General features: G+C 40.2%; 2 protein-coding genes across 3 annotated transcripts in view; both read left to right on the top strand.

Moving 5' to 3' along the window:
* Positions 1-23,474, top strand: part of CFAP95 (cilia and flagella associated protein 95) — a 24,184-nt gene extending 710 nt beyond the window's left edge. The window contains exons 2-6 of the mRNA XM_072151120.1: positions 1,434-1,545; positions 7,534-7,655; positions 13,593-13,661; positions 20,346-20,406; positions 23,079-23,474. Coding sequence (XP_072007221.1) covers positions 1,434-1,545; positions 7,534-7,655; positions 13,593-13,661; positions 20,346-20,406; positions 23,079-23,270 — 556 coding nt within the window. The 3' untranslated portion in view covers positions 23,271-23,474. The remainder of the gene's footprint in view (positions 1-1,433; positions 1,546-7,533; positions 7,656-13,592; positions 13,662-20,345; positions 20,407-23,078) is intronic.
* Positions 23,475-66,473: 42,999 nt separating this feature from the next.
* MAMDC2 (MAM domain containing 2) lies at positions 66,474-141,027 on the top strand. 2 transcript variants are annotated; one of them, XM_072151095.1, is made up of 14 exons: positions 66,474-66,602; positions 74,875-74,982; positions 104,661-104,929; positions 109,511-109,595; positions 117,123-117,260; positions 118,202-118,458; positions 120,548-120,641; positions 125,849-125,995; positions 128,581-128,846; positions 130,140-130,233; positions 131,619-131,771; positions 132,034-132,296; positions 133,396-133,480; positions 140,596-141,027. In XM_072151095.1, exons 1-14 carry the CDS (start codon positions 66,560-66,562, stop codon positions 140,661-140,663), a joined length of 2,070 nt encoding a protein of 689 aa, XP_072007196.1. In that variant the 5' UTR covers positions 66,474-66,559; the 3' UTR covers positions 140,664-141,027. The 2 variants fall into 2 exon arrangements, with proteins under 2 accessions (XP_072007196.1, XP_072007205.1); XM_072151104.1 differs by lacking the exons at positions 133,396-133,480; positions 140,596-141,027 and having other exon boundaries at positions 131,619-131,767; positions 132,034-132,262.
* Positions 141,028-144,179: the final 3,152 nt, after the last annotated feature.

Below are 144,179 nucleotides of genomic sequence, written 5' to 3'. Positions count from 1 at the left end.
GCTTCCTTTGCCCTTGTTTTTAAGAAAAAATTACTTTAAATGTTATGCAAATGAGCCCAAGGGGCTCCTGGCTCCATTAAAATCTATGCAGCCTGGAGCACCGCAGGCTAATTTATATGTGCATTTACAGTTTTTCTTGCAGTCATAGGCACGTGAGCAGACCATGTTCACCAACACATGGCCCAAACACGTCTTAAGGCTTAAAGGACCCGGGTTTGGAGTAATTTTTTAGGAGAAACAATTTCTGCCTACTCCCTCTAGCGATAATTTAATGAACATCATTCACTTGCCAGTCACTGGTCTTATCCATCGCCTGGTATACATGTCAGTATAACCACAAATGCCATTCAATGACTGCAGCTGTCATGTGGATGATGTGTGCCATGTCATTGCTGTAAAAAGTAAGCAGAGACTTTCACAATATGAAAGGCAAATGGACAAATGTGTGTATGTGTGTGTGTATATTTGTATATTTAGCCCCTTCACACACAAGGATGTACTGTTAAGTCCTGGTGTTGCAGGGGATGTATGGAGAGCACTCATGGGCTGAGCTCTCCATACACAGGGGGTGTCAACTGTATAATACAGCTTACACCCCCCTGTTACTGCCGTGGTTGGTGCTGGCAATTAACAGGTTAACTGCCGCGGTCAAACCAGATGACGGCACCTAACATTGCTGTCGATGGGCGCCAACATCTTGGATGGCCGATCGCACATCCAGCTAATGACGACATTAGAGGGTGGCGAATGGCAGCCTACAGTCTCATAGAGACTCACAGGCTTGCAATGTATAATGATCTCCAATAGTCTGTAAATGACTATTAGAGATCATCAGTAAAATTGCAATCAGACCCTGCAGGGTTAAAGTACCCTAGAGGGTGTGAAAAAAAACTTTCCCTAGAACACATATAAAAATAATTAAACTGTAAATATCATACACATGTTAGGAATCGCCGCGTCCCAAAATACCCATTCTATCAAAATATTTTAAAAAATTATTCCCAGCCCTGAAGATGATAATGGAAAATAGCGCCCAAATGTCCGAATCGCCACTTTTTCACCAATTTCCATCCATGAAAATGGGACAGGGAGCATCGATGGATAGAAGAGGATCTGCCAGGGGGAGTGCCCGAAGGTGAGTACGCTTTTTGGTGTGGTTTTGTTAGACTCGAGTAAAAGCCGAGTTAGTTTTTCAGCACATTTTTTGAGGCTTATACTCGAGTATATATGGTACATCTCTGTAAAACGTAAAAAAAAAAAAAAAGTTACCACTTTTAGAATGAGGGGAGTAAAAACAAACACAAAAAATGAAAAGGGCTGTAAGGGTTAAACTCATTTCTTGCACATAGCTGAATGTTTGTAAATCCTAAAAATCTTTTTTAAACTATACATTATTTTTAGCTAAATAAATAATTTTATTTATCGTTACATAGGCATGAGAGTCGTGAGGCTGAACCTAAGGATTATGATGTTAATGAAGCTCCTCTAGGAAAGAAGAATTTGTGCCACTCTACCTACAGACGATTTGGAGACGTCGCTAGTGAAGTAAGTTTAATTGATGCACCAGTGCTATTTGGGTTCTTTTTGCTATCCAGTGGTCTCCATTTGGTACCCTACACTAAAACGCTCACATTTTTAGGGACCTATGGTTTTACGTACCAAAGTGCCCTCCATGAGAGTTGTCTCTGTGTCTGATTTTAAGAAAAAGGAACTGTACTAGTCCTATGTGCCATGTCGGATTCTCTCTGGTGCTGGTAGGAGACAAGGGGAAGTGGGTCTCTTTCTTTTTTATCTCTGACAAATTTTATTTGGAGGTGTAAGTCCTGAAACGTACAACAGCGGAACCATGGGCGTAACTAGGAGAGGCTGGGCCCCATTGCATATTTGTGCCTGGGGCCCCCCGTCCCATTAGAAAAATACATTTGTACATATTTGTTCAAACATGTTTATATTTATATACCCACACTCAAAGTTATACAAGCTCATACAGTATCTGCACACACAGTATGTACCTAAATTTTTTAAAACATACAGTATATATAAACCATATACACACAATGGGGCACATTTACTAAGGACCTTGCGCCAGTTTGCACATTCTTTTAGGTAGAAACTGCTTGCACAGGTATTTAAGAAGTGTTTGAGACACATATGTGTCCCACTCTCACTATTCTTCATACAACACAAATTTCTGCACTGAAATGGGGGTTCCGGTGCTCAGTCGGACCACGGGCCACATTTATCTTGCAAAGTCTGACAGAAGTGTGTCGCACGCCCCTTTTAAATGTGCACCAAAAAAAAAAAAGTTTGCACAGTTTTTAGTAAATGTGGGCCATAGTTTATACACATTAAATTGGCATGCATACTGTATAGTGCATAAACATTATATAAACACATAGTATATATACATCATACACTTAGACATACAGTAAAAACACACTGTCCACATTTACAAAGAACACTGCAGTCTGTACTATGTGCAGTTAGCCTGTGTAGTGTGCAGAGGTCATCAGATTCAGGATTTCTGACACACGTTCTTCATGAATCTGGTGCCCCTTGCACTACTTTGGCCATCAACTTTTTTTGGTGCACCTTTAACATGGAGCAGATAACACACTTCTATCGGACTTACATGACGGTCGCCTGTGACACATACACTCACCAGCCACTTTATTAGGTACACCTGTTCAACTGCTCGTTAACACTTAATTTCTAATCAGCCAATCACATGGTGGCAACTCAGTGCATTTAGGCATGTAGACATGGTCAAGACAATCTCCTGCAGTTCAAACCGAGCATGAGTATGGGGAAGAAAGGTGATTTGAGTGCCTTTGAACGTGGCATGGTTGTTGGTGCCAGAAGGGCTGGTCTGTGTATTTCAGAAACTGCTGATCTACTGGGATTTTCACGCACAACCATCTCTAGGGTTTACAGAGAATGGTCCGAAAAGAAAAAACATCCAGTGAGCGGCAGTCTGTGGGCGGAAATGCCTTGTTGATGCCAGAGGTCAGAGGAGAATGGGCAGACTGGTTCGAGCTGATAGAAAGGCAACAGTGACTCAAATCGCCACCCTTTACAACCAAGGTAGGCAGAAGAGCATCTCTGAACGCACAGTACGTCGAACTTTGAGGCAGATGGGCTAAAGCAGCAGAAGACCACACCGGGTGCCACTCCTTTCAGCTAAGAACAGGAAACTGAGCCTACAATTTGCACAAGCTCATCGAAATTGGACAGTAGAAGATTGGAAAAACGTTGCCTGGTCTGATGAGTCTCGATTTCTGCTGCGACATTCGGATGGTAGGGTCAGAATTTGGCGTCAACAACATGAAAGCATGGATCCATCCTGCCTTGTATCAACGGTTCAGGCTGGTGGTGGTGGTGTCATGGTGTGGGGAATATTTTCTTGGCACTCTTTGGGCCCCTTGGTACCAATTAGGCATCGTTGCAACGCCACAGCCTACCTGAGTATTGTTGCTGACCATGTCCATCCCTTTATGACCACAATGTACCCAACATCTGATGGCTTCTTTCAGCAGGATAATGCGCCATGTCATAAAGCTACAATCATCTCAGACTGGTTTCTTGAACATGACAATGAGTTCACTGTACTCAAATGGCCTCCACAGTCACCAGATCTCAATCCAATAGAGCATCTTTGGGATGTGGTGGAACGGGAGATTCGCATCATGGATGTGCAGCCGACAAATCTGCGGCAACTGTGTGATGCCATCATGTCAATATGGACCAAAATCTCTGAGGAATGCCTCCAGCACCTTGTTGAATCTATGCCACGAAGAATTGAGGCAGTTCTGAAGGCAAAAGGGGGTCCAACCCGTTACTAGCGTGGTGTACCTAATAAAGTGGCCGGTGAGTGTATATGGCGAGGATACTTCTTAAATACATTTGCAAACAGTTTGCACATAAAAGAACATAATAATAGTCCGACAGAAAACTGGCGCAAGGTCTTATACACATTATACATCAAATACACATACACATATACATACAGTATATATGCACTATACATCATATACATACTGTTTATACTGCATATACACACACACAGTAAATACACACATACATATAGTACATGCAAGATATATACACACATATATACACACATACAGTAAATACATACGTACATACAATATATACACACACATGCACCATGTATACACATATTATATACACACCTGCTGATGTTTATAAAAATTAGTTATTTTCAGAGCCATGTGTGTCCCCCAATTGAATGTTCTCCATTTCAGGGGCTGCTCCTATACTGTTTTCCTCATAATTCGGCCATCTTCTCCTGGCTGCAGGGGTTGCACTCAGTCTTAATCTTGCACCTTGTTTATGGTGCAGTGGACGTTCATAAGCTGTCTACATGTCCTGACTCCAGCACGAGTTTTTTGAATATTTATAACTTTATTAACTTTTAAGAAAAGTGACAGACTCCCCGTATTGCCGGGCCACTTGATCAGAAGGCGGCATGCATGGTGGGTGGAGTTGGGTGAGCGAAGTTATCGCTCTTGTTTTTGTGGAGCGAGTAACAATCTCAGGGAAGCATACATTTGATAAATTTAATCTTGATCTCTGCCCTGGTGGGGGTTGCGGCTGGGAAGTGGTGTTGGCTGTCACACATGTGGTCATTCTTTTGCCCAGTAATTCTGCTTTAGCCACTTATCTGCCAGGTAGGGGCCCAAGTGTCCTTCGGGCCCTTGAAACTCGCTTGTATGGTTGTAGTTACGCCTCTGAAGGGAGCAACCCTGATATTTTTCCTCAGAAGCTAAATCTATATATTTTTTTACATTTTTTTATTCTGACCACCTTGTTATTTTGTTAGTAACCCATCCAATCATCATCCTATAAGGTTATTTTACATGCATACATTCTCGAGTATAAGCCGAGTTTTTCAGCACAATTTTTGTGCTGTAAATTCCCCACTCGGCTTATACTCGGGTATACAAAAAGGTTTATAAATATACTTTTGCCCGCAAAAAATGTGTAAACCGCCTTGCCTCATATTATGGTGCAGTAAACTAGACCTAATAATAGGAGGTGCAAAGTACAACTGGAAAGTCTTAGGCCCCTTCCACACTTGCGTTGCAGATCACGCCAGAGTTTGATCAGGGTGCGATCAGGGTTTGGTCAGTGAAAAACGCACATTTTGCATCAGAGTGCAATCAGTTTTCAGTCAGAGTTTGTTCAGTGTCTCAGTTTTTCACGCGCGTTTTTGATGCAATTGCAATGCAATTTCTATACATTTTTCACGCGCAGAAAATGCGTGTGAAATGGACTCAGGACTGAGCTCTATCTTTTCTATTGCAATTGATGCGTGAAAAACGCATTGCACTTGCATGTGTCTCAGAGTGCAATGCGTTTTTGATGCATCTCCATAGACTTGTATGGTGCATGTGTGCGTGAAAAAAAATGCAAGTCTGAAAAGACCCATTGGTTACAATGGGTCAGAGTGCAATGCAAGTTCTGCGCGTCAAAAGCATGCGCAGAAAACGCGCGTGAAAAACGCAAGTGTGAAAGGGGCCTTAAACTATGACAGCTAAATCATCCAGAATCAGACACAGTGATAAATCTGGCACAGCAGAAGACTGTATAGTTCTACTCTGCCCTGGTCTAATGTTCATCACTTTCATAATAAGGCCCCGTTCATACCCCACATCTGGGGACATATGTACACTAGTTTGCCGCAGAATATAGACATTGATTACAACACGGCGGCGGTATGGTGCCGGACACATGTGGCACTTTATCATACGCGGGAAAAGATAGAGCCTGCTCTATCTTTCCCTGTATGTAGAGCCAGACAGTGCTGTTTCTTATGGAGATGGGAGGGGTGAGCAGCGTTCACCCCTCCTCCTCTCCAGCGCCACCAAGTGCTTGCCTTGGCTAAGGCCAGGCAAAAACACGTCCATGTGAATGCAGCCTAATTCAAAGCAAGACAGTCTTTCTTAATTATCCTCATGGCCACTAGAGGGTGCACTAATACTGCATACCAAATAGTGATGCGTCTTTAGTGACTAAGTAGACAGTCTATTAAACGTCTAGTGTTTCCTGTAGAAACTGATTTCTGATTAATAAGATAAATATTTAATGTGTTGTTAAATACAATGTGTTCTTAAATGCCAGTTTACAACCTTAACCACATCAATAAAATCTCAGATTTTTATCTACATAAACCAAATATATATTTTTGGCTCATGCCATTCTAATTGATTTACTTTTTGCCAAAGATGAAGCTTTTAACAAGTAATGTTAGGTTTCAGGATTATTTAATTACAGATTAGGGCAGAGGCAGGCAGGAGGAATATACCATTGGATACCCTCATAGTAGGTTTCCTTTAAGAAGTCTGTTACAGATGACTGAGAATTTCTTGAAAAGAGGTTGATCCATTTAAAACAATAATGCTCTCTCTATATTTTATTATTTACTCTATATTTAATTACACAATTTCTGCTAGTATTTATTCAACAGAAAATATTTCTAACTTTGTGCGATCTGTTGTAAGATATATTGGCCATATAGTTGGTTAAATCGGGTAAACCGGATTATACCTGTGGCCGGCAGCCTTTAATAGTTTCAGCATCCAGGAAAACTAAACTCTTGAATTCTCTTTCAGATTTAATTTCCCTTTTGAGTACCTTCATTGTCTCTTGCATGTATTAGAATAAAACCCTTAGGCTTAGAACGAACCTTCCAACATAGGTATTTGCTGTGAAGAAATTAATTACAGAATGAAAATGTCATTGTGGGAGATCACTTCAGTTTGCCAGAAAATTACATCCTCAGCGTACAGTTGGTTTTGGTATACAAACCAAATGGCTTTTAAATGGTTTGGTGCTTGTCAACAAAGATTTATCATATTTATCAATAATGAACTATAACAAATAAGCCAGACAGCAAATCTTCTATACAGACAGTCCCCGGGTTACGTACATAGACAAGGGTCCATAGGTCCAAAAAATTTTTTTTGCCCCAATGACAATCAGAGTTTAAATTTTTTGCTGTAACAGGACCAGGGATTATCCATAAAGCTTCATTGCAGACACTTTACATCTGATTATTGCAGTCTGGGACTATAGTAAAGCATCCAGAGAGCTTCACCAGAGGTCAAAGTGGGCAGAGGGGTCCGTCTTTAACTAGAGGTCGTCTGTAAGTCGGGTGTCCTTAAGTAGGGGACCATCTGTATATGCATGTAGAAGCATAGCCTGCATTACAATGCCATATTTACTGCTGCTATATGCTATGGAGGTTTGAATTCCTTCTTCTGCTTTCTTTTTTAGAATTGTTTATTTTAGAAATTAGAATTGTGTTATTTTTACACTTGCTAATTAAGGCCAATATTTTGGATAAGTGATTTACAACCTCAGAAACGTGTATGACAAGATTTGAGGTTTTCTTCATTCTTTTTATCCTCTCCTAGTTTTGGTTCTACAGATACTGACAGTGGTCTAAATGATTTTTTTTTTCTCTAGACATTACAATAAATGTTCTGTCATTTCTATTTAATCATTTAGGACTGGAAAACCACAACTGGACATCAGTTTTCACAGGTTCAACTAAAAGCCGAATATGAAGTTAAAGATGTTCACAAAAAAATGGTCAATGAAGACAACCTTGATACTCTGAATCTTAAAAGGTAAACTACCGTATAGTTGGCAGTTTAAAGGAAATCTACCACCAAAATGCATCATGATAAACCATTACTGTAGTAATCTTCTTATATTTGTTATCCATGGCCTCTTTCCTACTGAAATCAACTTTTTAAATTATGCTAATGAGTCTGAAGGGCTCTATAGGGAGTTACCAGACCCCCCCCCCCATGCTGTATGTTTACAGGCTATTACACTGTGCAGGGACACTCCCGCCTCCCACTTTGTGAGATTACAACGGGCAGATTGAGTGGGAAAATGAGGAGGGAGCAGGGCAGAGGGTGAGTACAGTGTAACAGCCTGTGAATCTACAGCACGAAGGGGCCCTTTTAAGGCCACTGATTTTTAGAAGGGGGCAATGAATATGAGAAGACTAAAACAGTCACAGTGCCTGGAACTACGACTGGTTTATAATGCTCGATTTTGATGGTAGATTTTCTTTAAAGAGAACCTGTCACCCTTAAAAATTACACTAGGAGCTGCTTACTAAAGTGCTACAACGGTTCTCTACTCTAGAAACGCCGGACCACTCTCAAAGTGCTTTGGCTTATTCATGAGGGGTGGGATTAGGGCGGCATGGGGCAGTCACCACCGGCCTATGGGCGGGGCTTTGGACCGCCACCTCGTGAATACACCGGACCGCTTTGAGAGCGGTCCGGCGTTTCTAGTGTACAGTGCAGCAGTGTCTGCTAGTGTTATAAGAGGTTTCTGATAACACTAGCAGTGTAACACTGTTGCATGTGTTTTAGCACTAGGAGCTCCTAATGCCGTTTTTAAGGGTGACAGGTCCTCTTTAAATAAGAAAGTGCTTTACTGTGTCTGTAGCTTTTTGGTTTTGTCCTCTGGCAGTTCAAGACTGGGTACAGAATTTGGGTGGAATTTGAGTCACTGACTGTGTTTTCTTAACCCAAAATGTATTGAGCGTTTTAGAACCCTTTTACAATGTGTACAACAATGGGCATGGCTTTGTGGGAAAAGGCTTTTGACTTTACTTAGATTGGTTGTGAGAATGGGGAAGATATATTATGCAAATTGCACATTAACATCCAAAACTTTTCCACGTTTATCACATTTTAAACATTTTTACTACTAATACACTATAAAAGGATGTGACTTGTATGAAAGGACATGGTGTTGGTGAAGTGAGCTTAGTCTGTTGTTTTTATAATATCGGTTGTATAGAAATTATGTGACATCAGCATTATATAATGGAATGGGTTGCATAATAAAGTCGTGTAGCACACTGATTTCATAATGTTACATGCTTCATAACCATTAATTGGGAATAAATTAAATTTGACTTTCACATTTCCTTTATGAATAAACTGTTCTGCATCTCATCCAAAAACCCTGCTCAGCTTTCAGGTTTCTTCAAGTACATACCTGTTTAGATGTGTTCCTTTTCTGGAATTTCATTGTTTTCAGTCCTGTTTCCATCTGAGACATCTGTTGGTTTAAATGAGTTGAAATGAGATCAAGAACTCCAAGGGCAGAAACCTTAATTTTACAATTAATGCCAACTGCTTCTTTGGCTGTGTTCACTTGTGAGAAATGTGAGCGTCTAGAAGTGATGTCCCATATATCAGCAGATACACACATGGGGGTTTTAAAATAAAGGCCAGAAAAGGTTTAGAATCAGGATAATCCGTAACATGTTACAAATGAATCCTTAACAAAAAGTATTTTGCACTCGCTGTAAAGTAATAAAAGAGACTTTGAATTTCTACCTTTGATGGGTACAGAAGGTATTTAGGCCCCTTTAACCCTTTCAGGACCTGGCCCTCTTTTGTTTTTTCATTTTCATTTTTTACTCCCCATGATCAAAAATCCATAACTTTTTTATTTTTCCATGTACAAAGCTGTGTGACGGCTTATTTTCTGCGTAACAAATTGCACTTCATAGAGATGGTATTAAATATTCCATGCCGTGTACTAGGAAGCAGGAAAAAAATTCCAAATGCAGTGAAATTGGTAAAAAAAACGCATTTGTGCCGTCTTCTTGTGGGCTTGGAACCGTTATCATATTTTGATAGATCAGGCATTTTCGGACGCGGCGATACCTAATGCGTTTATGATTTTTACTGTTTATTTATATTTATATCAGTTCTAGGGAAAGGGGGGTGATTTAAGTTTTTAGGGTTTTTTATTATAATTTTTTTTTTTTAACTTTTTTTTATTTTTAGTACTTTTCAGACTCCCTAGGGTACTTTAACCCTAGGGTGTCTGCACGATCCTATCATATACTGCCATACTACAGTATGGCAGTATATGGGGATTTTACTACTCATACATTACAATGTGCTGATAGCACATTGTAATGCATGGGTTAACCCGAAGTAGCCTCGGGTCTTCGTGAGACCCGAGGTTACCATGGCGACGGATCGCCGCTCCCCGATGACGTCACGGGGAGCGGCGATCTTCGAAAAGATGCCGGCGCCCACGCGCCGCCGTCCTTTTGAAGCCGCCGGCAGCATTGCCGGCGGCGATCGAGGTGAAAACACCCGCGATCGGTGCTAGCACCGATCGCGGGTGTTACCGGTAAGCCTTTGCTGCAATATGCAGCAAAGGCTTACCGGCTATGGAGAGGGCTCAGCGCTTGAGCCCTCTCCATGCACCCGCGGCCGACCCGTGACGTGCTATTACGTCATGGGTCGTGAACGGGTTAAAGAATATAAATACTGAAATTTCACAAGGTCATAAGTATTCAGACCATTTGCTGAGTATTAAGTAGGAGCAGCTAGTGCAGCTATGAGTCTTCTTGGGAATGATGCAACAAGTTTTTCAGCCCTGGATTAGGGGATCCTCTATCATTCTTCCTTGCAGATCCTCTCCAGTTCCCTCAGGTTGGATGGTGAACCACGGTGGACATTCATTTTCTAGTCTCTCCAGAGATGATCAATTTTGTTTGGGCTTTGGCTGGGCCAGTCAAGAATGGTCACAGAGTTGTTCTGAAGCCACTGCTTTGTTATTTTCGCTGTGTGCTTAGGGTCATTGTCTTGTTGGAAAGTGAACCTTCGGCCCAGTCTGAGGTCCAGAGCACTCTGGAAGAGCTTTTCATCCAGGATATCTTTGTACTTGGCCTTTCCTTGCAGCTGAAAAACACCCCGTAGCATGATGCTGCCACCACCAACATGTTTCACTGCTGGGATTGTATTTGACAATGAGCAGTGACAGGTTTTCTCCAGAATTACTGCTTAGAATTAATACGAAAAAAGTTCAATCTTTGTCTCATCAGACCAGAACTGATAGTTGACTTTATGGAACTCTCTACCATCTCCCTACTGCATCTCTGCAGCTCAACTACAATGATCCTAGAGTTATTCTTTAGCTCTCTCACCAAGGTTTTTCACCCACAGTTGCTTAGTTTAGCAGGTTGAGGATTACGGAGGCCACTGTGACTTTAGGAAACTTGACTGCTGCAGAAATTCTTTTGTAACCCTCGCCAGATCTGTGCCTTGCCACAATTGTCTCTAGGCTCTTTGGGCAGTTCCTTAGACCTCTTGATTATCATGTGATCTGATATGCACTGTGAGCTCTGAGGTCTTATATAGACACATGTGTGCCTTTCCTAATCAATTTAAATCAGTTTAGTTAAACACAGCTGGATTCCAGTGAAGGAGTAGAACCATCTCACGGAGGATCAGAAGGAAATGGACAGCATGTGAGTTAAATATGAGTGTCACAGCAAAGAGTCTGAATACTTATGACCATGTGATATTTCAGTTTTCCTTTTTGTTTAATACATTAGATTTCAGTTTTTCTTTGTCAAGATGGGGTGCAAAGTGTACATTCTTGAGCAAAAAAGAACTTTTTTGATCTTACCAATTGGCTGCAATGAAGCGAAGAGGGGTCATTTAAAGGGGTCTGAATAGTTTCCATACCCACTGTATGCTATCATTTTCAGAGGTCTCACTATTTCGGTGAACTGGGACCTCCACATACCTTGCAAGAAGTGTAATAACAGAATTTCCTATTTTACGTGCAGTAAGGTCTTTTATCATTTTTCTAAGGTTACTGCATTGTTTTTATCACATGGTAGTGGTGAGCGTTTTGACTTTTGCTTTGGCTTTGTGGGGGTGGAGAGGGTCATGGAGGCTGATAAAACAAGAATGAACAAAGTAATAAAGAGGGTAGAGTCAATAATAGGTGGAAAATGCGAGTTGTAAGATTGTAAGCGGAAGAGTTTTAGATAGATTTGAAAAAAAATATCCCGCAGCATCCTATTTATGATATGATAGTGAAACAGTGAGTTGTTTTGGTGACAAATTTATTCAGATAAATTGTAAAACCAAGAGGTTACATAAAACATTTCTTCCATCAGTTATTAAAGGGAACCCGTCACCCCATTTTTCACAAATACAGTTAATGACAGGTTCCCATAGAGCCCGAATAACTATGTGACACCTTTCTTTTAGCTAGAAATTATTCTCCTGAGATTCCCATATATTCAACTTCATAGTTTTACCTGGTATCTAAACATGGCTATAGCGAGTCAAGGTGGGCGTGGCCTCCTAGGATTGAGAGGAGCTGCTGGATTCAGCCCTATCTCTGTATGTAGCTGTAATTTCATGTGACAGGGTGACATCATCGCTGGTCCTATAGCTTTCGTAGCATTAGAAAATGTACACTAAGCATGAAATCACAGCATATTTTATCACATGAAATCACAGCAGCATGCATGGAGAGGAGTAGAGGTCCATGGAAGTTGTGATTGTTTTATGTGGTCAGATATGTACATGGGGTATAGTTTGCTAATATTAAGTAGCATAAAGACCTTTGATGTCACCCTGGTCACATGACATTAGGCCATGCCCCCTCGACTCGCTCCAAAGATACATAGATACCAGGCAAGATTATAATTCTGATTTTTGAGGATTTTTTTTTTCATTTTTGACCAACTATATGTCATGAAAAAAAAAAGCTGCAAAAGGTCCTTTTTTAAATTTTTAGTTTTGTTGGTGTTAAAGTTACAAAAACTGGAGAAAAATGTCCTAATGTATAGTTTACATTTTATTTCAGTTTTCCAATTAACTCAAAATGACCATTGAAAATGAATTCCCTAGTATGGGACAGTCGTTTCGATCTATAATATGTATAGTCTGTGGCAATGTTTTTTTTTATAGTGTAAAGTGGGAATTTTTTTATTTTATTAGGAAATAGTAATGTTTATTTCTAAATATTTATGAATATTTTGTGAATGTGTGTCTACTTTATATGGGGGGAATTTCCACAGTTTTTTCTTTTTCTTTAAAGTTTTCCACTGTAACTGGGGCATCTATAAGAGCCACAGTTACAGAGGAAAATTACCCCTGTTGAGGAAGATGTTGGGGGCAGAACTGCACTGGGCTTGATTAGATCCACCAGCTCTATTTTACCCTTGCAGACCTGGCGATCATGTGACCAGTGGGTCTACAGAGCCAGAATCAGTGCTGCCTCTTCTTTTCAGCTTAGAAAAAAGACGACTAATGTGAGACCTTATTACAATGTACAAATATCTGAAGGGGGGCCTCCTCTTCACCTAGAGAGGGGATTCTAACATCGCTACAGACAGGGATTCTTTACTGTGATAGCAGTAAGACTGTGGTGGTTGTAATGGCAGATTCTGTTCAAGAGAGGCCTGAATGTCTTTCTGGAGAACAATACTATCACATCTTATGGAAATAAGATAATTTGTAAGTTGTTGCTGTTGATCCAGGGGGCTATTCTGAATGTCATATAAGGCATTAGGAAATATTTTTTCTCTGCTTTGGGGTGAGTGGCATCAGTTTTGCAGGGTTTTTATCCTTTTCACCTCTGGATCAATACTGTATAATGTAGAATGTGTAGGTTGCACATTATAGACTGAATCGTATTTATAATTTGTAAAGCGCTATGGTATATGATGGAGCTATATAAATAAAGATTTATTATTATTATTATTTTAGGCAGACCGGACTTCCAGATAATGGTTTTGGAGCTGTTTTGCCACATCACAGTAAAGACCATAACAAAATGTAAGTGTTTAAATATTTTTTTGAAAATTATTGTTAGAAAACTCTTGTGAAGGTAATATGAACGAAGTGCAAAATTTTTATGTCAGTTGATCCCCGTTGTGGTTCAGTATTTCCTTGAAAGTATATCGAAATTTTAAATCTTTTATTGAATAGAGAACAAAAAATGCCGTGTATACTCGTGTTTAAGCCAAGTTTTTTTTTCTGAAAATCCTCAACTCGGCTTATACACGATGCCAGCACTTAAAAAAAAACTTATATACTCACCCACCGGCGGCTCCCCAATGTCAGCGCGGCTCCTCTTCTGCGCCTGTCTTCTTTCTTCTGTAACAGCCTGCAGGGCGCGGCCATGTTTCTTCCTGGCCGGCACATAGTATGACGTCAGCTGCGGCCACGTCATAGTATGCGCCTGCCGGCTGGGAAGATGCATGGCCACGCCCTGCAGTGTGTTACAGAAGAAAGAAGACAGGCGTGGAAGCCAGAAGAGGAGCCGCACTGACATCGGGGAGCCGCGCTGTGCATCAGGGCCTCCGGAGGGTGAGTATATAAGTTTATTTATCTTTAGTGCTGGGCTGGCTGTATACTACTGGGGGCAGGCTGGGCTGGCTGTATACTACTGGGGGCAGGCTGGGCTGGCAGTATACTACATTGGGCTGGCTTTATTCTACAGGGGGGCAGGCTGGCTGTATACTATAGGGGGCTGGCTATATACTACTGGGGGCTTGCTGGCTATATACTGGGGGGGTCTGTGACCAATGCATTTCCCACCCTCGGTTTATACTCGAGTCAATAGGTTTTCCCAGTTTTTGGTGGTAAATTTAGGGGTCTCGGCTTATACTCGGGTCAGCTTATACTCGAGTATATACGGTATGTTAAACAAAGAAAAACCATTATTAGTTAATAAATGTAATTTCCTTAAAGGACATCCACCACCAGATTTACCGGTGGTAGACTGTCACCAATGTAATGCTGGTTACCTTAGGGCAGTGATGGCTAACCTATGGCACTGGTGCCAGAGGTGGCACTCAGAGCCCTTTCTGTGGGCACTCAGGCCATCACCAGAGAGGACTCGGGGTATGTTCCTGCAGTCCCAGACAGCCCAGGACTTGCTGTGCACAGAGATATTTTAAAGTGACAGCTCTACCTGGGACTATTTTCTGCTATATTGGTGCCTCAGGGTGATGGTATCAATGAAAACTATGACAGAGAAGGGAGTATAAATCACAAATTACATTTCTGTGTTGGCACTTTGCGATAAATAAGTGGGTCTTGGTTGTAGTTTGGGCACTCCGCCTCTAAAAGGTTTGCCATCACTGCCTTAGGGGTTAACTGGAACCATTTTTATTTTCTGGAACCCCCGTTTCGCCACAAAAACAACTTTATAAAAATATGCTCATGATCCGGAGGCACTCTGGCCTACATTAGCCGAGCTCCTCCAGGCTCATTCTGATAAATTATACATGCCTCCTTCATAAAAATTCATCTTTTAAACTTCCCGCAAGCTACAGACAGCCAATGGCGTAATCTGCGCAATAGCTTTACACCTTGCCCACCCGCCCGGAGACCGTTGGGATTGCGGACTGCCGTTTCCACTTGGTCACTGTTCATCACGTGTTTAAATTACATTTTTTTAATGTGTATCCTCCCGGGACTCGTATATAATCGTGTATATATATAAAGGAATTATTATTATTTGACCTTAGTGACTGCATATTCATTGTTCAAATGGTGGATTTTCTGACAAAATTTCTGAAAATTTGCACATGCACTATATATTTAGAATAAACTTTGCAGAAGAATTCACTTGCGTAGAAAAGTCGGCCTTCCATTATTATCTATGTGTGGTGGATTTTGACAATTGTAATTCCCTTCTACTAATATCTACGTACATAACAGAAATAAAGGTTTCATACTGTGGGATCTGAATACTATCTGGCAATGACACAATTAGCAGCGCAGAGCAGATAATGAAGTAGGTTGTATATGATTACTAATGCATTTAAGCTTGACATTTTTTTTATTGTAGAAGTTCAAGTTATTAAATATTTTATTATCGTAATATTTTATAGCATCAAACAATAGCATCTAAACCCCTGGAATAAATATTCAAATCTTCATAAGGATAATGAATTATGTCTGTTTAATTACAGTACTTCTAAAAACTCATTAAAATTAATTCTTGCCAAGCATCTTACAAAAACAATTTATGGGAATGACCGATTAATTGCAACAATATAAAGGTGTCATTTTCTTCTTCAGTTACAAATCATACAGACTTTTAATATCTGCAAATAAAAAATATTAATGGGAGTGTGAGTATATGTTAGAATATCATATTAATAAAACCAATATTGACTTTTGAATGTATTATGCCCTATATTGCTGTGTTGTTAAGGGTAACCCATCACCACTATTTACTAACCTAACCTAACTATGTAAGGCTATGTTCACACATGTCACCGATACATTTGTTTTTATTTTCCAGCTGCTCCTTTCATGCCAAAACTTTAGTTGAGAAGTATGGAAATGAGGCTAAAATGCTTTGGGGTGTTATAAGAGCACCTCAGGTTTTCAGCTCCACAGCAATAACAATAACCCCTACTCAGGGTCGGACTGGGGTACATGGGGCCCACCAGTGAAATTGATTTTGGGGGCCCACCTACTACTACATAGAAATATTCTGTGATAAGGGAATTTCTAAGCACTAGCGTGGGCAGTGATATAATGGATTAGCTAAGCTTTTTCTCCCTCCCTCTCTGCTAGTGCTGGGGTCTTGGTTTGTGTACATGGGCTGCAGTGGTGACGTTATCTCAGGGCATTAATGTTAGGAATAGTGTAAGAGTTACCCCTGGTTTCCCAGGCTTTCTGATGCTGGCTGGGCTGTGGTTACGGATGTAAGTGTTTGCACTGCACCAACCTTCCAATAAGGAAATGCTGAAAACCTTTAGAAGAACTGATGACAATAACCCTACTATGGTGTCCCCGCACCACATAGACAAGTCACACCTGGCTCTCTGACCCTATAGATATAACAGTGGATAGGCTGAGAGCTGTCTCACACTAGAAGGTTAGTCACTGACTACAATACTGATCTGACACAGGGAGAAGTAGGATCTAATATCTCACAGGTGACATGTCTTCTCCTTCACGTCCAGAATCGGCATAAAATCTGGTTGCAGAATTTTCTGGCAGATGTGTTCAGCTCTGGGAAGCAGATCCCCCTCACTGCTTCCCTAAAAATACCATGGTTACTTACTGTATAATGACACCTGGATAAAACAATGTCCCCCACTGTACTTCTAAAGAATCTACATAAGAAACCCCTCTGTGCCCCCAGCAACCTTCTAAGAATAACCCACATATATATATATATTACTCATTCTAGTTTACACATATTACACTATCCCCATTGTGGCCCCCACAATAACTGACCCTCCACAATACATTGGCCCCATACTTTACATTACCCCCTCATTGTGCCACCCACCTGATAATGTTCCCTAAACATGGCCTGACTTGTAATAATGAACTTAATATGTGTCGCCTCTGCTAATGCCCCTGCAAAGTGACCCTTTCTAATTATGTGTAGTGAAAGGAGCCATCGAATAATCCCCACACCAAATAATGCCCCCACCCACTGAATAATTCTCCCACATAAAATAAGTCTCACCAATAAGGATGTCCCAACAGACCCCATTAAGTGATGTCCCCCCACAACCCTCCAGTATATAATGTTATATACAGTATATATATATAATGGGCAATTAACAATCCCCAAAGAAATTAATGTTCCCCAAAGCCGCCCAGAAATTCATGTTCTCTGCACCCCCACGACAATGGATGTCCCTCCTGCCCCTCACACTTATTGATGACCTCCCATCACATACCAGTAATTGGTTCCCCAAAGCCTCCCAGGAATTGATGTACCCCTTCAAAAAGGGATATTCCCCCAAAACACCAACAATGGATACCACCCACCAGCCCCTCAGAAATGGTTGTCCCCACCCCAAACAATGGATGTGCCGCTTAGACACCCAGCAACTGATGTCCCCCCCCACAAAGAAATTAATGTCTCCCACAAATCCCCCCAGAAATGAATGTTGCCATTAGCTCCCCATCAATGTATGTCATATACAGTCCCCCCAGAAATTAAAATTCCACCCCAGCCCCCTCAGAGCAATGGATGTCGTCCACATCCATCCCCCTCCCTCCATATGTTCCCCTCAGCCCCTCAGCAATGGATGTCCCCCCACCAGCCCCTCTCAGCATTTGATGTTGCCCTCAGGCCCACCCCCAGCAATGGATGTGCCCCATAGATCCTCAGCCTGCCCGCCTCACAAAGTTACTATTCTAGCCCCCAGCAATGGATGTTCCCCAACCAGTCCCTCTCAGCAATTGGTGGTCTCCCAGCCACACCCCCAGCTATTGATGTAGTACAGTAAGCATAAAAATTGTATGAAACACTTATTACCTGGTATTTTTAAAGAAATTGTCTGAGTATTTAAAAAAATATATAGGTGGCCTTGGGGGGGGGGGGCGTTGTACAAAAAAAGGGGTTTTCTTATATGTACTCAGGATAACAAAATAACACATTCTCTAATTCACTGTTATTAACAAATATACAGCATTTCAGATTTAAGTCCAACCTGTCTGCATCAGTCCTGCTGTTCACAATTCAGTTGCCCCTAGACACGACCCTGCAACTTCTGCCTTGGAGTTGGGTGGCCACCACCTTGGATTCCTGTGTGATAGCCGTGCTTGCTGAGTTTCTGGGGATTATTTACTAAGGTCCCACGGCCGCACTTTGGTGGGTTTTCCGATGTTTTGGGATTTGCGCCACTGGGACAGGTATTTAACTGGGGATTGTGTTGCACGTGATCGGATTGTGGCGTGGCTGCGCTGGCTTTCATGCAACAGAAAAGGGGGGGGGTGCCATCGGACTGAGTGCGGGATTTAACTTTCAAATTGTGTCGCAAGATCAAGCACTTACATGCACCAGGAAGAAGGTGAACTCCGGTGGACCTCAGCGGGGAAGCAATGTATGCAGGATATCGGGCGCACAATCTTAGTGAATCGCAGCACCGTGCATTATCGTCTTAACACTTTGGGTGAACTCCTCGGACAGGAAAGTAAATGTGCCCCTCTGTGTCTTTCTGCTCTGAGCCTGTAGCCACGCCCCCTTCAGTACAGCACGGAGCTCACACTGGCACATACACTGATTCACTTCCTGCCAGCACATTGTGAGTAGTGAGTAGCTGCAACTGCAAACTACAAGGAAATAAGTAATCTAGTAATCTGTGAGGCAGGCACATATCTGTGAGATATAGCATTCCGACTGTGTAAAAGTCTGTCAGCCACCATTATCTGTCACGGCTCTGTGTAATAGGCATCTCATGCATCTCATCATCTCTGATTTGTCTCATCTCTCCTTCTATGTGTCAGTGTGTTAGTACAATATCAGTAGCCAGATAAAAGTGTAGATACACCTGTACCCTGATAATGTGACCACACTGTCACCCCCCAGAACTAGCTGAATCATAATGTATCCGATTAGAGAATCCAGCCTAGGGAGAGATAGTTAAAACGGCAATAAAATTGAGTAAACCTGTAAAGTAAAGGGTTAAAATTATCTTTATTGTGTTAACCTCACTAGGGGATTGAGATTTGAGAATTTTCTTTTTTGGGAAAACCCACCCATCTCCTGTCCAAATGCCTGATACAGCATTAATTTTACGGGTGGGGTGGGTGTGCTAGGCGGGTGGAAGTTGTTGGGGCATATATACTGCAATACAGTAGGATTACAGTTTATGTTCGGATCAGTCACTCCACCTAGGGTTTAAGTACCCTAGGGGGTCTAAAAATACAGTAGAAAAAAATATATAAAAAAAAAATTTGTAAAAAAACATAAAATCAAATCACTCCCCTTTCCTTGGAACTGATATAACAATAAACAAATTAAATCAAACTTTTTATTAAAACTTTTTTATTCAATAAAATGCCAGATCTATCAAAATATGAAAACCGTTATTCCTGGCATTGACCAGGTAACACAAAATAGCCCCCAAATGTACGAATTGAGACTTTTTCCACATTTTGCAACACATAAGGATTTGAATAAAAAGCAATCAACAGGTCGTACTGTTCCCAAAATTGTAGCAAAGAAACCGTCAAAAATGCCAAAAAATGTTATAATCTCATATAACCCTCAGCTCGGGTTCACCGCTGACATTAATGCCCCTGCCTTGAGTGTGTGCAGCACATGCATGTTGTCTGTTAAATGTGACCCCTGATGATAATCCGCAAGGACAGAAACTTGTTGGGTGTAATGTGAATGGAAGGGGGCTAGAGGTAGTGGACCTGCAGACCTCCTAGAGCTCAAAGACCTCCTAGAGCTCAAAAACAGGTCCAAAAGAAAATGGTGTATATGTGTGTTTTTTGTCAATTTCACAGAATTTGGAAATTTTTTTCCAGCTTCCATGGAATAGTAAAAAGCATTACTACATTAAAACAAGTAAATATAAAAAAGTAATGGAATTTTAAACTGGGGAGTGAAAAATGGAAATGCAAAAAACGAAAATAGGCTGTGTCCATAATGGGGTTAAACGCAAGATTTTTAGGAAGAGAACTGGATGCATTTTTATAGTGGATAACTTTGCATTACTTTTTCTTAATCTGCTTCTCTTTTAGGCATCTAAATACAACTTATGGTATTGACTATATGGCCCCCTTTCAGTACACAACATCTCCTGTAAGTACTGTTGTTTTTCAGAAATTTTGAATATGGAGAAGGACCGGCAATAAAGATAAAGTATGCCGTGTAACAAAAAGATGTTGAAAAAAGAACTGTAATGTCTTTTGGACCTTTTGAAACTTTGCTTTGACCCACTATTACCGATCAAAACTACTGACTATAATATTTCTTTAAAGAAAATCAACCAGTAGAAAAAAATAAAGAAACACTGAAAATACTCACTTACGCTCCTCTTCATATTGATCCTGGCACTTGTCTTCACTAGTCTTGACACGTCGGGATCACCTAGAAAAGAGGGCAGCCTGGGAAAAAAAGAGGGCGGGAGCAGAAGGACGAGATGTCCGGCCCTCCAGGCCGCTAATTATTCATGCCTCGCGCACCTGTCACACGATATGCGTGAATTCATGCCTCCTGAGTGATAGATGCCTGCCTCTCCGTGTTGGAAAGGGAGGTGACGTTATGCAAGGGTTGTGCCTAATTAGCATCCCCATGTTCCGTGCTGCTAATTTTAAGTCCTGGCGTGTCAAGACTTGTAAAGATAATCGCCAGGATCAATATCACAAGGAGCGTTGGTGAGTATTTTCAGTGTTTTTTTACATTTTTTTCCTACTGGTTGATTTCCTTTAAGGAAAACCTTTCGCCGGAATTCTTCCTCTAAACAGATCATCTAGTTCAGGGACAGTTGGAATACTTCTCAGCTGCAGCTAGGCATGAAATCAATAATAAATATAATATTATGGTGCATTTTTTAGTTTGGTCAGAAAAAAATTACAAATTTTGCTTATTTTTGCCAATAGTATCTGTAAAGAACTGAGTAGCAATCTGGACAAATGAAGAGTCATCTACATCAATTAAAAAGAAAATGCTATATGCTCAGTCACAGTACTATTCCAAGTTAAATAGCTATTTGTCTCATTTCTTGAGAGAATGTTCAGGCTATTATCTTCTTTTCAGAACACATTCGCACACAAGGGCTGATTGTGCGTGCTGTCTGGACCACACAGACTGCTGGCCCAGATTTCATATCTTAGCTCTTTAGACAAGTTATTATAAATAATCCAAAATAGCATGAACTAAGAATAGCTAGTTCAGAATTACCTAAAGGTAATTGCGAGCAACATAGAATTGGTGTGCAAAGCCCAAACAATAATATGTACTAAAAAGTAAACATCTTTCAAATATGAAAATACATATTTATTAACCGATGGAGGCCTGGATTTGGAGTCGCCAACAAAGTTAAAGTGGAAAAACACACTTTAAGGGAGGTCATACAGGCACATGGCGGCCACACACAATACAGAGCATCATTTTGTCATGATTTACAGATATTACATCAGAGTTGGATCAGCCAGTGGTGTGTTTTTCCACTTTAATTTTGTGATTGACTCCATATCCAGGCCTCCATTGGTTTATACATTTTATTTCCATTGATTTATTTTTTTGTGATTTTGTTGTCTACACATTCAACTTTGTACAGAACAAAGTATTCAATTAGAATATTTAATTCATTCATATCTAAGATGTGTTATTTGAATATTCCCTTTATTTTTTTGAGCAGTGTATAATGCTAATGTAGATAATGTTCAAACGGTGATTGTCTAGTCAAAAATGCAAAGCTGAGGTACACAGGACAAACATATGGAAAGAAATGGAATATTATCGTAGAACTATGCTGCATGCATATTACCTCCATTTGTTAAAATTGTAACTTTTTTCAAAGGGATGGCCTGGAAATAGTTCTAAGGCTACATTCAAATGAATGTGTTGGGGACACGTATATCCAATATAGGCTCCCCATAGGCGGCTATGGTGCTTGGGCTTGGTACGGTGAGCACAACTTTCCTGCCATTCCCACACAAAAGATATTGCCTCCTCTATCTAGGGCTGTAAGAACGGCTGTGCGGTGCTTTCTCCTATACACAGGGGAGGGTTTAGCAGCGCTTATCCCTCCTCCTCTTCAGTGCACCGATGTGTGCACCGTACTCCTGTAAACTGCAAGACTCTCACTCTAGTAGTTTTCAGAAGTGGGTATTGATGTGTCACTTGCCACCTAAAAGCTCCTCCTACTTCTATAATTTTTCTTTTAAGCAAGGACAGCTATGCAATCAAATATACTGCCAAAATCTCCCCCACAATATTTAAAAATACCTAACATGGCATATGGTGTTTCTGTAGGCAGGATTGCTCCAACAAGTCCATACGAATCTGCTTTAAAAGGAACTTGTAGTGAGGATGTAGGCCCACAGGCTGTCACCAACTTGTTATGAAGGACAGTGACAGGATCACAATAATGTTCTTCTATATTCTATTCTAAGAGATTCAGCATTGTACATATACAGAACTTTGAATGCTGACCTAAGGATTGGTGCCTTGCCTCACTAATCTCTAACTATATGAATGTCGGAGATAGTGAGCACTGTACCTGGCTATGTATGGCACTCCCATAGAACTGAATGGAGCGGCAGGGTGCATGCTTATGCTGCTGCTCCACCCATTAGTCAGAACAGATTCCTGTCCTACCAAATTGGGGGTAACAATCATCTTGTTTTCCTTTATCCTGTTGAAACTTTGAACAAACCCAAGTTATATCTGGCAACCCATCTTTTTACTGTAAGTTATAAGAACTGCATTGTGTTTGATCTAAATTATGTTTCTGTATTTCATAACAGATTATAGAAAAAGTTCCAGAAGTTCCAGACTATGTTTCTGCCTTCAAGAAATGTCATTCTCAGTTTACAGACACTGCAGACTATAGAAGACATGGAAGAAACACCTGGCAAGATGAAAGTGGTGTATATGCCAACAGAGAAGTGAGACAAAGGATGTTTAAACCAACCTGCCCCATCACGCCACATCTGTGAAGATAATTGCATATTAACCAAAATAAATCTTCATTTAGAATTTATAATGACATTTCTACTGTATTAAAACTAAGCATGAAAATGTCTCCCCCCACATTGGTGTTTCAGGTCTTTAGTCTGACACTACACAACATTAGCATTCACATGATTCTTACTCAATGAGAGGAAAGATTTTCATTATTGTATTAAAATGTAATTCCTTTATCAGCCCAGAGGTCCACATATTTTTGGATATGCCAATGTATTAGTGATTTTCACATTTTTGAAGCATCTAAGGATCAGGACGCTACTCATTAAAGAAACAAAAATGATAGCATGGCCAAAGTGTAAACTGTATGTTCTCCAGACTGTGACAAGGTGTGAGAATAGAATAACAGCAGTGGGAGGGAAACATTGAAGTGATATCATTGCAGCAATGTTCCCTTTATTTAAAAAATGAATCTAAACACATCGGGGCAGATTTATCAAGTGTCTGAAAGTCAGAATATTTCTAGTTGCCCATGGCAACCAATCACAGCTCAGCTTTCATTTTACCAGTGCTAATGAATATTTTAAAGGGGAGCTGTGATTGGTTGTCATGGGCAACTGGAAATATTCTGACTTTCAGACACTTGATAAATCTGCCCCAAAATCCCTAATGGCTAAGAACAAGAGCGAGAATCTGATTCCCAATGGTTTGTGCAGCAGTATTGAGCAGCAGCTTTGCTGCAGCAGGGGGTCAAGGCTAAACATTTACATTGTCTCTAGAAAGGAACAATACTTTTTTCACAGGCCTGTAACTATGGGGTACATTTACTAAGAATGTTGGAAACTGCACTAAAAGTGCTCTGTCTGTTTGTAATGCTGGGTGCGCCAGATTCATTAAGAAAGTGAGCCAGAAATCATGAATCTGTCGCTTTCCTGCACTGGCCTGACAGAGTTCACCAACGTTTTTTGTAGTGCATAGGGAATGCGACAGACTTTGCATGTCAAATCTGGCCAACTGAGCACCGGAATGCCCCGCTAATTTGTTTTACATGCTGGCTAGCGCAGCTGTGCCACAAAACGGTCATGTGCGACACATTCGCGGTGCAGATACTTCTTAAATACCTGTGTGAGCAGTTTCCACTAGAAAGAACATGCAAAGTCTGACAGAAAATTGGCGCAAAGACCTTAGTAAATATTCCCCCTATATATTTTCTTTATACCAATGTCTACATACTTAAACTTTAGGCTAGATGCCCACTGTCAGCCATAAAAAGGCATTTTCCTTCCGTTTTTCCACAGCCAATTTGCATCTGTTTATATTCTTGTAAACTATGTATGAGAAAAATGCTTCAGACTAGGACACTATACTTTTTATTGGAAACAATCCAAGGTCCGTATAAAGTCTTGCACTTAGTGCAGCCGTGTACCATCTGTTCAAAAAACTAGTCCTTAACCCCTTACCGATGTTTGATGTATTATTATGTCACAAAGGGGACACTAACTGCAGGTGTATGGAGAGGGCTCATAGGCTGAACGCTCTCTGGTGTTTACTGCATATTTCAGCAAGCACCCACCGGCAACAACCATGATTGGTGCTAGCACCGATCGCAGGGGTTAACCATTCGATTGCTGAAGGCAAAGTTGCCAGGTGGGAAAAAGACAGAGGCGCATGGGCGCCACCATATGTATGGTTTTACACCATCTATAACAAGTGCGATTTGCACAATGTAATAGATGATGTGGAAATTCCCCTTATATAGTCCGCACAGTATTTAAGTCTCCTCAGAAGGAGGGGTGCAGGGCCCCCAAAGGTCCTGGCTTGGTCCTTCTCTCTCTCTCTCTCTCTCTCTCTCTCTCTCTCTATCTATCTATCTAAATTGTGATATATAATATCATAATTTTAAATCACCCCTTTCCCTAGAACTGATATAAAAATAAACAGTAAAAACCATATGTTACAGTGAAAGCTGTAAAATCCAAGCTCACAAGAAAATGGTGCAAATGCATTTTTCACCAATTTCGCTACATTTGGAAAAAAAAATTTTAACGCTTCCCAGTACATGGCATGGAATATTAAATACCTTCACTATGAAGTGCAATTGGTTACACAACAAACAAGGTCTCACACAGCTCTTTACATGTAAAAATAAAAAAGTTGTAGGTTTTTGAAGGTGGGGAGTGAAAAATTTAAATGCATAAGCAAAAAAGGGCCTGGTCGTTAAGGGGTTTACAGCTCACGAGTACATAAGTCACATAAGGTGATCTATATTAATAATATGCAGTGCTTTAAAAGTCTCAATCGCAAAATATCAGTGTGGAGGCTCTACAATAAATGGAAAAACATAATAATGGAAAGTTTAAAGTAGTCATGTGCTTAGTCACGCAGTGAGACACAAAAAATCTTCTTCCTTTCTCAGTAAACAGTATTTTACGTTATGAGACCATTAAATCCTAGAATCAAGTTGTGTAATACAAACTATTTATAATACTGTGTACTGCAGATTTTATCAAATACAACCCGCTCCATCTTTTACCTCTTAACCCTTCGAGTTACCACCATGCCTTTTGGTAAGGGACAGTATCACTGTGAAATGTTCAGACGTTCTGTTACTGATTTCTGCCTCAGTTTTCTGCAGCATTTTTGCTGTGGCAGTGGACATTGCAATGGTTGAATTTTGCACCCTAAATTCACAGCAACTATTATTAAACAGATTCTTAACACACAGTGGCAGTATTATTGCAGCATGTGGATGGGATTTATGAAAATTGCATTACTATGCTGTTTATGTTGATTAATGCGGAAAAGGGCTCTTTTGGATGACCATGGTTGATCCTGCAGTGGCTAGATTTCTCAGACCAACTACAGTGCCCCATGGTAATATATTGCTGGGAAAAACTGTAGCAGTGTAATGTATGGGATTATGTGCCACATAGTGATATATGATGCAGGGAGCCCTTTCTTCCCAATGGAACAGCAACATGGACTTGTTACCATGATTACAGTTCTGCAATGCTAAGTTGGGAAGAAAAGGCTCCCTGCATCATATATCACTATTATGCATGGAATCCAATACACTACTACTACTACTCTATTATGTTTCGTAGCTACCATAGGACTATTCTGTACAGAAAATCTGTAGCTATTGCGCTAAGTAATACCTACCACATGCTGTATTAATAACCACAACATATGAAATATTGCTGTGAATGTGTCCCCTTCACTTCTCATACCCTGCGTATTGCATACCTGGGTGAACATGAGCACCACAATGCTGAAGCGATAGTACAGTATTCTGATATTCTAGTGATAGGCAATCCCTGAATAACATATGAAAACCACTGTTGGGGTTCACATATGGCAAAATTCCAGCTGCAAAACGGCTTGTTTGTGCTGCAATTTTCAGCAGAAGATTGGGGGATGGAGTTCAACCTTTACAGTAAGTACCCAGCTTAAATAAATCCCATCCAGAATTATGTGACTGCAAATCACTGTGGTGATCTACCATTTATTACACCCCAGGGCATCTTTATAACAACCCGGATGCTGATAAATAAGATGACAACATCATTTTCTTCCTGGTACAGAATAATCCCTAGCGAATCCTGAAACAGAAGTGACTTAAACCAACATGTGCTATTGCTCCAGTGTAACAGTCTCTTGTCATTAAGAATATGATGCATATTCCAAATTGAAATCTCAGCTAAAACAGTATAAAAAGACTGTATTACTGGTATCTTTACAGACTCTAGACAACTCGAGATATAAAGGGTAGGTTATGAAACTAGCACCCCCTGGGGCAAGGACTGCATTGATAAAAGGAGTCACATGAATCTAGAGCTCTGAGTAATACCCACAGGAATTCCACAGCTGAATATGGCTTGCCATGAGCCATACCGCCAGTGCAGATGTTCATACTGGCATGACAGGAGAAAAATGATTGTCCACAAAACAGGAAGACCAGACACCGAGGTTACGAAAAAGAGCTTCTGTGAAAGGGCAGCTGAGGAGAAGAAAGCCATGTGGAAAATTATTAATGTATATACATGGAGAAAAGTGATGAAGAGGGAAAACACTAAAAGCTGCGTCTGACCTTAAAGCAAACAGAATATGTCCTGATTTCCTTCCTCTGTCTCATACTTCAGTAATTCATTTTAGATAGGATTTACCTCATTTGAACCGTGGATTGTACTCACAGTCTAGAAATATCGCATAATGCAGGTGTTACCATCAAAATCCACCATGATAAACTACAGCAGCAGTCTTAGTCTCCCCCTCCCCCTGCATATTCTTTAATCTTAGCAGCATTTCATGGAATATTAAATATTGCCAATAGGAAGTGCAGTATGTTACACAGAAAACAAGCCCTCAAAAAAGGAGTTAAATATGTAAAATCAAGATTTATTTTCGTCTGTGTGATCCCTTTTTTAAATTTCAGATGGCACACTGACATTCATTTTAATGAATCATTGTACATGATCTCAGGTCTGGAATGTCAGACTAGGGGGTGTAAAGACTGTGGTCACAAAGGGTTTGGCCACAACTGGAGGATGGAATGGAATGGTCCCAGTCTGCTGGGCATTGCATTACTTAGGGAAGGCTGCTTAACAAATAATTACTGAGGGGAAGGTGCTCGACAATTAATTATTGAGTGTGGCTGCTGGGCATTACATTACTGAAGGGAGGATGCTGGGGATTTCCTTACTGAGGGGAGGCTGCTGGGCTTGTTCTTACTGAGTGGAGGCTGCTGGGCATTGCATTACTGAGGGGAGGCTGCTGGACAATTAAATTGTGCAGCAATGCTGCTGGATATCTCATTACTGAGGAGAGGCTTCTGGACATTTCAATAATAAGGGGATACTGCTAAAAATCCTCAACTCGGCTTATACACAAGTCAATACAGCACTTAAAAAACAAAACTTATATACTCACCCTCCAGCGGACCCAATGCGCCGCACTCCTCCCCTGATGTCAGCGTGGCTCCCCCGATGTCAGTGCGGGTCCTCTTCTGTCTTTGTTCGGTAACATCCTGCAGGGCGCCGCCATGGGAGGGGCATGTTCGCGCCCTGCAGTGTGTTACAGAAGACAGAAGACAGGCGCGGAAGCCGGAAGAGGACCTGACATCGTGGAAGCAGCGCTACGCATCGGGGCCGCCGGAGGGTGAGTATATACGTTTTTTTTTTTTACTGCTTTGCTCGCTGTATAGTACTGGGGAAAGGCTGGGCTGGCTGTATACTACACGGGGCAGGCTGGGCTCGCTGTATACTGCAGGTGGCAGGCTGGGCTGGCTGTATACTAGTGGGGGCAGGGTGGGCTGGCTGTATACTACTAGAGGCAGGCTGGGCTGTATACTACTGGGGGCAGGCTGGGCTGGCTGTATACTACTGAGGGCAGGCTGGGCTGGCTGTATACTACTGGGGGCAGGCTGGGCTGGCTGTATACTACTGGGGGCAGGCTGGGCTGGCTGTATACTACTGGGGGCAGGCTGGGTTGGCTGTATACTACTGGGGGCAGGCTGGGCTGGCTGTATACTAAAAGGGGCAGGCTGAGCTGTATACTACTAGGGGCAGGCTGGACTGGCTGTTTACTCCAGGTGGCAGGCTGGGCTGTCTGTATACTACTGGGGCAGGCTGGGCTGGCTGTATACTACTGGGGGCAGGCTGGGCTGGCTGTATACTAAAGGGGGCAGGCTGGGCTGGCTGTATACTACTGGGGGCAGGCTGGCTGTATACTACTGGGGGCAGGCTGGCTATATACTACTAGGGGACTTGCTGGCTATATACTACTGGGGACTTGCTGGCTATATACTGGGGGGGGGGTCTGTGATCAATGCATTTCCCACCCTCGGCTTATACTCGAGTCAATAGGTTTTCCCAGTTTTTGGAGGTAAAATAAGGGGTCTTGGTTTATACTCGGGTCGGCTTATACTCGAGTATATACAGTAATAGTTAAAGTAATTATGTATAATCAAGATACACCAAACCACAAATAAAAATATGTATGTAAGTTTCGGGACAGACACTACAGTTTATCATTGCAGCCTTTGACTGAAGTACCGTCTTTTATCAGCTTCCCCAGAGATCACAGAGAGGTGGGCAGAGAGGTCCATTAGTAACTAGAACTTATCTGTAAGTTGGGTGCATTGTAAGGTAGCATATTAGAAAATGGTATGGTGACAAGCAGACTTAACTGAATAGTTTTCATCCTGTTATATAGTTATACCACATATAAATGCAGCATATAGCGTATAAATGCTGTAAAAGCAGTCTTGTCATTATATCTTCTTTGTGAAGCATGAACCTTTTTCATTTGGCTTCTATCGTAGTTTCCATCATATATTCAGCATAAACTGCTCCTCAGGGCTGAACAACTGCTCTGAACAGCTGCTGCTTCCCCTCGGATGTCCATTTGTGAACGATTATTTTCCAGTAGTAGCATCCAGATCTGTTGAAACTTTTTGCCAGATTTCTTCAGTTGGTTACTTTGCCTGTTTATCTTTTATTTTGTTTTGCTGCTGTCCTGATTGGCGCTTGCTCATTGTCCCTCTGCCAATCCACCGTTTTAGGATTCTAAATATTTACTTTACAAGCAAAGTATCACAGATGTCATAATTCCAGTATAATTCAGAACAGACTCATGTACAATAAGGGCTACTGTACATAAACTGTAAAAAGGCTTAAATCTAGCTTTGGCAGACCATGCAACTATAGAACACATCTTGCTACATTCTGTCCAAGCCACAGCAATTTGAAAGCGTTAAGTAGCTGTGAATTTAGGCATCCTTGGAACAGAGAATGGCAAAATTTTAAAAGAAATCTACCATCAACATCAAGCATGATAAACCAGGGACACTTACTCATAGATCCCACATAGACACCACATTATGGAGCAGTTCTGCCGCCCACTGTGTGAAATTACAGCAGGCAGAGGGAGGGGGGAAGTTTGTCTACACAGTGTTAAAGCCTGGAGCGTGGAAGAGTTCTGGTAATAACCCCCCTACCCTGCAGAGCCCCCTTCCGGTTCATTAACATGCATACAAATAATAGAAATAACACAGCTACAGTGCCTGGATAAATGAGTAAACGCCCCTGATTTATTATCCTTGATTTTGATAGTAGATTTCCTTTAATTCATGGTGTATTTTTCAGTTATTCTCCTTTGTTTTCATAATGCTTTTCATAAAGCAATATCTTTACCCAAAATAAAAAAAATATGTCATAATCAATGTGTTACCCGTGATATCCCATTTCTATGCCTTTGTAACTTTTCAAATGTTATAATTTTTGCAGAAGTTACCTTTCTGTAGAACCACAAGTACTGAGCTAGTATGAGAACTAGCTTTCATCTACAATAATCCTTTTGTCCAAACAATAGAGCCTTAGTTCACTGACAAAACAACATGTTACTAATGTAATAGAAACAACATGACATGTAATAGGATCACAGTCTTTATCCAGAGCGATGTGGGTGACCTGGTCTAACTTTGTATTATACCTCTGGATCTTGAGGGGGTGCTGCTTTTCTTTGTGGAAGTGATAAGTAAGGAAAATGAGTATTACTGTATATGTTCCTCTGGGGAAAGGGAAGGGAAATTAGCTCTTTTTCCTTAACAGAAAGTTGTGTCTCTAGTGCAACCTTTTAAAAGCCAGTCACACTATAAGACTGGAATGTAAACTGAAAATGACACTTATATTTTTGCCTTGATTTAGATATAAAAAAGATCTTCCATTTCCATTTGAACCACCCAGTAGGTTCGCCACTTGTGCATATGATGTGGTTTTATTGAACATTGTAACAGTGAAAAACACATAGCACATAGGATGAAAAGAGAATAAGGGAAGGAAAAACCACTGGGCTAAGTAACACACAAAATCAAACTGTCCCCTTTTCCACCCACAGTGGTCAACCAAATGTTTAAATAGGGCAAAATCAGATACTGCTTTCATACAGAAACCAACAAGCCCCACAACTGCCCATCAGATTCATTAAAGTGGCTTTGGCCCTTTAATAAATGTTCTTATGGTCTATTTTCTGTCTGGGTTTTTTAAAGTCCCCCCAAAATGTCTCAAAATGCATAAAAAGTCTAAGCACATTGACCAACAGGGGACTGGAGTGACTATAAGATTCTAGCTACAGATTCAGTTACTAGCAGTAGCTCTATGTTTAGGCCAGATTGCTGAAGATGCATGGTGTATGTAGTGCTGTGAGACTTTTTATTAGTGAAAAGTCTCAAAAACCCTCAATATGACTACTTGTGTATTGAATGTTAATTGAATCCTACATGTACACCAAACTGTATTGCTTATATACCTTGTTGAACTACACCACAGCGCACCTCCCTGCGGAAACGACGGCGTAACATAAGTCAGGGTGTTGTGGTGGGTACCGCAGAGATCCCTTGTGTAAGCATCATGCAATGCCCTGGTGGGTAAAATGGCTCTAAATATTGTATGACCTTGTTTGCGTTTGGGAACTTTGTATAAATGATGATTTTATATCTACATTATGTACATCCTATTATGTATGGGACTGACCACCAGTACTTTTCATCAATGTGGTTTTAGATGCACATTGCGGCCGGATATACATCCCTCTGACGGTCGTGTGAGTGTGACCTAAAGTTGACAAGGAGATGAATTTGTAAGACGATGTCCAACAGCGGCAACATAGCATGCCAATTACTTTCCCTACATCTCCAAACCATGTTCGATAATTCAGAATTTTCTAGAGCACATATAGGAAAGTAAAGTCGCATGAGACCAAATCTATCTAGCAAGGTGAGAGTTTTGTATACTTTAAATGGAAGCCTAATAAGCAAAGCATAGGAGGCAAAGTAATCTACCACCTACCAAAATCAAGCATTATAAATCCAGGAACAAATACTCATAGATCCAGGCACAGTGACTGCAGTAATCTTATATTTGTTATCCATGATATTTCTTCTTCTGAAATCAACTTTCTAAATTATACAAATTAACCAGAAGGACTCGGCGGGGCAATACCAGAGTCCTTCAGAACCGCAGCTTCACAGAGTCCTCTCCCCACTGCTCCCTCAGTAATTCCCCACCCTGTAATCTCACAAAGTGGGAGAGGTAGTGCTACTAAACAGGGTAAAATCCAATAAAGCTGCAGCACAAAGTGCTCTGGTAACATCCCACAGAGCCCGTCTGGCTCAATAGCATAATTTAAAAGTTTATTTTAGAAGGAAGGAGGCTAAGAAATCTAAGAAGATTGCCATAGTCACCATGCCAGGATCTATGAGTAAGTATCCCGGGTTTATCTTGCTTATGATCTATCTGTAACAGACTGTAAAACAGGAGAAGAAAAAATGTAACACTTTCACTACTGTGTAGAAGAAAGTAGAAAAATAAGCCGGCTCACCCAACCATCAGACCGTCTTGGTTGTCCACACTCCGTGAAGATCCTCTGGTGCTCGGATAACTAGTCCATAGCCATGTAGCAGATCCAGGGAAAAGGTACAAAATACTGGCACTTCAAGAAGGACGTCACAATGTGCAATACCAAGTGTTTCCTTTATTGGTTTAAAACGCCATAGACACGAGGACTGATAGGTTGACGCGTTTCGACTGAGACCGTCTTAATCGGTCTCCGTCGAAACGCGTCAACCTATCAGTCCTTGTGTCTATGGCGTTTTAAACCAATAAAGGAAACACTTGGTATTGCACATTGTGACGTCCTTCTTGAAGTGCCGGTATTTTGTACCCTTTCCCTGTAAAACAGGAGAAGTACACTCACCGGCCACTTTATTAGGCACACCTGTCCAACTTCTCGTTAACACTTAATTTCTAATCTGCCAATCACATGGCGGCAACTCAGTGCATTTAGGCATGTAGACATGGTCAAGACAATCTCCTGCAGTTCAAACCGAGCATCAGTATGGGGAAGAAAGGTGATTTGAGTGCCTTTGAACGTGGCATGGTTGTTGGTGCCAGAAGGGCTGGTCTGAGTATTTCAGAAACTGCTGATCTACTGGGATTTTCACGCACAACCATCTCTAGGGTTTACAGAGAATGGTCTGAAAAACAAAAAACATCCTGTGAGTGGCAGTTCTGTGGGTGGAAATGCCTTGTTGATGCCAGAGGTCAGAGGAGAATGGGCAGACTGATAGAAAGGCAACAGTGACTCAAATCGCCACCCGTTACAACCAAGGTAGGCAGAAGAGCATCAGTACGTCGAACTTTGAGGCAGATGGGCTACAGCAGCAGAAGACCACACCGGGTGCCACTCTTTTCAGCTAAGAACAGGAAACTGAGGCTACAATTTGCACAAGCTCATCGAAATTGGACAGTAGAAGATTGGAAAAACGTTGCCTGGTCTGATGAGTCTCGATTTATGCTGCGACATTCGGATGGTAGGGTCAGAATTTGGCGTCAACAACATGAAAGCATGGATCCATCCTGCCTTGTATCAACGGTTCAGGCTGGTGGTGGTGGTGTCATGGAGTGGGGAATATTTTCTTGGCACTCTTTGGGCCCCTTGGTACCAATTGAGCATCGTTGCAACGCCACAGCCTACCTGAGTATTGTTGCTGACCATGTCCATCCCTTTATGACCGCAGTGTACGCAAAATCTGATGGCTACTTTCAGCAGGATAATACGCCATGTCATAAAGCTGGAATCATCTCAGACTGGTTTCTTAAACATGACAATGAGTTCACTGTACTCAAATAGCCTCCACAGTCACCAGATCTCAATCCAATAGAGCATCTTTGGGATGTGGTGGAACGGGAGATTTGCATCATTGATGTGCAGCCGACAAATCTGCGGCAACTATGTGATGCCATCATGTCAATATGGACTAAAATCTCTGAGGAATGCTTCCAGCACCTTGTTGAATCTATGCCATGAAGAATTGAGGGAGTTCTGAAGGCAAAAGGGGGTACAACCCGTTACTAGCATGGTGTACCTAATAAAGTGGCCGATGAGTGTATATTCGCAATATACTGTTGTATTGCAGTATATTGCATACGTGATCAAACCCCCTACAGCACTGGTGGAAAATCAATGGCATGGGTGACAGGGGTGGCACTCAGAAAACCTCTCTGCGGGCATGCAGGCTGTCACTTCAGCACAGGGTTCACCAGACAGAACTCAAGGCTCCTCCTGCATAACTCTGAAGAAGACTAGGAAAGTGTTGCACTTAGGTCCATTTTAAAGCAACACATCCTTGGCTGCCTGGGACTACTGATGGGAAACTACAGTAACAATAATAATAATAATAAGGGGACATATACAAACATAATACTACATTACTGAGTACAAATAGTCATATGTAACCATAGGAGTGAGCGCCTTGCTCGCACGAGCTTACATTCTATGAGGATGAAAGGGTTTACACAAGAGGTATAGGAGATTGAATAATGGTCGAGCCATTCTTTATAAGTCAACAGTGTAAGATAATTTAATAAAAATTCTGCTGCTTGAAACAGCCATCAGCCAACATGTTACATACATTTTCATAACTTTCAATAACTGCAGAGAAGCCAGGAGATTGGTGTTTGCCAGATAACCGACAGGAGGAAGACATAGGATGGATTAGTAAAGAGAAAGTTGAAATTTCCCGCAGTTAGCGAGTGTGATAGGCTTGCCTAAAAAGGTGGGTTTTAAGAGCATGTTTAAAACTTTAGAGGTTGGGTATTAGTCTGATAGTCCGGAGAAGGTAATTCCAGAGAACTGGTGCAGCTCAGGAGAAGTCCTGGAGACGTGCATGATAGGTTCGAATTAAGGTAGAAATTAATCTAATATCACTGGCAGATCGAAGAGCACGGGTTGGGTGATAGACTGAGATGAGAGATAGAGAGGTACATGCAGCATCATGCAGAGCTTTGTGGATTAGTGTTATTATTTTAAACTGAATTTGGAAGGAGACGGGCAACCAATGAAGCGATTGGCTCAAACTGGAGGCAACTGTGTAGCGTTTGGTCTGAAAGACAAGCCTGGCTGCTGCATTAATAACAGATTGTAGAGAAGAGAGTTTAGTGAGTGGAAGACCAATTAGTGGGGAATTACAGAAGTCTAGTCGAGAGTGAATCAGAGCAACTGCTAGCATTTTAGAGGTTTCCAGTGTTAGAAAAGGGCGGATTTTGGATATGTTTCTGAGATGCTCACAGCAAGAGCGAGCAAGAGATTGAATATGCGGTGCAAAGGAGAGGCCGGAGTCCAGCACAAGCCCAAGACAGCGGTCCTGCTGCCTTTGTGCTATAGAGATCTCACAGACCAAGATGGAGAAATCATTGTTGGGTCGGTTAGTAGATGGTGGAAAGACAAGAAGTTCAGTCTTAGACAGATTGGGGCAGATTTATCAAGCTGTCTGAAAGTCAGAATATTTCTAGTTGCCCATGGCAACCAATCACAGCTCCCCTTTAAAATATTCATGAGCACTGGTAAAATGAAATCTAAGCTGTGATTGGTTGCCATGGGCAACTAGAAATATTCTGACTTTCAGACAGCATGATAAATCTGCCCCATTGTGTTTATTTTGCAACTTTGTTTATTTTGCTAATTCCACTACATTTGGAATTTTTTTTCCAGCTTCCCTGTACATGGCACATACGATTAAATGGTGCCAATAGAAATTACAATTTGTCTTGCAGACAACAAGCCCTCATATAGCTTTGAAAAAGGACAAATCAAAAAGATATGGTTTGTGAAGTATCAGGGTTTTAAAAAAAAAACAGAAATGCAAAAAAATTAAAAACTTGGTTCCCCTTTTCATTGGGGAATGAGACCAAAGCAATGACATAGGCACATCCAGTTCTCTAATTGTCTGTATTCAATTTAGGAGTGTCCACACTACTAACAAACTCAGACATATCCCTCCCTTTACAGGGAAGCTTGGTTGTATAAATTCCTGAAACCCATGGTGTGAAAAGCAGACTCACCAGTATAGCTTCACAGCTCAGTGATGTATTGGGAGTCTCCTGGGCCTTGACAACCTTAGCCAACAGATGTCCTGCACTCTTACCCAGCACCAAAAACACTAATCATCCACTGACCAGAGCATATGATCATCTTGGTATTTCTGAGCCTCCAACCAGTCATGTTTTGTAGCCACCATATGTCTCATTAACCCACTCCATCTTTCAAGAGGGCCAGAAGTAAAAAGCACCTCATAATCCAGACCCCTCAAAGCAGCAGAAACTGGTGAGTTGTTGGTTAATAAATGCAGGAAGCAGGATAAAATACAGGATAAGTCACCACGTTGCAACCCACAGCCATCACAATTCATGGCTTCATACTCTCCCTGGTCCTTAAAGTCTGCTGCCTTGGAGACATCTTTGACCCTGCCTTATCCTTTAAGCCACACATACAGGCCCTTACTACAATCTGCTACCTCCATCTTAAGAACATCTCTCGCATCTGACTCTTTCTCAATCAAGAGTCTGCAGAATTACTAGTCCATACCCTCTTCATCTCCTGCTTGGACTACTACAATATCCTTCACCGTGGTCTTCCAGCTATCGCCCCTTTAATACATCCTTAACTCTGCCGCCCAGCTAATCCATCTGTCTCCTTGTTTATCCTCTGCCTCTCCTCTCTGCCAATCTTTCCACTGGTTACCCATTACACAATTCAATTTAAAATACTAACCATGATTCACAAAGCCGTCCATAACCTGCCCCCTCCATATATCTCAAAACTAATCAGCCAATACCGCCCCAAACCTAATTTCCGGTTCCTCACAGGACCTTCAGCTTCACTCTATTACCATCTGCTCTTCTCACAACCGTTTCCAGGACTTCTCCCGTTCATCTCCCATGCCCAGGAACTTTCTACCAAAGTGTATCAGACTGTTCCCAAACCTTCAAACATACCCTGACACCCACCCTGCCTCCAATACACAACAACTGCACTGCTCCCTCATCTTGTGTCTCCATAGACCCTCCCGTATAGATTGTGAGCCCACACTGACAGGGACCTCCTACCACTTGTTTCCTGGTCACTCTAGTTTTTGTATTTGCATTTCTTCTTGTATTGATGTAATGATTGTACAGCACCATGGAATTAATGGTGCCCTATAAATAATTAATAATAATATTTGATTGTTTTTATTCAACATTGGCACAGTTTATCCTGTAAATGCTTCCAGTACAAATACAGTACAAATTCTGTTTGATACTATCCCTTATAAGAGAAGGCATCCCATAATATATTTTACACACTGTGTAAGCAAAAATGTACCCGTGTTTTGAATACTGGAGTTTACATTTCATTTTCTTGGCAGAAATGTTGGTAATTTTAAGGTAGTACTGCCAGGCGCCAGGAAGTTGTATAATATGACTTTGGAGAAAATGACAAGAAAATGACCTGCTAGGACAATATTCTTTGGTACTTTCTAAGAAAAATAAAACTAAGGCTAAATATAAAATGGATCTCTTTCTTAGGAAAATTCCCATTGGCACGAATTATAGGACTAATTGTGAATTGTGCACCGACAAATGACAGTTTGATCCATGCTAACCTATACTATGGACTTTTTAGCTCTGCACTTTTGTGTAGGTTCTGCAGAAACCCAGATACTTTTTAAAAATAATTTGAATAATTTAACATTTCACAGTAAATGGTCTGACCTATAGGCAAACTTTAGTATCCTTAATAAAAATATTAGACGTATTTAATTACTATATTACATGAATGTCACCAAGAAGTTAAGGCTGTATGAGGCTGTACCTAACCCTATAACACATATACAAAATAAATAAACAAACAAAAAAACTAAGTTTGTACTCCGTGTATATAAATATATATCATAAATGGGGTAAATATTGTTCAACAATGTAACAAAAAATGTCCAATTTTTTGCTAAATAATAATCAAATGTAGTAAAAATAAAAAGTTTAGCTAATCCCACAAAAAATGACACCTTACATAGCTCCATGCCCTGAAGTATAAAATCGTTACTGAAGGTAAATACACCTTATAATTTTTTTCCAATCCAATAGGCCAATTCATTCCGTCTCCAAAGGATACAATTGACAAGGTTAACAGCTGCAGCCAATGTGAAGCTTTCTCCCAATAGATTCCTCCAATTCACACACAGTAGGGGACTTTTTAAGAAATTCACCCTGGACAGCAGAGCTAGCACGAAATTCTCTATACTCGGTGCGGCAAATATAATGAGGAATGCCATTACTCTTCAAACAGAGACACATTTGGAGTCCAGAACACTACCATGGGCCTTTATGGTATGGCAGAACTCTAAGTATTTAAAGAATCATTGTTTAAGCAGAACACACTCCTCTCGAATTGTTTAAAGCTCTTAATCCCTAACCGATGCATGATGTAGTAGTACAATCAAGCATCGGCTGCAATTGATTGTAGAGGGCTCACGGGTTGAGCCGTCGCCATAGCCAGTGAGTGTTTGCCGCATATTGCAGCAAACACCTACCTTTAACACCTGCAATCGGTGCTAGCATCGGTGACGTCATCGGGGAGCGGTGATCTGTTGCTATGGCCACCTAATGTCACACAAACAGCCAAGCCTGTCTCTTTTTACACAATGTAATACAATGTGCAATTTGCAGATTTTTTTTGTTCAGGAGGTTTTAATTATTGTAAATGTATTAAACATTATAAAACCTATACAAAATTGTTATCCTTGTGATTGTACTGAATAAGGAATTAAGTAGACATGTCATTTGGGGCTCTCAGTGAAAGCCGTAAAATACACAACAAAACTTTGCACAGCATTTTATCACCAATTTTACTAAATTTTTTCCCACTTCCCAGTACGCAGAATGAAATATTAAAAATTGTTACTATGAAGTGCAATTTATTATGCAAAAAAACAAACTACCAACCTCCCCAAATAGCATTACAAGTATTCTTCATTAGCAGCCTGAACTTGCTAAGCCCATCAATATCCACTAGTCTTCACCCCCTGTCAGATTTTGAGGAATCCAAGGTGTTTAATGGAAAACAATGCCTCATTTTGCTACCTTGAAAGGCAGTCCCCTTAACACCAAGTCTGACTTATACAAAGTCAATAAAGCCATGGTGTGAATTCCATAGGCATGTTTATCTTGGGCACCATTTTCCAAAAGATACAACCGAAGCAACCCTCACCACTATAATACAACTGCCATTTTGCTAAGTAAGGGCTGATCATCTGACCACAACCCTTCAACTGCTGCATCTGAGCACCAAGGAAATATAGCCAGGGATTTAAAACCACCAGGCCACCCTGATTTTGAGCACAATGCAAGTTTTCAAAATTAATCCTGACACATTTTTTACTTCAAAACAGGCATTGTATACGATTGAAGTGACCCATCTGGATCTAGTAATGTAGATTTGTACTGTGTTAGCCGTGGAGAGCAGAAGATGAGTGAAGAAATCAGGGTGAGGTACCATTTTCTGATGGGGGTCTCAGGGTACTCCGGACAACTAGTTGTTTCATGTTTGGTGGTTGCCGGAAGGACAGGAGAGGAGGGACTGAGAATATTTCTTCTAGGCTACATTCAGATGATGTATGCCCACCGTACCGTAGCGGAGAGGAGCAGGGGATGAGCGTATGGTCTATCTTTCTACGGGCTACGGAGCAGTACGGTCCCGCATGTGTACCGCTCCCGTACGGTGCCATGAGCCCATAGAAGTGTATGGGGGACGTATATGGGCCGTATATACGTCCCCCATACATGTGTGTGAATGTAGCCTAAGTCCTGTATCTTTATGCAGAATCAGTTGGAGTTCCTTCGCAATATGACATAGGATCTCCAGTTGTGGGCTGTAAGTGACTACTAGGGGTACTCTGGCCTCCTGTTGGGTCTTCTTATATGTAAGTAAATTGTCTCTGTTGCTGGCTGCTGCTTTACTTATTTGATTGTCAGTCACTTTTGGTCGGTAACCCAACTGGAGAAATTCAGACCTCAGCTCCAGGAGGTTTTTTTCCAGGTCTGTCTTGTCTGAACAGATATGGTTGTAGCGTATGGCCTGGCTGTATATGATGGATTGTCTGGTATGTTTGGGGTTGAAGCTGTCCTGTCTGTTTGTTTATGGTATATTATTGTGGTTAAAGAGTGTCAGCTTCATCCACAGCCGAATGGCATGCATACAGACTTATCCCAATGAATATTGAGCCTGGAGTGTCTGCACAATAAAGTAATGATGTCTATAAAGTGTGGCAGGGAAGTGCACACCTTCCTAAGAACAGAAACATATCATCCGCATATAATTTTATATGTTCTTTAATAATCCTATAGCGTAAGCTCCTTAAATTCCTTGAAACCTGAATCATACAGGCCAAGTTTGTCTGATCAAGGTCAAGAATAACTTTCATCAGTATATTGACCAGCAACCTTGCTATTAGTTTCATGTCTAAACAGAGAAATAGACCTCTAAGATTCGGTAGCATAGAGTCCTTACCCAGCTTAGACAGAATATCAGAGACATAAAACAGCTATGTGGCAGGATGAAAGGGTTGCTTAAAAAAATAAACAGAAACAAGTTTTTCGTGCCATAGTCTTTATGTGCCGCCCCCCTGTTTGTTTAGAGGGGCACAGAAGCATACATGTTCAACTTTTGTTTTTTTTTAGACTTTTTGTTGCAAATGTCTCAAATGCACATGGACACAAGGGTTATATACAGGGGCGCACACTGGGAACTGTAAATTTTGCCGTTGAGGCAGTGGCCTGCATTTTTAGTGGACACAATGCTTCCTATGCACCTGTCTTGGACCAGGTGCAGATTGAGTACAGATAAGACACCAGGTGTCTTATTTTCAGGCAGACATTGTGGGAGAGCTGAAAGAATAATTATTGTATAGATATGGTTAATTCAAAAATAATAGCAATAACAATAATAATAATAATCTTTATTTTTATAGCATCATCAAATTCCGTAGCACTTTACAAATCAAATGGAGTTCTTTACCCAAATTTCCTTGTACCTCAGGATCATGATAAATAGGGTGCTGTCTATATGATGTATATGCACACAGCACACTGTCAATCATTTTCGTGAAGGTACTAAGAGGTATGAAGAACACTTTTTAGTATGGGGTACGGTATATTGTATTATTTTATTGCTCCCAGACAAATGGCACAATAATTATGTGTAATTTTTACTACTTTAATTAGCTTTAAATATCCAGCCTTTTGATAAGGTAGCACAATAAACTGTAAGTAACAAAAGTAACCAATACATGCATTACACTTGTGTAACTGTTTGCTTAAACCTACTAGGAGCCACAATGAAAATTAAGACCCACAAATTTTGCACAAATGTGTTATCTCATAATTATGGCCAGCTTTTGATGTTGGTCTTCTCTTACAAAACAATGTAGATATTTTTAGTGCATTTCTGTTCAGCAAGAGTCCATTCTCCAGAAATACTTAACCCCAATGGCTCCTCTACATATAGGTAAATTCAGTCCTGCAGGTGATTTTAGCACTACATAATATTTAGATAATGCATTTTAACAAACACTTAATGGGGCAGATTTACTTACCTGGTCCGTTCGCATTCTCTGCGGTGGATTCGGGTCCAGCCGGGATTCATCAAGGCAGTTCCTCCGACGTCCACCAGGTGGCGCAGCTGGGCTGAAAAGCATCTGAACGCACTCGAATTCACCGGGCCGGACCAAGTGAAGGTAAGCGCGTCCCAACCGACACTTTTATTGTTTTAAATGAATCCGTCAGGTTTTCGCTTGGCCACGCCCCCCGATTTCCATCCCGTGCATGCCGGCGCCAATGCGCCACAATCCGATCGCATGCGCCAAAATCCCGGGGCAATACAGGGGAAGTCGGCGCAGATCGGAAATATTCGGGTAACACGTCGGGAAACCGCGAATCGGGCCCTTAGTAAATGACTCCCAATGTTTTATTTGATAACTGTTATCCGTTAAAATTGGAGAATTCAACTTTACTCTTTTCCTTCGTTGTTAACTTTAATTTGCATGTTAATAATTTAAATAATACCAGCAATACTGTGAACCAAATTTTTCCAATACATACTTACAAAAGTTCTTTTTATGCAGGCAACACTTTTGCCCTCCATCACTGATTTTTTTTACTTTATGTGAGTTAGTTTCCACAGTGATTTAGATCTCTTGACTGTGTGTTTAGAATAGATCTATTTAAAATACAACCCTCTCAAATAAAAGGACTGAACAATCTTTATAAACTGTTTTTGATGTGAAGACACACAAAGCCACCTTATTATGTCATTTTGTGCCTAGTGCAGATTTTAAACAAGATAGTGTTTTAATACCTTTTTTGGCCACAGATATATAATTGTAAAAAAAAACACACAATGCAGCACACTATTGAATAATTTGTTGATTTTAAGGAATCAGTTGGACAAATGTAGTGTTCAACATATTTTTGTGTAGAAAATGAAGTTTTTGGAGTTTTCATTAAATAGCTTTTCTACATACAATACACTTATACATACATCTTCATCCCCTATAGCAGTGATGGCGAACCTATGGCACGGGTGCCAGAGGTGGCACTCGGAGCCCTCTTTTTGGGCACCCAAGCCATCAACATAGAACTCAAAGAAACAGCCTGAAGTCCCAGGAGACTCAAGAAATGCTGCTCCCAGTGCTATTTTAAAGAAACACATTCTTGATTGCTTGGGACTGCAGGAAGAGGTAGACCATGTGGAAAAGGGAGGATTATCTTTAGAGCTCCTCTAGGCCACACATTTCTTCCTGTACATGGGGACCATAGCAAGATGCTACAACATTAGTCCAAATTTGCCCTTATTCTTTCAACTGTTTTGTTGGCCAATATGATTGAACAGGTAGCAATAAATTACTACTTAAATTTGCTGGCACTTTGCAATAAATAAGTGTATTTAGGTTGTACTGAGTTTGTCTGTCTTTGTTTCAGCCTTTGCTACCCTCTGACCAAGTCAGTAAGTACCTGGGTAAACTCATCATGGAACATCTTCTGAATGTTCTAATATAAGCAATCTGGTGTGAGCTGGTGATCTTTCAGGTGGAGGAGAGCAAGGTAAGCAGAGGATCTGGATCAGGGAGATTGCTACTGTTGCCTGCCTTCCTTTCTTAGGTTTGGTGCCATCTTCCCACCTGTTTGTAGGCAAGTTCATTCTGTGGAGCCAGTTACCAGTGTAAATAAAGACATATTGTTGATATTGGTGCAGAGCTCACATAACACACGTTCTTGTCAGTGAGCTGTGAGCATTTGCCCTTACACAAGTACTTTTACCTGTTTTTTAGTGGAAACTAGCCCAATAATTTAGCTCCTCCAAAAATGGCACCAGGTGTGGCAATTTGAGATGTTCCAACAGTATTAAAGAGATGCAAATTGCATGACTGACCAACCGTTTTATTCAGTTCTGTGGATAAAAAATAAAAATCAAACTTTGGACAACCCATTTAAATACCAATCTCTGCTTTTGATTGGCAGTTGATGTAGAGTCCCGAATGGCTCTAAATTGCAAAGTCTCTGAATAACTAAGAAACTTCCCCAAGGTTTTGCTTGTAGACTTAGAAGCCTCATGGCAGATTCCCACGCAGAGTTTCATTAGTTCGCCACCACTTACCCAGTCTGACAGCCAGCACCAAGTCTGGTTGTGGTTGAACTGTTGCTGGACAGGTTTGATATAAATAACTAATATTGCTTTGAGATTCCATCTTTCTTGTAACTCATATGACTTTACACTGCATGCCTCACAGCACCATTTACTGTTACAGATTCATCAGGAAAACTATTACAGAATCTGTCTTTCATAATGCTAGCTGTATTTTCCTGAATTACTTAACTTTTCCTTTGAGTGCATTGTTGGAGTTGCCATATATGTCAAAATCCTGACCCCACAAGCTGTCATAACTGAATGGCTGCCAGATAGCACACAAAGCAAAGTCTGCAGAATCAACATTTGTGGCCTCTCTAGGGACAAGAAAAAACATTTTTTACTACACATCAGACAGCTTTAACAATAGTGCGTAAATTACATATGAAAAGAATTTGTCAGTCCAAATATGTAATACAAACATAGACCTAAGATTCCATTACATTTGGTTCAATATCAGAGTATATTTGTTACCAAATTAGATGAATTCATCTTTGCTTTATAAATGTGCATTAATGATGAAGGTTTAAGGTTAATGCATCTTTTATCTCCCACATGCAATGGGAGATGGAAATGCATTATTAGTATCACAATATTATATTGTGATTTTTTGATCAACTGGTATAAAACAAATACCGTATATACTCGAGTATAAGCCGACCCGAGTATAAGCCGAGACCCCTAATTTCAACACAAAAAACTGGGAAAACCTATTGACTCGAGTATAAGCCGAGGGTGGGAAATGCATTGGTTACAGCCTCCCAGTATATAGTCTGCCAGCCCCTGTAGCATACAGCCTGCCCAACCCCTGTAGCATACAGCCTGCCCAGCCCCTGTAGTAGGAAAAAAAATAACACTGTACTCATCTTTCCGACGTCCCCCATAGGTCCTCTTATGTCTCAGACAGAAGAGGACCTATGGGTGACGTCAGAAAGGTGAGTTTTGTCTTTATGTTTTTAGTTGACTCGAGTATAAGCCGAGTTAGGGTTTTTGAGCACAAATTTTGTGCTGAAAAACTAGGCTTATACTCGAGTATATAAGGTACATCTTTCTTACCATTGTCAATACGAATTAAACAAAAATGGTCCTAGTGCTGTTCAGTCTCATACACGGCAAGGCTGCCTGGGGAAGTGGAAACCAAGGCAGTGTGAGACCATTGAAATACATGGGCAATGTTCTTGCCGTTGATACAAAATGTTCTTGTGCATGTTGCTTGAGAGAGTGAAGCTGTGGTAAAGACTCTACTACTCACTGCACATGTCAGGAGCTAGGAGAAGACTGCCCAAGGTAATGGGAGAACTGGGTTCAGGGAGGACAGAAAAGACACGATAGTGAGCCCTATGCTCCAGCCCCCCAATATCCCTGCCAACTTGCCTCTGCATATCCTAAGTCATGCGGGAAAACCACAAAGACAGTTTATGGGCAGTCATAACTCTATCCCAGGTGATTTTATCTGTGTTTATCCTCAGTTACAACCATTACAGATCCAGAGAGATAGGTGTGGTGAATTCAATAAGCAGCCCTACAACTAAACCACTGTTCACACAGCCAACAAAAGTAACACACAGAAAAATTCAGCGATTCCTCAGTCTTACCGTAGGAACCGAGGAAAACAACAGCACAGATGTGACTACAGGGAAGTGGGCAAGTAGGAAGAAAAGAAACATGTTCTAGAGCATGATGTCATGACCCGGATAGCTCAATGAACCAAGGATGTGATAAAGGGCCAGGTATATATTCAAACTTTCTTTTTGGCCAATTGGTGCTAGGTACTTTTTTTTTACAAAAACAGGCTTAATTTCAGTGACTGATATGTGTTTAATAAGTGGGTTTTGGAAAGTGTTAATAAAAGGGTAATAATTTTGTCTCAAAACCTCATTTCCTGAGTCACTGGCAACAACTGTGCAAAACAGTTGTAAACACGACAGTACAGATTCCTTTAGTGGACATACACACACACACATATATCCAGCTTTATATATTAGATTGCCTTGACATAATATGCACTTTTCAGTTTTGCACAAGAATGTCTTTATTCGCTCATAGCAAACAGAATGGTAGGGCAGAATGAAGATGGGATACACAAATGTTAGCCCTGTCTAAGCTTTATTTACATAAAACCAATACTTACTGCAAACAGTTAAGCGGTATATGAAGTAGGAGAAGGTAGATATACTCTGGAAAGTTTTGACTCTGAAATTGGCAGCAGTGTATAAACAGTACAGTGTGTTTGTGGCTTTAAATATATTGCAATTGAATAATGAAGTGGAGAGACTAAATCTATTGAGCTGGCAAAAAAGTTTACATAAAGCAGAAGTGAGCAGCGCAGTAACCAGTAATTGACAGCCCAACGGATATATTATATTGAAACAGCGTGTAACTATGGGACTATGGACTATGGAAAATAGTTCAGTAACTGAACCGTACCAGGTTCTAGTAAGTTGTCCATGCAGAAAAGTTCTGAAAACTTGTACAAATATAATACTTAAATCTGTTGGAAAGAATGTTTAGGAGCATGATAAATATGTTATTCGTAGCTGCATTGATAAATGTGCCACATTGTGTCCTTCTTCAAGGATAAATATTTTCCCTAGCAAAAAGAAACCATTTCTGACCTTGGTTATAAGACGTAGTTTGAGCACATATTTTTTAGTTATCTGTGTTGTAGTGGAGTGAATTCATCTTTCCTTCAGGAGAATGAATCTAACTGAAAACATGAAGTATTTAAGACAGTTGAACTGTCTTCTTGGCTGGCAGTGATCACAATAAACTCTGCCACTTTGGAATAAATTGCACAGGGAAAGTCCAAGCCGTTGAGACAGTTGTGTTCCTGCTTTATTGCTGCCAACTTGGCTCTGTGTCAGTGAAATCGGCCAGCACTTTGGTGGAAGTCGGTTCTACGTTTCTTTCAGAGATGCAAAGTATAGGTTTACACAGTAATTAACCGTTATGAAAGTTACATGAACCACAGGGAATTATGTAAAAAAAGATGCTAGTTTACATACTAGATTCAATAATATTGCACTCATTGCATAGCAGTTAAATATGCTGTCACTTTTTAACAATAATTTTGTTACTGAACTTTTTTTTCGTACAGCAACCAAATATACTGAAAAAAATCATCAAAATGAAAAAGTGCAAACAAAAAAATCAATTCACATTTCTTGTTTTTTCAAAAATAAGAGGTGTTTTAATACTTAAAAGAAATCTAGCATCAAAACCAAGCAAAACCAGGGGCACTTACTCATAGATCCAGGCACTGTGACTGTGGTAATATTCTTATATTTATTGTTCATGGCCTTGTTCCTTCTAAAATAAACTTTTGAAATTATGCTAATGAACCCAAGGGGCTCTGGGGGATGTTTCCAGAGCCCATCATTAATGTCTTTTCACTGGTTGTTACAATGAGCAGAACACGTATCAACCTTCCCCTACTCTCTTCCTTCTCCCTGTCTGTCTAATCTAGCAGCAGCAGGAAGTGCCGGGGGAGGGGAGACCTCACAAGTCATGTTGCCGGCTTCTTTGGTGCTCTGTGTACATGCCATAGCTCCTGAACTAGTGCTTGCAGCAGCGGCAATACACACATGTGCACTGCATAGACTGTTACGTATTCAGAGCCTCGTAGAGGAGCACAACCAGGACGAGCTCGGAGGTGGCATTGCAGAGGCTACTGGGGCGTAGAGTAGAAAAGGTTTTTAATAAAATTACCTATTTACATAAGGTTTGCCGGAGATCTCCATCAGACCTCCCTTAATAATTCCTGATGGTAGGTTTTCTTTAATGTGAATAAATTAAATAAAGCAAAGCAAATACAATACATCTCTCAGAACTCACTAATTTGTTCTTCAGTTTTCTAAATGGGACTTCTGTGCTTGAAAACTACACCCAGGCCTGCCTTTGATAGCCGTTGACAGCTGCCTTTCTGGGTCTTTTCCTTGGGAAAACTGGGTGTGACTTTGACTACAGTTTGTTTGCAGCTGGGGCATGAGTGATCAAAAGCTGGACCAGTCAGTCGCTGGGGGCGGAGTCCATTACTCCCTTTATATTATGGCCAGTTCTATTAGAGGGCACTGGTTGATTCTCATTCTTCCTTGCCTGCTATATAGTTTTAGCTACTGTTTCCTATATCTATACTTCTGTTTTCTGATTTAGACTTATTCCTAGACTAATCTTTGTATTTGTACTCTTTGTTGTGATCCGGACCTCTGACCTTGCTTTTGTTTTGTTTGTGAGTTTTGTTTGGTGTCCAACAATTTGGTGTAGGGAGGGATCTTTGTACTTAGGATACGCAGAGGAAAGCAGGCGGGGTATTTAAGGAGCAGGAGCTTAGGGTTCATTGTCTTGACTGTCATCATCACTCTGTATTTTTTATGCCCATATCTCCAAGTAAATTAAACCATGGGTAATGGTAGAAACTTTTATAAAGTGGTATAGTGGAGACATAGTAAAAATAAGGTTACCATCAGTATTTGAACCGTGGACTGTGCTGTGTACTGTTTAATTGACTGACCATACTGCTGGGATGGGACTCCTTGCATTATAGCGATACATGATGCAAGGTTTCCCTCATTCCATACAAAACACAGGCAATGCTGTAATCGGATGCATAACTACAGTGGTAGCAGCCATAGCAGCCGCTATGGGGCCCATAGTGTGAGTGGCATCTAGGTTATTGGGTGTGTATTGAGTGCATGCTTTATTTGGGTGTGGTGTGTATACAATATATGTGTATGTGCTGTATGTCTGTATATGGTATTTTATGCATGTGTGTATTTGCTGTATGTATATGTATATGTGATGTGTATATGCTGCATGGGTATATATGGAACTGTATGTATGTGCGTATGGGTATGCTGCATGTCTATATACTGTATATATAAGAATATTAATGTGTGTTTATATGAGTGTGTAATATGTATTTTTTTTTTAAGAGGGAAGGGGGGCCCAACTCAGAAAACTGCTATGGGGCCCAGATTCTCTCAATTACACCTGGGCTGTAATATTGGGTGTTAGAACCGGTGCTTCTTCTCATGCATCAAAAGAAGTACCCTAAACTGTCGCCATAGTATCCTGATATCATGGCCATCATTAAGGTGTTAGAGAAGTGAGAACATCAAGTCAGTAATGTAGTGATGTACTTCAACATGCATTTACTTTGCTTTCCTTTTAGTGTACTGCTGAGCCATATTCTTTTATAATGATTGCTTAAAATTTTTACAAAAAAAAAAAATATTTTCCAGGTGGAAAATCATTTATATTTAAAAAAATATCTCTACATAATTTGTTTATGACTATTTTCAAGATGCCCTGAATAAAGATCTAGCAGATTAGCTTTCAATTTAATTTGTTTTTCCTGAAAACATACAGTTTCATTGAATGGTAATATAGGGAGAGATTTATTAGTGCTTCTACACTAGTTTTCTAAAATATTCTGGCGACTAAGCCACCTTCCCAGCATGGACGTAGAGTGGACGTGAAAGGGGCTCAGCTGCCGGTGGAGTAGGCCGGCAAAGGTCATTCTTTCCCCGCTGAATGTTCACAGAATTTTACTCAAAACTATACTAGGTTGAACCTGGCGTAGTTTTGCTGCATCATTCTCATGATGTATCTGCCGTGGCAGCAGGGGGTGCGGACAGGTTGCTGGCGCATGATAAATCTCCCCCCATAATATTTATTGACATCTTGTAGATCTTTAAATGTGCTGACTTTGGTTCAGAAGAGCTAAAGCCTGGAGTTACAATAAAAAGCAGGAAAATAAATTCACCACACAAGAAAAGAAACATGTGTATGAAGCTTGGTAGGAGGTCCCATCCCTTTATAATTTCCGCTTACCACACATTGCCCAGTGCAACTTTATCAGTGCACATTCCATGACACCAAGCTTTTTACATGTGTTTTATTTTTTGTGTGTTGAGTGTGTTTACCGACTTTTTATTGTATTCCAGCAGATCAACCATTGAAGCCTTGTGTGTGTACCTTATTTTAGCAGACATTGCATTTAAGCATCTCTAGTGGTCATCTATGCCATGTTACCCACTATACTTAGCATGGCTATATAGGAAATAGCGTTATATGTATTTATCCCATTAATAGTGTTGTTTTGTCTGAATATGAATATACAGTTAATCCTCTACTTGTACACATGTTTATACAAAACTTTGTGGTATGTATTTTCTGTCTATTGTGTAGACAACTAAGGGGGTCGAAATAGATTTGATTGCATCAGGCAAAGATGAGTCTGGCTGAGAGGCTAGTGGGGGAGTGTCACTGGTGCCTATACTTTGGATTCTTTGGAACTAGATTAACCCCTTCCCGTCAAGGCCCTATTTTTGTTTTTTGCGCGTCCATTTTTTACTCCCCACCTTCAAAAATCTATAACTTTTTTTATTTTTCCATGTAAAGAGGAAATCCAAATACAGTAAAAAAAATGCATTTGCGCCGTATTCTTGTGGGCTTGAATTTATGGATTTCACTGTGTGCCTAGACATGACATGTCTACTTCATTCTTTGGGTCGGTGCAATCATGGGGATACCAAATATCATAGTATCATAGTATATAAGGCTGGAAAAAGACGCAAGTCCGTCAAGTCCAACCTTTAAGAATTAAATAAATGTTTTATCCCCATAACCCGTGATATTTTTTCTCTCCAGAAAGGCATCCAGGCCTCTCTTGAACATGTACATAGAGTCCGCCATAACAACCTCCTGCGGCAGAGAGTTCCACAGTCTCACTGCTCTTACAGTAAAGAACCTTTGTCTATGGTGATGGTAGAATCGCCTCTCCTCTAGGTGTAGAGGATGCCCCCTTGTCCTGGTCACAGGCCTAGGTATAAAAAGATCTTTGGAGAGATCCTTGTACTGTCCGTTCAGGTATTTGTACATTGTAATGAGGTCTCCCCTCAGTCGTCTTTTTTCTAAACTGAATAATCCCAAATTTTTTAATCTGTCAGTATATTCTAGTTCCCCCATTCCCCTAATAATCCTGGTTGCTCTCCTCTGCACCCGTTCCAGCTCTACTACATCCTTTTTATACACTGGTGCCCAAAACTGTACACAATATTCCATGTGTGGTCTGACCAGGGATTTGTACATTTACAAAAATTAAAACCTCCTGTACAAAAAAAAAAATCTTAATTTTGCCATTTTCTGGTGCTAATTACTTTGGTATACGGAGCTGTGGGTGGTGTCATTTTTTGCAACTTTTGATAATGTTTTCAATGCTACCATTTTTAACACTGTACAGCCTTTTGATCACTTTTATTGAATTCTTATATTATCCTAAATGGCAGAAAAAGTGGTATTTTCAACTTTGGCTGCTATTTTCCGTTACGGGGTTAAAAGCCGTGAATAAATGTTAATATATTTTGATAGATCAGACATTTTCGGACACAGCAATACCTAAAATGTTTATGATTTTTACTGTTTATTTATATTTATATCAGGTCTAGCAAAAGGGGGGTGATTAGAATTTTTAGGTTTTTTTTAAATATATTTTATTTTTAACTTTTAATTTTTTTTTAACTAGTTTTCAGACCCCCTTGGGTACGTTAACCCTAGGTTGTCTGATCCTACCATAGTACTGTCTGGCAGTATATGGGGATTTTCCTCATCATTTATTTGTGCAAATCACACATTGCAATGAATGGGTTTAAACCAGACAGCTTCTTCATAAGACGCAAGGCAGTCATGGCAACCGATCGCCCCCGGATGACGTCACAGGGGGCGGCAATCATATCTCTTCGGCAGCTTGTATAGGGAGAGCTCAGTCCGTGAGCCCTCTCGATACACCCGCAACTGGCATGTGACTTAATACTATCTCACACGTCGGTAAAATGAGAATCTCATCAAATCGCATCAAGCCTGTGTTTATGTGAACTACAGAATCAGGAATACAGGCAGTTAAAGAAAAAGATGGGATCTTGATCTTTGAAGAGAAGGAAAATGGCATTCACAATTGACTGTGGAGGATTTTTTCAATGATGATGCTTTATAAAGTATCAAACTTGATACATGCAACACGAGGTAAAATCTGATCAACGCGTTTCGACAATATACATCTTACCCATGATCTAATCCACGTGTAGTAGTGTACTTATTTTCTTTCACCCTCTAGGTGATCCTCTCTTTTGGATGATCTTGATCTTTATCAGCTGCTCATATTCCCAAATATAAATTTACCTGCTCATATCTTCAGTTCTTAAGATCATTGATCAAACCACTGATAAGGATTGAAGGATGAAATTCTGTTATTTATTACGATACCAGAACAATGGTTCTAGCTGCTATAGAACCCAAGATAAGTCATCTAAAATAATGCTCCCCCTTCTGCCTCTTTAGCTGACTTATTTCTGACAAAAGTTGACATGCTTCTGCTCCAAACATGACCCTGGAGGAACTTATTTATGTGTAAACAGGAGATATTCCACATTAGGCAACTCTAGAAAGAACATTTCATACCTTACCCGAGGGGGTTACTGGTGGTGTAAAAGAAGGGGAAAGGTTTTCTTTAAGGGAGTCATACAGTACATGTTTATGACATAGATAATTAAAACCCTACTTTTGGATAATTTTGATAATTTTATTGCTTTCATGAACAGTAGACTATAACAACATTTTTTTTTTTATTTTGGAACACAAGTATTCATGATATCATTTTCAGATCTCTTGATGTCTCCACGATTCTTCTGTATCCTCTGGAAGATTTACCTTTCATCTGGAGTAAAAGTAATGTTTTTCCATGCCTGCTAACCTTCTATATTATTTCTGCTCAAAGAAATACTTCCACCAGGCAGCATTGTGCCGTACAGCTGAAAGAAACCTCCTAAAGTAAACCCTTTTTGCTCCGATTCATCATATGATACCTTTAATTGTCCAAAGAGACTAAGCTCCCAGTTTTTCCCATTTGTAAAGCATTACATTACATTGTAACACTCATGTATTGTTTTTCATCTGAATGTCTTTCTGTATAGGGTTGTGAAAGCTTGTACTAACATCCCAGGCTGCTCAAAACTAGTTTTAGTTTTTCCTTCAGTTTCCAGCTTGCAGCCTGTTTGCCATGTAACACATGAATCTATTGCTTTTACAGTTAAAAATGATGAAAGAAACGGAACATCTTCATCTGCTTTATTTGCACTCAGCCAGTACATGTTAATTCTATGTAGGTCTGTTATATGCTTATTACATATGTTCTCCCACAAGTAATGCAATTTATTATCTTACACAATCAAACTTTGTTCCTATACCCGAACTGAACAGAAGGTGTGAGAGGCAACTACAGCACATTGAGAAGAGTGCCGAATGCTGAGCCACCTAACTCCTACTTTTAGGATATAAGACATTTCTGAGGCTAGTAGACTTTTACTGATTTAAGACGGAAAACAGATTATTGTTGCTATATACAGTATATATATATATATATATATATATATATATATATATATATATAAATTTTTTTTTTAATGAACACAAAAAGACCCGATAAATGGAATCCCTATTCTATTTTTATATAATGTATATAGTCTTGGCACATGAGGTGATTACGGCAATGTTGTGCATTAATGTGAAAATGCATTAATGTGGGAGGTGAATATGCATGTGTCTCCCATTAAGAACAGAAAAGATCCCTGGTGTACATTTAAGCAGCGGGTGTATATCGCAGCTGATACCACGTTCTAACACATGCATTTGTAGCCCTCGCCAATCTCAAGTTTTAACCCCTTACAAGCCGTGGTCAAGCATGACCGTGCAATGTAAGGGGCTTTTCCCAAGGGATCGAACCCCCTTGTACCACTAACCGACGGATCTGAACCTCTTCAAGGCAAGGTCTGCCAAATGTATGCCTCTGAAAAGATGGTGATGCCAAAATTAACAAAAATTTCTTCAAATTGGTTTGTATGCAGTAAAATGGGGGAGAATTTTAAAAGTCCATATAAAGCCCAAAAAAAAAAAAAAAACTTTTCATAAATTGATTTTCATTTCCTCCACCATCAATTAGCTATAGATTCCCCAAAATGATGTATCAGAAAAGTATATATCCACATTAAAAAAGAAAAAAAATGGGGTGATTTATGAGTCTTGCTTTTAATTAGGCCTCTCACAATCAAATGAAAGTTGAGCAGGTCCCTCTAAACACAGGCTTTGTAGATTTTGCAAAAAATTTTAAAAATGGCACCCAAATTCTAAACCTCATTACATTGTAGTAAAATATGTAGATTCTTTAAAAGCCATGTCAACATAAAGCAGACATTGGGGAAATGTAAGTTAACCCCTACGGGGTTTTGGCCTCTAGATTGCTGCCCCATTTTTCAAATCTGCCCAGTGTCACTATAAGTGGTTATCGCTTTGGAACACTAAGATATCCAGAGGATTTTGAGATTGTTTTCTCGTGACACATTGTACTTCAAATTAGTTTAAAAATTTGGATGATATCTTTTGTGTTTAGTTATGAAAAAAAAAAAATTTGGCAAAAATTTTGAAAAAAGATCTTTTTTTTCAAAGTTCTAAATTCTCTACTTTTGATGCAGATAGTCATAGAACCCAAATAAATTCAGAACTTACATTTCCTAAATGTCTGCTTTATGTTGCCATGTTTTTTTAAGATTACACATATTTTACTAGAATGTTATGAGGCTCTGAATTTAGGTCACTTTTTTGGAAAATCACAAAAACCCGTATTTAGATGGACCTGCTCAACTTCTAATTGACTGTGAGAGGCCTAAATAATAGAAACTCTCATAAATTACCCCATTATGGAAATTACACCTCTCAACGTATGAAAAAGCACTTTTAAGAAGTTTGTTAACCCTTTAGGTGTTTTATAGGGGTTAAAACAAAATGGAGGTGCGGTCTACAAATTGTAAAATTTTTTGACAATACACTCATTTTCGGTGGAAAATTGAAAATGAAAAAAGGCTCCACAAAGTTTGATACCCAATGTCTCCCGAGTACACTGATACCCTATATGTGGTGGTATCCTGCTGTATGGGCACACAAAGTGGCATAGAATGGAAGGAGGCGCCAGCCGGAGCAGATTTACTCATGAGATGCACTTTTCTGGTACATATTTTTGGGGCATCTATAGCTAATTGGTGAGACTTTATAAACTCTTTGTTGGTGGAGGAAATGAAAATCATCAATTTTTAGGAAGATTTTTTTGGGGGGTTTTTTTGGGCCGTTTACCATATCATAAAAATAGTATATTATTTTTATTCTATGGGTTGCCACGATTATGAAAATACGTCATTTATATAGATTTTTTGATGTTAACCCCATTTTTACTGAATAAAAAGTAATTTGGCAAAAATGTTCTTTATTTTTGTATCACCGTCTTTCATATGCAAATCTGGTTAAGGGCTTATTTTGTTGTTAAGTGTTGTTCTTTTTAGTGGTCTTATTTTAGAGTGCGTAACTTTTTTAAATAACTTTTTAGAGAATTTTTTAAAGGGTATTAATTAAAAATTATCCTTTTTTCTGAGTGTTTTTTGGAGTTGTTTTTTTACGGGGTTCACTGTGCGGGTCCAATAACTATTCTGTTTTATTATGCAGGTTGTCACGGAGGCAGCAATACCAAAAATGTGGAGGGTGTGTGTATTTTATTAAATTTTACTGAATAAAAACTAATTTGGAGAAAATCTTGTTAATTTTAGCATTACCATCTTTTCCTATGCATAATTTTTGTATTTTTCGGGTATCTGGTTAGGGGCTTATTTTTTGCGAGAAGAGCTGTTCTTTTTAGTGGTCTCATTTTAGAATTAAAAATTACTTGGCACTTGGCAGCCGCTGCTTCTGGTGCCAGCTCCTTTCGTGAGCTGGTGCCAGAAGAAGGACTTTATAGAACGTCCCAGTGCGGGAAGTACTATAACTTCCTGGGGTAGGGGTTAAGAATTAATTTGGATGCAATGACTGTCTACTTCAAAAGTAGAAAATGTAAAATTTGAAAGTAGAGGATCTTTTTAAATTTTTGCCAAATTTCCATGTTTTTCATAACTAAACACAACAGGTATCATACAAATTTTAAAACTAATTTGAAGTATAATCTAAAAATTTCCTGATATATTAGAGCGTTCCAAAGCTATAACCACTTATAGTGACACAGGGCAGATTTGAAAAATGGGGCTGTTTGCTTGAGGTCAAAATAAAGTCCTGAAGGGGTTAAATGTTCAGGTTCTTGACTTATCTATGATAATACCTGAAGTAACCATGCAATTTAACCATTTTTAAATAGAGGCAATGTGACCCACCTATGTCAGTTTTACTTCAGATTTTAGCTTGTATATTTATTAGACTTGGAATCAGGTCAGAAATACGTTGCTTGTTTCAAGACAATAATGGATTATATTCCACTGACCTTGTTTTACTTGATGTTTACTAGTTATTGCTGAGAACAACAGATGCAGAAGTGACTTTATATGGCAGTTTATGGGATGTCTTTGATTTTCATTCTGTCTTTTAGTATCTTAAAAGTATGTAGTAACAAATCTTGTATCTATTTATACAATGTGCTTTAGAAACAGACCATACTTCATCTGCACATGTGTACAACACTGAGAGGATATATTTCTTAACTGAAATCTGTTTGGCATATTGTGAAATGAATCTCTTACTTTAAGTGGTGACTTCATATTATTTCTGTGGCTTCTATTAATAGATTTCAACATCGCCAGTAGGATTATGCCATTTCTTTGTCTTTTCTTTATCACCATTTACTGTAATGGGAAATGACAATCATTTTATCGTATTATCGGATTATTTTAGAGACAAATATTTGTGGTTCTTTTGGTAGATTCAGCACAAATCTCATTTTGTCTATTTTTAAACAGTCAGTTTCCCAAAATCATCAAAAGTGTGGTGCAAATTAACTTAGGGCAGTTTGTCTCACTACTGTGCACTTTGCACCAGATAATCCAATAGTGTTGCATGCTCTTAGTAAATCTGGTCTGTTTGCAGTTTGTGCACTCAGTTGCACCTTTTTTTGGTGCACTTTGCTTCATGCAGTTGTGACACTATTGTGGCACATCTCAATATTAAATGTGTCACAAAATCAGAATAAGCATTAGCACACCCCTGTAGGTGCACAGTTTTCTGAAGTGTCAGACAAAGTGCAACCGCTACACAAAAGTGGCATAAACAATTCGTAAATAGATATCAGCTTAGACCCTTCCACAAAGATGTGTAGTGTTGACGTATACACACATCATGCAATCATAAACTGTACACAAAAATCAATCACTTCAAAAATATTACCTTAAACAAGGCAAATATATGTGTCCGTATTGTAACACAAGGTCTGGAAACAGACTGAAGACACAGACAAAGGGCACTAAAACTAATATCCTTCCCAGGTGTCCCTAAATCTACACCCCTATCTACTTGCCTCACTAGGTGGTAAGGGACAACTAGGAGACATTCTCTCCCTGCACCAAAGTGCAAAACACATAGACAAAGACAAGACAAAACAAACAGAAGAATAGTCTCCAGATCCTGGTCAGAACAAAAAGGGCAAATGCAGTAAAAAATTGCAGGAAGAATGAAAGTCTGAATACAGGCAGCAGGTGAAGATACCAGAATACAAAGGTTAGAAATTACACAATACCAATATATCAGGAGCTTACTAAAAACTGGGTCTATAGCAGGCAAAGAACTAAATGCAAGGATATGATATATGTGATGCAAGAGTCTCAGCCCCAGGAATGATTGGGGCAGAGCTCTCACATCCATAACAACACGGGACAGCATAGGAGTGATGTGATTGGATGGAGAGCTTGTCATTAACAGCAAGTTAACTGTTGATGAACCGCTGCTTAAAAAAGTGCTGCAGGACAGTGGTGAGTGTGTTGCAAATCAATCAAGGTATTCAGCAGACATAAACTTTTGTTCACACTAGCAGCGTCAAAGTGAAAGATAATAACCCAATCCAGAATCCTTTACACTTCAAATTCCAATTAATCCAATTAAAAAGGAAGAACATACTTTTTTAAAAGAGATTTGTGTAAAATGGTGTAACAGTTACTGTAACAGGTAACTGTAATCTGTAGAACACTGGATTAATGAGAACATTTTCAAGATGGAACCTTAACTCACCTGGGAACACCCACAGACTTTAGACATCAAAGGGTGCAAGTCCCAAGTCTGCAACAACATCTTTAGGCGTAGCTGCAGTTTTCTACTGCACCATCACTAATCGCTAGAGCAGGATCGGGTCTCCGAGTATTCCTGACACTAGGGAGCAGCGAGATGCGGTTTATTACCACTTCTTTCTTCTCCTCTCCTCACAGCATTACACTGACTGCTGGGCCTAAAGGGGTTAATCTGAGCTGCTGGGTCTAAACCTAGTACAGCTCTGATCAATATCAACCCTCACAGGGGGTCGTTTCCGGCTGTTACTGGGGCTATTATAGATGCCCCAGGAAGACTTGGAAAAGAAAATGAAAAGTTTAAAAAAATGTGAAAAATTTCCCCCAGGGGTCTCTTATGACCTTATGGGAGACATAATCCACACACACACAAATATTAATTAAAATACATTTACATTTCCCAATATTATATTAAGAAAATCCCATGCTACACTACAAAAAACATTGCCATAGTTTCCCCATTTGCCCAAGACTATACATACTATTTATCAAAACAACCAAAACAAAATAGAGAATTCATTAAAAATCCATTAATAATTTATTCATTCATTTTCAATCAGTTTTAAAATTAAAAAAATATATACAATAAACTACCATTAAACCGCCACATGCGGAAATTTGCTGAAAATGCCCTGTTCATTGGAGGCTTTTCAGGCAGTATCACTAAGAGGTTTAGGCACAGGTTCTTGGTAGACAACCATATATACTCTCCGTAAACATACTCAGGACCTGGAGAAAGTTTTTTATTTGCTCGACATCTTTTTCTGTCTTGGGCTCTGGACCTAGACTGAGCATAGTCATTTATAGGTCATCTCAGTGGAGGCTGAACAATGGTGAAACCTTAATTGAGGAAATTACTCTGATGTTCAAAGCAAATTCTAATAGTAGGAGAAAGGGATTCCATTCTTCTTGAGCATCACAAACAAAACACCTAAATAATTACTCCAATGTTTGGTTAAATCTATCTGTCTATCTGTCATAATCATGGCCAAACTGGAGGGAAATTCAATGGAAATTAATTGGGTTCCCCTCTCCCCTGTTAAAATTAATTAGAAAGAAAGCTAAGAGGCCAACTGCTATTGCATCATCTACAATTAGTCCTACACAAATATATACCTGAAATGTTTACACCACAAATATAAATACATAGCTCCAGTGAATGCAGCAAACATATAAAGATTTACTAGCAATGAATAAACAGAACATATATACCGGTAAATGAAAAAATGAATATACTGCATGCATAAATATATATCAACATTAAATAACCACACATAAATGTATACCAGCATTAAATGTACTGAACAACTGGGATGCCTTCAGGCAAGAACAGACTTCACTAACTGTTTAAATTAGCTTGCAGCTGTTTACTTCTATGTCTGTGTTGGTCTGGTCCATCCCAATCTTCTTTCTGGCAGACTTTACAGAGTTGGCGTAATGCAGCCCTGGGAAAACACAGATGACGTACACAGGGGGCCCTGACGCTAAACCCACTTTTCAGATATCCCTTCCTAGTCGGAAATAAAGTACACAGATCAGAGACCAGAAAATTAGCAAGTATACAAATAGAGCAAGTGTGAACAAGTCTTGACAGAAGTTTGACTAGCAAAGAGTGTAGCCTGTACTGAACACTTATAGGGAGGGTAGGCCTTGCCACAGGTGGAAAGAGAAAGCAATTGCAGGCGCATAGTTAACTACTACCATATACTGTAGTTTCCCCCCATTAATTCATATTTCACCAGTACCTCCTCATTAATTTAGCAAAGCTGCCCATTATAAACTTGGTTAGCACAGCACCCACTAAGATATGCAGCACAGAATCCCCCATTGCAGCATAGCCACCCACATAAGATTTAACATAGCTGGGATAACATCTCTCCATCTTTCTTGACTGCATTCCAACCAGAAACTAATGGAGAAGGGCCAGGACAAGTGGTAGGCTAAAACTCTAAAACATCACTTAACCTTGCACAGGAGCAAATAGCAACACCCCTATACAATACTATTCAGAAACATACTTAAGTACAAAAATAACGTAAAGCATTAGTACTTATTGGTAACTAAAATATAGGGTAAGAAAAATTGGTGGAAGGTGTACCCACCTCATGTGTGTTTCATTCTGGCACATGGACAAAGGGACGTTTGTCATGAATTGGCGCACAGGTATTTTGGCATCATAGCCACCAGAGGTCCATAGCGGAATAATGGTTCGAGGAATGCAGGCTGGAGAGACAAACTCCTATAAGTTATTACAATAGATCTTGAATCAATCAGGCAGACTGGCAATCGAAGTAGTCTCAGTCTATAGGCATTATACACTCACCGGCCACTTTATTATGTAAACCATGCTAGTAACGGGTTGGACCTCCTTTTGCCTTCAGAACTGCCTCAATTCTTCGTGGCATAGATTCAACAAGGTGCTGGAAGCATTCCTCAGAGATTTTGGTCCATATCGACATGATGGCATCACACAGTTGCCGCAGATTTGTCGGCTGCACATCCATGATGCAAATCTCCCATTCCACCACATCCCAAAGATGCTCTATTGGATTGAGATCTGGTGACTGTGGAGGCCATTTGAGTACAGTGACCTCATTGTCATGTTCAAGAAACCAGTCTGAGATGATTCCAGCTTTATGACATGGCGCATTATCCTGCTGAAAGTAGCCATCAGATGTTGGGTACATTGTGGTCATAAAGGGATGGACATGGTCAGCAACAATACTCAGGTAGGCTGTGGTGTTGCAATGATGCTTAATTGGTACCAAGGGGCCCAAAGAGTGCCAAGAAAATATTCCCTACACCATGACACTACCACCACCAGCCTGAACCGTTGATACAAGGCAGGATAGATCCATGCTTTCATGTTGTTGACGCCAAATTCTGACCCTACCATCCAAATGTCGCAGCAGAAATCGACAGGTGTGGTCTTCTGCTGCTGTAGCCGATCTGCCTCAAAGTTCGACGTCCTGTGCGTTCAGAGATGCTCTTCTGCCTACCTTGGTTGTAACGGTTTGGCGATTTGAGTCACTGTTGCCTTTGTATCAGCTCGAACCAGTCTGCCCATTCTCCTCTGACCTCTGGCATCAACAAGGCATTTCCGCCCACAGAACTGCCGCTCACTGGATGTTTTTTCTTTTTCGGACCATTCTCTGTACACCCTAGAGAGGGTTGTGCGTGAAAATCCCAGTAGATCAGCAGTTTCTGAAATACTCAGACCAGCCCTTCTGGCACCAACAACCATGCCACGTTCAAAGGCACTCAAATCACCTTTCTTCCCCATACTGATGCTCGGTTTGAACTGCAGGAGATTGTCTTGACCATGTCTACATGCCTAAATGCACTGAGTTGCTGCCATGTGATTGGCTGATTAGAAATTAAGTGTTAACGAGCAGTTGGACAGGTGTACCTAATAAAGTGGCCGGTGAGTGTATATGTGGAATAGAAGTTTGGGGTCATTCTCTCAACCTAAAACACATGGAGTGTATGGGTATAAAGAAAGAGGCAAAAAGATGCATATCCTCTTAAATGCTCCATATAATTAGCAATATTTACAAGGGGGGTTTCAGTGATATAACTATTACAATCAATTAATTTGCATAGGTACGAGACGGGAGTCACCACCACCAGAGAAGGTCGACCCACATAAATGGACATCTCTGTATGTAAATCCATATTCAGGGACAAGATAGAGAGGCACATGGAGGTGGGCAAAAAGGTTATTTTCCTTCATGCGCATTTAGATGAAACAGGCGTACTGAAGTTGTAGATTGAGACCACTAGGTGTCACAGTGTTCAGCATATAGATCCACCTTGCCTCTGGTGGTCTTTCTCCCACTACGTCTTCCAGATCAGGGTCCATAAGAAGAACTGGCCAGTGATTCGTAAGAATCTCCTTGGACATTTTTGCCCCATTGTCATGGGTGGTGATCAGTCTTATTGTTTTTGTTGAATCGACCAATCCTTCTGATTTGGTGGCCAGAAACTCCTGTCTCTCTTTGCCCGACCCATACTGAAAATCTGATCTTAAGCACTGGTCAGGAAAACCCCTCTCTCTGAAGCTACATCTCAAATCATCTGAAAATGTTTTAAAATTTCTACTGTTGCTACAATTTCATCTCATGCGTAGATACTGACCCTGCGGAATACCTTTGCGCAGGCACAGGGAGTGATTGCATTCCCAGCGCAACAGTGCATTTGTAGATGTGGGTTTCCTAAATACTGTGGTTTGAAGTAGACCACTGGAGTCTTTGGTAATCATGACATCCAGAAACTGTAAACGATCCTGGTGGATCTCACATGTAAAATGTAGGCCAATGTTGTTACTGTCCAGTCCCCTTATAAAATTATGTAATGATTCTTTATCTCCTCTCCATAGAACAAATATATTGTCTGGTGTTTAGATTTTGGTTGTCCATGGATACGACCATAAACTGCAAGCAAGCATCGTGTAGAGGAGACAGGAAAGACAAGATAAGCTCTGGATCTGAGGGCTGAGTGTGTCTTTGGGGCACACTTACTTACACATTCCATCCCAATCTCCGCTGTCCGACGAGGATTCGGGTCTTCCGCATTTCACTAAGATCTTGCGTCCAACTTCTGGCATGTGTCGCTTCCCCGCTGAGCTCAGCCGGAGTTCACCTTCTTTTTCCCGGTGCATGTGAGTGCTGATCTTGCGACACAATTTGCTTTTTAAATTACGCGGTTTGTCCTAATCAGTTGGGTTGTCCGACGTCCACGCCCCCCGATTTGTGTCACATGGAAGCCAGCGCCGATGGGCCACAATCCGGTCGTGTGCGAAAAAACCCGTGGCAATTCAGCGCAAAACTGAAAAAATCCCCGAAACCCGACTAAAATGCGTCCGACGGACCCTTAGTAAATATGCCCCATTGTGTCTATATCCATCTCATGACTCTGATTGATTTGTAAAGCACTACGGAATTTGATGGCGCTATATAAATAAAGATTATTACTATTTTTATCTGTCTCATCTCTCTTTTTCCATGTGTCAGATACTAGTAGAACTTCAGAAGCTAAATGATAAGTGTAGCTAAACCCTGTACCCTGATAATCTAAGCACATTGTCAGCACACAATCCCTCAGAAGAATCTGTCTGCTCAGCAAGTGCCCACCCACACTGCTAGATTTTACACCATCATTGAGTTGAAAGTACAAAAAACAGTAAAATTAAGTGAAGTAAGGTGTTAAAAAATTATCTGTATTGTGTAAACAGAGAACTTTCTTTCATGGGCAACCCCCTTTAATGTTGATTTCACTGTAATCTATACATGGTCTGAGCCCACCAGCTTTCTTTAAAAAAAAAAAAAAGAAATATGCTCTCATAGGAAACTTATGTTTCTTGAAAATTGTCCCAGAAGTATTCTTGCATAGCCTAACATTGTGGTGGAGATAAATTGAATATATGTACATTTGGATACTTAGACCCGGCAGGAGATTTATTCCACAGTCATGAGGCCTATGTTACACATACTCAGAAGATCCTTTATTAGGAAAAACAGAAAGCCACAAAGGCAGGTTATTCTCCTCTATCTGACACTTAGACAAAAGTAATGAAGTACAGTGAGATGAACACTTCGGTCCCTCGCAACTCAGTCAAAGACAGTGTAATGTAACCAAGGAAGACCCAAAATGACCTAATTATTTATTTAAATAAATCATTTAGGACAAAAAGCTTCAACAACTCAGTGTAAATTGAGACGACATGCATGAAAATCTGTTGAGTCTTAAAACTAGGGTTAGAATCTGTTACGGTAACCAGAAATTGAGTCAAGATAAATGCTAAGTTTTTGAAATTAGTTACAGAACTGGCAACAGGATCTTGGAAACTGATTTGGAAGATACCTTAGTGCCTGAGTGACTCCCCATTTAGCCTCAGGCACTGAAGTTTCCCAGATGCTTTAGTTTTGGTGGAGGTGTCACACAGGAAGTATCCCAATTTTAGTAGAGGCATGGAGAATCCTTCTTACAATATTCCCCTTTAGCATTAGTGTACATAGTCCATTAGCAAAAAATGACATGTATTTTTTGTATTAGCATTGCTGAAAGAATACGGTGGTCTCATTAATTCAAGTCCAGCTATATTCATAAGTGTAGTCTGTCAATCACCATCTGCGGATAAGTTGAAAAACTGCAGAATGTTCTGAATTCTATACAGGTGTTCCTGCTGCTGCCTGCCTCTGAATTATTTTGTATACATATTTCACTGTCCTCCAAAATGACCATATTATTCGGACTATAAGATACACCTTACTATAAGATGCAGATGACTGCAGTAATCCATGGCCTTCTTTGTTCTAAAATCTATGTTTAAAATTATACTAATAAGCCAGAAGGGCTGTGGCGGTGTTGCTAGAGCCCCTCCGTGCTATAGCTTCATAGCCTATTAGACTGTTTTACCCACCTCTCTGCTTCCTCAGAACTTTCCCCCTTCATCTGCCTGATGTGATCTCATACAGAAGGTTCAGCACACAGTGGCAGGGGGAAGTCCTCCTTGCACAATGTAACAGCATAAGCATGGAGGAGCTCTGGTAACACTCCCCAGTCCTTCTGGCTCATTAACAGAAACTAAAATGTTGAAGGAAGTAGTACATAGGTAATAGCCTGGCTCTATAAGTAAGTGCCCATGATTTATCATGCTTGATTTTGATGGTAGATTTCCATTTTCATCTCACTTCAATGTTGGATTTTGGATGATGCCATCACACTGGTCCATGGAAGAAACAAACTAGAAGGTGTTACTACCACTAGTAGTGGTTTATTAAGCCTTTGCTGATGATAGGTTCCCTTTAAGGACCTTTCAGTTATGTAGGAAGCATCACTCTAGTTTCTGCAGTAACACTCATATCATGATGAGCAAGAAGAGGGAGAGAGCAGTGCAGAGACAATACTCTCTCATAAATCCGGTGAAACGCTTTTTCATTGCCTCACCCAGTATCCAGAACAGCGGTCAGGAGGATTTGGCAGCGCTGGATCCTGCTGACCTTCGGACTATAAGACACAGACACTTTTATAGTAAGTAAAGTATAGAAAGTGAAATTATATATAATGCCCCCCTAATTTGAATAACCTATATTATATATGTATTTTATAAATGTATGTACTATTGTATGTGTTAATGTCTAGGATTTGAAATCAATGATCCCTTTTATGACCAGACAGTTCCCATGTTATCTTGACCTGTGCACAATAAAATGTTAAACCATAAGTTAACTTATATACAATGCCTTCCTCAAGGAATTATATATTCCACAGTGAACTATATATATTATAATATATATATATATATATATATATATATATATATATATATATATATATATTCCAATAATGAATTATTATGGGGCACTTTAGAGTGTTTGCGCCGCTTTGCAGCACACTTTTTTCGGACTGCGCCGTTCTTTTTTCGGACTGTGCGGACCCTTTTTGTGGCACAGCAGCGTTGGCTTCCATGCAACACAAGGTAAGGGGTGTGCAGTCGGACGATCTGACTGATTCTGACTGAGCGCGGGATTTAATTTTCAAATTGTGTCGCAAGCCCAAGCACTTAGATGCACCACTAAAAGATGGTGAACTCTGTGGGACCTGAGCGGGGAAGCGACACATGCAGGATATGGGGCACATGATCTTTGTGAATCGTGGCACAGTGCATTATACACGGGCAATGCACTTTCTGTGAACTCCGGTGACCAGGTAAGTAAATGGGGCACATTTACAAAGGGTCCGCACGTGGCATTTCCGTCTGGTTGCCCGACTATTTCCGATATGCGCCGCATTTAACAGGGGCTTATGGTGAATGAAATCGGATTTTGGCGTGACTTTCATGCGACACAAATTGGGGGGAATCGCGGCGGACTTCATCCTCGTCGGACAACGCACCTCAGGGATCGCGACAGGACCGGGTAAGTAAATGTGCCCCAATATGTACAATGACCTTCCCTCCCCGTAGGGAATAATATGTGAACCAAGACTTACATATATTTCTCACCAAAATGAAGTATTATATTAATATAGTCCTCCTAAATTATAATGTATAGAGTTATGTCCCCACCAGAGTGCAGAATACATTTCCATAGGTATTTCCCTAAACTCATTCATTGACAAAATGTCAATGTTCACTACTGATTTTATTCCCACCATCAATTTTCTTTCTCTTCACAATGACAATTTCTGTTTCTTCTCACTATTTTCAGAGTTAACCATTTGACAACCTTATTAATCAACTATTAACCCTTAAATTAAAGCATTTAAGGGGTGGTTGGCAATTTTGAAAAATCGATGGATATGGTCCAGATGCTAAAAGGAGTATAAATCTTATTATTTCTGTAAAATGTAGTGTTTGTGTGACCCATGTAAGAACACAGACTATAGAAGCAGTGACCACCATTGTGGCAGGACTTGCAGGTTAGGGACAGCACTTGGTGTGCAGCAGTCTGTATGTCTGGAAGCTGTCAGGAGCAGCATGGCTTTCCTCCCTCCCTGTAATCTTTGTCAGTGCACTCCCCACCGTCGTCCATCCCGCCTCCACATCCTCAGCCCATCCTAGCGGCTCAGTCTGCAGCCTGTGGAGTAGGTGGCCTCAGTGGTACCCGCAGCTCAGCCAGAGACACTACATTATGCTGCTACTCGCTGTGCCTGTACTGCTGCTCAGTGTGACGGGTAAGTGTGTGGTGTGGGAAGCATAGGCAGGAGATACAGTAACGCAGGTGACATGTGAGGTGCCACTCAGTACAAGTGATGAGCGGGAACACTGCTGCCACGCACAACACGTGACTGCTGCCCAGCCTCAGCTACTTACCGGGAGATAAGAGGATGTGGGGTCTGCCTGGGAGAGGAGACAAAGCCCTGGACTAGGGGAAGATAGTTATATCTGCCACATGTTATCATGCACTATGAGAAGCTATCTGTAAAGTCAGCAAGGAGCTGCACACACCCAGGGTTGTAGAAGCCAAGGTGCTATCCTCTTACATCAAAATATAAAGCGAGCAATAACTTTTTATTTCACCCCCTGCAATGTTCCAGCTGCCATGCCTATCTATCTATCTATCTATCTATCTATCTATCTATCAATCTTTCTTTCTATCTATCTATCATCTATCTATCTATCTATCATCTATCTATCTATCTATCTATCTATCATCTTTCTATCTATCTATCTATCTATCTATCTATCTATCTATCTATCTGTCTATCTATTATCTATCTATCTATCTCATATCTATCTATCTATCTATCTATCTATATATAATCTATCTATCTAACTATTTATCATCTATCTATCTATCTATCTATCTATCTATCTATCTATCAATCATCTTTCTATCTATCTCTCGATCTATCTATTATCTATCTATCATCTATCTATCTGTCTCTCTAACTATCATCTATGTGTTTATCTTTTGTCTGAATACTATTTATCCATGTATCTATTTCATGTAATTCTTTTTCATACATCCAATTTACCTTCTCATATATTCCATCTACTATCCTGCTGTCTATCTGGCTGTTTATTTACTATCTGTGTATACTATTTATTTATGTATAATGTAGTTTGTAACATTTTTGTTGTAGTACATTGAATGAAGGAATGAGGTCCACTGTAGACATACCATGGTGCTCCAGATGCCTGTCTGTGGTTTACAATGCTAAGTGTACGGAAATTTTGGTTATGCATAGATCCATCAGCTGTTGTGGTTGCTTTGCTTGCACATTCTATTCATATCTATAACAACTTGTTGTCAATGTAATTGACCATAGTCACTATATGTGATATATAATCCATTATTACACAGAGGGTGGTTAAGACTATGTCAATGCTACTTTCTGCAATCTGAATGGGAAAGAAGCACATTTTGTGTTGTTTCTTTTCTGTTGTTTGTTTTTAAAATAACTTTAAATATTTGTGTTATAACGGACAACCACTGCGGAACGTATAAGATTCCCTTCTGATCTGGCACCATCAGTGTGTCATGGAGGGGTAGAGTGGTTACTGATCTGCAGCAGTTACATGCTTTACTGCAGCAAAACACTACCCTCTGTCATCTTGTGCCATACACGTCCCAACACTGCAGGCAATGGCACATGGATGTAGTATGTCACTGCTGTAGCAAATTAAAGACCATCAGTAACCTTCAAGCTTCTGTGCTTGAGTGGTTGCAATGTTTTTTTTCCGTTTTTTTTTTTGTTACTTTTTTCCTGCTGTCTTTTTTTTGTGACTCCTGGCCATTCCTTTGATGAAGCTGTCAACGTCTTGCCTAACAAGACAGAAATAATTCAATTACACATACGATAACGAAAGTCTCTTACATCTGTGTCTTAATACTTTACTACACAAGATGCATTTTGAATAAGAGTCCTATTACATATAAACATTATCTGTCCCTACAAATGTATTCATATCATTTAAATATACTTCACCAAAATTGGTCTCTCTTCTGTGTACATGACGAGTAAGGCCCACTTCACTTTTATTTCTGTTATACTATAATTTAATAAAAGAGCATAAGAAAAACTAAATATTCAAATGATATCTACCATCAGATTCCCTGATGGTAGATGATAAAGTACTCATTTCCCTGTCCCGTCCCCTTCACACTAGTCTGATTTCAATAAAGACAGGAACATCTGCATTTAAAAAAAAAAAGGTTTTAAAAATATAATTCAAATGGTCCTGAGGCAGGGGCGTTGCTAGGTCAAAAGATCTGCGGCACGGGCATTGGATCTTTTGGCTGAGGCCCCGGATGTCCTTTGACAGCGGGTAACTCGTCCTTTGGTCCGGACAGCTTTCCCCATTATCACCACTATTTGCATCCTCTGGACACAGATACAGATGAGTACAGCAGGAGACAATGCCATCTCTAGGACATTATCAAGTAACCTGAGTGAAGTTGGCCCCCCCACCTTGTTCAAATCAAACAAAATTGGTGTCAAACGTTTGTGCTACGTTTGTGCTGGTTTGTGCAGCAGAAATTTTCGTTTGTGTCGCTATCGTTTTTAAGATTTTAATGAAAGTTTCCAGAGGTCATCATAGCTCAACCAGCCCCCCCACGTTGCCCAAATCAAACAAAACTGGGACCAAACAATTCTGCTATGTTTGTGCTGGTTTGTGCTGCTCAAATTTTTGTTTGTGCTGCTTTTGTTTTGAATATATGAACAAAAAATGAAAGTTCAAAAGTTCAGCCAGCCCCCCCACATTAACCGAATCAAACAAAACTGGTGTCAAACGTTAGTGCTACGTTTGTGCTGGTTTGTGCTGCAAAAATTTTCGTTTGTGCCGCTATCATTTTTAATATATTCATACTTTTTTGCAGAGGTCATCAGAGTTCATTTCTTCCAAAGTACAATGTGTTTGCTAGCTCCCCCTGGTGATCAAACCAGGGAAGTGTCACTAAGTTTGTTTTTTACCAGTTCATCCTAAACACCTCAAACACCTGAACATACCTTAAAAATTATAGCAGCACAAACAAAAATTTTTGCAGCACAAACCAGCACAAACGTAGCACTAACGTTTGACACCAGTTTTGTTTGATTCCGTTAATGTGGGGGGGCTGCTTGAACTTTTGAACTTTCATTTTTTGTTCATATATTCAAAACAAAAGCAGCACAAACAAAAATTTGCGCAGCACAAACCAGCACAAACGTAGCAGAATTGTTCGGCACCAGTTTTGTTTGATTTGGGCAATGTGGGGGGGCTGGTTGACCTCTGATGACCTCTGTAAACTTTCATTAAAATCTCGAAAACGATAGCGGCACAAACAAAAATTTCTGCTGCACAAACCAGCACAAACGTAGCACAAACGTTTGACACCAATTTTGTTTGATTTGAACAAGGTGGGGGGGCCAACTTCACTCAGGTTATCAAGTAGGGGCTATCAGTGAGTACGTGCAACCATTACTGAGTGTGTAGGGATGGTATTAATGATTGTAGGGGCAATTAGTGAGTATTGGACTACCAACTGTGTGGGCGGAACTTTTACTGTGTAGGCGGGGGCTTGTATTGATTGTAGGGGGCTACTATTGTGTGAAGACTATTAGAAAGTGTGGGTGTATAAGTGAGTGTAGAAGTAATATTACTTTGTGGGGACATTATTTATTGTGCAGCATAATCAGGTAAGGGTTCCTTTCTGTTGAAATTATTAGATAGGGGCAACTATCAGGATATTAAGTGTAGAGGTCATGAAGAGCTATTATTAAGTGTGAAGCGCACATTCAGGGGGTATTATTAGGTGGGAAGCACAGTTAGGGGGAATTAGTGGTTGGCCATTTTGAGGGGTATTAGGGGTATTAATGGGGGCCATATTATTAAAGTCTTCGTTTCATGTATAGTATTCTATTCATGACCTATCCATATGAAGATAGGTGCTGGTCCCTGGGCCACAATGAGGACATATCAAGCATGGGTCCAGAATGGAAGGATTTTACAATATGTTATACTTGGGCACACTATTTCTCTGGTACTAGTATTTTATGGGGACTCTGTAGCACTATTGCAGTATATGGGGGAACCAGTGTTAGGCTACATTCACACTACCGTATTCTAGGCGGCCGGGTGAGCATACGGCAGGCACGCTGTAGAGGAGGAGGGGTGAGCGCTGCTTACCTCACCCCTCTCCATAGGTATGCATGGTGCAAGATAGAACATGTTCTATCTTTTCCCTGTGTACGGTGAGTGACACCATACCGCCACTGGGAGCCTATTGCCGTCTATGGGTACTTATATATATATGTCCAAACAACGGCAGTGTGAATGGGGCCTTAGGGTTAGCAGTAGAATTATACTGTTAGGTGGAAAAGACGGATGGGACAATAGTGCATGGGAAAGTGCAGATTATGTCTGTGATGGGATAACTTGTGGCTGGCTTGTGATGATGGCCTATATGGAGAAGAAAGGGAACAAATACAGTATGAGGACACATCTCTGCAGTCACTGGAGGAAATAGGTAAGAATCTCGCCTGTTTTTTTCTGTACAGATGCACTGGGGCCCGTGCCCCGGACCTTTTATGACATCAGCAACGCTCCTGGCCTGAAGTAGTCTGCAGAGCAACTCCGAGAAATTTTGCGTATACAATATTGTTTGCACAGCTGCAGTTCTAATCAGCTGGCTGAACAAGAACATTGTATTGCGCATGCACAAGATTTGCAGAGAGCTGGTGCTGTCTTTAGCAAGATCAGTGAATAAATTAAAAGGTGGACGAGCCTGGAGGTGCTCTGCAGAGCAGTTCAGGGTCATTTGAATATTTTAAAAACCTTTTTTTCTTCTAAATGCAGCCGTTACTATCTATACTGAAATGAGTTTACTGCAAAAGGGGTCGGGAGTTGTAATCATCTACCATCAGGTATTCTGATAGTATATATCCTTTACGCAGGAAAGGTCCTCTGTTCACCTTGCATTCCTTATGGTGTGTAAGGCACCCTTCTATCACAGTACCATTAATGTTAATGTTAAAAATTCCACAATTTTTGCTATATAAATAACAGAGCGGTAGGATGGAAGGGTTGATAACCCTCATTTGATTTTAGCCTAACACTATTTGTGGTCATTGTGTGACTTGTAGTCTTCATTTTTCAACAGCTCTCATCATTGCAGTGTAACGAGGTGGTGAGAGACTTTCCAGTCAAGCAACAGTATCTTCACTGTCAGGCACTGGCTACTTCATTTGGCAGTCCAAAGGATAGAAGGTTTTAACCCCATAATGCAGGAATGTGAACTTTACTAGCTAAGTATCCTAAGGTGGCAGCCACAGAGTAGTAAAGGCAAAGGGTAGTAAGGCATTGGTCAGAGATCAAAACAAGAAGTCAGAAAGGCTTCAAGGCAAAAACAGTAAATGAAAAGATGAAGACTTTCAGACTAAAGGCTGGGGTCAAGAGAAGAGTCAGAAACCAAAAACAAAACAGCAGAAAAGCCACACCAGGTGGAACATAGCTCAAAAATAATGAGTCCAGCTCACAGATTGGTTGTTGGGAAGGTTCATACAATGGGTAGAATTAATCCAAGGTTGCTGACACCGACAGAGCTTGACAGCAATCGTCTTTTGCTGTGACAGATTGCTCATTGTGATGATGAATTTGTTGCGGTTTAAGAGTACCGTGTTCTACTTTTAGACCTGCTTGTAGCTGGCCTAAACTGTGCACCACAATGTGGCGCACCCTTCTTAATTTTTTTGCCACATGGACTATTTCCTGCCAGGGCATGCCCCTTTTCCCACAGACCAAAAGTGTTCTAAAAGCCGTCATAAATGTGTCTGAAGGTGGGTTTTTGCCCAAATTGCACCAGAAGTGTCCACAAAGTCGCTTCGTGAATTTCCCAACTATTTGGGGGTGAATTCCCAGTTGTCTGGAAGTTTCCGTGACTCACTGACCCCTCCTGTTTAGAACTTGTATGAAAATTTGACACGTTGATGAGCTTTTATTTTGTTGTTTGCACTTACTGGCCATTCTGCAACCTTTGATTGAAAAAATAGAAAGTTTCTTATAACTTGTTACTTCTCGTTTATGTGTGACATTTACCATTAGCATAATAGAATCAAATATTTTTGAAACACCCTAATTTGGTTGTTGCATGTTTACAAGATGAATGATCACACGCCAGTATGTAAGAACTCAGGCACCTTACACATGCTCAGAATGGATATGAGAAGCTAAGCTGAGGAGCTTGTAGGACTGATGAGTGGGTTGTCTCTTTGGCTGCCAACTGAGGATGATTTTACATGAACAGATATGTCTGATGTATCACAGTCATAGTATTAGTTAAACATTATAGTCAGGAAAGGTATCTTGCCATGGAAACATTTGGAAACACTTTTGTTTTCAAGGGGTTTTGTGATTATATCAACATACCCTCAACTTGTCATGACTCATGGATGCCTACACTGTATTATAATAAGCAAAAGGATTTCTTCTGCTAGGTTCTTACTGACATATTAAAAACACAGATGCCAAACAGTATATTATTTACACTTTGCGTAGGGAACAGTTTGCATGCTCTTAGAATAGCCTGTAAGGACATTTAGTACTGGATGAATTTACTGGCCAATTAAACCTAGTTTTCATTTGTTTTTTAAAGGATTACTTCATTTTGATATATTCAAGCTTAAGGTAGCCCTGCAGTGCAAGCAATCTTTCAACCTGTCATAGAAAAATGTTAATGAATGCCATTAGTCGGGACTTCCACATTTCACTAGGAAGAAGAGGAATGGTCAACATTTGGGTAGATTTACTAAGCTGCTTTTGTGTCAAATTAATTAGGCATTAATTTGCGCCACATTTATTATTTTATGTAGTTCCTGTGACAAGGGGGAAGGGTAAGTAGAGAAGGGAGTGGCTATATGGATAAGGGGAGCATGTTAATTTAACCAAACCAATTAAGCCAAATCATTAGTTACTGTAAAGCTAATCAAAGGAGGCTAAAGCTGCAGCACATTTAATAAGCAGTATGAGTCACTGTGATGATGTTAGATAATTGTAAATTTGGTGTAAGGCTAAAAACATATGATTACAGTTGGGTACTGCTGTTCTGCATTGAAGAAGGGACTCCTTGGAACATATACATCAGTATGATGCTCACATCCCCGGAACTATGAAGTGCATGATTCATCATGGTTGTGCATTTTTATCCTTAGCTTAATTATAAGACAGCATTAATATAGCTATTCAGGATAGTTTGGGATTATATTTGTGCAGCCCACCCTGCTTGGACAACACAGCTTACAGGCAGACGCAGCCTTTATCCACAAATTCTTCTTTTAAATATGATTTTTATCTAGCTGCAGTTTGCTGCTCATTTTAAGATATCCCAACAGTTGTGCTATAAATGGCATGCCATTTGGTATGGAATTAACAGTTGGAAGAATGTACAACAGGTGCCATAATAACAAGCCATATATGTATCTGTCTGCTGGTGGTCTAGAATTTCTGTGTGGTTATGATATTAATTTATCTATTGACTTGTTTCATCTAAGAAACAAAGATTACAAGGGATTCAATGAGTAGGTGGAACCATGCTCTCCTGTAACCAAGTGTGAATGACATTGAAACCTCAGGACAGTATTAAGTGGCTTGGACAGCTGCACCAAACATTGTTCAGGATTGTGTTATTTTATACTGAAAAATATGAAACTTCTGTCAACATTAAGAGCACAAGCAGTTTTTAATACCGTTCATGCATTTCTTCGCTATGACCAAACGAGTATATGTTACATGAATGGGTGATAATATTATATTTGGGTCACCAGTCTACACAGGGCTCTTCTGTAGTTTGTAACAATGGAGATTGTTAGGTCTTCATGAAAGCTGTAACCATGGCGAACAATCATTTTAATCAAGTTTATTTGCAAAGTTGACTATGTTCTAAATTTTAGATAAACTTGAGCAAAATACTAGCTGTAAAATACTGTTGTGTCTGCTTTTTATGTTGTAGTATGAAACAGTATATAAAGCATAGAACATGTTCCACATTATTTAACTGGTCTGGAATTCATGGAAATGATGCATCAACCACCAGATGAATATAATTCTGTTTTGAGAACAGAATAATCCTGAAATTTCAGTTTGTCTTTTTCTTTAAACTTTTCTTGGAAGAGTTTCAAAGTTTTCTTCTATCCACCACTGTGATAAAATTTTACGTAATCGAGTTACATAATCAAATTTGCTAAACACTTAAAATTTGAAGCGACAGTTAAGGACTTATTGAAATAATTAGAAATTCAATGCTTTAAATGACCTTTTTTCTTTATTAGAAACTGAGCTTGCACAGAGGTATTTTCTCAGGTCAGGAGCACAAACATGGACCAGAAAGACTCACTTTAAAGAACTGGAAAATGATGGGTGATATTAAGCCCTTACAAACACATCACATAATGATACATCATGCAAGGAAGGTTTTCCTTCAAATTGATGAACTGCTGAAATTTTGTTTTTCTTTTTTATTGGCAGGTTTTGCTGCGGGAGCCACTGTGTTTGATGGATCCTGTAATTTTGAGAATAGTACTTGTGCCTACAAATCAGCTTATGGGTTTCTTCCATGGATTGTAAATACAGAAGGTAATACAATCTCCTTATTTTGATATCTTCTAAAATTCCTCCTATTTAAAGGGTTTGTCTCATAAAAACAAAGCCTCATATTTTCTCATATGCTTAAAAAATATTGATGTTATATTGATGTAATATTGAGACCCATGTCTGTGATGATCCCCCACTCTTGGGTTCAATAACAGGGTACACTTACTCTATGGAGTCCCAGAATTTAGCCCTGGAGCTGCGCCTAATTATGCAAAATGGCGTCTATACGCTAAATTTACTCCCAAGCACTCGACATCCAGACAAACTCGCTTCCCCCACCTGCAAATGACTTATACTAAGAAGGCTGTAGGCACCTCATCCACATAGACTTTGCACACTGGTAATTCCCACAGAACACTACATATGCTATGCTAAAAAACTTAATAACGTAATCCCTTCTCAGGTGAAACGATTAGTCAGCGTTCATTTAGGAGACTTCCTACTCAATAGCCATAGTAACATTTATATACCACAGACACATATCATCTGAATCCTTCTACTGTAAAACGAAGATACTTTATTCATCACTTACTTAAAAAATGCACACAAACAAATTGTGTTCTTACTGTTTACCAGTCCATCAATCCAAAGATTGTGCAACCGATTTCCTGCATCTGTTGCTTCCCCGCTCAGGTCCCACAGAGTTCACCTTCTTTTTCCCGGTGTATGTAAGTGCATACTTACGATTTCTGTCGCATGAAAACCAGCGCAATTGCGCCACAATCTGATTGATTGTGTGACAAAATCCCCAGTTAAATAACTGTAACAGCCTGCAAAACCCGAAAAATGGCGGAAAGTCTGACCAAGGGGCGACCATGGACCCTTAGTAAATAAGCCCCAATGTGTTTATGATTTTTAGTGTTAATTTATATTTATATGACTTCTTTGATTTTTAACTTTTTTTTAGGTTTTTTTAATATAATATTTTTTAAACTTTTTTTTATTTTTACTGTTTTTCAGACCCCCTAGGGTACTTTAACCCTAGGTTGTCTGATTGATCCTACCATATACTGCCATACTGAAGTATGGCAGTATATTGGGATTTTCCTAATCATTCATTACAATGTGCGAATTGCACATTTTAATGAATATGTTAAAACGAGACTGATGGAGTGATAAACAATAAGAACAAAATTAGTTTCTATGCATTTTTTAGTGATGAGTAAAGTATCTTTGTTTTAATGTAGAAGGATTCAGATGATATCTTGGTGGTATAGAAATGTTACTAGGGGTACCAACACTATCATATGTTGAGACCCTGTAAGTCATGGTTTGGTGTTTGTTCGCGCATTAATCCATTAATCTCTATGCAGCTGACAGGGATTGCCAAGCTCTATTTCCTTCATGGGAAAACCCCTTTAATAGTCTAATTCATACATTATACCTTATTATATGGATTTGCTGCAGAACAACTTTGATTTATATTAAGATGTTGGGGTTCTGTGGGACTTTGCATGTTCTTTCTAGTGAAGACTGTCCACCAGATTAAACATGCAAAGTCCGACAGAAATGTGTCGCACGCATGTTAAAGGTGCACCAAAAAAGTGGTGCCCTCTGTCAGGGCAGTGCAGAGGGCACCAGATTAATGCAGAACATAATACACAAATCCTGAATCTGGCGCCCTCTGTGCTATACACAGGCAAACTGCACATAGTGCCGACTGCACTGTTCTTAGTAAATGTGTCCCAGTATGTTTTCCATGGTCTTAGCCATGTATTCGCTCTGTAGATCATTTATAAAACACAATCATTTCCACATAAAGTTAAATTTATTTTATAGTAGTCTAATAAACCCATTCTTAATCTTTTTTCCATATATAATTTCCCAGTAGACAACAGTATTTTGTGTAAAAGCTAGGAAAAATTCCCTATGAAGTCAGGCTTACCATAATTTACAATACAGATTGAATTTATCACATTAAAAGTAGTAGAAGATGTTTTAGTTTTTCTACAGTATATAAAACCAGTGTTAATGAAAAGTAAAGATTTTACAACTTCTAACAAATCTGTGTCTGTGATCTTATTTTACCAATTATCTCTAAAACCAAGTGACAAAGAGACAATTTTGAGAAAAACTTGATCAAAATAGAGCAGGCTTTGACACCTAACTATGGGCAGCAATTGGTCTACATTTTATATATATATATATATATATATATATATATATATATATATATATATATATTTATATTTATACGTACATACTCGTACAAGCCGACCCGAGTATAAGCCAAGACCCCTAATTTTACCACCAAAAACTGTGAAAACCTATTGACTCGAGTATAAGCCGTATATGCATTGGTCACAGCCTCCCAGTATATAGCCAGCCACCCCCCAGTAGTATACAGCCAGCTCCCAGTAGTATACAGCCAGCAAGCCCCCAGTAGTATACAGGCAGCCAGCCCACAGTAGTATACAACCAGCCAGCCCCATGTAGTATACAGCCAGCCCTCTGTAGTATATAGCCTTCCAACCCCATGTAGTATATAGCCTGCCAGCCCAATGTAGTATATAGCCTGCCAGCCCAATGTAGTATATAGCCTGCTAACCCCATGTAGTATATAGCCTGCCAGCCCCATGTAGTATATAGCCTGTAAACCCCATGTAGTATACAGCCAGCCCCCAGTAGTATACAGCAAGCCAGCCCCCATGTAGTATATAGCCAGCCAGCCCACAGTAGTATACGGCCAGCCAGCCCCATGTATTATACAGCCTGCCAGCCCGCACATAAATTTTTTTTTACAAATTAAGCATTTGTAAAACTGACAATGCTTCAAGTTTTTATGCCTGAAGAATGAAGAGATCTGTAATTTTTAATGTAGGAACACTTTCAACTCTGACTATCTACACCTATGAGTTACTTATTTGTATTAGTGAAATATAATACTCCTCATCAGTGCAAAATGCTCCTTAAAAATGGTAAGAGGACTATTATTACTGTTCTGGAAAAAAAATGGTGTGCCCTCTGGTCAAGAGAACTGTGCACTTTCTATGTTTTTTACATACCTGATCCTTATAAGGTCAGGGAATTAAATAAAAACCTCAAATATATAACACACAACAGATTTATCTATGGAACTATCAACATAAATTAAACTAGGCAATTATGCAGAATTAGAATAAGAAAAATTAAATAGACCATTACTGTTTCCAGAGGGCAAGTAGCAGCCAGGTGCTGCAAATCAAATTAAACTGTTCCAATGATCATCAGAAAATGTGACCACATCAATAATACAATTTTTTTCATTTGGAAAAATATTTAGTCACCCGCAGCATATGTCATAAATAAATGATATATGGGCTGGAATGGTAGTCTTTCTTTTGCTGCAGATGAATGATCGCTGGAGATTGGTCAGAAGATCTCATGATGAGGTGACGTTTTGTGGGTAATTGCAGAGAGTGCTGCCAGTAGCGGACTTGATCATACTTGATAATGAATACGTTGAAGTGTTTTGAATATTATGTTTAGAATTTTTTTCATTATTTGTATCTTCTTCATATCTATTGATCATGTAATTTTAAATCATTTCCTTCTTGGTTTATTTCAGTGTTCAGGAGTATAATAACTACCTAATGCAGTTGTGAAGCCAAACAATTTATTTGCCATCTGTTTTTGTTGACATCAGCTTTTCACTTGCAGCTTCTTATATTCCACATTGTTTCATTATCTGAAGGTCAATTTGGCTTATACATTGACAGGTTTAAAGAGTGATTTATTTTATGACATAAAAAATTCAGAAGATAAATATTTCTAATCATAAGTTATCTCATCCCTTAAGCTATTGACCATTAACTTTTTCAGGACCATGTCATGTTCAGTTTTTGTACGTATCCCTTTTTGACTTCATGCTTCTAAAAGCCATATGTTTTATATTTTTCCATTTAACCCCTTAACGCCGAGGACCTTTTTCGTTTTTGCGTTTTTATTTTTCACTCCCCCCCTTCAAAAATCTATACCTTTTTTGTTTGTCAATGTAGAGAGCTACGTGAGGGCTTGTTTTCTGTGTAACAAATTGCACTTCATAGTGACAGTATTTAATATTCCATGCCTTGTATTCGGAAGCGGGAAAAACATTCCAAATACAGTGAAATTTGTAATAAAAAAACATTTGCGCCGTTTACTTCTGGGCCGGGATTTTACGGCTTTCACTGTGCGCCCCAAATGACGTGTCTACTTTATTTGTTGGGTCAGTTTGCATACATTTACAAAAATTAAATCCTCCTGCACAAAAAAAAATAAATATTTTTCCATCTTCTGGCATTAATAACTTTTCCATACTTCAGTGTACGGGGCTGTGGGTGGTGTCATTTTCTGCGACTTTTGATTATGTTTTCATTGCTTCTATTTTTAGGACTGTACCATACTTCCTTTTGATAACTTTTTATTAAATTTTTTCTATTTTTCGGAAAGGAAAAAAGTGGCATTTTCAACTTTGGGCGTTACTTTCCGTTACGCCATGAAAACCTGTTATTATATTTTGATAGATCGGCATTATGGGATGCGGCGATACCTAACTTGTTTATGATTTTTAGTGTTAATTTATATTTATATGACTTCTAGGGAAAGGGGATTATTAGAATTTTTAGGGTTTTTTAATGTAATTCTTAAAAACTTTTTTAAATAATTTTTTTGACTATTTTTCAGACCCCCCTAGGGTACTTTAACCCTAGGTTGTCTGATTGAACCTACCATATTTTGCCATGCTACAGTATGGCAGTAGATGTGGATTTTCCTCGCAAATCGCACATTGTAATGAATTGGTCAAAACCAGAAAGGCTCGGGTCTTCGGAAGACACAAGGCTGTCATAGCAACTGATTGCCGCTCCCACAATGACATCATGGGAAGCAACGATCTCCACCACCAAGATGGCTAGCACTGCGAGTGTTACTGCTGCTGCAATATACAGCAAACAGTTACCAGCTATGGAGAGGGCTCAGCCCATATTTAGGTTTTATAGTGTTTTCATACATTCACAAAAATTAAATCCTCCTGCACAAAAAAAAATGTTTTTCCATCTTCTGACGCTAATAACTTTTTAATACTACGTCACACATCGGTAAGGGTCATGTAAGGACTAGGTATCTACAAGGCAAATTGTACTTCCGAGTGAAAGTATTTGGCTTTGCACCACACTTTTGTCTGACTGTGCACGTTCATCTAGGCTAAAACAGCTTGCACAGGTATTTAATAAGTGTCTGCGCTGCTATTGTGTTGCATGCAACCCTCCGTGCGACACAAATTAGGGGCCGTGCTGTTGGTCGGTCCGGCCGAACGTTGCATTTAGCTAGTAAACTGTGTCGCATGCCCTATGTTAAAGGTGCACCACAAAAAAGCTGGTGAAATCTTTAGGGCCAGTGTGGGGAAGCGACAGATTCATGATTTATGACGTTTGATCTTAGTGAATCGCCGCACACAGCATTAAACAGGGATATAGCACTTTTAGTGAATTTTCCGATTTTCTAAGTAAATGTTCCCCAGTGTTGTTTATTGTGTGATATTTTGAGGGATGAGATGACATTTTCATTGATACAATTTGGGAACTGTACAATCTTTTGATCATTAACAAAAAACTTAATTGAAGGTAAAAAAGGAAGAAATTGTCAACCTGGTTTTTTCCTGTTCAACATATGGGATCATTCTTTTTGTGTCTTGATAGATTAAGCATTTTGAGTCACTGGGAATTCCTAACATGTTCATGATTTAAATTTTTTTTTTTTACATATTTTAGAAAAAAGGGTTGTGATTTTTTTTTTGTAACTTTTACTTGTTTTACTATTATTTCACACCCCCCTAGGTCTGTTGAGGTCTAATCACTCAAGCAATATATTGTCGAGAGCCATGAACAGCTGTCTTGGCAACTGATCAGCTGATGATCTTCACCAGGAGGATGAGGCTGGGAAAGGCAGAGTGGCAGTTTAAGTCCTGCAGTCGGGTACAGGGGGAATAAAATAAAGATGATGTTCTATTTTTTTTCAATCCATAAAATGTTTTGGGGCACATTTACTTACATTCCCACGGGAGTTCACTGAAAGTGCATTATCCGATGGTGCACCCAATATCTTGCATGTGTCGCTTCCCCGCTCTGGTCCGACAGAGTTCACCTTCTTTTAAGTGGTGTATGTAAGCGCATTGGATTGCGACACAATTTGAAAGTTAAATCCCACGCTCAGTCCGAATCAGTCAGATCGTCCAAAGGCACGTTAATTTGCCATCTGTTTTTGTTGACATTCGCTTTTTTTGAACAGGTTCTTAAATTCCGTATTATTCCATTGCTTGAGTATGGATTTGGCTAAAATATTGACAGGTTTATTGAGCAATATATTTTACTAAATAAAACTTTTAGAATTTAAATATTTTTAATCATAAATCATCTCATCCCCACAGCTGTTAGAAAAGTGAAAATATGGCTGGACATTGATGATTATTATAGCTATATATAGCTATATTTATAGCTATAGCTATATTATAGCTACAGCTTATTTATAGCTCACCAGTTATGTGGTACAACAGTGTTATGTGTGGATTCTGAAATCTGCAAAATTTTAAAGGTTGAACTCTAATGATCTAGACCACAAGTCAATGGTTCTGTAAATGGATGAAACTTCTGAAAACCACATTGCATCCAGCAATTTTTGTTTACTGAAATTAAGTGTTTTAAGGAGCTTATAGTAAATCACCCTCAACTGTCCTTGCCTACTTGACCTGAACTGGACAAGGGGACACAAAACTGGATGAAATGATCAAAAACATGGAGTGGAATGGAGAGAGCACATCATGTGCTCAGGGCAGCCCAAGAGTTTAATGCTATGCCCGCTGCTTATTATTACGAGGACCATGATTAACTCTTAACAGGCCAGAGAGTGGAAGAATATTACTTTTAATTGGACAAGAATTGCTTTTTTCAAGATTATTCAGTAAGGGAAGGATGCTGTTTCTGAATATCAAACTGCACCACTTAGCTCTAGCGGCACGGAGCTGGCTCAGTGCAAACAAAGAACGGCAAAGAGGATCTGATGTGGAAAGCACAGAGCTTAGAGAAAGAGGTGTAGGATGATGTTATGATAGTTGTGTTGATAGCTGTGTGTCTGTGACTCATCTGGTGTTCCTCGAAGGACTGTTTTCTTTTATCACTGTTTATTTAATCTGGTAAATCTCTCTGGTCTTTTGAGTTCTCCCTGTAGATTGGAGAGCTTAACCCCTTTTTTATTCCTTGCAGAGGCTTAGTTCATATAATGCTGGAGGAGGGAGCTACTTATTTTGACTGAAGTGTTGAGACTTTGATGCCATGATGGGACACTGGGGATGTGGATTTGTTTAGACTTTAGAGGCACTTTATGCTACGATGCAATGTACCTGGCTGTACCCTTTGCAGAGGGCAGGTTTATGTTCTACTATTCTAGGGGAGGGGAGAGGTGGTCTGTTGTTTGTCGTAAGTTGCACATTAACTACTTTGTGGCCTAGTTTCACTTCTGCATGCCCCTGGGAAGTTTGGAGGGAATGGTGGCATTGGGAAATTGTTAACCATACAGGAATGATTTAAATGTAGGTTCTGGAATATCAGTGGCTTGGGAAGGTTAAGAAGAGAAGGGCAATCTTTGATTATATGTGTGATCAATTAATCTTCATTTTAGGATTGTAGGAGACTCATCTTAGAAGGAGTACTGTAAGATATTTTATTGAGAATATATATTAGTAATAAAATTTATACCTTCTCTGTAAATCAAGTATTCCTTGTTTGCTGGAGAAGCTCTCCACTATACCGGAGGTACCTTCATTGGTGATTGAGTATTTTAAGACAGTGTTTGACAGTGAGATAATGAAGTAGGCCTTCATGACCTGAGGAGAGAAAATAATTGAGAATGAGATAGTATTTGTGCTTTTTTTTTCACATAGGACTAGGTCTAGGATTGACTTTATGTTGGGAACTATGGGGTAGTACTATTAGTATTTGAGGTTACTTATTTACCTTGGATGCTCTCTGATCATTCTACAGCACTGTTACATGTGGGTTGCAGTGAGGTATCAGTGGGTAGGCAAGTTGGATAGCATCTGAATTTAATTTGTTCTGGTTGAAATTAAAATAGTGGGGTCTGGTCTGGGTGCAACTAAGGAAATACTTTGTTTTGTTTTCACAATATTTAAGGCTTTTCAGCTGTTACACAAAAAGAAAGGAATGAAAAAAATAACTTATGAAGTGTTACCGATTTTAATGTATCAACAAATATTGATAGAAACAAGTAGGGCAAAAATGGTAAGAGGGAGAGAGAAGGGATTTGAAAAGGTGGGTGATCTTGGGAGAAGGGTTCTTATGAGGTTATATTTTGATTTTAATACCGGATCAGTCCCTAGTGGAGTTCTGCAGGATGCCATGTAAGCCTTTCATTGTGGGGTGTTCATTGGGGAAATTAAGAAGTTGAAGGAGAGCTCATGGTGGGTAGGTTTGGTGTTGGAGGCTAGGGTAGTGGAGTTGGTGGAGTTGCATATGCCACAGGGTCAGCTTTTGGCAAGAATGGCACAAATCCAGAGAGGGCAAGAGAGAAGAAAAAGAATCAAGGGAGCTCCAGAGAAAGAGATACTAAAAGTGTGGTTAGAGAAATGGGAAGAAAACCACGAGTGTACACTGTCAGTGTCCAATAGAGCAAAGCATCCTGAGGAGGAGCTGGTGGTCCACATTATCAAATACAGTTGAGTGCACAGTGCGGAACAAAGATTGTAGGGGTTTAAGGAAATTGTAAACCAAGTGCTCTAGGAGTTTGCAGGTGAAGGGGAAATTAGAGACAGGCTGGCAGCATTTTTTCAGAAGACAGAGAAAAATTTTAATTTTTTTGTGAGGTGAGAAGTGACACTGGGAATAGAGACTGTACAAGATGTGAGGGCATGAGGTGAGTGGAAGAAAGGAGCCTGGACTCTTACCTCCATGACTGCCTCGCAGGAAGAGAGCGAACAGGGTATAGTACCGGAGAGAATAATTTCCATTCAGTGCTAGTGCTATACTTTGATATTCTGGCTTTTCGATATTATGTCACGGGTCGGCTGCCAGTACATGGAGAGGGCTCATGGGCTGAGCCCTCTCCATAGTCGGTAAGTCTTTGCTGCATATTACAGCAAAGACTTACCAGTAACACCCGTGATCGCATGGTAGGATCAACCGGACCACCTAGGGTTATAGTACCCTAGGGAGTCCGATAAACTGTAAAAGTAAAAATTTTAAGTCTTAAAAAATATTTATAATAAAAAACTAAGCATTAAAATCCCCCCCTTTCCCTAGAACTGATATAAATATAAATAAACAGTAAAAATAACAAACACATCCCATAAAATGGGATGTTCCATAAAATTTAATTGCCGTTTTTTGAAGTCGAAAAAGGCACTTATATAAAATATTAAAAAATCTATAAAAAGTGATCAAAAGGTCGTACAGTCCTAAAAATGGTAGCATTGTAAACTTCATCAAAAGTCGCAAAAAAGTTACCTCCCACAGCTCCGTACACCGAAAGTTAGGCCCCTTCTCCACTGGCGTTTTTCACGCGCGAGTTCTGCGCGTGCATTTGACGCTCAGAACTCGCATTGCACTCTGTCCCATTGTATTCAATGGGTCTTTCTCCATTTGCGTGGTTTTCAACGCGCGTGCTTGCGTTCGTTTGCACGCGCGTCAAAATCGCAGCATGCTCTATTTTTGCGTTTCACGCGCGTTTTTCACGCACCATTCAAGTCTATGGGGACGTATCAAAAACGCACTGCACTCGCAAACATTGCAAGTGCAATGCGAGTGCAATGCGTTTTAAACGTAAGGGTTGCTAGGTGACCAGTATAACAGTATTTCCCCTGCTCGCGAACGATCATTTAATTAAAAAAACACAATGAAGAACAGTGAAGAATAGAATAAAAACAGTGAACACAGTGAACACAGGATCATTTAAGATAAAAACACAGTGCAGAACACAGTGCAGAATAGATTACAGATGTTCGGCACATCTGCTTACTTGTCGGGAGATACGCGCGGAGCGGTGCGAACAAAATAGCATGTGAAGAACAATATATATGTGTGAAGAAGACATTGCAGATGTATGGAAACATCTGCAATGTGTTCTTTACACACATATATATTGTTCTTCACATGCTATTTTGTTCGCACCGCTCCGCGCGTATCTCCCGACAAGTAAGCAGATGTGCCGAACATCTGTAATCTATTCTGCACTGTGTTCTGCACTGTGTTTTTATCTTAAATGATCCTGTGTTCACTGTGTTCACTGTTTTTATTCTATTCTTCACTGTTCTTCACATCTGCTAACTTGTCGGGAGATAATATACGCGCGCGGAACAGTGAAGAATAGATCGCAGATGTTTGCAACTTATCAGAAGACATTATTTTTCAATTAAATAAAACATTTTATTCCCGAACCTTGGTCCCTTTGAAAAAGTCCCATTGACTTAAAAAAACGCGCGTGAAAAACGCACCGAAAACGCAAAAAAACGCGAACAAAAATGAAACAAAAACGCAGCAAAAACGTCAGTTTTTCACGCATTGCACCCTGACGTGAAACGCAACGCTAGTGTGCAAGAGGCCTAATAGATATAGTTATTTTTGATTGTGGGGAGTGAAAAATAAAAATGAAAAAAAAAAAAGGGCGAGGTCCTTAAAGTGTTAAAGGTGCATCCTGAATTGTCACCAATTGTCACTCCACCTTCACCGCTGCCTTCAAGAAACAAAGTTTTGGATGCTTCTCACCCACGTCACACAAGCCAGGGGAAGTTAGTTTGTATTATGCACTACAATCTTCAAGAAATGTAAATCAATAAATTTGGCATAGATACCACACCAGTGGAATAAAAACCTTCAAAGGTACATCTATTCATAAATTTACTCAGAGCTCACATCTAGTAGTTGTTTTTGCCTCATAGTAGGTATAATTTCAATCAATGCTTTAACTGTTAAGAATTGTTTGTAACTAGAAAATATAACAGCCTGATATTTCTGCACCCAGACTTCTTATCTGAGATATCTGAGTTTCAGTTACCTTTCAACCAATTTAGTAAATGGAAAAGAATGATACCAGTGTTTTATCATTTCCATGGCACTGAATACCCATGAACGCCTAGAGCTATTTTTAAACTGATTATTTATTGCAGTGTTGCATTTGATTTTCATTTTAGTCTCACACATGTCTACCAAATGTGGCACAGATGTTGCGATATCATATATTGAGAATGCCTTATGAGTTCATGCGGAAATCTAGTCCTGATGTCTTGCACTTGAGTTTGTAGAAATTTATTATTTTTTTTAAATTTACAGGATAACAGACAATTAAAGAATACTTTTATACAGCTCTACATTTGCATTACATACATAGCATTTGTCAGGTAGAAACTGTGCTGTCTCACTGACAACTATACTTGCAAAACCCCTATAGATATTTACATCTATTGCTGCTTTTGCTCCTTTCATTGTCTGAGCTGGTCACTAAGATTCAGCAGTATGGGCAGGCACTAGCTGAGCAGACACTTCATGATTCCTCAGTGCTATGGGATGCTGTGTACTGACAATGTGCTTAGATTATCAGGGTACAGGGTTTAGCTACACTTTCATTTAGCTTGTAAAGATTCTACTAATATCTGACACATAGAAAAAGAGATATTAAACAGATCAGAGTTATGAGATAGATATAAGACACAAGGACACATTCAGCTACATTGTCTGTAGAACTCTGTCTTCTTGCTATGCATGCCTGTAGATGGAAGTTTTTAACAAGTTAGGTTAGGATTCCAGGATTATTAAATTACAGATTAGGGCAGGGACAGGAAGGACGTATCTACCATCAGATCTACTTCTAAGTGTAGTTTCTAATGGTAGGTTTCCTTTAAAGTTCTACAACTTATTTTTCTTCTTTGGGATGATCATCCAAAACAGTGTGACAAATAGTCTTCTAGTGACTTGATGATTTGTACAGTATGTAGAGAAGATAGATAAATCATGGACATGTTTCAATTTGGACATTTTGACACTTTATATTAATGCTTGACATTTTAGTATTCCAAACCACATTTTCAAGATTTTGGTCATTTAATGAGACCTCAGTGGACTTGTTTTCCTGTACCTAGGTGTCCTTTGTGAAATAAGGACATTTCTGAATAGTATTTGTAGTTAGGCAGGGCACATTATACTGTTATTAGAGAAACATGTTGCTAATGGTATGTACTTGGTTTGTGAAATCTTTAGGTATCTTTTACTTGACTGCCAGGACTCAAGGTCCAAGCATCTGTCAGGATTTATGGGCATTGGACCCATGGAACCACCACAAGAGTTGACGTAAGCTGACACCTGGGAGTGGAGTGTAAGTGGCACCTGGTTTTCACCAGCCACAAAGCGGGTTTCCTGTGGCGGGATACCACCAGGTCGCTCCACAGGCACGACTTTGCTCACGGAGGTGGCCAAGGCGAGGTGCAGAATCTTAAGGCAGAGACAGAGTGGTGGACAGGCAGGAAATAAGGACATTTCTGAACAGTATTTGTAGTAAGGCAGGGAACATTATCTTGATATTAAAGAAACATGTTGCTAATGGTATGTACTTGGTTTGTGAAATCTTTAGGTATCTTTTACATGACTGCCAGGATCCAAGGTTTCACAGCAAACACTCCCCAAAGCATCCGTCAGGATTTATTGGTAGAGGACCCACTGAACCAACGCAAGCGATGACACCTGGGAGCGGAGTCTAAGTGGCACCCGGTTTTCACCAGCCGCAAAGTCGGGGACCTAGCAGAAGGTCAGGACAGGCGGCAAAGGATCAGAGTAAGGAATGTAGCAGGAGATCACAACGGGAATCACACAGGCAGAATAGGAACGCTTTCTCAGAGGCATCGAGCACAAAGATCGGGCAGGGGTCAAAGGAAGGTGCTAGCTGCTTATCAGGTCAGACGGTCGTCAGCACCAATTAGCAGCGCCCTGTCCCTTTAAATCTCGCAGAGCCAGCACGTGCACGCACAAGGAGGCAGGATGCGCGTGGTGGACCACAGGAGCCGCAGCTGGATCGTGGAGAGGTGAATGCTGCTGCAGCCGGGCACCAGAGGCACAGGAAGGCACACAAATGCGCCTGCGACCCAGAAAATGTGTCGAGGGGCACCGTCACAGCAGCATCATACTGCCTTTGCCAGCTTGCCTCTGTTCTCTGTGCATCTTGGCATCACACTTTATTTCAGTGTTTCATAGTTGAGTTCTGATTCACAGGCCCACTTTAAAGGGGTTCGCCCACAAAATAAACGCAACGTCCAGCTCCATAGAAATGAATGAACCAGATTAGAGATGTCCGGCCGTCTGTTCGATTTACATCGGGGAGAGACGAGGGGTCCAACGCAGGTACTCGGACTCTATTGGACTCCCCGTTCTTGTGATATGTTGTGGTCTCTTCACTGTGAATAGGCCCTAACTTGCTTTGTGGGAAAACCCCTTTAACTCCTTAACGCTCTGCGCCGTAGCTCTACGGCGCAGAGGTATAAGGGATGTATGAAGAGGGCTCACGGGCTGAGTCCTCTTCATACAAAGGTGGGGGTTTTTGCAAAATGCATAAAACCCCCACCGCTAATAACCGCGGTCGGTGCTAGCACCGATCGCGGCTATTAACCCCCCCGTTGCCGCCGGCAAAGTCGCCGGCGGCATTTAAAAGACGGCAGCGCGCGGGCGCCGCCATCTTTTTTTCGATCGCCACGCCCCCGAACGTCATCGGGGGGCGGCGATCGGTTGCCATGGTAGCCTCGTGTCTTCTTTTGACACGAGGCTATCTGGCAGCTGCAGATTCGTTACAATGAGCCAGTGGCTCATTGTAATGAATGTGCTGCAAAAATGCCATATATTGCAATACAGAAGTATTGCAGTATATGGTAGCAGCAATCTGACCATCTAGGGTTAATGTACCCTAGATGGTCTAAAAGATAGTGAAAAAAAAAAGAAAAAAAAAAGTTTAAAAAATAAAAAAAATTAATAAAATATTAAAAGTTCAAATCACCCCCCTTTCCCTAGAACGGATATAAAACATAATAAACAGTAAAAATCACAAACATATTAGGTATCGCCGCGTCCCAAAATGCCCGATCTATCAAAATATAAAAACGGTTACGGCCGGCGGTGACCTCCGAGACGGGAAATGGCGCCCAAATGTCCGAAATGCGACTTTTACACCTTTTTACATAACATAAAAAATGAAATAAAAAATGATCAAAATATCGCACAGACCTCAAAATGGAAGCAATGAAAACGTCGCCTCATTTCGCAAAAAATGACACCTCACACATCTCTGTGCGCCAAAGTATGAAAAAGTTATTAGCGTCAGAAGATGGCAAAAAATTTTTTTTCTTTTTTGTACACATTCGTTTAATTTTTGAAAATGTATTAAAACACAATATAACCTATATAAATTTGGTATCACCGCGATCGCACCGAACCAGAGAATAAAGTAGGCGTGTTATTTGGAGCGAAGAGTGAAAGTCGTAAAAACTGAGCCCACAAGAACGTGACGCACGTGACGTTTTTTTTCAATTTTTCCACATCTGGAATTTTTTTTCAGCTACGCAGTACACGGCATGTTAAAATAAATAACATCACGGGAATGTAAAATTTGTTACGCACAAAATAAGCCCTCACACAGGTCTCTACACGGAAAAATGAAAAAGTTATGGATTTTTGAAGTTGGAGAGCGAGAAATCGGCCGAAAAACCCTGCGTCCTTAAGGGGTTAAAAACTTCCTAGGACTTACTTAAGATTGTGATCACAATTGTAAAACCACAGGTGCCTGCATGTGATGACAGTCAGCTGTACACATTCATTGGTAATCTGCATGGTCAATTCTAGGTTAGATTTGTCTTCTCTTCCTATCGGCTGATCTGGTCCTCATCTGGTTGCAGTATGTCAATAACCTCATGCTCACAAACTTTTAAAAAATATATTTTTATATTCTTACCGCAGACAGTTCACTTCATACATCTGTCAGATGGCTGTAAAGTTGCTCAGTTACAAAGCCTGTCTGTCCTGCATCCTTCCTCACTAAACCTTTATTCATTTTGATTTATCTTCAATGAGTCCTGAATCTCAGAATATGGTTTAATCTTCAAAGCCATTTCTGGACTTGTTCCTTGGGCTTTTTTGTGAAATAGTTTCCTTTGTGTTTTTCAGTTCCCATCTTTGTACTTGGCTGTCTTGTCAGAATAAGCACACTCAGCTTTTCTGACCTTTCCATTGGGATACCTCTGTGAACTCTGTATAACCCTATCCTTCGAGCTAGAGTAAATGGAACAAGAGACCAAGTGTTAAGATTGTAGGGAGCCATTCAGATGTAATACTGCACTGAAAATTCATGCTCATTCTTGTCTTTTGAGAAGGATTAAAGTATTTATCACATGCTTTAGACCTCATTTCTGAAGAAAAAGCAATAATGATTATCACTAGAATATTACAGCATATACTAATACTATACTAATATCTCTGGTTTGACTCACTAGAATATTAGCATTATTCTTAACCCCTTAAGGACGGAGGGTTTTTCGCCTCATTTCTCGCTCTCCAACTTCAAAAATCCATAACTTTTTCATTTTTCCGTGTACAGACCTGTGTGAGGGCTTATTTTGTGCGTAACAAATTTTACTTTCCCGTAATGTTATTTATTTTAACATGCCATGTACTGCAAAGCTGAAAAAAAATTCCAAATGTGGAAAAATTGAAAAAAAACCGCACGTGCGTCACGTTCTTGTGGGCTCAGTTTTTACGACTTTCACTCTTCGCTCCAAATAACACGCCTTCTTTATTCTTTGGTTCGGTGCGATCGCGGTGATACCAAATTTATACAGGTTTTATTGTGTTTTAATACATTTTCAAAAATTAAACGAATGTGTACAAAAAAGAAAAAAAATTTTTTGCCATCTTCTGACGCTAATAACTTTTTCATACTTTGGCGCACGGAGATGTGTGAGGGGTCATTTTTTGCGAAATGAGGCGACGTTTTCATTGCTACCATTTTGAGGTCTGTGCGACATTTTGATCATTTTTTATTTCATTTTTTATGTTATGTAAAAAGGTGTAAAAGTCGCATTTCGGACATTTGGGCGCCATTTCCCGCCTCGGAGGTCACCGCCGGCCGTAACCGTTTTTATATTTTGATAGATCGGGCATTTTGGGACGCGGCGATACCTAATATGTCTGTGATTTTTACTGTTTGTTATGTTTTATATCCGTTCTAGGGAAAGGGGGGTGATTTGAACTTTTAATATTTTATTAATTTTTTTTATTTTTTAAACTTTTTTTTTTCTTTTTTTTTTCACTATCTTTTAGACCATCTAGGGTACATTAACCCTAGATAGTCAGATCGCTGCTACCATATACTGCAATACTTCTGTATTGCAATATATGGCATTTTTGCAGCACATTCATTACAATGAGCCACTGGCTCATTGTAACGAATATGCAGCTGCCAGATAGCCTCGTGTCAAAAGAAGACACGAGGCTACCATGGCAACTGATCGCCGCCCCCCGATGACGTTCGGGGGCGTGGCGATCGAAAAAAAGATGGCGGCGCCCACGCGCCGCCGTCTTTTAAACGCCGCCGGCGACTTTGCCGGCGGCGTTTAGGGGGTTAATAGCCGCGATCGGTGCAAGCACCGACCGCGGTTATTAGCGGTGGGGGTTTTGTGCAAAATGCAAAAACCCCCACCTTTGTATGAAGAGGACTCAGCCCGTGAGCCCTCTTCATACATCCCTTATACCTCTGCGCCGTAGAGCTACGGCGCAGAGCGTTAAGGGGTTAATAAATACTCCTCAAGACTTAAACCAAATCAACCAGTTAAAATAAAACAAAAAACAACTAAAGATACTCACCTCAGCTCTTCTTCATCTTGATTCCGGTGCTAGTCTTGACACGCTGGGATGCCCTAGAAAAGAAACTTATAATTAGCAACGCAGAGCGCAGGGACAAGATGTCCGGCACTCCAGGTCGCTAATTATTTATGCCCTCACCACCATGCGAGAGGCGCAAATTCATGCTTCTCGAGTAACGTCACCTCCCTCTCCCTGCATGGAAAAGGGAGGTGGCGAGGGAGTGCATAATTAGCAGCTCAGAGTACCAGACATCTTGTACACATACTCCGTGCTGCTAATTTTAAGTTTCAAGATGAAGAGGATTATCAGTATTGTTGGCTGTTTTTTGTTTTTATAACTAATTTATTTCCTTTAAGTCTACCATAAATTAATCCTATATTAGAGTTGGTACCAGGAAAATACAGTGATTTAACAATATAAGGTCCACGGTCTGCCTTATTAAGACCCCTTAGCCCTTATAGAAGGCTTTTAAACCCTTCTAAACAGTTACATTTTCATTTATTTCAGTTATGAGGTAAAGCCCCTTTATAGTAACTTGGTAAAAAGTTTAATGTTGTGTAACCTTAAGGAATTTTGTTAATATATAACATGGTGACCTATCCATATAATAGGTATTTTGTATCAGATCGCTCCTGTTCAGATACCTAGCACCTTTACAACTGATCCTGGTTCCCCCTGGCACTGATCCTGGTACCCTTCTGGTTTGCAGGAAACAGCGCTGGAAACATTGATTCTTTGTAGTTGCTGAGGTCGTTTACTGCAGCTCAGATCCTATCTCTTCACTTTGATTATGTTTGATGCTTTAACAATAGTTATTATTTGTACAATGAACATTTATGTAGCTTTGTCCAAGAAAAGAAGCCCAAAATCACTCCCATGTGCTGTGGGCAGGATTTTGCTGTACGTATTCAAGGGAACATGTCATTAGGATTTAGGCTTACAGACTGTCACCAACCTGTTATACAAACCACTACCATGATGACAGTGATCATGTCACTTATAAATACACAAAGAAAGAAAGGAAGTATGCTATGAGACCCAAAAGTAAGAAGTAAACTAATTTTATTTGTACCATAGTACACCACAACTCAGAAATATTAAAAACATTTAAAAGTGTGGACTACACACAAATGTAAACCAACAGGGAGACCTGGCATATAATAAAGCCGGTCAACCTGACCAACACCAGCTCCCCCCAATGAGCAAAGAATATGGTAGAAACCAAACAGAGGTTGATCCAAATTGTGAAGCAGTAAATCAAAGTAAGATCATATAACTCTCTGTAAAGCACTATAATGGATCAGAAAGGTATCTACCTGTGGTGATGAAAATACAGACCAAGGAGAGGTAGGGGGAGACTGGGGCACGAGACCCCACGCGTATCGCCACCCAACTGGCTTCCTCAAGGGACCCCTGACCTAAAGTCCTAAAGCTTTCCTGTTTATGTTTTGAAAGCATTTTTTGGACTAGACTTTTCTTAGCTGTTTGTATCTTTGTTTTATGTTTTACTGACCTTTCCTTTGTAATAATTTATCTTATTTGTAATACTGTATTTATTTTTGAGGAAACACATGAATCCTGCTTCCAAATGATTTCAGGATGCAGAAAAAATTAAGTAAAATGCAAGGCTTTATTCCATCACGCAAGAAACACAGTCCCAGGGAAGACAACACGCAACTAGTCAACACATTTCAGATACATCCTAACCTTATTCATGACATTGAATAAGGATAGGATGGATCTAAAATGTGTTGACTAGTTGCCTGTTGTCTTCCCTGGCACTGAAATGTTTTGTGTTGCTTGTATCCACACACACAGATAAATTACTTTAAAAACATTTTGGTACTAATAAAACTGGAAAGAACATGAAAGATTAGAGTGTTAAAAAACATTCTGTGAACAAAATCCATACACTGGAATCTAACAATAAACACCAAACTACAGCGCCCCCTTCAGCTGAATTGATAAATTGAAGAGAGCACCTCTGAAATGTACTTTTATTTAAAGGACATCTAATACCAGATCAAGGATTGTAAACCAAGCACACTGACACACTGGTGTGTGCCCCCTCTGGCAGGATCTGCTCTTCTTTTAGCTTCTTATGCCTTTGTTTTTAAGAGAAAAAAAAAGACTTTTACAATTATGCAAATTAGCCTAAGAGGCCCCAGGCTCCTTAGGAGTTAATGGAGCCTGGATCCCCTCAGGCTCTTTTGCATGACTTTTAAAGCCCCTTTTCTTAAAAGCAAGGGCAAAAGAAGATAAAAGAAGAGCAGATCCTGCCAGTACACACCAGTATGTCTTTATGTTTGGTTTACAGTCCTTGATCTGGTGATAAATGTCCTTTAAGCACAAAAGTTAATACTGAAAACTAGATACTACTCACTAGGCCAGAGTAGAAACCTATAAGACATACTATGAGAACCTCTACAACCTCTCAGCTAATCCTTCCTTACCTCAACCCAACCAATTAAACAATGTTAACTTACTTAACTCAATGGGGCACATTTACTGAGGTCCTTGCGCCAGGTTTCTGGCAAACATTGCATGTTTAATATGCGCAGACTGCTTGCACATGTATCTAAGAGGTGTCCACACCACATATGTGTCGCATGCAACCCTTTCGTGTCGGGCTGCTCTATTCTTCAAGCGACACAAATTTTATCACTTAAATGGTTGTTCTTGTGCACAGTTGGACCGTGCACCACATTTATCATGCAAAGTCAGACAGAAGTGTGCCGTACACCCCATATTAAAGTTGGTGCACTCTGTCGGGGCAGTGCAGGGAGCACCAGTGCCACAATTAATGAATCTGGCACACCCTGCACACTACATAGGCAACCTACACATAGTCCAGTTTGCACTGTTTTTAGTAAATGTGGTGTAGTATGCCCACTTTTACACCACAACAACTAGAAATATTGAACACACCTATAACCAACCAAAATTAGGAACACTATCTCTTATACTGTACTCCGAAAGAAACAACATATCCACAAGAAACTTAAAGGGGTATTCCCACAAAGATAAGTACTCAGGATAACAAAATAACACATTCTCTAATTCATTGTTATTAACAAAAATACAGCATTTCACAGATATAATTTCAACCTGTCTCTATCAGTTCTAGTGTTCTCAATTACAGTTGCCCCTCGTTTTTGATCCTATATCTTTTGACTTTAAGGTGGCAGCCATCTTGCTTTTTTGGCTGACACTGTGGAGCTGAGCTATTCTCTGCTATTTGCCTCTAGCCCCTCCCCCCTGCATTCCAGGACGAGCTCACACTCACTGACTTCCTGCTGCTAGATGTAGCAGTGCTAACACAGTGTCAGCTCACAGAACTAGATGGATCATAAGGTGTCTGCTTGGAGAGTCCCTTCCCACACCCTGGAATTTTACACTAACCATCACTGAGTGATATGAGCTAAAACAGCAGTAAAACTGAGTAAAATTGTAAGGTAAAGGGTTAAAAAATTATCTTTATTGTGTTAACATCACTAGGGCATTGAAATTTGAGAATTTTATTTCATGGGCAAACCCCATTAACTATTGATGCCGAGAAGGCATTTGTTACAGTAGATTGGACATATGTCTTTGCTTCTCTCTCTAAATTTGGACTCACAGGTGGTTATTTATTAGGACTTCTATGCCACTAACTTTTACCTATCTATTGAACTCCTCCCAGAAGCAAGTAGGTCAAATCTCAATATAAGAGGGAAGGGCCCCTGAATAATATAATTTCCTATTTGAAGACTATATTATCTCATGCTATATAACTCACTCTTCATTACCACTACTGTTTGAGACTATTGACTCAAATGATTCAATATCATGCTACAAATGAATCTAAGTCTCAGGCACTGATGGTAAGCATACCTAATGTAATGTTGAACAGACTAAAAAGACTTAAGCCACTACATTAGAAACCCTGGTATATAAAATATTTAGGTGTCCAGCTTACAAGACCAACAAATCAACTATTCACTCATCTTTCTCCACCTATTTTATGATATAGAGAAAGAACTTCACAATTATAACAAAGCCATACTTTTCTGGTTTGGAAGGATAGCAGCATACAAAATGTGCATTCTCCCTAAATACCTAAACTTATTCAGAACCATCCCCATAAAAATATCAAATGCTCAACTCAAAATTCAACAAAAATGCCAAAAATCTTCTTAGATATAATGACCAAAACCAAATAAGTGGTTTGGGAGTACCTAACATGTATGACTTTTTCTTTTCAGCACAATTAGACCAACAAATATACTTCTGGAAAAACTCTATATGAAAAGCCTGGATAAAACCATAAACTCAACTAAATAATAACCGTCCCCACAAAAACAGAATGATTTTATCAATGTGGGGCTTAACAACACCCCAACACGCAATATACAAGTCTAAAATCATCTGATGAAACATGAGAACTCAATCTACTAAAAATACACACAAAATTTCACACTTACCGTATATACTTGAGTATAAGCCGACCCCAGTATAAGCCGAGACCCCTAATTTCAACACAAAAAACTGGGAAAACCTATTGACTTCAGTATAAGCCGAGGGTGGGAAATGCATTGGTCACAGCCCCCCAGTACATAGCCTGCCAGTCCCTGCCCCCTGTATTTAGCCTGCCAGCCTCTGCAGTACATAGCAAGCCAGCCCCTATAGTATATAGACAACCCCCTTTAGTATATATCCTGCCAGCCCCTGTGGTATATAGACAGCCCCCTGTAGTATATAGCCTGCAAACCCCTGTAGTATATAGCCAGACAGCCCCTGTGCTATATAGACAGCCCCCTGTAGTATATAACCTGCCAACCCCTGTAGTATATAGCCTGCCAGCTCCCTAGTATATAGGCTGCCAGCCCCCTGTGGTATATAGCCTGCCAACCCCTATAGTATGTAGCCCATCAGCCCCTGTAGTATATAGCCTGTCAGCCCCTGTAGTATATAGCCTGTGAGCACCTGTAATATATAGCCTGCCAGCCCCCTGTAGTATATAGCCTACCACCCCCTGTAATATATAGCCTGCCAGCCCCCTGTAGTATATAGCCTGCCAGCCTCTGTAGTATATATCCTGCCAGCCCCTGTATCTTATAGCCTGCAGCCACTGTCCCCAATATAATGCCTGTAGGAAAAAAACAAAATGTATACTCACCTACCGATCCCCTCTTCTATCCACATGGTCCGTTGCATGCACCATGACGACAGCTGCTCGCTGACATGATACACATTCTAGTGTGTGCCGGCGCACACACTAGAATGTCAGCGTGTGGCTTATGTCATGATGCCTGTGATGCCGAAGCATCGATGGATAGAAGAGGATGCCGGATCATCGGTGGATAGAAGAGAACCTTCCCGGAGGGGGGGGGGGGGGGGAGTTGTGGCGTTGGAGGTTGGGTACATTTTTTTTTCTTATATAGTATAAGCCGAAGTAGGGTTTTTCGGTACATTTATTTTTATATACGATATACTACAATTATATAAGAACCAGCTTTTTGGAATATAAGTTTATTTTGGCCACATCTCACACTAAAAGTAAGAACTGAAATAAAAGAAATAAATAAATTAATTAATTAATTCATAAATGAATCAAGGGCAGTCGCCCATTCATAACCAATGAAAAAAAGGTTTTTTAGTCTTCCTTAAATAGGACCTGACAGAGCGATTTGGGACACTAAATCAACCACAGGTCTTTATGGACCTGTGGTGTAGTGTCCCAAATCCCCCTTTACCAAGTCTCTCTGTGACACCTTTAAACTTACCCAAAGATGGGTCAGATGATGCATCGGGCCCATCTCTCGTGCTCCCTGCGTTTGCACAGCTCCTCAATGAACACGTAGCCATAAACCCCGACTTCATTGCGCAAGTGCCGTTTCCACACCACTGTGCAACCACACAGGTACGTGGAGCACCAGAACCAGGTAAGTATTAATGTTTTTTATTTTAATAGTGGGCACCTGAGAACTTTCTAAAGGTCCATTTGGGAAACTAAACTAAACCTTAAGGACCTGTGAGTGGTTTAGTGTCCCAAATGCCTTGACAGGCCCTCTTTAAATTAACACAGTCTTTTTATCTAAGCCATGGATGCCCAGTTTCTATAAAGAAATTGTATTCCACTATTGATCTGAAAACACTTGCCTCACACATAATAAAGCAGGCAGTTTCCTGTTCCATTGTTTTAATGATGGGGTCATTCCAGACAGCCAGTGTTTAGCTATTAAGATTCTGGCAACCGTTAGGGAGCTATGAATGCTTGCAGCATGTTTATGGGATGGAATCAAGATTGCCACAGACCTTCAGTAACAGTTTACTGCAAGGCCTAAATATTTAAGACAATTATTTGGGTGGCATCTATTGTTTTTGTAGAGAAAAGTAGTTAAGTAAAAGTCTGTGAAAAGTAAGTTAAGTAAAACGTAAATGGTGCACTTTTGTAACTTGAGGACACTGAATAGAGCCCTCAATAAATTTCTCCACATTACTGTACATTCCTGGAGAATTTGGTTTATTTTAATAACATTTTCTGACTAAATAGGGGTAACTCCTTATTAACGCTTATTTAGTGTATGTGAATATGTACCATATGTGTGTAAAATGCAAAATAAGAGGAATGAAAGTCAAGGTCAGCCTTATGCATGGAAGTGTTGGCCACATTATCAACCATTCAATCTCTGTCTCGGGCATCTCTACGTGGACCATGTTGTGTATAAGAGCCGGTCTCCTGCTGCTAATCGTGCTGACACACAATGCCAGCCCAATCATTGGGATGAGAAAGCTCAAACTATTGTTGCAACAGTTTGCTAATAAGGATGAGCATTCTATACAGGAGACTCCCAGGGCAGACAAATATTGGCAGACACCAATAAAGGAGAACCCAGAGCAAACTATAAATAAATATATACCCTCTTTTCCTGGCTCTTTTCTCCTCCCTGCACCACACTGCAGCTTCCTCTCTTATTCATATGTTGGTCTGCTCTTGTGTCCCCTGCTGGTTGTATGCACCAGCATCAGGTTTGGGGGCGGGAGTGGGGGTTACAGATGACAATTGTTCCCTGTCTGCATTTCAGGATGATATTTTGCTAGCAACAAGACAGAAGCTTATTGAAGAGTTAGATTACATAGAAAATCAAGTAGTGTGTTGTTGGCAAAGTGAGTGTCACATAGCTTTGAGACAACAGCAAACTTACTTCCAAAAACTACAGAGATGAGAGATAATGGAAATTGAGGATTAAATGTCATATAATGACCAGAAACTGTGATATTCTGTGCAATATATGTACAAATTCTGTACCTCAGATTACTGCAAGATTTGATAAAAAGTTGGAAACTGAATCAATGGAATCAGAATCATGGTGACAATGTTTTCATGTACAAAATATCAATCAGTGCTTTTAATTACCTAAAATCTGATGGTTTTTTATAGTAATCGTAATACACGAATTCATGTAGTCATTTTCTGGTTATTTCTAACCTCTAAAGAAAAATCTAAAGTGGACATGTTATGGAAAAACCAATGGGTTTTAATTATCATTTAAGTGGTTTTATTCCAGATACTTCACATTAAAATTATAGGTATACTACTGAATTTGTGCCAACATGTACTCAAAATAGATAAAATGAAAGAGTACGAAATAAAATTACAAGCTAAAAGATTCAATTGTAAATACACATGTATTTTCGTAACCAATATTGGTTACCAGTAGAGTGCACTTGGTAACCATATATAAAGTTTTAAAATGGCATATAATATTACATTTACATCTGCCTTTTGTCATGTTAGTATGCTGGTAGCTAAATGTGTTGGTAGAGGGGGGCGTTGCCTGATGTTCAATGTAGTAGGATGTGGGGCAAGAGAGCTCTCCAGGTATCCTGCGTAATCCTCATAGCGAAGAAACAAGCAGTGGCACTTGGATGAAAAATAAGTGGACTTTATTGTTCCATGTGGCAGTGCAGGGAGGACGCCAACCATGGCAGACGACAGGCTGTTTCACACAAGCCTATGACACTACTGCGTCTGGGAAACAGGTAATAAAGACTCCCAGGTGCAAGAGTGTCAGAGTATAAGCCAAAACGTGTAGCGGAATCCTCCGTGGATCAGAACAAACAGTGCAACAATGTGATACATATGTGACACATGTTAACACTCAATACAGGTTATAAAAGCAAATATAACTACTTTACCAAGCAACACAATTGATACCGTACCTTTTTAATAACCTGTTCAATAAAGGTTGTAGGGATTGAATTAAAGGGGTATTCCAGGAATCAGCATAATTTATACACAAATGGGTCCTTAAAATACAATCTTATATGTAATTAGTTGTTATTTAAAATTTTGCTCCCCTTAGCAGAAAACTGCTGATGACATAGACTGTAATGAAGAATTAAAATGCTACTGGCCCTTTAATCAGTCCGTTAATTTCCTCCGCGCGGTCCGTTGCAGAGCATACACAGGACAGAAGATGGCCGCTGGTCACATGTCCACATCACATGGCCTGCACCTGCCTGGGCAGGTCATGTGTTCACCACTATGTTTGGCTGGAGTCTGTTGGTTGCACTGCATCCAGTATGGCAAGTGTTGTGGTGATGGCAGTTACACATCATTACTATGGTAACAGAGCAAGAAAACCTGTTATATCATCACTGGGAGCAGAGCATAAGAGGGAGGAGGAGTTACTGAGAACTAAAGCATCTTGGGACTTGTCGTTTCCAGTGGCAGCCATCTTGGTTATAACTTTAGACCATAAAATTTTGTGAATCATAAAATCAAACTATTTAAAGGGAACCTACCATCCCGATTCTACCTATAAAGGTAGAAGGGGTGGTAGGTGGATGAATGGGACGTGAGGATAGCCCTTTTTGGGCTAATCCTCACGTCCCGGCTATCTTTTTGTAAAGTTTATTGCGGGCATATGCAAATTTATTTATGCGGCTACTGGGGCGTGGAGTAGCCGGACATGAGGCTACTAGTCGCGGCTACTCCACGCCCCAGTAGCCACATTACTCCGCCTACCATTTAATCTTCAGCGCGCAGCTCCTCATAGCTGCGCGCCCTCGTCTGAGTCCCCTGCGTTCTGCGCATGCGCAGAACCCAGGCCTTTGGCTGCGCAGCCGCGGCTCCGGGGCCGAAGCTACTGCGCATGCGCAGTAGGCCGCAGATGCCGGGGGACTCGGACGAGGGCATGCAGCTACGAGGAGCTGCGCGCCGAAGATTAAATGGTAGGCGGAGTAATGTGGCTACTGGGGCGTGGAGTAGCCGCGACTAGTAGCCTCATGTCCGGCTACTCCACGCCCCAGTAGCCGCATAAATAAATTTGCATATGCCCGCAATAAACTTTTCTAAAAGCTAGCCGGGACGTGAGGATTAGCCCAAAAAGGGCTATCCTCACGTCCCATTCATCCATCTACCACCCCTTCTACCTTTATAGGTAGAATCGGGGTGGTAGGTTCCCTTTAAGCTCCATTTTGTGACGAATGACATTAAGTTTTGTTACATTCATTTATTTATAGCATTATGGGTTTTTGTATCAGATGTTCATATTCCTGGAATACCCCTTTAAATATCACATAATGCAACCATATCCCTCTTGAACTCACTAAGCAATCAGAAGAAGACAGAAAAATCGATCCGATCATTCAGAACCATCCTTCGTAGGATATATGTCAGAATATAAACCACAAAGGACGTTCTGCATGTTATAAAAGACCTAACTCTGTGTGTATGGCCGCCAAAATTGATCACCTTGCTCCTTAAGTTTTATTGGAAGAAGTGGCAATGACCACATCTGTAGTTCCCTTCTGGAATGCAGTCTTTGAGCCAATTTTTACTAGGGGACACAAACCTGCTTTTTACAAGGTGATCCCTTAAAGTGGTGCTGCGTCTGAATGAGACCAAAGGTTTATCCGTCACTCTCTCCCCTAGTTGTGTTTCCTCCTGTAGAACCTTCCAGTGCCTGAATATTGCAGTCTTTATGACCCTTTCATTGGGACTATAAGAGAAGGTAAATGAAAATCTACTTTTATTGTTATCATTAGGCCTCATACGATCTCCCTTCTTTTCCAATCTCTTCCCTTAACCCCCCACCTCCTGTCCTCTGGATTTCTTAAGTGCCTTGTCCAAAACCCTGTTAGGATAGCCCCTAGCTGCAAATCTCTGTTTAAAATGCTGCCTAATCCTGTCTTCCCTTTTGCTAGTTTTTTGAAATTTTGCTCAACCTTGATATCGGGTACCTCCCTCATTATAATGCTGTCCTCTAGTATGATTATACTGGCTGACTCCTGATCGGACAATTGACTCCTCTTCTTCCGTCTGTTGCCTGCAGCAGTATGGTGAAGTACCGCCATTTTTCCTCCAGCAGTGACAGGTGTCCTCTGGGAGACCTCCTTATGCCCTGCTCGGCTTCTCTGAAGAAGGGCTGGTTGGATCGCTGAGACTTGTATCCTCCAGGCATATATCTTCATTGGTGTCTCCAAATGGAAGCTTGTCTGTCTTTTCGGCTCCTGCCTGCTACCACGCGGTGCAGCAGCAACATCTTAATTCAGCCTGTTGCTGGTGTCAGTCTCCGTCCAGCACCTCATATTCAGTGCGCGTCCAGTGGAGCTGCTTTATGTCCACCGGGCCTGTGTATTCACTCAGTCTTTGCCTATTGGGACCCACCAACACCTGCTGAACGGCTGCTCCCCTTTCATTAGTGGGACATTGGTGCCTTCCTCAACCCTCGTCTAGGACCGCTGTTTGAGCTACAGCTGCTGACTCCCATGCTCAGGGTTATCGGTTGTCTCCCCACCTCTTTCAGTTATCCTGCTGACATCTTTGCTAAGCTAAGTGACTAAATGAACGGATGGTACAGTCCTGGGTGCAATAGATTAAACTTCTTCACAAAAAGAGGATGCTGAGAACTGTAATTGTCGTAACAATGTCTGAATTCCGGGACTCGCTGAAAGAGTTGAGGGTGCCCAGTCCTTTGTGGAGACTGTTATCAAGAAATTATTTCCTCAGTTGTCCCTTTTCGCAGTGCTTTGTGGTGGAGTGTCCCCTAGGGATCCCAACCCATCCTCTTTCTCCAGGTTCATCCCTTTGCCCATTTATTAAGAATCTTCTGAATTATTGAGGCTGGGAAAGTATTCTAACTGCAGCTTTCTGTCAGGGTTTATGACGTGGTTTATGAGAACTCCCATATGTCCTATCCTGAATACACTGCAGAGGTCCACCGAAAAATATTTCATGTCACGGGTGGTCCCGCAACCCATATTTTTGAGAAATTATCTTCACACAGGAACTTTTTTTTAATAATTGAAGAAATGATTAATTGAAGAAATGTTTACATATGGCAAATGAATTAAATGTAAATGCCCAGATGGGAATACCCCTTTAAGTCATGATGGGGGGGGGGGTCCTCAATTCTAGAGAGTAAGGCTCATTGATTTACTCTAAATTGTATATAAACTCACAGAGGTGTGGATTTGGTGCCACCTAGATGTTTCTCAATTTGCTTGTAACTCTATGGCAACTCAGTTGCTATTGAGGATTGATCTGGCTTTTGCAAGCTGAGTTCTTTTTGGCCATATATCGGCACCTTTTTTGGTGTCGCTTGCTCAACCCCTCAGTATTCCAGGGAGGTCGTGGTGGTTAATAACTTATTGGCTGGATGTTATACCAGTTAAAGTGAGCTGTCAGAAGGAAGTGTAATATTATTGGGCTCCATAGATACATTAACACTTTGACTTTGATCAGGGAAATTACCCTAGTCATGTTTAAGCTGAGCCTTACTTTTACCAAACTAAAAAAATTAGCTTTTGGTAGTCGAACAGACATATCAGGCATAATCCCCCTGACTCTAGTAAGGAGGTTTGTTCAGGATTTCAAAGATTGCATCATTTGCATTTGACTGATTACACCTCCAAAAAGATGTTAGGACAGAAACAACCTATTTTTGCTCTGGGCACCAAAAGTGGGAATACTTTGGTGTAATTGTCTTTTTCACTTCAGACTGTAGTGGTTAGCATTTCAGGTCCCCTCAGGCTCTGTGGCGACTCACCCGGCTGGTATATGTTCCCAGTTTAACTTACTATTCAGGACTATATGCAGCGCAGGTGGATTTAACTTCTTCCTCTATTTGGGCTTTCCTATCAAGGATGCAACTTTGCGAAATTAGCCCCTTTGACGGTTGAAGAGGTGTTTCATGCTATTTCCTCCCTCTTCCCGAGCAAGGCTCCTGGTCCTGATGGATAAATTTGGACCAAAGCATATTGGAAAAATTTAGAAATTTTTATTCTACAAACAATAACATTTATTTACCTCATAATGACTTGTCCGTAGGATAGGTCATAAATAGCAGATTTCTGGAGATCCAATACCTGCTACCATTACTGATTAGCTGATATTGACAACCATGGCACCAACAAAAATACACTACATAGAGCCCAACTTTTACAGCAAGGTATGCTGTGTTATGACCAGGGAAGAATACTGTATCTCAGCTCCTTACACTGTGAAATATAGTTTGCTTCCATTCATGTGATACCCAACAGTCCAACTAATCTGATCTGTCTAAATAAAGGTAATCAAATCAAAGAAAACCACTTTATCAACATAGAAATGAATTGCATGTAACTGAATATACCTGAATATCTATATTATAAACTGTTTGCAGTTTTATAGTGGGTTGTAATTTAAAGTGATAAATAACAATAATAGATATTATAAGCTTTTAAAGTATTATTGTCTATGTGTATTTATCTTTCATAGCAAGGAAAATGCCATCTCTATTATTATGCCATTTCATTTTTTTATTACTTTTGCAGGCCATTATGTTTCAGTGGATACAACCCGTGGAAATCATGGACAGAAAGCTGTTCTTCTCAGTCCGGATCTACAGCCAGATGACTGGAGCTGTCTAAGATTAGTTTATCAAATTACTGGACTAGAGTTCTCTCAAAATCCCAGTATCTTAAATGTTATTGTCAGGCCTGAAGGAGAGAGCTTTGATCATCTTCTATGGTCAAGCCAGGAACAGTCAGATGGCTGGTTAATTGCAAGTGTGGACTTAAGAAGTTCATCAAAAAAGTATAAGGTAATTCATTTATATTTTTATTATTTTACAAAGTGTTGTGGCAGAATTTTGTTTAATACAATACCATAAACTTTTTAAGCAAACATATTTATAGTGAACTCATCCACAGAGGCACAGTATATTAGGAAGGCCTCATTCGGGGACCAAATTTTTGGCCATGTGGTAGCCATACAAGCCAGTGGCGTAACTAGGACAGACAGGGCCCCATAGCAGACTTCTGATTGAGGCCCCCTTCCCGCTTAAAAATATACATATTACACTCATATACACACACACACAATTATAAACCTATATACATAAACATACAGTTCTTCACTCATACACATTTATACAATCTTGCATACATATAGAGTGTATACACACACATACAGTGCTGTATACTGGCATACAGCATATATACACACATACAGTATATATACACCATACACCATCTACACACCCAGCATATATACATCAGATACACACACATATATAGCATGTATAAATCACATATATGTTATATACAATTATGCTGTACAATGTGCACTTCCACCATTCTTTAGTGTCAGGTTGGATGACAGGGATCCCTGACACAGCAGGCCCCATAGGGCTGCTATGGCTGCTACCACTGTAGTTACTCCCTGATACAAATATTAGTATATACTAATATACTATACGTATATACTAATACGTATATACTCGAGTATGAGCCGACCCAAGTACAAGCCTAGACCCCTAATTTTGACACAAAAAGCTGGAAAAACCTATTGACTCGAGTATAAGTCGAGGGTGGGAAATGCATTGGTCACAGCCCCCCCAGTATATAGCTTGCCAGCCCCCTGGAGTATATAGCCTGACAGCCCCCTGGAGCCTGACAGCACCCTGGAGTATATAGCCTGACAGTCCCCTAGAGTATATAGGCTGCCTGCCTGCCCCCTGGAGTATATAGCCAGCCTGCCTGCCCCCTCGGGTATATAGCCTGCCAGCCACTCCCGGTCCGTCGCAGGCACCATGACGTCTCGGCTGACGTCACGAAGACTGTGAAGGACCAGGACCCGATGTCGGAGCCGCGATGGATGCCGGGGAGCGTCAGAAGGTGAGTTCACTTTTTGTTTTTTTCCTTGACTCGAGTATAAGCCGAGTTAGGGTTTTTCAGCACATTTTTTGTGCTGAAAAACTAGACTTATACTGGAGTATATATTGAGGTCTATTGTTGCACGTTCAATGTGCGGTGCATGTACTGTTTCGTTGCACTGAAACTGTGTTGCTGTGTTGCAAATTATAGAGGTGATCTTATTTCTGCCCAGATTTGAGTTGAAGCCAGGCATGGAAACAAAAAGTATAACTATGTTCTAAACAGTCAATTACTTGGCAAAACTGGAGCTGAAAAGGACTTGGGAGGTTTTGGTGGATGGTAAACTTAATTTTAGTGACCAGAGTCAGGCGGCTGCTGCCAAAGCAAATAAAATGATGGGATATTTCAAGAGGAATTGAAGTTTTTTCAATTTTATTTTTGTAGTATGTCTCAAAGGACAGAAATGACATTAGGGAAAATTTACCGTTATAGTGAAGCTTTTCGGTCTATGTTAGGTCTCACCAGCAACAGAAGTCTCAGAAAGCTGGAATCCCAGCAGTCACATGTTTAATTACAGATCACATCATCGGGAGAGAGTATTTGCTGTTGTATTACAAAAAATGCAGTCACACCATTTCCTTACAAACTTTGTCTTTATAGCTTTTTAGTATCAGTAGAATAATAATAGTTATAATACTTTATTAATACTTAATTATTATCCTATCTTATAATTATTTATTACATGTAAATTGTAAATGTAAATTTAAAATTAATCTGACACCTGAAATTCTATGTTTGGAGGTATATAAGGGGTTATTTTGGTACAAGCTTTTATTTTTTATTGAGACTAGCTTTTAGTGTTTTGATCACTATTTCTTTTTAATTGTATGGGTTGCACATTGGTGTGCATGGGATAATAATTATAATATTTTACTAGATCATTACTATATTAGTATATTTTTCTAAATGTGCCACATCCTCTTAGGTGGCACAGACGTGGAGAATTCCTGCTGGATAAAATACCAGACTCTCTGTTTGGAGAGAACTAAGCTCCTGACTAAGCACCCTAACTGACAGCTTGATGTTAGAGTTCATCATGCTATCAGGACGAGCATTCCGAACTAAAAGCTTAGCACTGACCAATTGTTTTATGCAATAATTTTTTTTTTATACACCCAGCATTATCCTGAATCATATTTAACACTTTACCTTATCAATGTGCTTTAAGTCCTTTATATAGGGTGAGTTCCAGGGCTCGGCATAGAGGAAAAATTTTTTTTAAAACCCACACCTTTCAAGCATAGGAGCTGCCTAAATTTACTCATATATGGGGATTATGGTCCAAATCTAACAGTAATTAGTCCCCTCACAGATATCAAGATTCACTCTCCAACCTATTGCCTCAGACATAGGGGCACATTTACGGAGAACAGTGCAGTCTGTAATAAGCGCAGTTTGCCTGTGTGTAGTACAGAGGGAGCCAGATTCAGGATTTCTGGCACATTCTGCATGAATCTGGCGCCCCCTGCACTGCCCCGACAGAGTAAACCACTTTTTTTGGGTGCACCTTTAACATAGGGCGTGCAACAATTTCTGTCAGACTTTGCATGTTAAATCTGGCGCACTGTCCGACGGAGCACTTAAATGCCCCCTTTAGTGCAGAAATTTGTGTCAAAAGAAGCATAGTGCAGCCGCGCCACAAAACTGTCACATGCAACACAAATGTGGTGCAGGCACTTCTTAAATTCCATGTTCAACTAGTTTGTACCTAAAAGAACATTTAAAGTCCAATAGAAAACTGGTGCACGGCCCTTAGTAAATGTGCCCCATAATCTCTACACTTGGGGACGCTGAGATGCTTTTCTTCCTCGTTTCTCCTTCCAATCGATGTATTTATACACCTCCGCTGGGGTGGGGGTTTGACTACACATTTCCCTTGGTTCTCATTTAGTGTCTGCAAGATAAGGTCATGCATGGAAACCACAAAGTCTGAACTTGTTTGTTACATTTGTTTTCTTTATTGGAAAATATGCAAATAAGTTTTCGGGATGGGCTAAGGAAAACCACACCTCTATTTGCTACGTTATAAGTCAGCCCCCTTGACACCAAGCATGACCTACAAGAGGCCTAATGATATGACATGGGATTAAACTAAACCAGTAGGAACAGACTCCCAACTGTACACAGCATTGTTTTGACCTGGTTGGGTCCCTTCACTAACTGGTTACTAGCTGTGAACTGGTTTTGCTGAGTGACTAGGGTCAGGAAGTTAGAGTTCTAAATACGGACATTACCAACTACGGCCACAGTCCAGGCGTGTGGAGACATATTTGTACAATTTCAACACTTTCAACATAATGACAATTCAACATGTTTCACACTGGTAACATGGTAAACTTAGTAACTGCAGCTTTAACACTCTGCTTGGAAGGGTTATAGTTAATTGTACTATCCAATTGTATGATCTGTAATTACTGTGAAGGAAGAAGTGTGCTGGTTGTGCTTGCAACCTCATAAGCGGGAGTTAATAAAACCCTTTGTGGGTGGGAGCACATGGTCTGTCTTTCTCCAGAGGAAAGCTCAAGAGGTCAGAGGAGTGCTGCAGAAGTCAGTGTTCCAGACCAGGAAGTAGAGGTGTCACAAGTAAGCCATCTGAGACCTTGAAGCAGTCAAAAGACTTAGCCCAGAGCAGAGGTCCACCTTGTGGCTCCATCTTTACCAGCCCAGTCTAAAGCTATTGTTCAGGCTGTGAGCATCCATCTTTCTGTGGACCTGCACTCCGACTAGCTATCTCCTTCCAGCTGAAGTTCGGCTGATGTTAAATCCGTTGCCTGCTGTTGAAGATTCAATAAAGAACTAAATTATTTTGCACAACGTGCCTCCAAGGGATACCTGGGTTAGGCTGTTCACCATCACAGGCTCCCCATCCTCCATCACCCAAGGATCCCTATCTACACATCTGGGTTGCCTCAGGGAGAAACCTATTCCATCAGCCTCTCCCTCCATTTTCTTGCACACACCACCTGCTGGAGACCTGCCAGGCTCTGGACAAGGCCTCTTCTCCCGTATACCAAGCACTGTGACCATAGCGTGCACAAGGCTCAGGTATTCTGGGTCCTGGCTTCATTCAAGCCATTAGAAAGGCCAAGTCCTAGTAAGGAATGTTGTATTAGCATCTGTAAACCAGATCTATCAATCTGGTACCTGCTATAAGCTGTAGGTAGTGTAGACCATGGAAATATTCCATATTGGAGTGACTTATACCATACCCTTTTGCAGAGGTTATGTTCCTTTTATCAGTCAGAAAGTGTTTACAATTTGTCACACCCTAGATAAGTATGGGGCAAGATATTTTACGTGGGCCTTGTTGCAAATTAGGACAGAATTCTGTTGTTTACAGTTGGATTAATCTTCCACAATGTTTCTAAAACTAAAGTAAAAAAACATAAGCAGTATGAAACTCAGTTCTTCTGTGCAGGATAACTTCTAAAGCAGAACTTGCTGTGATTTTTTTTATTTTGTTGTAGATAATACTGGAAGGAATACTTGGCGCTGATGAAAAGAGCAGCATAGCAATTTATGAGTTAAAAGTAACCACAGGGTATTGTATTGGTAAGTGTGAAACTGTTGTTTATTTCTATATTATAACCTTTACCAACATGTTACTTACATACGGAGTCCTCTTCAAACATACAGTGGGTATGGAAAGTATTCAGACCCCTTTAAATGTATCACTCTTTGTTTCACTGCAGCCAAAAAAGTTCTTTATACACTCAGCACCTCATCTTGACAGAAAACTAGAAATCAGAAATGTAGATATATTTGCTAATTTATTAAAAAAGAAAAGCTGGGATATCATGCACATTTGACGCACATGCAGTCTATTTCCTTCTGATCCTCCTTGAGATGGTTCTACTCCTACATTGGAGTCCAGCTGTGTTTAATTAAACTGATTGGACTTGATTGGGAAAGGCGTTATTGAAAGAGCATAGTCACATTACAGTATTTACACAGTATTTACAAGGGTACAAACATACAGCTTAAACTGTGTCGCAGCACAGACTGCAACACAATATACAATCAATTAAGATTCAGATTAAGATTAGTATTGAAAGCACACAGGAGTTTATACCTCCAGTGTGCCATGAAAATCCTACACTAGCACACTGCTCGGTCAATGTACCTAACTGAAAACAAATGACAATTCAATTAGGGCAACGACCTAGTGAAAATTTGAAGAAGGGTGTGAGGAAGCACTCACATGTTTATATAAACCTCACAGCTCACCTTGCACGTCAGAGACCTTAAGAATCATGAGGTCTAAGGAACTGTGCAAGAAGCTAAGAGACAGATTTGTGACAAGGCACTATTCTGGCCAAGGTTAGAAAAAAATTTCTGCAGCACTCAAGATTCCTAAGAGCACAGTTGCCTCCATAATCCTTAAATGGAAGTGGGTTGCAACAACTACATTTCTTCCCCGACCTGGCTGTCCAGCCAAACTAAGCAATTGTGAGAGAAGATCCTTGGTGAGAGAGGTAAAGAAGAACCCCAAGATCACTATGGCTGAGCTACAGAGATGCAGCAGAAAGATTGAAGAAAGTTCCAAAGTCAACTATCACTACAGCCCTACACCAATCGGGGCTTTATGGCAGAGTGTGCCGACAGAAGTCTCTCCTCTCTGAAAGACATATGAAAGCCTGCATACAGTTTGCAAAAATATACATGAAGGACTCCCAGACTATGAGAAATAAAATTTTATGGTCTGATATGATGAAGATTTAAATTTTTGGCATTAGTTCTAAGCGGTGTGTGTGGAGAAAACCAGGCACTGCTCATCACCTGCCAAATACAATCCTAACAGTGAAACATGGTGGTGTCAGTATCATGCTATGGTGGCATTTTTCAGCTGCAGGGACAGGACAACTGGTTGGATTTGAAGGAAAGATGAATGCAGCCAAGTACAGAGATATCCTGGATGAAAACCTCTTCCAGAGTGCTGTGGACTTCAGGCTGCGCCAAAGGTTCACCTTCCAGCAAGACAATGATCCTAAGCAGACAGCTAAAAAATCTTCAAAACAACTCTGTGACCATTCTTGACCGGCCCAGCCAGAGCCCTGACCTAAACCCAATTGAACATCTCTGGAGAGACATGAAAATTGCTGTCCATGAACGTTCACCATCCAACCTTAGGGAACTGGAGAGGATCTGTAAAGAAGAATGGCAGAGGATTCCCAAATCTAGGTGTGAAAAACTTGTTGCATCATTCTCAAGAAGTCTCCATTTTTCACTCCCCACCTTCAAAAATCTTAACGTTTTTTATTTTTGCACGTAAAGAGCTCTGTGAGGGCTTGTTTTCTGCGTAACAAATTGCACTCTATAGTGACAATATTTAAAATTCCATGCCATGCACTGATAAGCTGGAAGAAAATTCCAAATGCAGTGAAAATGCTGAAAAAAAAGCATTTGCGCCATTTTCTTGTGGGCTTGGATTTTACAGTTTTCACAGTGCGACCAAGATGACAGGTCTACTTTATTCTTTGGGTCAGTGCAATCATGGGGATACCGAATTTATATATGTTTTATAATATTTTCATATATTTACAAAAATTAAAACCTGTACAAAAATTTTGGGGGGATTTTGACAACTTCTGGCGCTAATAACTTTTTTATACTTTGGTGTACTGATCTGTGGGTGGTGTCATTTATTGCAACTTTTGATGATGTTTTCAATGCTCTATTTTTTATTTACGACCTTTTGATCACTTTTTATTGAATTTTTTATATTTTTCAAAATGGCAAAAAAGTGCCATTTTCAACTCCGGGGGCTTCTTCCGGTTACAGGGTTAAGCGCAGTTTTAAACTGTTATTATATTTTGATAGATCATGCATTTTTGGACATGGCAATACCTTTATGTGTTTATGATTTTTACTGTTTATTTATATTTATATCAGTTCTAGGGAAAGGTGGGTGAATTGAATTTTTAGGTTTTATTATTATAATTTTTTTAAAACTTTTTTTAATGTTTACGTTTATTTTTTTTTCAAATCCACTATCGCACTTTAACCCTAGGTTGTCTGATTGATCCTACCATATACTGCCATACTACAGTAACGAGACAGCCTCGGGTCTTCGGAAGACCCTAGGCTGGCATGGCGACTGATGGTGGCGCCCATCTTTTTGAAGCCGCCGGCAGAGCGATTGTCGGGTTAACACCTGCGATCGGTGCTAGCACTGTTCGTGCGTGCTACCGGTAAGTGTTTGCTGCAATATGTACCAAAGGCTTACCGGCTATGGAGAGGGCTCATCCCGTGAGCCTCTCCATGCACCCGCACCTGACTTGTGCCGTACTATTATGGGGTCAATAAATTAGCAAAAATATCTGTATTTCTGTGTTTCTTTTCTGTCAAGATGCAGCGTGTACAATAATGAGCAAAAAAATAACTTTTTTTTTATCTTAGCAGTGAAATAAAGAGTGAAAAATTTAAAGGGGTCTGAATACTTTCTGTACTCACTGTACCAGTTGTTTACTGCATTAGGTGTGCAAGCTGCCATGCTGCTACTCTATCGCATTACAACCTGTAGTCTCAATGACACTCAGGGCCTGTCATTTCTCCCAATCTCTAACAGTGGGGCACATTTACTTACCTGGTACTGTAAGTAAGATCGTGCACCCGATATCCTGCATGTGTCGCTTCCCCGCTCAGGTCCGCCGGAGTTCACCTTATTCTTCCTGGTGCATGTAAGTGCATTGTCTTGCGACACAATTTAAATGTTAAATCCTGCGCTCAGTCCGAATCCGTTGGATCGTCTGATGCCCCCCGTTTTCTGTTGCATGCAAGCCGTCGCGGTTGTGGCAAAATCTGATTGTGTGCGCCACAATAACCTTTTAAATACGGCGCAAATCGGTAATCGTCAGAATATCCGACGTTTGTGCGGTCCGCAGACCCTTAGTGCGGTCTGCAGACCAGTGTGCTGGTAGCTTTTTGATTTTGGAGAGCCGAAAATAGAAATGGGAAAAGGATATTGACGGCAAGAGGTTATGCATGACATTTCAAAATATAGTATGAGTTAATTATTGCCTTTGTTAGATTTTTTCTTCTTAACTTGTTGGAAACAATATACATGTTTAATGGACATTGGTCAGTAAAGTATCCAGCTTGCTCACTATACCTGCAGGAATGCTGCCTGTGTTTCTATGTCTTTCTATAAATTTTTTCAAGGGCTGAACATTAAAAAGACTCAAAGAACCAAGTAAGAAGCATATTTGTAAAAACCCACTTTTATTTATTCCATGTCAATGAAAACATAAATTCAAGGATTTGAGGAGCTCAACCATACAGTCAAGCTACTTCCCCTTTAAATGGCTGATCTGCACTGAAACTACCAATCTTCGGTTGGACATAATGCTCCCTGGGTTTGAATATTCAAGCATGCATATTCAAGGGCACAGACGTATCCCAATTTGTGCTTATACAGTGGAATATGTCGCTCTGTGCCTGATCTTCCCCCCTGGTGTAGGAGGAGAAGAGAATATTAGTAGCAACCAGTGATTGGTGTCCATGGTGGTTCCCTACGGATATCACTGTTCTTATAATGACAGTGGCATTACTGGGGAATTTCCCTGAGCATGCTCTTAGTGGAAGACATGGGACAATGCAGTACTGCTGCATCCATCCCACACAGACTTCAATGGCCTCCACCAAGCATAAGCATCGCTCAGCCAGAGGCAGCAGAATGCAAAGACATAGCTTTCTGGGTCTATACATCCTGCTTTTTACACATTATATGAAATATACTGGTGCCAGTATTTAAAAAAGGGTCAAAAAGTAATTCAGGGAACTACAGTTGGGAAAGTTTTTCAAAGGTTTGTTAGAGATGCTTTCCTTGATTAGCTTAATGCATATAACCTTTTAACACAATATCAGTATTATGAGGGATGGATCCTGTTAGACCTGGGGGCAGCTGTAAATGTTGTATGTGGACTTTTCCAAGGTTCTTTTCCCGTTAATGAACATAACCTTTTACTGTGGTCAGTCATCTTATTCTAGGTATTAATATTTTTTAACAAAAATGTGTTAATAAATAATATTTTTTTATGTGAAAAGGAGATTTATGTCAATGTATACATTCAGTGTTCATGCCAAGAGCTTTCAATATGCATACGCTGAGTGTATATAAAAGGCCAGGTGTGAACACATCCTGCAAGTGAAAACCACATTGGGGTACATTTACTTACCCGTGCCGTCCGCCGATCCAGAATGTCCAACGAGGATTCGGAGCTGCCGCGATTCACTTACAGCATGCGCCCGATTTCTTGAATGTGCTGCTTCCCCGCTGAGGTCCGCCGGACTTCACCATCTTCCTTCCGGTGCATGTGAGTGCTGATTTTGCGATACAATTTGAATTTTAATTCCGCGGTTTGTCCAAATCAGTCGGGTTGTCCGACGGCCACGCCACCCTGTGCAATTCAGTGCAGAACAGAAATAGTCGGGAAACCCGACAGTATCGCGGTCCGCGGACCATTAGTAAATGTGCCCCATAGTGTTGGCCACTTTATAAGTCCTTCAAATTTTCCATTTCTATTTCACCATGAACAGTAATTTCTGAACAATAATTTCTGAATAAAATGTAATATTTATGCAAATAAATATATAAGTATCTTGGTACAATGGAGACATTGGCATATATGGTACACATGTTTCTTCATGCTATATCTTCTTTTTATAGGCAATGTAATTTATTCTATATATTCAGCGGAGTTGGTCTAGGTAGAAAAATTTAAATAAAGGCACCAGCCGGTGCGACACAAAGATTACTTAACCATAATAATGTACATTTTTCAAAAATTACTCGGATGTTAATAAAAAAAATGTAAAATAAAAAGCTTGCAAGCTTATAAGAAGCCGTATGCACTGAGATGGTTTGGGATATGGCAGGCTACTTTTAAAAACACTAGTAAAACTGCAAGTACAGTAATATACACTATGAAAAATGCTTGCATTTTAAAGTGATAAGCCATCACAAAGGTATCTTAAAGAAAATCTAACATCAAATTGAAACCTGATAAAACACAGACTCTTAATCATACTGAGATTTGCTGCTGCAGTGTAACAGCAACTTGTGAAGTCAGAGCAGAAAGGGTTAAATGTAACATCCCCAGATATCATTAGCATTAAAAGTTTATTTTAGAAGGAAGGAGGCCATGTATAACAGAAGATTACCACAATCACAGTGCCTGGATCTATGAGTAATCAATACACAGAAACGAAAAAAGCGGGACTAGCACACCTAAGATAAGTATAATGAGGGTCAAGGCTATACATATAAACTATGGAACTCACAAGAAAACAGAAGTATGCCACAAGACCAAAAAAATAAAGTATAAACAACTTTTATTGATATGAATTACACCACAACACAAAAAAACCATAAAAACATTTAAAAGTGTGAACAACACACAAACAAACAATCCAGCAGGGGGACCTAGCATGTGATAGTGCTGGTCACCCCTACAAACCACCAGCTCCCCCTCCTGAGATAACACCCCCAAAATCCAGAAATGTATCTTATAGTGGATGAAATATCCAGTGTATGTGGTCAAAGCTCATAATCCCGGGAGAATCAACAAAAAGTAAACCAGCAATCCTCCAACAGAACAATCTAAAAACAAGTGCAATGAGGTATATGTACAAGATGGATCCACATATCTACCTGCTGCAACCGGGATGAACGCAAAGGGGAGGTGAGGGGAAGCTGGGGCACACAGCCCCACGTGTATCGCCACCCAACTGGCTTCCTCAGGGCCCCAGCTTCCCCTCACCTCCCCTTTGCGTTCATCCCGGTTGCAGCATTTCTGGATTTTGTGCGGCTAGGGGGGTGTTATCTCAGGAGGGGGAGCTGGTGGTTTGTAGGGGTGACCAGCACTATCACATGCTAGGTCCCCCTGCTGGATTGTTTGTTTGTGTGTTGTTCACACTTTTAAATGTTTTTATGGTTTTTTTGTGTTGTGGTGTAATTCATATCAATAAAAGTTGTTTATACTTTATTTTTTTGGTCTTTTGGCATACTTCTGTTTTCTTGTGAGTTCCATGGATCTATGAGTAATGTCCCTAGTTTATCTTGTCTGGCTTTGATGGTAGATTTCCTTTAAATACACCAGTAAAGGTGCAGGAATTGCGACTTTTTCCTGACTAACACCACATCCATGCCAAGTTGGGGGACATCCCTGTGTGTGGAGTAGGCTGGACAGGCCTGGTGCTGGTTATAATGCAATCCTAGGTGAAGTGTAATATCAGTCATCAGGGGGGGGGTTGTTATATCAATCAGTAGAGTCTTTAGTTGCCCTTGTCATTCTATACTTAAGCTTCATAGAATAGATAACACAGATAACATAGATAACACAGAAAAAGAGAAATCTGCATATCGAGACATTGGGGCAGATTTACTTACCTGGTCCATTCGCGATCCAGCGGCGCGTTCTCTCTGAATTCGGGTCCGGCCGGGATTCACTAAGGTAGTTCCTCCGACGTCCACCAGGTAGCGCTTCTGCGCTGAAGTTCCCCGAAGCCTGCCGGAATGCACTGAAGTACACCGGCCTATTCCTAGTGAAGGTAAGCGCGAGTCCCACAACACTTTTTTTTTTTTAAATGCAGCGATTTTTCCGAATCCGTCGGGTTTTCGTTCGGCCACGCCACCCAATTTCCGTGTGTGTGTGCCAGCGCGATGCGCCACAATCCGATCGCGTGCGTCAAAATCCCGGGGCAATTCAGGGAAAATCGGCGCAAGTCGGTAATATTCTGGTAACACGTCGGGAAATCGCGAATCGGGCCCTTAGTAAATGACCCCCATTGTCTGATTGAGCAGAGAGGAGTCTGCACTTTTATTATGTACCCTTCAAGGGTACCCTGTGTAGGGATAGAGTCCTTCATAAGCAACTAGAATAATATATCTGGGTAAGCAAAATTATTGATGAAATTGCTTCTTGCTACAGAGAACAAATGAACTGTTTTGTCTGGTTACTCAACAAAAATATAATAATGAACAAATATCAATGCCGCTAATATATTCTTCATTGTTATGATACAAATAATGATATGTATGGATTATCAACATGTTGGCTGCTTATTATGTCATTGCAGAGTGTGATTTTGAGGAAAACCATCTTTGTGGTTACATGAACAGCTGGAACCCAAATGTAAACTGGTTTGTTGGAGGAGGCAACATTAGAAATTCACAGGCTATCATGCCTAAAGACCACACACTTGGCAGTGAATATGGTAAGTAAGTTAATGTATGATGTGTTATAGATACATGAATGTTTGAGGCAGATAATAATTAACAGTACAAAATAAGATGATAATCTTGAGACAGAACCATATGCTGTTCTTTCCCTGATTGGACCATGAAAGGCTTAAGAGATTTTTTTTTTTTTGGACCTTATTTAGACAGAAAGATAGAAACTTTAATAATTGCCAGCGGGGAAATTATTGTGCTGCAGCTCAGATCACATATATAATAACATATAATACATACCTATATAATAACAGACATCCAGATCGTTAGACATAAACTATACAACATATATACAAAGTTTATAAATCACCATAGAATCACCATAAAAATGACAGTAAATTCCTGACTCAGTGTCATCCACCCCAAGAACCTTATTTTATAAAATAATAGCTATTAGTAAATTGGATTGAGATTACTAAAATTACTCTGCATTTAGAGGAAATCTCCATTAAATAAGTTCCACTGATGTGTTGAATATTGATTCTGTCCATCATATCTGTGTGTCCAGTAGTTACTGAGAAATATGCTGCATTTTTGAGGCTTCTCCCACCATCCAGCTGCTGATTGACAGATTTCTTCCTAGTCACTGAATCAGACAATCTGAGTTGGTAAAGCCTGTCACTCATGGATTGTATGACAATGAAAGCACAGCAAGTAATAAACTGTACATTTCTCTTAAACTACCGGCCAATACACAATTGACAGAAGTCTAAAATCAGCATGTCTGTCTCTACCTTATGCTTCCCTCATAGACAGCAGCATAAATGCAGTGATGAATTCTGAATGTAATACCAGATATTTTTTTTGTAACATGATGTAACATCAATAAATCAAATTAGTTATTTTTCATAACTTTTTATGGAAATTTATTTTTTGTCCAAATACAAAGTGCCTCCCATAGCTTTTTTTTCTTTCTCTTCTATAGGTCACTATATGTATGTTGACTCTGTTTATGCTAAGCAGTTTCAAGAGGTAGCACATTTGGTGTCTCCTTTGATTGTTACTCCCATATCTGGTTGCCTTTCTTTTTACTATCGTATTCATCGTGAAAGCAGCAATATTTTTATGGTCTATACTAGAGACTTACATGGGTCCTATGAAGAAATCTGGAAAATGAATGAGGTGAGACAGGGGGAATGGAATCTGGCCGAGGTAGACTTAAATGCCTTATTCCCTGTTGAGGTAAGGCAAGTTTATTGTAACCTTTAAGGCTTTATTGCACTGTATGTTGCCTTGTTTTATTGTTGTGGAATAGCAGAGATGTAGGAGAGCTGACTGTGAATAGAACAGAATAGAATACTTTATTATCCCCATGGTGGAAATTGATTTTGTCCTATGTGTCATTGCGTTTAATATGCATCTCCAGGATCTCATCATCTCTAATATGTCTCTTCTCTCTCTATGTGTCAGATGCTAGTTCAATGTTCAGAAGATAAATGAAAGTGTATATAAACCTGTGCCCTGATAATCAAACCACATTTTCAGCTCACAGAACTAGATGGATCATAATGGGGGTCATTTATTCGCGTTTTTGCGACGGGTTAACCGAATTTTTCCGTTTTGCGCCGATTTTCCCTGTATTGCCACGGATTTTGGAGCACGCGGTCGGATTGTGGCGCACGCGATGGATTCGGAAAAAACGGCGCATTTTTAAAAAAAAGTGTCGCTCGACACGTGCTTACCGACCTGGTGGACGTCGGAGGAACTGCCTTAGTGAATCCCGGCCGGACCCGAATCAACCGCAGAGAACGCGCCGCTGGATCGCGAAAGGACCGGGTAAGTAAATCTACCCCAATGTGTCTGCTTAGAGAGTTCCCGCCCACACTCTGACCAGCCTGGGGAGTGATAGGAGCTAGAACAGCAATAAAACTGAGTAAAATTGTACAGTAAAGGGCTAAAAATTATCTTTATTGTGTTAACATCAGTACGGGATAGAAATTTGAGAATTTTCTTTCATGGGCAAACCCCTTTAAAGGACACCTGTCATCAGGTCTCTGCCACTATTTCTGTCACCACTACCTGCTGGAGCAGCTCACAAGGATTCCATCCCAGCGTTTATCTAGTCAATTCATACATTAATCATTGTAAAACCATCTTTTCTTTATTATGTAAATGAGGCTGGTCACATGGTCAGAGGCAGTGATGTCACCACTGTTACCCCTCCCCTCTCCTCTCCCTGCTCATGTCTGTGTGTAATGTATAGTAAAGCATTGATAGTGTCTGTGCTTTATCTGCTGGAATGCTCTATCTCCTAATACACATGCGTGACACACAGACATCAGCTACACATGAATCTGACATCTGACATGTTCTGCTATAACGTGGCTGCCTGGAGCTGTTGTATCTTTCACATACACACACCAGCTGCACGGGGCGTGACCTCCAGCACCAGGAAGCACATGGAGGAGCCATTACACCATTATACAGGCTGTCAGTCATGCACTGGGGGTGTGGCTGTGCCTCCCACTCATGAATAAGCTGGACAGCTTAAATATGATAATGACTCATTGGACATCTTACAGCTCATTTGCATACAACTTTAGGACCACATTGCTTAGGTTTACAGGCATGTAGAGGGACAATGAAGGGATAAAGGCAATGCTTTCTAATGACAGTTTATGAAAATATATTTAGTTTAGGGGGTTATTTTGCCTGACAGGTTAAAGTTGATATTGGTAAATGTGATTTCTAATGTAGAAAACCTATTTTTCAAATACTTATATTATTAGTTCTTTGCTTAACGGACATCTACCATCAGATGTACTGATGGAAGATTGCCCTCATGTACCTGCTCGTTATGCCTTCTAGGGGTTGGAAATGTTTTTTTGTAAGCCCAGAATATGTAAATGAGCCTGAGATTCTCCAGCCGATTTCACCAGAGCGCCTCTTGACTCGTGGGCTCATTAAGTATTCAAGCCCCCACTCATTATTCAGTATCCTTGTCCTTCCCGCTAATGTGCGGATAGGTAGAGGCACCCGGCTGTCTCACGATCCTGCACAGCTGGCTGGAAAGTATGATCACAAGACTTGTAGGGTTCCACTTGTAGGACTCTCACTGATTAGTCAAAGTGGAAAGGTTCTTGGGTTCCTCATTTTGGATGAATCCACAGATTTCAGCTGATCACTGGCATTTCCAGCAGCAATAGAGCCTAAGGCTACATTCTCACAAACATAGCAGAGCACACCTCACTGCTGGAGAGGAGAAGGGGTGAGAGAGAAGGAATGCACATGATTTCTGTCACCTAATGAAAATGTTGTATTAATATTTCAGATTGTCTTTGAAGTTGCATTCAATGGCATCCAAGCAGGATATGTTGCTATAGATGATATTTCATTTTCTGCTGAATACTGCAGTGAGGAAAAAGGTACAAGTTACATATGTTTATTCATTTGTTTAAATAGTACTGGTTGATATGTCTCTCATTACGGCTTTATAAAATATAACATGTCTACCATCAGAAAATAAATCTACAGTTCAAATTTACATCAAATTGATCCATTTGCTCTGAAGACAGGTATAGGGGTTAATAAGTTATTGTTAATGAAATAATTTTTTTCAGAATTTTAATACTCACCTTTCTTTAGAGATGAGTGGACCCAAGCTTAAAACATAATTCTGCTCATCTCTACCTATCTTTAAGATAAGTCATCAATATCGGATTGGTAGGGGTCTAATACCTGGCACCTGGAAACAGACAGCTTGATCCGCTAAAATGCACGTTAGGGTATTGCAGCTCAGCTCTCATTGAATTAAAAGGAAGCTGAGCTGCAGTACTCTGAAAAAGCCACTACACATTGGGTAAACCTGCCTTCTTCAAGCTCCCGTCAAGCATTGGAGGCTACCCAAGGCAGTGTGCATTGCTGCACACAGAGCCATTGGCAGAGGCGAGCTGTCAGTGTGACCACCCAATCCTCTACTGTGACATGGGGCCGATATCACAGTGCTGGCCCAGCATACTACATACTGAGCACAGGATTCTGAGCACTGTACCTGCAAGGGGATCTAATAGATATTATTACCTTGTTACCTTACTATTACTGTTATATGTGATCTGTGTATAATACAGCAGGGAACACAACGGCCCAGGTTTACTAAAGCCCCTGGGCCAGTTTTCTCTCTGACTTTTCATGTTTTTTCACGTGCAAACTGCACAGACTGAGCCCTCTCCATACAAGGTGGCGTTTGCTGCATATGAAAAGTGATTAAAAGGCTGTACATTCTTCGAAATGGAAGCATTGAAAACGTCATTAGCACCAGAAGATGGCAAAATGAAGAATTTTATCTTGTACTGGAAGTTCTAATTTTTGTAAAAGTATGAAAATATTATAAAACCTATACAAATTTGGAATCCCCGTGATCACACTGACCCAAAGAATGAAGTAGACATTTCATTTTAGGCGCACAGTGAAAGCCGTAAAATCCAATGGTGTTTTTTCACCATTTTCACTGCATTTGGAATTTTTTCCCGCTTCCCAGTACACGGCATGGAATATTAAAATACCATCACTAGGAAGTGCAATTTGTTATGGAGAAAACAAGCCCATACACAGCCTTTTGCATGTTAAAATAAAAAAGTTATAGATTTTTGAAGATGGGGAGTAAAAAATAGAAACGTAAAAACCAAAAAGGGTTGGCGTTAAGGGGTTAAAAAGTGTCCGACAATTGTGGCACAAAATTCTGCGTTAGGGTGCTCAGTCGGACCGTGCGCCTCATTTAACATGCAAAGTCCGATAAAAGTGTGTTGCACGGCCCGTGTTAAAGGTCCACCAATAAAAAGTTGGTGCACTTTATCGGGGCAGTGCAGGTTAATGAAGAACAGGCACCACAAATCATGAATCTGGCACACTAACTAACACTACACACGCAAACTGCACAAAGTGTTTTTAGTAAATGTGGGCCAATATGCTTGTTTGTATTCATACACAATAAAGTAAGCATGGATTGAAAAGTTATAAGGGGTGAGTGCAATTCTTTTCATCTGCACTATTAATGTGATGCAACCCCCAACTAGGAACAAGATCTACCCCTGTTCAGCTCAACGATTGCTTCATTTTGAGAGTATTTTGTAAAGACTATTATCTTGTGGTGTCACTTTTATTCTCCCTTTTGATCTATTAACACTACAGTACCTACGTGTTATTTATTTGTATTACTGAAAATGTCATACTCCTCAAAAATTATAACAGAAGTATTTATGTTTTGGAAAAACGTTTGTGTGACCTTAGATACTGTGTCTTATATTAATTTTTGCTCCTAAAAAGGTACTAGGTCTTATTTTCAGGGTATGAACAAGATGAATGAACAATAAACAAGAATTCACCTTTATTGTTGAACAAAAAATTAACTTCTCTAATAACTCTCCTTATAACTCTCCAAACTCTGAATTTTATGCTGAATTTCTTGTAACTCCATTTCTATTGGCATCATTGGCCTCAATCTCTTATGTTTAGTAACAGAACTTTCCTCAATGAGCCCTTCTTGTCCGGGTATCTAAATGATCTACTAATACTAATGTACAGTGTGGGGGGAGCTGCCGCAATGACTGCCGCTTCATTATTTCCAGTGGACAAAAATCTGACCATACTCACACAGATACTAACGAGCCGATTTCTGTCTACTGGAAGCTTTCTATAGAATGACAGCAAACAGAGATTCAGAAAACTGTGAGGAATTGATAAATATGTATTGGAAAATTGTATAATTTTTTATCATACAAACAATAACATTAATTTGCGAAAATGGGAATACCCCTTTAACATTGCCCTATACCTGTGAGGTTTTCGAGGAAATTTGGAAAACCCTTTAAAAGAGGTCCCTATAGTGAATATGTATTCCTATCCACACACAGGCATTCTGTAGGATAACTGCAGTACTCGGTACTCTCCAGCACCCCTATGCAACTGCAGTTACATTTAACAGGGAGTAAAGGTGTGGGTGAGCGTGCCAGCTGTAAGTCCCCCTTCACACTGCAACTTTTACCCTATACTGATCAGAAACCCTTGTAATAACAAAAGACAATTTGTCCTTGATCATGCAAGGATAATTAATTTATATAACCATCTACTATATAGAATATCAAGACAGTCTTTAACTATTGCATTTTGAAAATAACGTGTCTCCAGGGCTTATTAGATTTTGGCAGATCATTTTGCCTTTGGCTTGTAAACCAGCTGATCTCATTGTTTGGTCATGTGGACAGCAGAATTTTTTCCATCACAACCTAGTACAGTCACTGAAACAAATCTGTTCTATTTAAAATAACTCTGCTGAAAAACATTTTCTTCTAAAATAATTAAAGAGAAACTGTCAGGATTTCACATTTTGATGTAATAATAACATTCTTAGTTACATCAAAGAGTATAGAGTAACACTAGTATATAAAGTTTAACGACTCCCCTCTGATACAGACGATACCGTGCTCTGGAAGTGTGTCTGGACCTTGACAAGTATAATGTATTGAAGAATGTAAATCACTTTATTCGCAAGTTATAAAAGTTTCAGCTAGTCAGGGATCTAGCCTACGTGTTTTCTAGTAAATGAGAACAAAAAAACCCCACATGACTGACTACCAAGGGATTCTACAAAAGTTGTACCCACCCATGTGCACATTTTCCAGTACTAATGATTCATTTACATACAACATTAAAAAGCACCTCAACTGTAATACCAATTCCGCTGTATGCATTTTCTGCTGCAAAATTTGTAATTTATTGTATGTGGGATGCAACATCCAGAAGTTTAAAGTTGTTTTCCCACGAACAGTGATGAGACCCCCACAGATCACGAAAACGAGAGATCCACAGGATAGGGCCTAACTTGCTGATCGTGGGGGTCTCAGTGATGAGACCCAACAGATCACCAAAACAAGGGGGCCGATGGGGTTCCACGTACCTCCGTTGGACCCCTCGTCGCTCCGTCAGAATAGTGGAGCAGACGGCTGTGCATGAGCATTCTGCTCCATTAATCTCTATACAGCTGACAGAACTTTCCGATTGCCAACTTGTCTAACATTTACTTGGCAAGCCCAAGTATCTCTCCCGCCGAAATCTTTTGGGGTAGAAATTCAACTGGTTCAGAGCACAAAACACAACTTTGATACTACACTAGAAAGAATGTGTAGCGGGCAGATGGAGCCTCTCACTATGTAGAAGCAGAGCATGCTATTGAAGCTGCATTATACATTTGTTTTGCATTCAACCAACAACATATTTCTGAAGACTCTGTACCCTCAAAGAAGTTTTAGAGACTGAGTGCCAAAACTACAACCAAACCCAACCATTTTAACTCAGTGTGCCAACATGGAAATTTAAAGGACACCTGTCATCAGGTCTCTGTAGCTAATCCTGTCACCACTGCCTGTTGGAGGAGCTCACAAGAATTCCATCCAAGTCTTTATTTAGTCAATTCATACATTAATCATTCTAAACTAATCTTTTCTTTATTATGTAGATGAGCCTGGGCACATGGAGACAGAAAGTGATGCGCATGAATATTTGAATAAAAAATGATCGAACAGTCACATAGTTCCCAAATTGATATAAATTAAAATGTTGGCGAATACTGCAAAAAAATTATATCTTACATAGTTCCATATGCCAAAGTGTGAAAAAGTCATTAGCCTCAGAATTTGGCAAAATGGCAAATATTTTTAGTAAATTTAATAAAGTATTTTTTTAAATCTACTAAAAACTAATAAAATCTTGATAAATTTGGTATCCCTGTGATCGCATCGACCCAAATAATAAAAGGGAAGTGTCATATAGAGCACAGAATGAAAGCCGTAAAAACATAGCCCACAAGAATATGCAGCAAATGCACACTTGAATTTTTTTCCCAGTTTTCCAGTACATTACAGAATATTAAATGGCGCCACTAAAAAGTACAAAGCCCTTATACATCTAAGTTATAGAAAAGTAGAAAAGTTATCGCTTTTGGAATGAGAGGAGTAAAAGAAGAAACGCAAAAACGAAAAAAGGGTCCTTCAAGGGTTAAGCAGTAGCTTATTTCTTACTACTCTGCCACAGCTTACACTCATATTGGGGTCTTCAGGAGACCAATAATGTTAAAAAAAGTAGGACAAATTCAAATTATCATAGTAGCATCCCTCCAGGGTACCTCTGAACAGGAAGAGTTGTGGAGCCGGAAGCAGGAGCTCCAATTACAATCTAGCCCTGCCCACATCTCCTCGCTCTTCCTGTAGTCCCAGAGTCCTTTCAACCAAAGATGAGTCAATTGCTGTGTAGGGAATTACATTAAAATTTGGTTTGTGACTCCCTACAAGGTCATATGGTCATATTGATTAATAATATCCTAGCTCTATGCCATAACATCGTGATATCTGAATGTTAAAAGTTTTACAATATAGAAGAGTTGTAAGACACAGCATAGCAAAATGATATTATTGCAAAATGGGTTGAATGTTAAAAATGGTTACATTTCCTTCTATGTTTGTTTCATTGTGTAAACATAAAGTAACTAGGAAAAATAATTAGGTACCAGAAATGTTAATGCAGCTCTGTTTTACTGGGTACAAAGAAAGAGGATTATATGTGTGTTTGTTATTCTTTATAGGGCCATTATTCAATGCACAAGAAGCTGGCTGTGATTTTGAGAATGATCTCTGCAAATTTCATCAAGATGACAAAGATGGCTTTGGATGGAGCCGGGTGACAGTGAAACCGAACATCTATAGAATGGGAGACCATACCACCGGACTGGGTACAATATGAAAAGTAACGAGTAATGAGATCTATTGATTGTGCTTTATTTTTACTGGCCATTCATTTAATATTTTTTTTACTTATATAAGAACCATTTTTCTACTTAAAAAACTGTGGTGTGTTTGTTTATTTACATTCCGTCAAAACAAAAAATATAATGAAAAAATTATATGTATCCCACAATGCCACCTAGCAAAAAGACAAATCTATCCACAAAAACTACTTTGCAGCTCAGTTATGACAGCCCAAATTGAGCTGGACCTAATTTGGCTGTCCAATTTTGAAATCACTACCTCCATTGGTTTCTCTTATTCTTGCTGGTCTTGGTCTACAGGGCCAATGTCCTAACAATAACATGGGACTAGTCTAGGCAGTCACTGACCTAGGAATCCTTTAAATTAAGATATCTGTTTTATTACCTAAAAACCTTGCTGATTGGCTGAGAGGTATCATAATAGTAATTCCAGGATTTAAATATTCATAGTCTATCCTTAGGGTAGCAACTTCAAAGAACAAATGATAGTGCATCATGTTGCAGAAAGAACCAAAGGCAAGCAAATAGTGTTAGTGAGACGTAGATCATGTGTACAATCAACATATTAGTTGTTTGATTGTCTTGGAGAGGTGATAAGACATTAGACTATTAGACATGTTTATGTAAAAACGAGACCAAAGAGATCTGCAAATATGTGCCCACAAAGAGGACACCTAGATATCAGGACTTAGGATGTAGAATAAGAAAATGGCCTTATGAAGACGCCACTACGTCGTTGAAACGTGTTGCTGAACCTATTAAATAAAGCTTAGGAAAATACTCAGTGGTCCTCTACCGACCTTGATCTTTGTTTCTTTCATATATCCAGTCTATGATTATGATAGGACATAACTATTTGATTTGTATTATAGTACACCAAACAAAATTCCAAGTGCAAGTTTTAAGGATCAGCTGTATGGAATAATTATACAGTGGTATATGCTGCCGGCCTCCATTGTCTGTATTCTTACAATGGAGGCCAGAAGAAGATGTTAACATAAATTTGTGTAAAACAAAGTTTTGAACCAGATACAGCAAGTATCGCCAACACCCATGTGCCATGCCCCACCTTGTTGCAACGGATACATCCGGAGGCTTAGGCCTCTTGATTTATCTGGCGGGTGGCAGCTCAGACGTGCTGTTAAAACCAGAAAACAAATGTTTACTAGTTTTGCAAAAGAATACGGGCACTGAGCGGGAACGCTTCTGCAGCCCTCTACCCCCCTCGCGGAGAAACAGTGATACATCACCCACTATGTCTTCTAACTTTTGCCATTTCACTTTCATTTTTCATTATTGAAGAAGTATATGCACCCTCTGCATCTGTAGTTGAATTTGGGAAAGGGTGATGGAATAATGCTGTACATATGTATAACATCGTTTGGTAAAGGTTACTACTTTTTAAAAAACACTTTAATTGGAAAAATTACAAAAAAAGCTTATTTTTTCACATTTGTAGTCAATAATTGGCAAATTTTAAATATGTAATTATTAAAACTATGATATCAAGATAAAGTTTTACATGTCTTGAAAAAACAAAGTTAAATTTGTTATGATATGTAAAGCTTTTCCAGAGATACCGTCATTTAAAGAAGTGCATAGCAGAAAGTCAAAAATTGACCTGGCCCTTCTGGCACTAATGACCATCTGTACTGAAAGGGTTAAACCCAATTTGGCCAGTTCTATGACAGGTTATTAATACCAGATTGGCAGGGGTATGACATCCAGTATCTAGTTTGGTTAGCTTATTGAAGAATCTATGGTGCTCTGGAACTTCTATACAACTCTATGGGGCTTATTTACTAAGGGTTCACGGGCACACTTTCGTAGGTTTTTCCGACGTTTTCGCGATTTGCGCCACTGAGACATGCACGCGATCGGATTGTGGCGCGGCTGCGCCAGCTTTCATGTGACAGAAATCGGGGGGGCGTGCCATCAGACGATCCGACTGATTTGGACTGAGCGCAGGATTTACCTTTCAAATTGTGTCGCAAGATCAAGCACTTACATACACCGGGAAGAAGTAGGTGAACTGCGGTGGACCTAAGCAGGTAAGTAGCACATGCAGGATATCGGGCGCACAATCTTAGCGGCGAACTCCGCGGACCGGGTAAGTAAATGTGCCCCTATATGTTATGAAGTGGCCAGGAATGGAATTACAGCTCTAGAATGGGAGAGAGCTGCAGTACAATTTACATGCGGAGAGTGGCAATGCTGAGAATTGAAAGTCCCAGAAAAACCTACAAATCTTAGTAGATGTTGCTTCTTTAAAACCTTTTCAGAATGAGCCAAATTTATATTTTACTATGCTGGTGAAAATTTAGAATAGCTGTAATTTTCTACAAGTGGGAATTTTGCATTTGGTAAAACCCTAAAATATAAAACTGATCTAGCCTTACATAGAGTGTGTATGAGTTTTATTAAAGCTCTAAAGCTTATTAAAAAATTGTTTGCAAAAAAATTTCATAAATGTACTCCTGTATTTTGAGATGAATGAGTGCTTTTTTTCCTTTTTCAGTGTTGTGATGACTTGTCTGTACTCTTTTCAGGTTATTTCATGCTGGCAAACACAAGGCTTTCCTCTCAATCAGGATATGTTGGACGCCTGTACGGTCCATCCCTGCCAGGAAATATGCAGTACTGCCTACGTTTTTTTTACACACTCTATGGGTTTTCAAAGATAAGTGACTCTTTAGCTGTTTACATTTTTGAGGAAAACCAAGTTGTTCAAGAAAAGATCTGGTCAGTGAAAGAGTCACCTAAAGGTGCTTGGCTTCAAGCTGAAATCAACATAAAAAAGCCTATGACTTGCAAGGTAGAGAATATTTGCACAATGAAATATTTACATCATAGACTTAACCTACTAATGTGTCTGATTCAATAATAATTCTGTCATCTACAAAATAGTAATTCTAGAATATTTAAGAATGATATCTTATGCTCTTAATCTCTCACTACTTTTTATCATAACTGTGACGGGTGGTCCCTTGACCCATGTCTCAGGATCACCCGTGCCCCTCCGTGTGCCCCTGCGCCCCGCGACATCTGCTCACCTGTCCTTGCTCCTGCTTCTGGTCATGCGCCTGTGCGTGCATACCCGTCTTCTAGGGCGCGCGCCCGCTGCCTTCAGAAGATTTAAAGGGCCAATGCACTGCTGGCCTTTCCCAGAATCCTATTTTATCCAGCCTCTCCCCGCACACCCTGCCGGATCTTCGTGCCTAGTGGCAGTGGAAAAACTTGTTCCCTGATGCCCCGAGTTCTTAATGTGATTTCCAGTTGTAACCCCGGTTCCATGTTTGACTATGATCCTGTTCCTGTTTGCGTTGACCTGTTGCTACGTTCCCGACTCTGATCTTGTGCTGCCCGTCCTGACCTTCTGCCTATCCCCAACTATGATTCTGCCTAATGTCCGTGTACCTCACCTTGGCTGCCACCGTGGACAAAGTCGCACCTGTGGAACGACCTGGTCCAACCCGCAGCAAGTCCAACCCTCTTTGCGGCGGGCTCTGGTGAAAACCGGATGCCACTTAGATTCCGGTCCCAGGTGTTGGCTTACGTCATTGTCCGCAGTGGTCCAGTGGGTCCACTTCCCCTGAAGCCTGACAATAACATTGACAAATCAGTGTTGTCTATTCAGTGTATGGAACGAACACCAATACACCTTGTCAAAAGAGAATTTACATGAAAAGAGCACAATACAGTTTTATAATGAAAGATGCTCTATTATTGCTGTTTAATAGGGAATACTAGTATATACTAAAACACAAATTAAAGTTTGGCATAACAAGAATTTAGGCATGTTTATCTTTCTGGGAAGTAAAGAACATTACTTATATAAGAGATATTTATTTTCCTAATAATTCCCTAACTTCTATGGTGGGTGCAGTAATAGGAAGACACCATGTCAGCAAGTAACAAACCAACCTGTCACATTTGTTAGTGGTGGTATGAGGCAACACTAGACATTCAGTTACTGTTAAATTTCTTAGGATCTGCCAGACAAGTTATATGTTTTTTATTACTTATTTTAGATCGTTTTAATGTAAATTACTATGTTAAAACCCTAATGAACTTCCAAAATACTTTGTCATCATATTTCCTCCCCCAGGTAGCATTTGTCAGTTGGTGTAAAAGTTTTTGGGACTGTGGTCTTGCAGCACTTGATGACGTCTCAGTAAGCATTGGAAATTGCCAAATAGCTGGTAAGACATATTTGCATATTGTACAGAATGAATGCAGATTTCACACTGAGGCTTAAACCAAACAGGTGGAGAGCCAATGTGGTTTTGAAAGCTATTGCATTTTTTCATTCCAGTTAATTAATTGTAAATGACACTTACGGTATATAGTTGAGTATAAGCCGAACAAGAATAAGACAAGGTACCTAATTTTACCACAAAAATGGGAAAACGTATTGACTCGAGTATAGGCCTAGGGAAGGAAATGCAGCCACTACTCTATAATAAAATGTCCTGTGGTTTCCCCTTATCAATAAAATGTTCACACTAGAGTTCCCCCGTTAGTGAAATGTCCATAGCAGAGTTCCCCCATTAGTGTAATGTCCACATCAGAGTGCCCCCTTAATATCCACAAAATAGTGCCCCCTTAGTGTCCACAGCACAGTGTCCCCTTAAAGTTACGTCCACAGCAGAGTACCCGATAAAAAAATAAAGTTAGTACTCACTCTCCGGCGTCCTCTTATTCCCGTAACAGGTCTTCAGGTTCCCGGATTCGGGAGGCAGATGCACTTCTATGCGATCTGCTGGCAGAGAAACTAAAGTGTCATATGGCGAAATATGACGTCATATTTCTGTGGACTAGACAGCTTTAAAGTATGCAAGATTTATCAGACACTTTGTAAATCTTCCACAATTTAAGACCTTCATAGACACTATGGGAAAATTTACCAAGCACTGTAGTCCCTGCTTCCCTGCTAAACATCAACACCGAGATAACAGTGATATGATGAAAGATATCCTGTCTCCGACAGTGTGGTCAGTCCGCGACAAGTTTGAATCTGCCCTAGAGTTGGTCCCAGTAGCTTTTATAGCTACTTTGCAATGTACAATCTTATTATTACCAAGATGGAAGGTTTCATGCATATATAGCGATGCATATCACTAGCACTGCCACATTCACTCCTATTCACCTGATGGGAATTGGTTAATTATCTATTGATGATTTATTAAAGTGTTGTTTTTTTTTTTTTTAATTTAATTTTCTATCCATAGAATAAGCTGTCAATGGTCTGTGATGTTATTTGGCTGCTTATGTTACTTTTTTTTGTAAACATATTTTATTGACTTTTTCCAAACATAAGAATGAAAGAAATACAAACAGAATAAGGTCAGCTCATACACTTCTGCACAAAAAAGTAAACATAGCAATGTCATAGCAATATTGTACATATTCTTCTTAAAACAAACTCAGTTTTATTTGTGTACTAGTTTTTATATTATTATATGTCCATGCCATAGATATAATGGCATTTTAAAATAATTATAATAATAGTAATGGCAATAATAATCATAAGATAGACAATATCCTTTTTACCACTACCTGTGTGGATTTATTTCCTTTATTACAGATAAGTTGCCTCCAATTCCTGGGAAATGTACTTTTGAAAAAGATGATTGTGGATTTCAACAAGAATGGCAAAGACGTGGATTCTGGCATAGGATACGTGGGGCAACACCTACATCTTACACAGGTCCAAGGGGAGATCACACTTCTGGGGTAGGTGAGTCCTTTGGTGTTAAATTGATTTCCTGTGAAATTTTTGGAAATATTTAGGAAAATAGGCATTTGTGGACAGTTGACTTAAAGAAACAGTAGCATATTATTCCAAATTATGAAACAATATGGAAAGAAATACTCTGATGTTTACATGTTTTATATACAGTATGTTAATATCAGCTTATTTAACTCTTTGTTTGATTTCTATCTCATTTAAATTTTAATAGGATATAATTTATTATTTTATCTTATTTTTTTTTCTCAAGGATACTATATGTACATTGAAGCTACCAACATGGTTTTTGGACAAAAATCACGTCTTATCTCACGGCCACTTCGGGCAATTTATGGGAAACAGTGCTTGACTTTCTTTTACCACATGTATGGAGCTGGTACTGGACTGCTCAATGTATATTTAAGAGAGGAAAGCCGCAGACACAAGGAGAGTCTTCTGTGGTCTAGAAGAGGCGAACAAAGCATCAGTTGGTTAAGAGCACAGATAGAATATGAGAGTGAAAGGCAACATGAGGTAAGACACAAGGTGGAATTGATTTTGACAGTTTTACAAGGAGCATACCATGTGATCTCCTCAATTACAGATGGCATTAAATTGCAAAGGATTGACCAAACTCATAAAGTGTCTGCGCCGAACACACAAAGGCTAGGTACACACATGATTTACTGCTGTGGGGCAGTGGCAGCAGAACTATAAGCGGATAACCTGCAGCAAATTGACAGCATAGTGGATGGGATTTATACAACATTCGTCTACACGCTGTGTAAAAAGCCTGCAATATAAATTGATTTCATGTGGTGCTCAACGTTTGCATTGTAATTCTATCCCCAGTGTAGATAAGTGGCTGAAAGCTATGGCACAAACCCATGTTTTTTTTTGCCACAGTCATAATCATTGCTGAATGTCATCTACAAACACACTGCATCCTCCATCTTTTCCTTTTTTTTGACACAAACTAAATTATATTTGTGCAATACCACCTTAGGACCTGCAATCATTAAATCTTTTGCAAACTCAATGGAGCCAATAGGGGTCATTTACTAAGGGCCCGATTCGCGTTTTCCTGACGTGTCACCCGAATATTTACGATTTGCGCCGATTTCCCCTGAATTGCCCGGGAATTTTGGCGCACGTGATCGGATTGTGGCGCATCGGCGCTGGCATGCACACGGTGGAAATCGGGGGGCGTGGCCGAACGAAAACCCGACGGATTCGGAAAAACCGCTGCATTTAAAAAAAAAAAAAAAAGTGTCGCAAGACCAGCGCCACCTGGTGGACGTCGGAGGAACTACCTTAGTGAATCCTGGCTGGACCCGAATCCACCGCAGAGAACGCGCCGCTGGATCGCGAATGGACCAGGTAAGTAAATCTGCCCCAATGTATCAAGCCCTATACGGCACATTTCTGTCACCAAAAAGTAAATAAATTGGACCTACTTGCAGAAAATGTAACATTTAAAATGTAAACATTTAAAAGATTAGCCCCACACGCAGTGTGGTTAACTCTTTCAATAATGTTGTCATCTTTCTTTATGTTGTCATCTTGTCCCATCAGAACTTGCATGTTTATATTCATGCATCATATGTAATAATATGAATTTTCCTTTATGTAGATTGTGTTTGAAGCCATTCGTGGAGTTTCTATAAGAAGTGATGTTGCGCTTGATGACATTACATTTCAGAACAAACCGTGTGGAGGTAAAAATTGCATTTAGAATATCTAGCCATACTACAGTTTGGAGAGAAATTATGCAGTATTACTTGTAAGCTACATACTTTCAATGTTGTTCAGTCATCGTGCCATATGTCATTTTATGAATGAGCATGCAGCTATATATCCTGCAATGATTAGGCCACTCTCACATGCAGTATTGCATTTTCAAACACAGAAGAGGGGCTTGGCCCAAGTGCCTGTACATTTCCACCCAAAAACTTACAAATGTTTTGTAAAATGCAAATGCCAAACAAATGGTCCTCATTCCCAATCACAAGCATTGCAGTGATTACAATGCTTGTGAGCGCAGCCTAAGTGTTTCTGAATGACTTCTCAAATACATACACAGTAGGCAGATAAGAACAGGAGGCTAAAGATTAAAGGGGTATTCCCACAAAGACAAGTTTTATTAAATGTACTCAGGATAGCAAAATAACACATTCTCTAATTCACTGTTATTAACAAATATACAGCATTTCACAGATATAATTCCAACCTGTTTCTATCAGTCCTTGGATTCCTGTGTGACACAGTGCTGCTGATTTTCTCTCTCTCTCTGCTCTGTGCCTGTAGCCACGCCCCCCTGCAGCACAGCACAGGAGTTCACAGACACTTATCACTTCCTGCCAGCACCACATCTTGAGGAAAGAGAAGCTGCAAGCTACAACACTAGGCAGATAAGTGATCCGGGGCAAAGGGGAGGCAGGCACATATAATGTAAAAGTCTGTCAGCCTCTGTCTATTATGCATCTGTTTAATAGGCATCTCATCATCTCTGATCTGTTTCATCTCTCCTTCTTTGTGTCATTGTGTTAGTACAATGTCAGAAGCCAGATGAAACTAGAGGGATCATAATGGGGCACATTTACTAAGGGTCTGAACAGAGCATTTTCGTCGGGTTTCCCGACTTTTTACCGTTTTGCCCTGAATTGCCCGGGTTTTTGGTGCACGCTATCGGATTGTGAAGCATTGACGACCGGCTTGCATGTGACTGATTCGGACAAAAAGCAGAATTTAAAAACGAAATTGTGTCGCAAGATCAGCACTCACATGCATCGGGAAGAAGGTGAACTTCTGCGGACCTCAGCGGGGGAAGGGACACATGCAGGAAATTGGACGCACGATCTTAGTGAATCGCGGCAGACCCAAATCCTCATCAGACAACGGACAGCGGGGATCGGGACGGGTAAGTAAATGTGCCCCAATGTGTCTGCTTAGACACCTGCTGCTTAGAGCCTAGCGGATTGAGATTTGAGAATTTTCTTTCCCCTTTAAATGATATCTACTATCAAAGTCAAGGATGATAAACAAGTGGCACTTACTCATAGATCCAGGTGCCATGACTGTGGTAATCTTCTTATATTTGTTAACCATGGGCTCCTTCCTTCTAAAATCATTTTTTACAAGTAAGCTAATGAGTCTGAAGGGCTCTGAGGGGTGGTTCCAGAGCCCCTCTGTGTTGTAGCTTTATAAACAGTTACATTGCAGCAGCAGGTCTTAGTCTCCCCCTCCCCATGCACTTCCTACAATTTTGGCAGCTGTGATCAGTGAGCACACAGAGCTCATGCACAGTGTAACAACTTTGAATTAGCCGCCGAGAGGGGCTCTGGTAACACCCCCAGGAGCTTTTCTGGTACATTAGCATAATTTTAAAAGTTGTTTTAAAAAAAAGGAGACCATGGATAACAAATATAATATTTTCACAGTGCCTGGATCTAGGAGTAAGTGCCCCATGTTTGATGGTAGATTTTCTTTAAGTTCAAGCATACATAGAGAAAATGTAAGTAGACAAGTCTATCCAGTGAGTCTGTGGAGTTAAAGGAAACCTACCATTTAGAATGGCAGGGGTAAGCTGTAAGTACCGAGCACCAGTGTTTGTTAGTGTTATAAACCGCGGTATCTCGGTTTTAACACTTTTTAAACTTTAGAGCAGGAGAGGCTTTGGTGCTGCGTGCGACCGTGTGCGCGCGACATCTCCGCTATTTCCTATCTAGGCGCACGCACGATCGTGCGCATGCAGCGCCGAATCCTGTTCTGGTCTAGAGTTTAAAAAGTGTTAAAACCGCGATACCGCGGTTTATAACACTAACAAAAGTAAGTACCGGCACCAGCTCACCCTGAGCTGGTGCTCGGTACTTACAGCTTATCCCTGCCATTCTAAGTGGTAGGTTTCCTTTAAGTTACTAGAAACCTTATCACTGTCTTCAGTTTATCGTCTGTCTGTAAATACAGGAGGAAACACTGATTTAGACACTGCTTAACCCCTTAAGGACGCAGCCATTTTACAGCTTAAGGCTCAGTCCCATTTTTTAGATTCTGACCTGCGTCTCTTTATATGGTTATAACTTTTGAACACTGTTACTTATCAAAGCGATTCTGAGATTGTTTTTTTCCCCACATGTTGTACTTCATTTTAGTGGTAAATTTTGGCTGATAAGTTTTGCGTTTATTTACAAAAAAAAAGAAAATGATGAATTTTTAGAAAAATTTGCCATTTTCGAAATTCAAAATCACCGCGTTTTCAGGCAGATCGATTTACCACCTAAATAACTTGCAGAATAACATTTCCCATTTGTCTACTTTACATTTTCATAACTTTTGAAATGTTTGGATAATTTATTTTGACGTCACGCGGCCTACAAATCGAATAGCAATTTTCCGTATTTTCAGAATTGACTATTTTGGGGATAAATACTGTTTGAAATTAAATTTTACATATTTAGCAACAAAAACCCCCTATATTACCAACCCATTTTCAAATCTGCACCCCTCAAACTATCAGAAACAGCATTTACAAAGATTGTTAACCCCTTGAGATCTTCATAGTAATTGAAACAAAATGGCGGTGAAATTTAGAATGGTCAAAGTGTCGATTATACGTTCATTTAGCCCTAAAATTTACACATTTCCAAAAGATAAAAAGAGAAAACTCACCATAAAATTTGTTCTACAATTTCTCCTGAGTGCAGCGACCCCCCACATGTGGACATTACTTGTGTTATGGGGGCACAGCGAGGCACAGAAGGGAAGGAGCACCCTGCAGCTGCCAGGATTTTAGTTTTCTCGTTGCCCCCTTTTGAAGGCTATAAAATCTTCGCTTTTCCGTTATTTGGGCCATGTGACGGCATTTTTTTTGCGGGACGAGATGCTTTTTCCAGTGTTACCATTTTGGGGTTGGTATCACCTATTGTTGAAAATTTAGGAACTTTTTTTGAGGTCATGAGTAGAAAAGCATCAATTCTGTACTGGATTTTTTACTTTTTTTTTTTTTTCGTGTTCACCGTATAGCCTAATAATCATGTTATCTTTATTCTATGGGTCGATACGATTACGGGGATACCAGACATGAATATTTTTTCTTATGTTTTACTAAATTTGCCAAATAAAACCCTAATGTGGGGAAAAATCTATCATTTTTGCATCGCCGTCTTCCAAGGGGCATAACATTGTTACGTTTTTGGCTATAGAGCTGGTTGATGGCTTGTTTTTTGCAGGACATGTTGTTCTTTACAACAGTATCATTCTGGAGTACATATGTTTTGTTGATCACTTTTTATTGCATTTTTAGTGGGATATAATAGGTAAAAATCATAATTTTTGGCGGGTTTTTAACGTTTTTTTTTTACGGCGTTCATCATATGGGTTCAATAGTTATTTAGTTTTATTCTATGGATTGTTACGGACGCGATGATACTATATATGTGGGGTTTGTGTTATGAATTAGACTTTTTTGAGCGTTATATGTCTCTTTATATGTTTTGAGGCTTATGGGCATTTTTAGTGATTTATAAAGTAATTTTTTATTGAAAAACATTTTTTTTTACATTTTTTTACATGATCCACCATGGGATATGAACAAGCAATCATCTGATTGCTTGTTCTTGATAATACTCTGCAATACTAATGTATTGCAGGGTATTAGCAGTGCCAGCCTATGCAGATGCATAGGCTGACACTTTGCCTTTAAGATGACGTCACAGACGCCATCTTAAAGGCAATCCCTCCAGACTTCTCTGGGGTCCCGATCGGACCCCAGAGGTGCCAAAACAGCGACCCCCCCGAAAACGGTGCGGGGGGGGGGGCGATCGCGGGGTAAAGACCCCCAGAAGGCATGTTAAATGCCGCGGTCGCGTTGACCGCGGCATTTAACGGGTTAAACACCCGCGATCGGAGCCCACTCCGACCGCAGGTGTTAGCCAGGGATGTCAGCGGGAGATTACCGCTGAAATCCCGCGGCTAACGATGCAGGTTCGGCTGCTGTGCAGCGCTGAACCGGCATTGTCTCTGCGCAGTAGCTGTACTGCGCTGAGCGCTAATCGTCGGAAGCTGCGCAGTACAGCTACGGCGCGGAGCGCTAAGGGGTTAAATAAAGTATAATACTATTTATTTATGCAATTTGGTTTAAAGCGTTAGTTTCACCATAAAATTTTTACTAACAAAGCTTTATATCAACTACAGCACATTGTAGGTCTTTTCATGTTAAACTTTAGAAATCATACACCCTCTAGTGGTAAAATTGACATGTACACTATGTATATATATCAAGAAAACAACATCCACAAATTTCTAAATTTTTGCATGATATGAAACACAGCATTTATTTTTAATGCTAACAAACTAATTAACATACTTTAAATGTGCTTTATAAATATTTTATTTTCCCTTTTTTTGGGAGACATAAGCATGGAAAATTAAAGTAAATAAATAATGGCAGTGCCTATTATTTTTAAAAGGTTAATAAAGCTTATAGTTTTCACTTCTATCCTCCAACGATATAAAACCATTATAAATATAGAAACCACTTTACAAAGCTTTTCCACCACAGGCTTTGTTTAGGATTTTTGTGTATATATATATATATATATATATATATATATATATATATATACATATATATATATATATATATTTAAATCGCTTTATTGGCATAGAAATGAAATGGTACAGCATCACAAAACAAGGAGCATTAGCTGAGGTACAACAGAGTTACCATATATCCTCGAGTATAAGCCTAGTTTTTTAGCACAAAAAATGTGCTGAAAAACCCAAAGGGTTCGCAGTATACTTGGGCACAGGGACTACTGGCTATATACTTGGGCAGGGGCTTGCAGGATATATACTGGGGCAGGGGCTGGCTGGCTATAAACTGGGGCAGGGCCTGTCTGGCTATATACTGGGGCAGGCCTGGCAGGCTATATACTAGGGCACAGGGGCTGCTGGCTATATACTTGGACAGGGGCTGGCAGGCTATATACTGGGGCTGGCAGGCTATATACTTGGGCAGGGGCTGGCAGGCTATATACTGGGGCAGGGGCTGGCTGGCTATACACTGGGGCAAGGGGCTGCCTGGTTGGCTAGCTACTGGGACCAAGGGGCTGGCTGGCTGTATACTACATGGGGCTGGATGGCTGTATACTACAGGGGGCTCGGTTCTATATACTAAAGGGGGCTGTCAGGCTATATACTACAGGGGACTGGCAGGTTATATACTACAGGGGGCTGGCAGGCTATACAGTATAGGGGGCTGGCAGGCTATACACTACAGGGGGCTGGCGGGCTATACACTACAGGGGGCTGGCGGGCTATATACTACAGGTGGCCGGCTGGCTATATACTATTGGGGGCTTACTGGCTATATACTGGGGGGGCTGTGACCAATGCATTTCCCACCGTCGGCTTATATTTAAGTCAATAGCTTTCCCAGTTTTTTTGTGGTATAATTAGGGGTCGGCTGATTCTCTGGTCAGCTTATACTCGAGTATATATGGGTAACAACATATATTTTTATGCAATTATTTATCACGTGTGATAACTTTTGCACAAAAGCAGCAATCTAGTAAACCCCTATCCTCTATACATAGAACAGTAACAGTACACAGAACAGTAACCAACCTGGTCGAGTGCTGTCAAGAGAGCAATAGAGTTAAAGAGAAAGTAGTAACATTGGTTAGGCAACAAGGTAACCAGCCACCCTACATCTGGAGGAATCCATCCTTTCGAGAGTACACAGAGACACAGAGGAGTGCAAGAAGGGTGCCCGCCCACTGTAGTATGTAAAGTTATAATACCACCTAAAGCAAGTATAGCACTCATTGAAAATGGACAAGAGACTCTCTCAGACTGTGAACATTAAAAAGGGTATCTGGGAAAGAGCACCAGGAGCCCCACACTCTTCGGAACTTCTCCAGATAGCCAAGGTGTTTGTAAAGGTTTTTTGTATATATTTTTATTGATACTATTTTGGGGTACATTATTTTTGAATGATAGTAACCCAAAAATTTGTGATAATTGATGTTTCCCTTTTTTTGCAACTTGTACTCTGGGGACTAGTACAGTATATTATACACAGTCAATAAAATTGACAGACAGCCCCTGGGAAGGTCTGATGGTAAAGATGACACCCTATGATGCACAGTGGAGTGCTAGAATCGGTAAGTTAAAGGGGTTCTAAGTAAACTTAGATTTCTATAGAAGCAAAGTAAACAGAAATCTAGAAAACGGTGAGGAATTGATATTGGAGAATTCTATAACCTTTCCTTACACAAACAATATCAATTATTTGTTGAAAGTGGACAACCCCTTTAAACACTTAACTCTGCCATTCACTTTGATTAGATGGAACAGTCGATATAACATCTCAAGAGTGAATCACCATATCTGTGCTCCTACCTGGCTTCCTATCCATTGCTAGTGCTGTGCTTGCATCATGCATGGAGTTGGAACACAAAACCATTACAATCCTGGCTGTAGTGGCTTTTCACATCCTTTTTGACTTTTGGTACAATAGTTAGAATGAGAAACAGCAGTGTCTGCAACCAATTTTTCAAAAAAGTAGTGTGTGCTGATCCCCTAGTGTGCTGATCACCTTCCTCATGTTCAGTCTTTAATCAAACCAAATGTCACCCAAATACATACGCACATAACCTAATATTTTTGGCCAACAGCATAGTTTAAGACGTCTAGCCCATGTCGTTCAGGTGCCAACTGATAATGGTTGTAATCCAAACTGGCTGTTCATTTACGTGTATTGTATGAATGGAACAGATTTTGAATGTACTAGTATTTACATTTTTGCATTTTTGTTTTCTTGTTTTAACAGATTTTGATGATTCTGGGGCACTACAGTCATCTGGATATTTAGAAGATCTGAATGAAATTGACTTCTAAGTCCTGATTATTATAAGATCAGAACTAGTAAAATAGAAAGTAGTCACTTCAGAAACTGCACAGTAAATATTCTTTGACAGAAATCTGAAGAATATTTCCAAACATATTTACAGCTATATAACACAAACTCGGAACACTTGTGTTCTCAGAAAAAAATCTACTCAGGGCTATGTATGTTACAAATGCAATTAGGCATGTATAATCTGTAATAGTAATGTGTGTACAGGTTTTCCATTTGCCACCATTCTCACTGTATTATAATTGTGTGTGTGTGTGTGTATGTGTGTGTAATTTTGATATGTGGTTGTCCTTAACACAGGAATTTAAAAACTCAATTTTCACAATAAAAATAGTTTTCTTTGTAGATTTTCTTGGTAACATGTTCTTTCTTTCCATTTGAACCATGTTTATTAGGGAGTAGATAGAGAATTGATACTTCAGTTACATTGCTTTACATCTTATTGATTAGAATCATTAAAAGTAAAACCATTTTAGGTTCCAGTTGAGCTGCAAGTTGCTATCTAGTTTCCATGTAATACTCTTGCAGATTTTCATCTTGTTTTAACCCCGCATCTTGTTTTAATCTTGCCTTGGATCGTCGGTCTGTGTGATGTCTTCGGGAAGCGGCGATCCATCGCCATGACAGCCTCGGGTCTTCCTGTCTCGTATTAATCCTTTCATTACAATGTGCGATCAGCACATTGAAATGAATGAGGAGGAAAATCCCCATATACTGCCACACTTCAAAATATACTAACGTTTTTTCGCTGAGTTTAACCCCGTAACTGAAAATAGCGCCCAAAGTCGGAAATGGCACTTTTTTGCCATTTTAAAAAATATTAAAAATTCTATGAAAATTAATCAAAAGTTTGTACAGTGCTAAAAATGATAAAATTAAAAAAGTCATCAAACATCACAAAAAATTATACCAACCACAGCTCCAAAATATAAAAAAGTTATTAGCGCCTGAGGATGGCAAAATAAAAAAAAAAATGATAGGAGGTTTTCATTTTTGTAAATGTATGTAAACATTATAAATAGAGATGAGCGAGCACTAAAATGCTCGGGTGCTCGTTATTCGAGACAAACTTTTCCCGATGCTTGAGTGCTCGTCTCGAATAACGAACCCCATTGAAGTCAATGGGAGACTCGAGCATTTTTCAAGGGGACCAAGGGTCTGCACAGAGAAGCTTAGCCAAACACCTGGAAACCTCAGAAAATGATGGAAACACCACGGAAATGGACAGGAAACAGCAGGGGCAGCATGCATGGATGCCTCTAAGGCTGCTTAATCGCACCATTATGCCAAAATTATGGGCAACAGCATGGCGATGACAGAGTGACCGAATGAGGCTAGATAGCATCTAAAACATCCAATAATTGACCCTGACACTATAGAAGATGGCATGCAGAGGTAGCGGCAGCAGCGGCAGGCTAGAGAGTGGCATGGTGACAAACCCCAAATGGACTCAGGCTTCAAACCAATTTAAAAAATTCCTTTTGGCGAGGATGCACTGCTGCTGTGCCTAGAGCTACCGACTGATGGCGCCATGCCCACGGATGGTAATTCGGAGGAGGAGGTGGAGGAGGGGTGGGAGGAGGAGGAGGCATAGTAGGCCTGAGAGCCCTGGATCAAGGTAGGCCCGCAATCCTCAGTGTCGGCAGTATATGACCAGCCCCAGGGTCAGACTCGGTCCCAGCCTCCACCAAGTTAACCCAATGTGCCGTCAGCGATATATAGTGGCCCTGCCCGGCAGCACTCGTCCACGTGTCCGTGGTCAGATGGACCTTGTCAGAAACGGCGTTGGTCAGGGCACGGATGATGTTGTCTGACACGTGCTGGTGCAGGGCTGGGACGGCACATCTGGAAAAGTAGTGGCGGCTGGGGACCGAATACCGAGGGGCGGCCGCCGCCATGGGGTTGCGAAAGGCCTCGGTCTCTACCAGCTTATAGGGCAGCATCTCCAGGCTGAGTAATTTGGAGATGTGGACGTTGAGGGCTTGGGCGTGTGGGTGAGTTGCACTGTATTTCCCCTTGAGCTCCAGCGTCTGGGGTATGGAGAGCTGGACGCTGCGCATGGAGACATTGGTGGATGCTGTGGAGGATTGTGGAGGCGAAGGTGTGGTTTTCGCACGGGAGGTGTTTGGGCCGGGGTCCTAGGCAGGGGGCTGACTAGCAGAGGCAGCAGATGACACAGGGGAAGGAGCAGTGGTGTGCCCGGCCGGTGGTGAACGGCCTTGGTTGATGGTAAACTTCATTTTAGTGAACAGAGATAAGCATTTGCTGCTAAAGCAAATAAAATTATGGGATGTAAGAAATCTTTATAGTGGCACTTATCAATTTTATGCCCCCAGTCCCATGTGCTACCACAAAAAAACCTCCACACCAATTAAGGAAAATTTCTTGTTCAAAGTTGTATCAAGACAGGAATAGATTCTCGTTATACGGACACAGTTTTTCCCTTATACAAATCACTGGTCAGGCCACACATGAAATATTGTGTACAGTTTTGGAACTGGTGTATAAAAAGGACATAGTAGAACTGGAACGGGTACAGAGGAGAGCAACCAAGATTATTAGGGGAATAGGGGGACTAGAAGACAATGAAAGTTTACAAAATTTGCACAAATACCTAAACGGGCTGTACAGGGATCTCTCCAAAGATCTTTTTATACCAGGACAAGTGGGGCATCCTCTACACCTAGAGGAGAGGCAGTTCTGCCATCGCCATAGACAAAGGTTCTTTACTGTAAGAGCAGTGAAACTATGGAATTCTCTGCCGCAGGAGGTTGTTATGGCGGACTCTATGTACATGTTCAAGAGAGGCCTGGATGCCCGATTTCCGGAGAGCATAAATATCACTTTTATGTGGAAAAAAAACATTGTTTTTATTTTTAAAGGTTTGACTTGATAGACTTGCGTCTTTTTCCAGGCTAATATACTATGATGATACATAAATCGTTGCATTTTGTCAATAATTATGCAGAATTTCAGTGCAAAATCAAAATAAATATCTGCAATAACAATATCTTGTTATTGACAAGATAAATGCAGTCAGATCGGATATCTGTAAAGCTCAGTCTGCAGTCATGTAAATGATAAGCAAATGTTTAAACGTGTGGTCTAAATGTCAGGGCTCGGGGTCAGTGAGCCCCCTAGACCACTGCGGACGTTGACACAAGCCGACACCTGGGACCAGAATCTAAGTGGCACTCGGTCTTCACCAGAGCCCGCCGCAAAGCAGGATGGTCTTGTTGCTGCATGGTGCCACCAGGTTGTTTCACAGGTGCTCACAGTGGCAGCCAAGGTTGAGGTATAGAATCACAATACAGGCTCGAGGTCAGGGACAGACAGATAGTCGGGGCTTGCAGCAACGGTGCAGAGTAAGGGCAGGTCCGAGGTAACAATGGGAAATCAACACAGGTACAGGAACAGCAATGGAAAGATTTCTCTAAGGCTAATAGCTCAAAGATCCAGCGGGGGTTGATGGGAGCAGCTGGCTTAAATGGAAAACT

This window comes from Engystomops pustulosus, chromosome 1 (assembly GCF_040894005.1).
Source record: "Engystomops pustulosus chromosome 1, aEngPut4.maternal, whole genome shotgun sequence".
Classification (NCBI taxonomy): Eukaryota; Metazoa; Chordata; class Amphibia; order Anura; family Leptodactylidae; genus Engystomops; species Engystomops pustulosus.
This window is presented reverse-complemented; position numbering and strand designations above follow the sequence as displayed.

Coding starts and splice junctions, on each gene's coding strand:
- MAMDC2 (XM_072151095.1), top strand. CDS start 66,560: ATGCTGCTACTCGCTGTGCCTGTACTGCTGCTCAGTGTGACGG. Junction 118,459..120,547: donor ATGCCTTATTCCCTGTTGAG/GTAAGGCAAGTT, acceptor TTAATATTTCAG/ATTGTCTTTGAAGTTGCATT. Junction 130,234..131,618: donor TGGAAATTGCCAAATAGCTG/GTAAGACATATT, acceptor CCTTTATTACAG/ATAAGTTGCCTCCAATTCCT.